Consider the following 144,179-nt stretch of genomic DNA (forward strand, 5'->3'; position numbering starts at 1 on the left):
GGACTTGAAATTAATCGAGTGGGTATGGACAACGGCAACAAAAGTTGCCATTGGACCCCTCATTGCACATTCAAATCTCTGAATCCTGATGTCTCCCTGTTTTGTTGCTTGGGACGTATAGGGGCATGGACGTAATTGATGACATCGGATAATTGCTTCAAATATGTCTCAATTGCATAGCCTATTTTATATATTATTTTATTTAAATTTGATTAGAAATGAGTCTAAAAAATGAAATCCATTTACCATGTTTAATGATTAAGTAAACTTTCATAGATTGAACGTAAGTTACTTATACTCTAATTGTAGTGTATGTAATACCAAAAACTAATTATAAGAGTTAAAGTGGAGAAAAACTTGAGGGTGTTTGTGAAGTTTCATTCAAACCAAAGAGTTGAATTATGGTCTATGGCTATTATTATATATGCAAACGTATTGGAAAAGAGAAATACTTGCAATACTTTGTCATGTCGGTACCCAAACTTAATGAAGTTTCATCTAGACACATCTACTCGTTCAAAAGTAATATTTTAAATCCTTCTGATCATTGACCAAGCCTGTGTGGCATTTGCTTTGCCGAGTTGGATAAAATGCGTGACTACACGCTTTAAGAAGTGAGTAAAAGTTTATGATTCTAATTAAAAATACCAAAAAAAAAATATTCTTACACAAAATAATTCACCCCAGCCGATGTCCTTTCCCTCTCTCAATTTTTACTCTTTTTCACACACCCCTCCCCCGGGCACGCACAACAATCTTCTTTCGCCTCTCCAGTTTTCTTTTCCTTCTACCCTTTTCTCCTATCATCTTTTCCTTTTTTTGAAACCCTCGACTCTCACCGTGCTCAAAGGTGTATGAGGATTGTATCTTTTTCTTTTGCTTGTTATTATGGCTTTGGTAACGGCTTTGCCTGAGATTTTAGAAAGATTTTGTTTTGGGGAGGTATTGTTAGAGCTAGTAATGTTTGTGGGATTCATATGGATTGTTGTTCTTGTTGGGGTGTTGGTGGGATGGGCATGAAAGCTCAAGTGGGCTAATCTTGGCCCTAATTCTTTTGATTCAACAAATGTTTTTGCCTTTTCTTTTTCCTGTTTGCTCCTCCGGAACTTGTCATCTGAATTTGATTCCCTCAATCCTCTCAAATTGCAACTTTCCACCTACATTTCTTGAATCAAGGAAACTCAGTCCCTGCTAAAGGGTGATTTTCAGAGAGAGAAAGGCATGAAGGTGTTTGTGAGAGAAAACTTTAGGATTCAGCTTTTTCTTTTCTAAAAATAGTTTTTGTGAATACAATAATGACGTGGAATATTTTTATCTGACGTGGATAATAAGACGATTGAGGAACACACATTATCAGAAGGGTTTAAAATATTACTTTTGAATGAGTAAAAGTGTCTAGATGAAACTTCATTAAATTTGAGGACCGAAATGATAAAGTAACACGAGTATAAGTGTCATTTAAGCTATTCTAACCTATGATATATGCAAACGTATTGGAAAAGAGAAATACTTGCAAGCAAACAGAGGGAGACTAAATAAAGAAACTTCCTCTCACGTCAAACCAAAGAGTTTTATATACTTTTCTATTTATGAGGGGAGTTTTCTATACTTTTCTAAGATTGACAATAAATTAATAATATTAGTAATTTGTATAAATTGAATATCAAACTTCCTCCAATGTCATTTGGTCTTGCCTCCTTTTTTGACCCTCTGTGACCATCTCCCAAACTCCTATGTCACCATTTCCTTTCCCCAAAACTTTTGGTGGCAATGAGAAGAACTTAGCCTAGTTAATTAGCTTCTTTTTCGTCAATTAAACTTGAGTTAAAAGAGGCCAAATTTGTTTTATCCATATATAGATATTTGCATGTAATACTTAGGGTGTGTTTGGTATGAAAGGAAAATATTTTTCAAAAATTATATTTTAATTTATTTATATTTGGTTGGCTTAAATATTTTGAAAAATACTTTCCTCATGAACTCATTTTCTTCCAATTTTCTCTCTCAAGAGAAGGGAAAATATTTTCCAAAACTCTTTTCCCAATCCACCCTTCCCACACACCCACCCAACCCCTGTGCCCCACCCCCCACCCTCGTCCCTTGACCCCCCCTTCCACCAACCCCAACTCCACCCCACCCTCACCCCCACCCTAAATAGAAATATTATTAATAGTACTTTCTTTTCATGTTATCGATAGTTTATTTTTTTTTTATTTCAACAAATGAGTATTTTTTTCATGATATTAAAAAATATTTTTCTCATTTTAACAAAAAAAGTACTTTTTTCATGAGGTAAGTATTTTCTTTTATTTCAACAAACTGTAATAAAAAATATTTTTTTATTTCAACAAAATGATATAGTAAAAAGTTACTTTCATTTCAACAAATAAAAAATTTGTTGAATTTTTTTTCCGGGGTGTGTGTGTGGGAGGGGGAGGGGGGCACAATAAACATGTGAACTTGGGAGAGGGGATGAGGAGTGTAGCATAAAAAATTATTTTCCTAAAAAAAATTTATAATCTCTAACCAAACACCAGAAAATATTTTTCGGAAAATCTTTTTCACTCACCAACCAAACAAGGAAAAACAAGTGATAAAATAACATACTTTTTAGGAAAACGTTTTTCATGAAAAACATTTTCCTTCGTACCAAACACACCCTTAATTAGCCGTTAATATTCTGAAAATAGTAAGTTGGAGGAGTTTTGGACAAATTATAAACATCGAAGGAGTTGTACGTAGCGTAGTCAACTAGCTTCCTTTTTGCAAATTTAAAATTGAGTTACGTTAAAGAGGTTAATATTCGTTATCGATTGTTAATTAAATATAAAGCTTAATCATCATACTTTAAATAACAACTTACATGAGTTTGGAGAAAATTATAAAATTGAAGCGTCACGAATGAAACTTGAGTTATATTTGATATTGTAGTAAGTAAATTATTATTCTTGCTGTTTTATTTGATGTGATACGTCTTATCGAACACAATTTTTAATATATTAATATGACATAGAATATACTAGTGATAATCTAAGAAGTCTTTAAAAATGTTACTGAAAAGAAAACAAACATCACATCAAAGTTAAATAGCGAATGTATAAATGTCGTATAGCAATAAACTTGTATCAAATATTTAGAGCATCCAAAAATAAAAAAAGAGTAATCGTATATTGAAACGAAAGGAATAATTGACTTTCTCTTTCCGGTTTAGGTTTTTATCTTATCGACAAATAGAAATATGGTCCCGTTACCACTTACCACCAAAATTTCTTTGGAATTTTGTTTTTTCAAATTGGTGTTACATGCCTTTCTTATTTCTAGTTCTCCCATTCCTTATCTACAGAATAATTGATCCCCTTAAAACTGTTAATTACTTCTTCTGTCCCAATTTTGTAGTACTATATTTTTCTTTTTAGTTTGTACTAAAAAATAATAATATATTTATATATTTAACTTTATATTTTTTTATTTTATCCTTAATTAAATAATTTTCAATCACACTTTTTTTCTTAAAGTTTGTGTTCCGTCAAAGTGTATCACATAAACGAAGAAGAGAGATTACTAATTCCGGGTACAATGATGTATACAATAGAACCTAATCTGCTCGTTTATAGAGACTACGTACTTAACAACTTGTGGTCGAATAGTAAGTACTTTTTCATTATTTAATCAGAGGTCTCGAGTTCGAGCTTTGGGTATGAAGTCGCTTTTATTAGAATCCCGAATGTGGGACTTTTCAGCTAAAATTCGGATTTAATCGGGCCCCAATAACGATACCGAACACCGGGCAGGAAACTAAAAATGAGAGATTAGGTACTTGTCAAGTATCAACCCGTTTGAAGTAACTCCTGGGAAATTCTTGGCTGACATACGTACCTTTCATTGAAGATAACTGATAAGTACTGCCAGCTAAAGTTTTTCTTTTTTTTCTTTTTTTTTGGTTGGTATTAAAGTCATTGTGCGCTTTTTGATTTTTAAGAGTCAAACAATTATCTTAACAGGAAAATATTTAGATACTTAAAAACGAAAGAAGTACTATGTAACTTGTGGAACTAGTTTGAAATGAAAGATTTAATCATGTCCACTTTTGAAAATTTTGGTTAAATTATAACAATCGCATTTCAGGCATCAAACAAGTTGAATTTGGTTTATGAATTTTCAATATCAATTTCAATTGGATCTGTTTCGTTTGGTACTCAAAATTTTTTATGTTAATTCTCTAACAATTGTATTGATCAAAATCTGACCGCTGTGGTCGACCCAATTGGGACCACGTCCAAACAATGGGATAAAAAAGACAACACTATTTACGTCAAACCACGTATTCACCGAACGACGAAAGCGGGTGCGAAGTAAGGGGGTCTATGGCCCAAATACATGTCAATGACTCTATGGCTATATATAGGAATGAGACCTTCCTAGAAAGGGGGGCTTTTTTTCTTCTTTTCTCTCCTTCTCCTCTGTAATCTCTCTAAGAACAAAAGAAGGAAAACAATCCTCTGATAGATTTTCTACAACAGTCATCTACACCGATTGGTGAGAGAAGAAGTGAAAGGCTTCGATAATTTGCCGCTTCTACTTCATTTTATATATCATCTTCTTGTTTGTTTATAGATCTAGAATTTACTATGTTTGACTAAGATTTACCTTTTTATCTTCTTTAATTGATTTAACCGAAAAGAATTCAATATCTTTTGGTCAAACAATTTGGCACCGTCTGCGAAAATTTCTTAGTGAAACCTTCCTAGTCTTCTCCAGATCAAAAACCGGAAACATGGCCGCCCACCAAAGAGAACGGTAAGGATACGCTTGCAACTGTTTCAAAGAAAATAGAGGAGATGGAAAACGAGAATTAAGCACCACATGACCAAATGAGGGGAAACAGAGTTGAATTCGGTCACCGAATTCGGAAAACATTACCCCCATCAACCGCTAAAGCGTCAAGCAAAAACGAGAACCACTACAGGTCCACCTTCATTCTCCAACTCATTGAATCGAAATAAGGAGAAGGTCATCCTTACCCACCTTCTATCGATTGCTCGAACAATAACGCGGGCGCCACGCGGGCGAGCGAGCAAGGAAACTACTTAACTGAAGAAGGGGAAATTCCTACAAAAAAACCAAAACATCATCCACTAAACAAACCCAACTCCTAGGAAATGATACCCCTTGAGTGTTACTCCCTCGCCCTCGCCAAGAAGGCATCCCAAAAAGCCCTCCCGGGGACCTAAAAGCTTGGCCAACGAGAGGGAGATCCCCTAAGTCAAAGTGTAATTCATCGCCCCACCCAACAATGACATTTCCAGACCGGAAAATAAAAAGTTAGACAGGGAAACTCTAATATGCGCGTGAAACGAGTGCGAGCAAAGCAGCAACGTTCCCTGCTTCCCGACATCACACTCCCAATGCAAATAAAATCAGGCGAACTGGGACTCCCCCAGAAGATACCCAACTCTCAAAAAAAAAAAAATAGGACTCACGACGGGTTAATATTTTGATAAGTTCGAAATAACACCCTTGAGGATACCTGATTCTCCAAAAACTGGGACTGATAACGGGTCAGTATTTCGACAAGTTCGAAATACACCCTTTAAGGCCAAGGGCCTTCGCCAAAAAAAAAGAGTTCGACCTCGATCGAACGACGACGGGTTAATATTTTGACAAGTTCGAAATAACACCCTTTAAGTCCAAGGGCCTTCGCCAAAAAGAAGAGTTCAACCTCGATCGAACGACGACGGGTTAATATTTCGAGAAGTTTAAAATAATACCCTTGAGGCCAAGGGCCTTCTCCAAAGAAAAGAGTTCGACCTCGATTGAACAATGACAGGTTAATATTTCAACAAGTTCGAAATAACACCCTTGAGGCCAAGGGCCTTCGCCAAAAAAACAAAGAGTTCGACCTCGATCGAACAACGACAGGTTAATATTTCGACAAGTTCGAAATAACACCCTTGAGGCCAAGGGCCTTCGCCAAAGAAAAGAGTTCGACCTCAATCGAACAACGACGAGTTAATATTTCAACAAGTTCGAAATAACACCCTTGAGGCCAATGGCCTTCGCCAAAGATAAGAGTTCGACCTCGATCGAACAACGACGGGTTAATATTTTGACAAGTTTGAAATAATACCCTTGAGGCCAAGGGCCTTCTCCAAAGAAAAGAGTTCGACCTCGATCGAACAATGACGAGTTAATATTTCGACAGGTTCGAAATAACACCCTTGAGGCCAAGGGCCTTCGCCAAAAAAAAAAGAGTTCGACCTCGATCGAACAACGACGGGTTAATATTTCGACAAGTTCGAAATAACACCTTTGAGGCCAAGGGCCTTCGCCAAAGAAAAGAGTTCGACCTTGATCGAACAATGATGGGTTAATATTTCGACAAGTTCGAAATAACACCCTTGAGGCCTAGGGCTTTCACCAAAGAAAAGAGTTCGACCTCGATCGATAAACGACGGGTTAATATTTCGACAAGTTTGAAATAACACCCTTGAGGCCAAGGGCCTTCGCCAAAGAAAAGAGTTCGACCTCGATCGAACAACGACGGGTTAATATTTTGACAAGTTCAAAATAACACCCTTGAGGCCAAGGGCCTTCGCCAAAGAAAAGAGTTCGACCTCGATCGAACAACGACAGGTTAATATTTCAAAAAGTTCGAAATAACACCCTTAAGGCCAAGGGCCTTCACCAAAGAAAAGAGTTCGACCTCGATCGAACAATGACGGGTTAATATTTCAACAAGTTCGAAATAACACCCTTGAGGCCAAGGGCCTTCGCCAAAGAAAAGAGTTCGACCTCGATCGAACAACGACGGGTTAATATTTTGACAAGTTCGAAATAACACCCTTGAGGCCATGGGCCTTCGCCAAAGAAAAGAGTTCGACCTCGATCGAACAACGACGGATTAATATTTCGACAAGTTCGAAATAACACCCTTGAGGCCCTTCGCCAAAGAAAAGAGTTCGACCTTGATCGAACAACGACGGGTTAATATTTCTACAAGTTCGAAATAACACCCTTGAGGCCAAGGGCCTTTGCCAAAGAACAATGACGGGTTAATATTTCGACAAGTTCGAAATAACACCCTTGAGGCCAAGGGCCTTCGCCAAAGAAAAGAGTTTGACCTCGATCGAACAACGACGGGTTAATATTTCGATAAGTTCGAAATAACACCCTTGATGCAAAGGACCTTTGCCAAATAAAAGAGTTCGACCTCGATCGAACAACGACGGGTTAATATTTCGACAAGTTCGAAATAACACCCTTGAGGCCAAGGGCCTTCGCCAAAGAAAAGAGTTCGACCTCGATCGAACAATGATGGGTTAATATTTCGACAAGTTCGAAATAACACCCTTGAGGCCAAGGGCCTTCGCCAAAGTAAAGAGTTCGACCTCGATCGAATAATGACGGGTTAATATTTCGACAAGTTTGAAATAACACCCTTGAGGCCAAGGGCCTTTGCCAAAGAAAAGAGTTCGGCCTCGATAGAAACAATGAAGGGTTAATATTTCGATAAGTTTGAAATAACACCCTTGAGGCCAAGGGCCTTCGCCAAAGAAAAGAGTTCGACCTTGATCGAACAACGACGGGTTAATATTTCGACAAAAGTTAGAAATAATACCCTTAAGGCCAAGGGCCCTTTCCAAAGAAAAGAGTTCGACCTCGACCAAATGACGATGGTGCAATACTTTATCAAAAAAAAGAAAGGGAAAGAAAGACTGGGACTCACGACCAAATAATACTTCAATATAAGCCCGGAAGCAATATCCTTACGGCTAAGGTTGCTGTCAGAAAAATAGTTCCATACCGTTCAGACTATGATAATACAACATCTCAACACAAGTTCGAAAACACCATCTCGCTAGCCAAAGCCGCCATTAAGGTCCTATTCTACCCGCGTGACACTAAATTCCCAAAGAGTAGGGAACTCGTGATGCGGGAATCTACTTCGCACCAAGGTATGAAGAGCAAAAAAATAAAATAAAGAGGGCACATAACACTGAAAAATTCCTCTTTATACAAAGTCACTGCACAAATAGTCACAGATTACATACGGCCCGAACCAATAGTCTAAAGGGGGGGAGAAACAATGACAACCAACAACGAATTTAAAAAAAAATAGAAAATAGACAAAGACAACATTCTTTCACTCGTCGTCATCACCGCCACCATCATCACCAAAATCTCCAGGAAGTCCTCCCTCATCATCCATGCCCTCATCGGCCTCCAGCGTCACTGAGTCATATCAATAGTTGACACGAGCCTCTCCTACCTTTGCCTAAGTACCTTCATTGTGGCCTCGGTAACGTTTCTCGCCTCCCACAAGTTCTTATATATATCCTGCTGGGCTTCAGCATGAACCCAAAGCGCGTGCAAATGACGGGGAACATTGGCGGAGGAAGATTCAATTTGAGCCAACAGTTTCTCATTCTCGGCCTCAAGGGCAGCGACCCAGTCTCCCAAGGACGATGCCTCACGGTCGATTTCGCCAATATGCTCCTCAAGCCTCGCTTTCATTAGCGTGGTTGTCGCCCTCTCTGACTCCTACTCGGACAGGAGAATGCGGATAGTATTCTCTAGAGCCGCCGCCCTCGCCAAACTGCCGACTAGGCGCTATCGATGTTCTCCAACCCAACAACCTTTCTCTCCAACTCGGCCAATTTTCCCATCCACTCCGCGCTCATCGCCTCGACCCTGATAAGATTCTGATCCATCTCAGATTGTATCGACCTCAACTGCCCCTGAAGATATTCGCATTCTATAGTTACCCCTTGTCGCACCTCCTTTTCACCGCGCCCGCGGGGCGCGTGGGGAGTTTTCTCCAATTGAAGGACAGTCGAAACGGGATTTGTTTATTTGTTTTAGAGTCGCCACCTGGGAATTTTAAGGCGTCCCAAGTCACCAACTATAATCCCTGAATCGAGGAGAATATGACTCTGTTTATTATTCTGCGAACCAGAAATCCTGAGTAAGGAATTCTATTAATCCGGAAGAAGGTGTTAGGCATTTCCGAATTCCGTGGTTCTAGCACGGTCGCTTAACTGTTTTTATTATTGGCTTAATTGTCTTGATTAAATACTTTTGTTACGTGATTTATACCGCTTTTATTGTGATTAAGGACCCTTCTTTGAATCGAATTACGCGTACGTATATTCGTGTTATAAATTTTAAAAAAATGCAGAATTGTGTCACGCGTACGTGTACACAATAATTTTTGATAATATATTTATTAAACAATCATTTTTCGAAATTATGTTGAATCAAGAATATTTGTTTTTCTTGAATAGTGAACCGTACATCTCAGGTTTTTTGTGAAATTAATTTAACGCTTTTGGAAAAATCCTTTTATTAAATATTCGCTCGAAGTTGCGCTTACGCATAATCCGAGTTTTTTGCTTTTAAAAATATAATCAGGGTACGCGAACGTATCCCTAATTACGCAAAATATTTGTAATGATATTAGGGATTTTCCACAAATTGTTTATTATATCTATACATTTTTATGTGAAAATCATGATAAATTCCCATTTAAGGTGCCCTTAAATTCTTTGAAAAGAATTTACAATTTATTAAATGTTGACCGTTGATTATATTTTTCGAATATAAGTTATATTCATTCCAACTATTCAATTTCAAAGGACAGAATAAAAATATGATTAATACTATTTTAAAAAAAAACAAATATGACATATATATATATATATATATCAAAGAATAAATTGCATATGAAACTGAAAATGAACGATTCATAAAGGAAGGAAATATTTTCCAAAAATTTTTCATGATTTACTTAATGCAAATTCTATTTCTAATTACCATTGATATCAAGTGTTGCAATTGGTACTTATACATCTCGTTTCATTCTCATATACTCGCTTTTAATCTAATAAGCCTAATTATTTGATCAATTTGTCTATGAAGGTAGATAGGCATCGAGTTTATAATGGCTGAATTATTACAAGTTAATTCAATAAATTTTCCTTACATGCAACTTAACTGTATATCGTAAACATTCATAACGTTTTAACATTGTAATAAGCTACATCACATCACCTTTCGCCAACTTTTATACACACATCTATTATCTTATAAAAATATACCAACAACATCATCTTAACCTTATTTAACAATAAATATCACTGTTGTAGTTTTCTTGGCACTTCTACATCACTTCTTACTTAACCAACAACAAAATTAAATAATGACCAACATTCATGCCATATTCCCTACTTTGACAATTTAATATGATTAAACTAATGAGATAATGAGCTAATATTATTACAAATCTTTATACGAACTTTCAAAGTAAGACAATTAGCTCATAGTTATCAAATTGAATTCACTACTAATTAACTAACATAAAATAAAAAAATGAAATTTAAATTGATGAACTTGGACAAATAGAAAACAGAATTTCAATTCAAACTTCATTGATGAATCATGTTGAATCTCTTTCCAACTTAAAATTTAAAAGACATGTACCTGAAAATGAAGGTGGAAGGAGTAAATTTCAGCAGTAGCAGCAGTAACAAATTCAGCCAAATACCAGTATTCCCACAGATTTAAACAATAATAAGATCCGAAGAAAACAGATGCACAGTATAGTTATTTTTTAAAAGATACTTCAGATGTTAACTGAATCAGTGGAACCAAGTAAGGTTGAACAGATTCAACAAAAGAAACAATATTTCAGATTTCAATTTCTTTTCAGTTTCAAATTCCCATTTTTTCTGATTTTTCTGTTTCTGCTACTGTATATCTGTGTGTGTGTATGAATGTTCTTTTTGTTCCTTTTCTGTTTCTTCTTCCTCTCCTAAATTATCTCAAACTAATCTTCTTCTGAAAACTGATTTCCCTCCCTCTGAAAACTGATTAAAACTCTCCTTCTGTCTGAAACTCCCTTCTGTCTGAAAACTGTATTCAAGTTTTCTAAAAAAAACTCCTTAAAAACTCTCTTAAAAATTCTCTCAGCCCTCCTCTAAGGTCTGTCCAGCTCCTGTATTTATACAGGGCTGGTTGCACCCTATTAATGTTGGATGGACCCTTTCTTTCTTTTTTAAAAACAGAAAATCCCATTCAAAATCTGCTTTACTATTTTAAATCCCATTATGTAAAACCTTTTCCCTGATTTTCAGCACTCCCATTACCCTTTGTTTCCCATTATCCCATTAAATTATAGCCACTAACATTACATTATAATACACTAGCATTATTACATTACCCTACTGTTTCATTCCTCAAATACCCCCTGAAAACCTACTGTAATTACTGTTATTACTGCCTTAAATGCAAAAATCATAATAGAATTTACAAAACAGATTTAAAAATCTGTTCAAACTTAATTATCAAATTGATTTAACACAGCTATAACCAATTCTCTTAGGTTCTGGACTGAATCCTAAGAATGTAAACGTTCTATCACAATTACATCTAATCATCATTTGTAAACTTGAACTCAAACTTGACAATATTACACTGGGTTCAGCACAATAATGCAAACTGAACTTATAATTGAACTAAGATCAAACATACACAGGAGCATTGTCAATATACTGACAATGCCCTGTTCAGAAAACAACATATACAGCAACATTTGAATTCACTGATTCACAAACAATCATGATTTAATTGACGAGCATTAATCAATTGACTATTTACAACATTTGTCAATAATTAGTCTAAAACAATAGAAGCAGACTATTTTAGTTAACATTTTCAGAAATGAAAATTCGTAATATAACTAATCGACGAACTTAATCGAGTCGATTACACACATTGTAAACAATCACAACCAACAGAAACAATTCACATTCGGATTAAGTAGATAGGTAGGAGACAGAAATGACAGAATTGATCAAAACAAATATGAAAAATTAAAAAGCTATTAAGACAGACAACAATACACGTAGAATACACAAAGAAATAGAAAATACCTCTGAATCTTCAATCAGACTCGAACTCAACTCGGCTTTCGGATTTTTTTTGTTTGAAATCAAACAGACCTTAGTCGAAGTATTTTCCATTGAAAATACTTCGACTAAGGTCGATTAAACCTCAATCCTTTAATCAATTTGGACAAAAATCCATAAGTTTGGTATTTCTAGGTTTCCTGAAGGTTCGATTTGGGACCTAATCATTTCTGGTTAGATTCGAAAGGAACCAAACATGATATAAGGGTGAGGGTAGCCTAGGGGTCATTTGGTGTTAGTTTGAAACGGATCTGAGTTCGTCCTTGTTTGGTCCGAATCTTCAAAAGAAGATTCGAGAAGTTCAGAACTGATTCGAGCCAAACAACCAACAGATCCATACTCAGGATGACTAGGGGAAGCTATGGTGTTAACTAGGTGTTGTTTGGTTTAGATCTGAACTTGGCTCGAATCTTCAAATGAAGATTCGAGAACCTTCAGGGAGATTCGAACCAAGCAGATAACATATTTGGATAGAGGAGGCTCAGGGGGTTCTGGGGTGTTACTTTGGTGACCGGCGGCGTTGATGCCGCCGGGTTTCAGGCGAAGGGGAATAGGGGCGGCTAGGGTTAGGGGTCTGTTTGAGAAGACGATGAACAGGAGAGGATGGGGGGGTGTTTAGTTATGGGCCGGGGTAAGGGTTTGGGATTTATATAGGGGTGGGGTGGATTGGTATCGTCCGTTCGATCAAGTAAGATGGAGGGCCAGGATCAATCCACTAAACCAAACGACGTCGTTTGGTTTAACGTTGGGGTTGGACTGAGTCGGGTCAATGGGTCGGGTTATGGGTTGCGGGTAAGGGCAGGGGATCTTGACCGTTGGTTGGATTTAATCCAACGGCCCTTGATGAGAGGTGACCAAACGACGTCGTTTGGTCTTAGCTTGGGACTGGGTCAGACTTGGGCTGTTCGGATTGGGCTGTGGGGGGGGGGGGAATTAATGTTTTGGGCCTGGATTTTAATCCAGGTCCGATTTTGTACAACTTGTATTATTTTTTATTTTTATTATTTTCTAATTTCATTATTAATTAAAAAAAATCTTAATTAAAATTATAAAAACAAAATTACCCTTACAAAGATATTAATTACCTTTTTAACAACTATTAATACATAGACAACATTAATCACACAGTGGAACAAATAAAAATGCATATTTTTATGATTTTATTTAAATTAACTTAATTAAATGCATACTTAAATCCTAGATATACATGAAACATGTATTTTTATTTTTATTTTGTTTAATTATAACAAAGCAAACATTTTACGGACATAAACAAATATTTAACACCACGCAAATTCAGAAATTACACAGTAAAAGAAATTTATTTTGATTTATTTTGGAGTAGTTTTTCGTAAGGCAAAAATCACGTGCTCACAGCTGCCCCTCTTTGTGCGGAAACTCGAAGAGTTTTCGTACAAAGATAAAGTGAGCGGACACGAGCGATTTTTGCCCGTTCGAATACTCCGTGGGAAGCATTTTTAGAAAGATTTGACCGAACCTATGCTTCAAAGGTTTCCTACATATCCTTGGCTATAAATGAATCAGGTCAATGTAGTTCGGGAAGTTTTGGGTAGCTGGGACTACCGTGGGACTGTGATGTTACTGCTGCTTCGTGCTGTTTTTACTGCTTGCTGACCTCCTTATTACACCTTACTTTAAAGGAAATACAAAATTAAACTAGACTATGGTACATGAATTATAAAATCTTATCTAGATCATGCTCTTGCATTTCTTGTTGTCTTGATATCTTGGTGACTCTTGGGCATTGGTCTTATTCCGTATTCCTTTTGGAACTCTTGTTGTTTCTTGTTGGGGATTTTGTTGGACTCCTCTGCTTTATTGATTCTAAGTGTGCTCCTTTTTCATATGAGCGGGCTTTTGATTTCAACACTTCAATTGCATTCCCTCGTTCTTCAGGTGGGTGCCTCGACTGCTTCTTTTCTTTCTTCATCCTCATTTTCCAGGTGGACGCCTGATTTCTTCTTTTTCTCATCCTCATTCTCCAGGTGGACGCCTGACTTCTTTAATTCTTTCATCCTCATTCTCCAGGTGGACGCCTGACTTCTTCAATTCTCATCCTCATTCTCCAGGTGGACGCCTGACTTCTTCAATTCTTATCCTCATTCTCCAGGTGGACGCCTGACTTCTTCTTTTCTCATCCTCATTCTCCAGGTGGACGCCTGACTTCTTCTTTTCTCATCCTCATTCTCCAGGTGGACGCCTGATTTCTTTAATTCTTTCATCCTCATTCTCCAGGTGGACGCCTGACTTCTTTTAATTCTTCATCCTCATTCTCCAGGTGGACACCTGACTTTTTCAATTCTTATCCTCATTCTCCAGGTGGACGCCTGACTTCTTCTTTTCTCATCCTCATTCTCCATGTGGACGCCTGATTTCTTTAATTCTTTCATCCTCATTCTCCAGGTGGACGCCTGACTTCTTTTAATTCTTCATCCTCATTCTCCAGGTGGACGCCTGACTTCTTCAATTCTTATCCTCATTCTCCAGGTGGACGCCTGACTTCTTCTTTTCTCATCCTCATTCTCCAGGTGGACGCCTGACTTCTTCTTTTCTCATCCTCATTCTCCAGGTGGACGCCTGATTTCTTTAATTCTTTATCCTCATTCTCCAGGTGGACGCCTCATTTCTTTAATTCTTTATCCTCATTCTCCAGGTGGACGCCTGATTTCTTTAATTCTTTATCCTCATTCTCCAGGTGGACGCCTGACTTCTTCTTTTTCTCATCCTCATTCTCCAGGTGGACGCCTGACTTCTTCTTTTCTCATCCTCATTCTCCAGGTGGACGCCTGATTTCTTTAATTCTTTATCCTCATTCTCCAGGTGGACGCCTCATTTCTTTAATTCTTTATCCTCATTCTCCAGGTGGACGCCTGATTTCTTTAATTCTTTATCCTCATTCTCCAGGTGGACGCCTGACTTCTTCTTTTTCTCATCCTCATTCTCCAGGTGGACGCCTGACTTCTTCTTTTCTTCATCCTCATTCTCCAGGTGGACGCCTGACTTTTTCAATTCTTATCCTCATTCTCCAGGTGGACGCCTGACTTCTTCTTTTCTCATCCTCATTCTCCAGGTGGACGCCTGACTTCTTCTTTTCTCATCCTCATTCTCCAGGTGGACACCTGACTTCTTTAATTCTTTCATCCTCATTCTCCAGGTGGACGTCTGACTTCTTTTAATTCTTCATCCTCATTCTCCAGGTGGACGCCTGATTTCTTTAATTCTTTCATCCTCATTCTCCAGGTGGACGCCTGACTTTTTCAATTCTTATCCTCATTCTCCAGGTGGACGCCTGACTTCTTCTTTTCTCATCCTCATTCTCCAGGTGGACGCCTGATTTCTTTAATTCTTTATCCTCATTCTCCAGGTGGACGCCTGATTTCTTTAATTCTTTATCCTCATTCTCCAGGTGGACGCCTGACTTCTTCTTTTTCTCATCCTCATTCTCCAGGTGGACGCCTGACTTCTTCAATTCTCATCCTCATTCTCCAGGTGGACGCCTGACTTTTTCAATTCTTATCCTCATTCTCCAGGTGGACGCCTGACTTCTTCTTTTCTCATCCTCATTCTCCAGGTGGACGCCTGATTTCTTTAATTCTTTATCCTCATTCTCCAGGTGGACGCCTGATTTCTTTAATTCTTTATCCTCATTCTCCAGGTGGACGCCTGACTTCTTCTTTTCTCATCCTCATTCTCCAGGTGGACGCCTGACTTCTTCAATTCTCATCCTCATTCTCCAGGTGGACGCCTGACTTCTTTTTAACTCATCCTCATTCTCCAGGTGGACGCCTGACTTCTTTAATTCTTTACTAAGTATTTCCTGACACAAATATTCTTCTTTTCTCATCCTCATTCTCCAGGTGGACGCCTGACTTCTTCTTTTTCTCATCCTCATTCTCCAGGTGGACGCCTGACTTCTTCAATTCTCATCCTCATTCTCCAGGTGGACGCCTGACTTTTTCAATTCTTATCCTCATTCTCCAGGTGGACGCCTGACTTCTTCTTTTCTCATCCTCATTCTCCAGGTGGACGCCTGATTTCTTTAATTCTTTATCCTCATTCTCCAGGTGGACGCCTGATTTCTTTAATTCTTTATCCTCATTCTCCAGGTGGACGCCTGACTTCTTCTTTTTCTCATCCTCATTCTCCAGGTGGACGCCTGACTTCTTCAATTCTCATCCTCATTCTCCAGGTGGACGCCTGACTTTTTCAATTCTTATCCTCATTCTCCAGGTGGACGCCTGACTTCTTCTTTTCTCATCCTCATTCTCCAGGTGGACGCCTGATTTCTTTAATTCTTTATCCTCATTCTCCAGGTGGACGCCTGATTTCTTTAATTCTTTATCCTCATTCTCCAGGTGGACGCCTGACTTCTTCTTTTTCTCATCCTCATTCTCCAGGTGGACGCCTGACTTCTTCAATTCTCATCCTCATTCTCCAGGTGGACGCCTGACTTTTTCAATTCTTATCCTCATTCTCCAGGTGGACGCCTGACTTCTTCTTTTCTCATCCTCATTCTCCAGGTGGACGCCTGATTTCTTTAATTCTTTATCCTCATTCTCCAGGTGGACGCCTGATTTCTTTAATTCTTTATCCTCATTCTCCAGGTGGACGCCTGACTTCTTCTTTTTCTCATCCTCATTCTCCAGGTGGACGCCTGACTTCTTCAATTCTCATCCTCATTCTCCAGGTGGACGCCTGACTTCTTTTTTACTTCATCCTCATTCTCCAGGTGGACGCCTGACTTCTTCAATTCTCATCCTCATTCTCCAGGTGGACGCCTGACTTCTTCAACTCTTAACCTCATTCTCTAGGTGGACGCCTGACTTCTTCTTTTCTCATCTTCATTCTCCAGGTGGACGCCTGACTTCTTCTTTTCTCATCCTCATTCTCCAGGTGGACGCCTAATTTCTTTAATTCTTTCATCCTCATTCTCCAGGTGGACGCCTGACTTTTTCAATTCTTATCCTCATTCTCCAGGTGGACGCCTGACTTCTTCTTTTCTCATCCTCATTCTCCAGGTGGACGCCTGATTTCTTTAATTCTTTATCCTCATTCTCCAGGTGGACGCCTGATTTCTTTAATTCTTTATCCTCATTCTCCAGGTGGACGCCTGACTTCTTCTTTTCTCATCCTCATTCTCCAGGTGGACGCCTGACTTCTTCAATTCTCATCCTCATTCTCCAGGTGGACGCCTGACTTCTTTTTAACTCTCATCCTCATTCTCCAGGTGGACGCCTGACTTCTTCAATTCTCATCCTCATTCTCCAGGTGGACGCCTGACTTCTTCTTTTCTTCATCCTCATTCTCCAGGTGGACGCCTGACCTCTTTAATTCTCATCCTCATTCTCCAGGTGGACGCCTGACTTCTTCAATTCTCATCCTCATTCTCCAGGTGGACGCCTGACTTCTTCAATTCTTATCCTCATTCTCCAGGTGGACACCTGACTTCTTCTTTTTCTTCATCCTCATTCTCCAGGTGGACGCCTGACTTCTTTTAATTCTCATCCTCATTCTCCAGGTGGACGCCTGACTTCTTTAATTCTTTCATCCTCATTCTTCAGGTGGACGCCTGACTTCTTTAATTTTTATCCTCATTCTCCAGGTGGACGCCTGATTTCTTCAATTCTTCATCCTTATTCTCCAGGTGGACGCCTGACTTCTTCTTTTTCTTTACCAGGTATTTCCTGACACAAATATTGTATTTGCCCCTGTTTTAAATCAAAGAAAACTTCGTTAGTTTAAAGCAGGGTGGCTGGCTGTGGTATTTTTGCCGATGGTGATGTTTCTCTTCGTCTCTCTTTATTGCCTTGGAATGATTGAAAAGACTGTTTTGTCTTTGTAATTGATCCTTGACTATAGGATTCCCCTCTGTGTGTTTTCCTTCAAAACCTTTTAACTGTAATCATATGCCCCTTCTGACTTTGCTGATTCATTTTTGATTTCACCTTTCTTACACCCATATTTTCTCTCCTACCTTTCGTGGCTATATCTTGTAACCTTGAATCTTGGTAGTATACCTTGACACTCCTTCTTATTTGTTTGGAATAAAACTTATCTCAAAGTTTGGAGAAAGTAAGATTATTAGTAATGAAATACGCTGATTTCGACAATTATAGAATGAAAAGAAAAATCCAATTTTTGGATGACTGTTAGAAAAGGAATAAAGGACTTATCTGATTGGAATTACTGGCACCAATGATCAGGGTATGCGTTTCGGATTAATCGACCCAGTCTTTTAATCAATCTCCTTTCAATTGTCTCAAGGAGTTTTCATTGATAAATTTTCCTCATTTTTCACTTCTTCACTTCCTTTTTCGCCTTATGGTGCCTGTGTGGGTTTTCACCTATAAGACTCTCTCATTTTACTTTTCTCTCAACTTCCGTCGCCTTATGGTGCCCGTGTGGGTTTTCACCTATAAGACTCTCTCATTTTACTTTCCTCTCAACTTCCGTCGCCTTATGGTGCCCGTGTGGGTTTTCACCTATAAGACTCTCTCATCTTTACTTTCTTTCCTTGTTTGTACCAGAGTGTTATGAACCACTTCATTTGCTTGCCTCAGCATTTTTCTAAGATTGATCGAAAGGTCTTTTTTGGTATAGGGTTAGGAATGGAAAAGGTATTAAAAGCTAAATAGCTTTGGTATTGGTTTAAAATTACAACTCTTTGAATCTTTTCTTATTTCTAATACAATTCCTGCCCCAGTTTCTTGATTGGGTCTCTTAATATTTCTTTTCCGTGCACATTGTGCATGTTGTGCACCCTATGACCGAGCCGTGAGGCGCCTACGTATCCTTCTTTGAGGAATCAGGTCAAACGTAGTTCACTACATATAGTGAAGATTTTGATTTTTTTTTAATTGATTCCAAGAGACTGGTATAGGAAAGAAACAAGTATGGCTCAAAGGGGAAGCAAATGGAATAGTGTTTGGATAGCAGAATAAATTGCCTTTGTCATTTCAATCTTCGAAATAGTGCTAAATACAAACATTCAAAAAGTTATGCATAATATCTCTTTACCGCGTCAGAATTGATCGCCATATCTATGCATTTGCCTTCAATATCTGTTAAACATAGTGCACCATTCGATAATACTCTGGTCACAATGAATGGTCCTTGCCAATTCGGGGCAAATTTGCCTTTTGCTTCAACCTGATGTGGAAGAATACGTTTCAGCACATGCTGACCTACTTCAAACTTCCGGGGACGCACCTTTTTGTTGTACGCTCTTTCTATTCTTCTTTGATATAATTGACCATGACATACTGCGGTCAATCATTTTTCGTCAATCAAGTTTAACTATTCTAGACGGGTTTTGACCCATTCATCATCATCAATCTTTGCTTCGGCGATGATCCGAAGGGAAGGAATCTCAATTTCTGCAGGAATTACTGCTTCAGTGCCGTATACCAACAAATAAGGAGTTGCTCCTACTGAAGTGCGAACAGTAGTGCGGTATCCCAATAATGCAAATGGTAATTTTTCATGCCATTGTTTTGAACCTTCTACCATTTTCCGAAGTATCTTCTTTATGTTTTTGTTGGCTGCTTCTACTGCTCCATTCGCCTTGGGCCGATATGGGGTAGAGTTACGATGTGTAATCTTAAACTGTTGACATACTTCTTTCATTAAGTTGCTGTTAAGATTAGCGCCGTTATCTGTGATGATCACCTTCGGGATTCCGAATCGACATATGATATTTGAGTGGACAAAATCGACCACAGCTTTCTTGGTTACTGATTTGAATGTCTTGGCCTCAACCCATTTGGTAAAATAATCAATAGCTACCAGAATGAATCTGTGTCCATTGGATGCTGCCGGCTCAATTGGTCCAATCACATCCATGCCCCAAGCAACGAAAGGCCATGGTGCCGACATTGTGTGCAACTCGGATGGTGGAGAATGAATCAAATCTCCGTGTATTTGGCATTGATGACACTTGCATACAAAACTGATACAATCTCGCTCCATGGTAAGCCAATAGTAACCAGCTCAGAGGATTTTCTTTGCCAACACATATCCACTCATGTGGGGTCCACAAACTCCTGAATGTACTTCAGACATGACAGTTGTAGCTTGTCTGGTATCTATGCATCTCAATAATCCAAGATCTGGCGTTCTTTTATACAAAACTCCTCCGCTCAAGAAGAATCCATTTGCTAATCGCCTAATGGTCCTCTTTTGATCTCCTGTGGCTTGTGCGGGATATATCCCCATTCTGATATATTCCTTGATGTCGTGGAACCATGGTTCACCATCAAATTCTTCTTCAACCATATTGCAATAAGCGTGTTGATCGTGGACTTGAATATGTATCGGATCTACATAAGCTTTGTCCGGATGGTGCAACATCGATGCCAGGGTAGCCAATGCACCGGCCACCTCATTATGGATTCTTGGAATATGTTGGAATTCCACTGATTGAAACCGCTGACAAAGATCATGTAGACATTGTCGGTATGGTATGAGCTTCAAATCTCGGGTTTCCCATTCTCCTTGAATTTGATGTACCAAAAGATCCGAATCTCCCATGACTAAGATTTCTCGGATACCCATGTCTGCAGCTAGCCTTAACCCCAAAATGCAAGCTTCATATTCAGCCATATTATTGGTGCAATAAAATCGCAATTGAGCCGTAACAGGATAGTGATGCCCTGTTTCAGAAATGATTACAGCTCCTATTCTGACTCCTTTCATGTTGGCGGCTCCATCAAAGAAAAGTTTCCAGCCAGGTTTTTCAATTTGTTCCACCTCATCGATATGCATTGTTTCTTCATCAGGAAAATACGTCTTCAACGGCTCATATTCCTTATCGACCGGGTTTTCGGCTAAATGATCGGCCAGTGCTTGAGCCTTCATTGCAGTTCTAGTCACATAGATGATGTCGAATTCCGTGAGCAATATCTGCCACTTTGCAAGTCTTCCCGTTGGCATAGGTTTTTGAAAAATGTATTTCAAGGGATCCAAACGAGAAATGAGGTAAGTAGTGTAGGATGACAAATAGTGTTTCAATTTTTGAGCTACCCATGTTAGGGCGCAACATGTCTTTTCCAGATGAGTATACTTAACCTCATAAGCCGTGAACTTCTTGCTAAGGTAGTAGATGGCCTGTTCCTTTCTGCCAGTGAGGTCATGTTGCCCCAATACACAACCAAATGAATTTTCCAAAACCGTTAAGTAAAGAATCAAAGGTCTTCCTGGCTCTGGCGGGACTAACACGGGTGGTTTCGACAAGTACCCTTTTATCTTATCGAACGCTTCTTGACACTCATTGGTCCATTTGACTGCAGCATCCTTTTTTAACAATTTGAAAATTGGCTCACAGGTTGTTGTGAGCTGAGCAATAAACCTGCTGATGTAATTTAGCCTCCCTAACAAACTCATTACTTCAGTTTTGTTTCTTGGAGGTGGCAGTTCTTGAATGGCTTTAATCTTTGATGGGTCTAGCTCGATGCCTCGTCGACTGACTATGAATCCCAGCAACTTTCCGGACGGAACTCCGAATGCGCACTTGGCAGGGTTAAGCTTGAGGTTGTACCTGCGAAGTCTTAAGAAGAACTTCCTCAAATCCCCAACGTGGTTGGCCTGATGCTTTGATTTTATGATCACATCATCCACGTATACTTCAATTTCCTTGTGTATCATATCATGAAACACTGTGGTCATTGCTCTCATATAGGTTGCTCCGACGTTCTTTAAACCGAATGGCATTACCCGGTAGCAATAAGTTCCCCATGGTGTGATGAATGCCGTCTTTTCTGCATCTTCTTCATCCATTAGAATTTGATGATATCCAGCATAACAATCCACGAAAGACCCTATATTATGCTTGGCACAATTGTCGATCAAAATATGGATATTGGGTAATGGGAAATTATCCTTTGGACTTGCTTTGTTGAGATTGCGATAGTCGACGCATACTCTAATTTTGCCGTCTTTCTTTGGTACAGGAACGATATTAGCTAACCAAACAGGATATCGAGTGACTCGAATGACCTTTGCTTCCAATTGTTTGGTGATTTCTTCTTTAATTCTCACACTCATATCAGGCTTGAATTTTCTCAGTCTCTGCTTGACAGGAGGCACTGTTGGATCGGTGGGCAATTTGTGGACCACTAAATCAGTGCTCAAGCCCGGCATATCGTCATACGACCATGCAAAAACATCTTTGAATTCTATGAGTGCTTTAATTAACTCCTCTCGGATCTTTGGCTCCAGATGGACACTTATTTTAGTTTCTCGGATATTACTCGTGTCCCCTATATTGATGTCCTCGGTATCACTCAAGTTAGGTTTGATTTTTTCCTCAAAGTGAATTAACTCTTTACTAATCTCTTCAAAAACCTCATCTTCATCATATTCTGACTCATAATCACAATATATTTCCTGAATTATTATTTCGGAACCAGATTGATTTTTAAGACTGGGCTGAGGATTCCTCATGCATGCCATATCACTAGAGCCAGCGTAAAAGGAACTGTATAGGAAAGAAGAAAAAGAAAAGAAAACTATCAGGAATGATAATAAAAAGGAAACTGTTTTTTATTGGATGATGAAAGATAACAAGGTTTGCACACTTCAAACAAACTGTAAGATAAACTTTGGGATTACAACCTTGAAATAACCCAAACAAACTGAAAGAAAATCAAAATAAACTACCAAGACTCCTTTCGAATTGGGAGAGGAGTGACTTTCCAATTATTGAGCTTTGTTTCTGGTCCAATGATTTGATCTTCTGCGTTGCTACACCCTTCTCCGCCTTCCAACATATTCACATCACTAAACAATTTCTCGAACCTTTCAATTAATTCCTTCTCAGGATTGACCCGGGATTTAGGAATTGTTGTTATCGGGCGGTTTTTAGCGCCGGTCTTGACAAAAGACTTTGACATATGTGGTACTGGTTTTGGAAGAACCCATGCTTGGTGTTTCAACTTCCTGGCCCTTATCACGTCATTGGCGACGGGTATGAACCCTAAACCGAATGTTCCCCAGTTCTCGGGGAGAGATACTGGTTGTACAATCCCTTGCAAAGATAAGCCCAGACCTTTGCCGGGTATAAAGCCATTCTTCAGCATTTCATAAGCTACCATGACTGATGCAGAGGATATCTTTGGATTCGAAAGGTATTTTCCTTCTGGAATTTTCTCTACCGACACCGTGTCGAACACTTGGTATACCCATGGTCCTTGGTCAATTTCTGTTCCCTCGACCGGTACAATGGTGCTATTGTGAGCATTTAAACTTTCTTCTCCATGCACGACTATTTCTTGATGATCCCATTCAAACTTGACAGCCTGATGTAGTGTTGACAGGACTGCTTTAGCAGCATGGATCCATGGTCGACCCAACAACAAGTTGTAAGAAACAGTTATGTCCAACACTTGGAATTCCATTGTGAATTCAACTGGCCCTATAGTTAGTTCCAGTACTATGTCGCCAAATGAATCTCTGCTTCCACCGTCAAATCCTCGTACGCAGATACTATTCTTTTGGATCCTCTCCTCTTTAATTTTTAATTTGTTTAAAGTGGAGAGAGTGCATATGTTTGCACTGGACCCATTGTCAACCAATACCCAGGTTACTACGGAGTTTTCACATTTCACGGTGAGGTAAAAAGCTCTGTTGTGCTCGGTACCTTCCACAGGCAATTCATCATCAGCAAATGTAATTCTGTTTGTCTCAAAGATTCTGTTGGCTATTTTGCCCAAATGATTTACAGAGATATTTTCAGGAACATGAGCTTCATTCAGGATTTTTATCAACGCCAGACGGTGTTCCTCTGAATGGATCAGTAATGACAACAATGAAATTTGAGCGGGGGTCTTCTTTAATTGATCCACAACAGAATAATCATGTAGTTTCATTTTTCTTAAAAACTCCTCTGCCTCTTCTTCCGTCACGGCTCTCTTTGTTGGCATTGGATTGTTTTTAGTTTTTCTCAGCTCTTCGGGAGTAAAACATCTTCCCGAACGAGTCAAACCTTGCATCTCGCACACTTCTTCCTTGATTTCTTTTCCCTTGTACATTACAGTCACTCGTTCGTAGTTCCATGGGACGGCTTTGTTGTTGATGACTGGCAGCTGGATTACAGGTGCAATAATAACCCGATCTGTACGTGCTCCTTCCACGCATACAATGGGGTTGTTAGCAACCCCTGGTACTATCACTTTCGGCCTTTCTTGTCTTGCGGCAACTTTGCTTGATGATACCTCATCGACTATCATAGACGGTTCGTCACCATTCTTGTTCTGCTTAGACACCGGCTTCTCCTCCATTAACTGCTTATCTGGCTTGGTTTCATGAGACTTGATCATCATGACAGTTTGCGACGTCTTCTTTGTCTTCCCATCAGCTTGTATGATTTCTATCATGTTAGCCTCTTGATGGGCTGGCATTGGATTTCTATTGATATTTGGAGCTTCGGGGGTTTGAACCTCGATTTTATTAGTATCAATCAGCTCTTGTATTGCATTTTTCAAATGCCAACATTTCTCCGTATCATGGCCTGGTGTACCGGAGCAATATTCACAGCTAATGGTGTAATCCAGATTCTTTGGTGGGGGATTGGGTAGTTTGGATTGTATTGGTCTCAGCATGTCTAGTTGTCTCAATCTGTGGAACAGACTAGTGTAAGACTCTCCCAATGGAGTGTAAGTTTTCTTTTTCTGTTCCCTTTCTCCCCTGAATGCTGGCCTAGGCCTGAAACCTGGTCCGGGATAAGCTCGGGGGTAGGTATTTGGTGTGACAGGAGCACGCCAATTGGTGTGAACAGGTGGCTGATTGTATGCTTGAGCATGGTTAATGGCAAAATGAGGCTCTGAAGGGTGATAGTAGTGTTGGGATGAATCATGGTGGTAAGCTGATTGGCGAGGTCGTTGTTGATTATAGTAAAGTGGTGAACCTCTGGGTCCCGGCCAAATTCCTGAATCAACTACTGCTGCTTCCTCCCTTTTCTTTCTTTCCGATTCCTCCTACCCCGCCTTGAATAGCTTGAGTAGTTGCCTTAATTGCTGAATAGCTCATGATTTTATTTGTTTTGAGGCCTTCTTCCACCATACCTCCCATCTTTACTACCTCGTTGAATGATTTTCCAACCGCTGAAACCAAGTGGGCATAGTAAGTTGGTTCCAGGGCTTGGAGGAAGTAATCTACCATTTCGCTCTCCTTCATAGGAGGATCCACTCTTGCTGCCTGTTCTCTCCACCGAAAACCATACTCTCTGAAACTTTCATTGTGTTTCTTCTCAAATTTGGTCAAAGATAATCGATCTGGGATAATTTCCAGGTTGTATTGGAAATGGTATGCGAATGCCTGTGCTAGGTCATCCCAGGTGTACCATCTTCCATGGTCCTGGCGTGTATACCACTCCAAAGCTGATCCGCTTAAACTTTGACTGAAGTAAGCCATCAATAATTCATCCTTTCCCCCAGCTCCTAGCATCTTGCTACAGAAACCCCTTAAGTGGGCTACTGGGTCGTCGTGCCCGCTGTATAGGTCAAATTTGGGCATCTTGAAGCCAAATGGCAATTGTACATTAGGGAATAAGCATAAATCTTTGTATGCTACACTGACTTGCCCACCTAATCCCCGCATGTCTCGGAACGACTGTTCCAGACTTTTGACCTTCCTGAACATCTCTTCTTGTTCAGCATTTTTGGCTGGCTTGTCAATTTCGGTTGGGAGATCAAACCGAGGAGCAGTTGAATTGATTTCAGAGGCTTTGAAGGTGGGCTCCGGGGGGGAATATTGGTTGTCTTGGGCCTGAAATGTAGGCTCACTAGGAGATTTGTGAAATGTAGCAGGGGGAGGTGCTACGAAAACAGGAGTCATAGGTGGAGGAAGGTACGGGACTGGTTTTGGAGGTGGAGACTGTGGTGTCTGAGAGGTGGTGCCTCGGTAGTGCTGATAAATGGGGAAACTTGGGGATAATTCAGTGGTGATATTATCCTGAGTTTGGGTCATTGATGGAGCAGGGTTATTTGGGTAAGATGGGGGTAACTGTCCTGTAGACCAAGCTTGGTACATTTCAGCCATTTGCTGCTTGAGCTTAAACATCTCTTCTTTCATTTTTCCGACATCCATCTCTTCTATCTCCATACCTGTGTCAACATCTGGGATAGACATACTTTCGGGTATTGGTCCTTTTGATCTTGTGTGATAGTGATAATATGCCAGTATACTCTTTAGAGAAACTAACTGCTTGAATTCTGAAAATGAACAAACTTGTTAGTTTTGAGAGTTTAACACATATATAATCACACATTGAGATGCAATGCTCCTAGACAAATAATCCCTTTCTATTATGCATTCGCTCGGTTGCTTGTGTCGTCCCAGCTTTCTTGAAATTGAAAAATTGTCATTCGCTTTTATTTACTATATATATTTTTATCGTGGTGGTCGAATCTTAGAGATTGCCTACGTATCATGCCAAACATGAATCAGACCTTGCGTAGTTTGGACTAAAGTCAAGCACGTTTATTTATTACACAAAGATGGAATTACATTTGAAAACTTTAAGAAAATAGCTTGAAACACACACACTTAAATCAAAATAAAAGATATAATTCATAACATCTCACAACATGCCCCACTTTCCACTTTTGTTCTCTAATATTGGATTATCTGCTCAATGTGGGGCTTGACCTGGATGGCCTCCCAGCGTACGATACATCCTTTCCAACTCCATTGCTAGATGACGAGCAAAAGTGGGCGCATGCTCTGTAAACCTTTCATAATCCATTCCTTGGCAGTTTACATAACTTTGGGATGTGAAGACTGCCAGGTCGTGGATTTGTGCCCTGAAACCTTGGAGACGTTGGTCTTGTTCTTGCAATTGCTGCTGACGAGTGGTGGCTATATCTCTGACACGGTTTTCACGATCTAAAGCTGATTCTAATAGAGCTCGGAGTCGGGCCTGCTCTAATATTGCTTGCGATCTTTCCCTGTCGAGGTCTGCTTGTTGATATTCTCTATTGCATCTTCTAGCCTCTTCTAGTTGTGCACGAAGCTGGTCTTCTGATCGCATCCAATAGTCTTTTTCCTTCTTGAATTGAGCCTTGTCTTTTTCGGATTGCATGTCTTGGCGTTCCTTGTTAGATCTGGCTTCTTCGTTTAATTGTTGGATCCTTTCTTTTGCTTTGCTCAATGCCCTTTCGTTTTCCGCAAGAATGGAATCATAATCTTGCATTTTTTCGAAGAGATTGGCGATGGTTTTTTGATCCTTCCAGCTCCTCTTTGGCGTTTCAGAGATTCTTTTCATTTTCTGGAATCGAGCATGAAGATTTTCATTCTCATAAGCTAGACTCTTTTTCTCGCCTTCGGCTTCTTGTTCTTGCAAATCTTTCTCTAAACTGAAGCTTCTTAGATTTTCTTTTAGGGCATGGATAGTTGCTTTGTACCCTTTTTCTTTTTCTCCCCAGATCAACCGCTCTTGGATTTTATCATTGACGTTTTGAACATGGGGTCTTTTTGTTGGCCTTTTTAGCTCTGGTTCTGGTACATCATCCACGCGAGACCGTTTTTCGAACCACCTTGCATATCCAGGATTTATCTCACCTTTGGTAGTGTCTAGGACTTGAGTATCACTTTTCAAGTACCGGCACCCATTCCACATCTGCTGAAGTAGAGCTTCGGGAATAGTGGCTTCTAGGTGTAATTCGATTACTTGCATACTCAAATCTTCCTCATCAGGAACTATTTGATATCTCCCTAGTTGCCTTAGGACTCTTAGTGGTGCATACGGTTGAATGCTTCTCAATCCCAATAGTAATAGATAACTATTTGAGGTTGACATATGTATTACTTCTCTCATCGGGAGCCATCCTAGAGTCCATTCAATTTGATTTGCCGTTAAAACCTTTAGACGAGATACCCATGCTTCTATCCCTTCTGGAGCTTGATAATTTTTTGTTCTTTCCTCATAGCTCTCGATGCAATTAGCTTTGTTTGACCCATACTGTATGATCTTGGGCTGTTGTTGGAGATGTTCAATCACCCACATTTGCAACAAAATTTTGCATCCTTCGAAGACTTTCGCTCCTGATTTGCATAAAGTCAGAGCCCGATAAATATATGATAAAATGATGGGAACAAGGGTGTGATTTTCTTTAGTGGTGAGGATTTGCACAATTTTTGCGGTGCGAATATCAATTGTTCGCTCTTTATTTGGGAAGACCATGACTCCTAGAAAAGACACCATGAAAGCAAATCGACGGTGCATCTGCCAAGTGTCTTTGTTTTGCTTATTAGTAAGGCCTTTCTCATGAAATTCGAACCCATCTGACTTTCCAAACCTGGAATACAAAAAATTGAAGGAACAACATCCATTGATGACATTGCTTTTCCTGATTTGACTGCTGATGTTCAGAAGACCGAAGAATCGATGTATTGAAGGAGCCTTTGTGAATATCAAGCTTTGATTTCTTAAACTTCCGTCAAAACCAACATAGCCAACTATCTCCTCTAATGTAGGAGTAAGCTCGAAGTCAGAGAAACGAAAAACATTGTGAACAGGATCCCAGAAAGTTACTAATGCCGTAATCAGATCATCCCGAGGCTCAACTTTCATAATGTCCGTGAGATTTCCCAAATGCTTGACGACCCATTTTTGACCGTCTTCGCCTAAATCATACCACCACATTTGAAGCTGACATAGAAATTCCTCCGTACTTGTGGATGAGGGGCTTTGTGTAGTGCTCATTTTGTATCTGAAATTTAATTTTAATAAAGTCAAAATTTATTTTGGAAAAATTTATACTAAAAATCATTTTCGAATTTTTTTCTTTTATTTATTAAATATCTTTATTTCAAAATTTAAAACTATATTTTTTCGAAAATTTTAAAGCAACCCATTTTACTCCTTTCTTCTTACCAAGATTTTATTTAAGCTGGTCAACAAGCATGTTCGAGGCGAATGAATGCACAAATAACAAGTAGGATGCATCATGATGGTCTTTTAATTTTGGGTTCACCTGTTCTAGACAGACCCAACCCCTGTGTTGAGTCTCCAAGGCCAAATGCATATGATGCAAATATTCGTTCCTACTAGGGATCCGGTACATGGCTGAGTTATTCTAAGTGTAAAACCTTAGGTTGATTGTTCTAAACCTGGCTTACCCAAACGGACAGTTTGAGCCGAAGCGGGGGTAACGTACCGGGAGCACGAAAGTCTGCCCGGCCTAGTTACTTGTCCCAACTCCGTTTTATTTGGTATGACTTTAACAGAAAGGTGGGTCACGCGCACGTGTACACCATAAATTCAGAAGACTCAGAAAGAAGGGGGTTTCGTAGCAGTTGTATATATTCACAATTCAAATAATATTAAAGCGGTAAAAAAAACATTTAGCATATTAGCATATAAACAGTTGAAAATTATATAGTAAGTAAAGCCAATAAAAACAGATATTTTAAGCTCGAATTCTTTAAACCCTGAACCAATGGTTCTGGGTTATAGTAACAACTTAAGTCCCCAGCAGAGTCTCCAGAGCTGTCGCACCTCCTTTTCACCGCGCCCGCGGGGCGCGTGGGGAGTTTTCTCCAATTGAAGGACAGTCGAAACGGGATTTGTTTATTTGTTTTAGAGTCGCCACCTGGGAATTTTAAGGCGTCCCAAGTCACCAACTATAATCCCTGAATCGAGGAGAATATGACTCTGTTTATTATTCTGCGAACCAGAAATCCTGAGTAAGGAATTCTGTTAATCCGGAAGAAGGTGTTAGGCATTTCCGAATTCTGTGGTTCTAGCACGGCCGCTTAACTGTTTTTATTATTGGCTTAATTGTCTTGATTAAATACTTTTGTTACGTGATTTATACCGCTTTTATTGTGATTAAGGACCCTTCTTTGAATCGAATTACGCGTACGTATATTCGTGTTATAAATTTTAAAAAAATGCAGAATTGTGTCACGCGTACGTGTACACAATAATTTTTGATAATATATTTATTAAACAATCATTTTTCGAAATTATGTCGAATCAAGAATATTTGTTTTTCTTGAATAGTGAACCGTACATCTCAGGTTTTTTGTGAAATTAATTTAACGCTTTTGGAAAAATCCTTTTATTAAATATTCGCTCGAAGTTGCGCATACGCATAATCCGAGTTTTTTGCTTTTAAAAATATAATCAGGGTACGCGAACGTATCCCTAATTACGCAAAATATTTGTAATGATATTAGGGATTTTCCACAAATTGTTTATTATATCTATACATTTTTATGTGAAAATCATGATAAATTCCCATTTAAGGTGCCCTTAAATTCTTTGAAAAGAATTTACAATTTATTAAATGTTGACCGTTGATTATATTTTCCGAATATAAGTTATATTCATTCCAACTATTCAATTTCAAAGGACAGAATAAAAATATGATTAATACTATTTTAAAAAAAACAAATATGACATATATATATATATATATATATATATATATATATATATCAAAGAATAAATTGCATATGAAACTGAAAATGAACGATTCATAAAGGAAGGAAATATTTTCCAAAAAATTTTCATGATTTACTTAATGCAAATTCTATTTCTAATTACCATTGATATCAAGTGTTGCAATTGGTACTTATACATCTCGTTTCATTCTCATATACTCGCTTTTAATCTAATAAGCCTAATTATTTGATCAATTTGTCTATGAAGGTAGATAGGCATCGAGTTTATAATGGCTGAATTATTACAAGTTAATTCAATAAATTTTCCTTACATGCAACTTAACTGTATATCGTAAACATTCATAACGTTTTAACATTGTAATAAGCTACATCATATCACCTTTCACCAACTTTTATACACACATCTATTATCTTATAAAAATATACCAACAACATCATCTTAACCTTATTTAACAATAAATATCACTGTTGTAGTTTTCTTGGCACTTCTACATCACTTCTTACTTAACCAACAACAAAATTAAATAATGACCAACATTCATGCCATATTCCCTACTTTGACAATTTAATATGATTAAACTAATGAGATAATGAGCTAATATTATTACAAATCTTTATACGAACTTTCAAAGTAAGACAATTAGCTCATAGTTATCAAATTGAATTCACTACTAATTAACTAACATAAAATAAAAAAATGAAATTTAAATTGATGAACTTGGACAAATAGAAAACAAAATTTCAATTCAAACTTCATTGATGAATCATGTTGAATCTCTTTCCAACTTAAAATTTAAAAGACATGTACCTGAAAATGAAGGTGGAAGGAGTAAATTTCAGCAGTAGCAGCAGTAACAAATTCAGCCAAATACCAGTATTCCCACAGATTTAAACAATAATAAGATCCGAAGAAAACAGATGCACAGTATAGTTATTTTTTAAAAGATACTTCAGATGTTAACTGAATCAGTGGAACCAAGTAAGGTTGAACAGATTCAACAAAAGAAACAATATTTCAGATTTCAATTTCTTTTCAGTTTCAAATTCCCATTTTTTCTGATTTTTCTGTTTCTGATGCTGTATATCTGTGTGTGTGTATGACTGTTCTTTTTGTTCTTTTTCTGTTTCTTCTTCCTCTCCTAAATTCTCTCAAACTAATCTTCTTCTGAAAACTGATTTCCCTCCCTCTGAAAACTGATTAAAACTCTCCTTCTGTCTGAAACTCCCTTCTGTCTGAAAACTGTATTCAAGTTTTCTAAAAAAAACTCCTTAAAAACTCTCTTAAAAATTCTCTCAGCCCTCCTCTAAGGTCTGTCCAGCTCCTGTATTTATACAGGGCTGGTTGCACCCTATTAATGTTGGATGGACCCTTTCTTTCTTTTTTAAAAACAGAAAATCCCATTCAAAATCTGCTTTACTATTTTAAATCCCATTATGTAAAACCTTTTCCCTGATTTTCAGCACTCCCATTACCCTTTGTTTCCCATTATCCCATTAAATTATAGCCACTAACATTACATTATAATACACTAGCATTATTACATTACCCTACTGTTTCATTCCTCAAATACCCCCTGAAAACCTACTGTAATTACTGTTATTACTGCCTTAAATGCAAAAATCATAATAGAATTTACAAAACAGATTTAAAAATCTGTTCAAACTTAATTATCAAATTGATTTAACACAGCTATAACCAATTCTCTTAGGTTCTGGACTGAATCCTAAGAATGTAAACGTTCTATCACAATTACATCTAATCATCATTTGTAAACTTGAACTCAAACTTGACAATATTACACTGGGTTCAGCACAATAATGCAAACTGAACTTATAATTGAACTAAGATCAAACATACACAGGAGCATTGTCAATATACTGACAATGCCCTGTTCAGAAAACAACATATACAGCAACATTTGAATTCACTGATTCACAAACAATCATGATTTAATTGACGAGCATTAATCAATTGACTATTTACAACATTTGTCAATAATTAGTCTAAAACAATAGAAGCAGACTATTTTAGTTAACATTTTCATAAATGAAAATTCGTAATATAACTAATCGACGAACTTAATCGAGTCGATTACACACATTGTAAACAATCACAACCAACAGAAACAATTCACATTCGGATTAAGTAGATAGGTAGGAGACAGAAATGACAGAATTGATCAAAACAAATATGAAAAATTAAAAAGCTATTAAGACAGACAACAATACACGTAGAATACACAAAGAAATAGAAAATACCTCTGAATCTTCAATCAGACTCGAACTCAACTCGGCTTTCAGATTTTTTTGTTTGAAATCAAACAGACCTTAGTCGAAGTATTTTCCACTGAAAATACTTCGACTAAGGTCGATTAAACCTCAATCCTTTAATCAATTTGGACAAAAATCCAGAAGTTTGGTATTTCTAGGTTTCCTGAAGGTTCGATTTGGGACCTAATCATTTCTGGTTAGATTCGAAAGGAACCAAACATGATATAAGGGTGAGGGTAGCCTAGGGGTCATTTGGTGTTAGTTTGAAACGGATCTGAGTTCGTCCTTGTTTGGTCCGAATCTTCAAAAGAAGATTCGAGAAGTTCAGAACTGATTCGAGCCAAACAACCAACAGATCCATACTCAGGATGACTAGGGGAAGCTATGGTGTTAACTAAGTGTTGTTTGGTTTAGATCTGAACTTGGCTCGAATCTTCAAATGAAGATTCGAGAACCTTCAGGGAGATTCGAACCAAGCAGATAACATATTTGGATAGAGGAGGCTCAGGGGGTTCTGGGGTGTTACTTTGGTGACCGGCGGCGTTGATGCCGCCGGGTTTCAGGCGAAGGGGAATAGGGGCGGCTAGGGTTAGGGGTCTGTTTGAGAAGACGATGAACAGGAGAGGATGAGGGGGTGTTTAGTTAGGGGCCGGGGTAAGGGTTTGGGATTTATATAGGGGTGGGGTGGATTGGTATCGTCCGTCCGATCAAGTAAGATGGAGGGCCAGGATCAATCCACTAATCCAAACGACGTCGTTTGGTTTAACGTTGGGGTCGGACTGAGTCGGGTCAATGGGTCGGGTTATGGGTTGCGGGTAAGGGCAGGGGATCTTGACCGTTGGTTGGATTTAATCCAACGGCCCTTGATGAGAGGTGACCAAACGACGTCGTTTGGTCTTAGCTTGGGACTGGGTCAGACTTGGGCTGTTCGGATTGGGCTGTGGGGGGGGGGGATTAATGTTTTGGGCCTGGATTTTAATCCAGGTCCGATTTTGTACAACTTGTATTATTTTTTATTTTTATTATTTTCTAATTTCATTATTAATTAAAAAAAATCTTAATTAAAATTATAAAAACAAAATTACCCTTACAAAGATATTAATTACCTTTTTAACAACTATTAACACATAGACAACATTAATCACACAGTGGAAAAAATAGAACAAAATGCATATTTTTATGATTTTATTTAAATTAACTTAATTAAATGCATACTTAAATCCTAGATATACATGAAACATGTATTTTTATTTTAATTTTGTTTAATTATAACAAAGCAAACATTTTACGGACATAAACAAATATTTAACACCACGCAAATTCAGAAATTACACAGTAAAAGAAATTTATTTTGATTTATTTTGGAGTAGTTTTTCGTAAGGCAAAAATCACGTGCTCACAGCTGCCCCTCTTTGTGCGGAAACTCGAAGAGTTTTCGTACAAAGATAAAGTGAGCGGACACGAGCGATTTTTGCCCGTTCGAATACTCCGTGGGAAGCATTTTTAGAAAGATTTGACCGAACCTCTGCTTCAAAGGTTTCCTACATATCCTTGGCTATAAAGGAATCAGGTCAATGTAGTTCGGGAAGTTTTGGGTAGCTGGGACTACCGTGGGACTGAGAGAAACACGAGAGAAAAATATAACGTACTCTCAAGCTTATAGCGGCCACTTCGTGCATCAAATCAATGTCGGGAACGTCCCGAAGAGCCGCATTCTCAACAGTAGAACACAAGATGTCAAACTACGGCACCAGGTCCTCCGTATCCCCCAGGAGATTGATATTCGACGAGATCTCAAGAATACGGGACGGACCTCCCGCATGAACCACTAAATAGGTAAGACACTCTTCAAAAATCCTAACATCATCGGGATCGAGATTTGACTCGGACTCGTAGTCATCGACCACTACGCCCTTTCCTTTTTCAACAGCCAAAGAAGAAGCACGACCACATAGTGACGATGAAGGCCCATCTAGAATGATAACAACAGCCTCAGAAATCTGACCCCCCGTCGCGGCCGGTTGCTGATCAACGATAGTGGCAGGAATCTCCGTCGATGGGGCAGACATAACGGCTGGATCCATATCCACAGGCGGAACAGTATCAACCCCCACCCCAGATCCCGTCAAGGGAGAGTCCTCGTCCAGATGTATCACAACCGGAGATATTGTCCCATACTCTACTCGCCGCCTCTTGAACCGTCCCTCTCCTTCCTCAGCACGGGAAGATTCACCCGACGGACGAGCGGGATGGGTCGGAGCCTCAATCTGAGGGATGGCTTCTGTAGGTATGACCATAGCCTTAGACTCGACCGAAGCAGCCCTCGACGAATCTCGAGCAGTATATATTGCAGCAGGGCGAGCAGACGATGTAGGTTGACAAAAAGCCAATGGAGGAGCCCTTGCCCTCTGCACTCTCCCTGACATCGACGAATAGCACATAAGAAACTAAGTAAAAAGGAGAAAAGTGAGAAGTAGCGAACGAAACGACATCTCACCTGTAAGGGGCTTACGTCCATATTTTTCATAAAAGGTCGACCAAGTGCGGACCCCTGCCGTATGAGGAAGGATGTCACTTACCCACTCGCGGATGCTTTCGACAGATGGAGGGGGTAGTTTCACAGTTGCAAAAATATAACAGGGTTTTAGTGCAACGAAAAACGGTCAGACATCTCTTCGACTAATAGTACAGAAACTTACGCGCAAAGTTCCGCTTCTTAGGGAACCCCATAGGATCCGCCACAAGGTGCTCAGTCCACACGTAGAAATAATTCTCGTAGAATCGACGGTTGGCCCTGTCATCCATCTTCACCACCAGACTTTTCGACCCTCAATGGCGCATGTAAATCATCATGCCGCGAATGAGCTGAGGGGCGAAGATATTGAGCATATTCCCCAAAGTGATCTCACGACCGGCGAGCTCCGCAAACTTGAGCAACATAATGAACAACTTATATAGGTACGACGAAAGTTGAGCGGGGCATACCTCGTAAAAACGGTAGAAATTCACCACCAGGAGAGAGAAAGGAAGCGTGTATCCAACAAGAAAGGGGTAGGCGTAGAATACGCAGCACCCTGGGCGGTCAAAATGGACTATGTCGTCCCCTACTACCGGCAGTATTTCGATTTAGCGAGGAATGCCCCACCTAGACTTCAATTCTGCGATCTCATCCTCTCTTATAACAGAGTGAACAGGTTCCGGCTCCTTCCTGGCGGGACTACAGAAGTCGGTCCATACTTTCCCGGGGCGAGGCAAGATCTCGGCTACCAACGGGACCTCCTCATCTTCCACCACTTCTGCTCCTCCGGTGGCCAGAACATCACTTTTCGCTGCCGGAATTGCGACAGGGAGGTCAGCGCGAGAAGAATCACCTGCCGTTGCGACAATTTGGTGAAGCAAAAAGACAAAGAAAAAGGAGAATGAAAAGTTTTCGGTTAATTGGGGACAAATAAAAATTCAAAGTATCAGAAAGAAAGTATATCTGCGAAGTTCTTTCAAGTAAAGGACAAGGAAGTGTGTCAATCAAATGATGGGTTCCTTCTATTTATAGGAGACATAAATCCCCCAAGCATGAAACCCAGGATTCGCCAATCAAATCTGATATGGCACGAAAGTTCCTTCTATTTATAGGAGACATAAATCCCCTGAGCATGAAACCCAAGATTCGCCAATCAAATCTGATAGGGCACGAAACGTTTCGATTTCCCGGGAACGTGTGTCGTAATGGCGGTAACCACGAACAACGTTTCAATCCAAACGACGTTTCGGTTTCGAAACAGCCGCAACGGTTCAAAGATATCAAAAAGGTGCCAACACGTTGCTCGATTCCGAAAATCATACCCAAGGGGCAGACAGTCAGATTTCTCCTAGACAAACGGAAATCATCATCCGTCTACGGGGCCCGACAAGGGACGACCCCGACAGACGGAGGGACTAACTGTATTGGTCAAAATCTGACCTCTGTGGTCGATCCAATTGGGACCACATCCAAACAATGGGATAAAGAAAGACGACACTATTATGCCAAACCACGTATTCACGGAGCGACGAAAGCGGGCGCGAAGTAAGGGGGGCTATGGCCCAAATACATGTCAATAACTCCATGACTATATATAGGAACGAGACCTTCCTAGAAAGAGGGGCTTTGTTTCCTTTCTTTTCTCTCCTTCTCCTATGTAATCTCTCTAAGAACAAAAGAAAGAAAACAATCCTGAGATAGATTTTCTACAACAGTCATCTTCATCGACTGGTGAGAGAAGAAATGAAAGGCTTCGATAATTTATCGCTTCTACTTCATTTTAAATATCATCTTCTGGTTTGTTTATAGATTTGGAATTTATTATGTTTGACTAAGATTTACCTTTTTATCTTCTTTAATCGATTTAACCTAAAAGGATTCAATATCTTTTGGGACAAACAACAATGATGTTCATTTCTATACAAAATTCTAAAGAAATTTGAAAGAGTCTCTAGTAAACATTGAATTTAATGTAAATATATCAACATGACTAAGTCTAAATTCCAACTAGTCCATATCTTTTATATTGATACTTATTATCTTGTATGTCTGTATATTCTTAAGTCTATACATTCTTTTGACACAAGCATTTTGTACTCCCTAAATACAAATTTCACGTTGGACCCTTCCTATTTGTTGCTTTTTCCCAAAAACTTACTAAAAAAAGAATGAACGAAAATAGAGGAGGTGGGTAAACAAGGAAAGTGGTGGTAGAAATAGAATTCATTCGCATAGGCACACGCGCCCCCCGCGTGAAATAGCAGACAAGAATAAAGCAACTTCATTTCATTGGATTAATTGAATTTTGTATAGGATTCTCTCTGTAAAATTTCTGCAGCTGAATCTGCCCCATTTTCCTTCTTCTGCTTCCCAGAGGTCACTAATCTCCAAAGAATCTGTTATCCTTTCTTCTGCCTTTGGGTTTTGCACTTTTCAGCCCCCTCCTCATAGCCCTTCTTATCTATATATCGATTGATTTATAATCCAAGATTTTCCTCTATTTCTCTTCTCCATATTCATTATATACAGTATTTATAAAAAAGATCAAAACTTTTCAACACCCAGTTGGAAATTATCCAAGATTTTCATATATTTCTCATCTCCATATTCATAATATAAAGTATTTATAAAAAAGATCAAAACTTTTCAACACCCATTTGGAAATTTTATCATGGGATTTGTTGGTGACAGAGAAAAGATTGATAGGGGTAGTGGTAGTTGGGATAAAGGAGGGTGCTTTTTTGGGGGTATGAAAAGTCTTGTAAGAAGGAAACAGGTTGATTCAGCAAATTCAAAGTCTGGTTCTGCTCATCAATTAGCTAAGGCCTTAACTGTTCCTCATCTTATTGCTATAGGTATAAAAATGACAACTTTCTTTTTTAATCTAGTTCGTTTATCCTCTGGGGTTCATGTTTATGGTTTCTTGATTATCTTTTACCTTTAGTAAATAGACCTTAAAGTTTGCTTTTTAGCCTTTTAAATGAAATTATTCAATCTTTTTTGCTGATATGGTAGTTATTTTCTTCTTTTTTTCCCTTACTTTCTTTAAATCCTAGTAATATTATTTTATAATCCGTTTGTTCTTATGTTGCCCTTCCTTTTACCTATCCTAAGTCGAGGGTCTTCCGGAGACAGCCTCTCTGTGTCCTTGAAGGTAGGGGTAAGGTCTTTGTACACGCTACCATCCCTATACCCCACTTGTGGGATTACATTGGGTTTTTTATTGTTGTTGTTGTTGTTGTTATCCTTTGTTCTTATGTTATGGCATGTCAAATTGGGTTACTCATAGTGGAAACTGATGTCCTGATAATATCAACAAACAATAGTTATTGCAAGACTAGACTAGTTTCCTCTGTTAACATTCAAGGCTGATTCTTTTCTTTGACTTTTTTGATGCTGATTGCTTGGGAGGAATAAGTTAGGCAACTTTTGTTTCTGATGAATTTGCTAGCTAACTGTACCTATGAGATTCCGAAAGCATAGCTGGTTCCAAGTCCGGATAAAGGGAAAGGTTTAACAGTATGCTGACAGCTAGTGTAAAATTAGTCGAATAACTCCTATGCGTACTGAATTTATTGGGTTGTGCTCATTTAGATATGCACTGTCCAATATAGAGGAGGATGGACACAGAACATTCTTATAGCTGACCCATCTAGCTTGAGATTGAAGAGTTGTTGGTTGATTGGTCGATTTATATTGAATTTTGCTAGGTAAAAGGATGTCTATGTATCAGTTCTGGTCAGCTTGATAAAATTTTAAGCCTTGTGATTTGATTTCCCAGGGGTTGGTTCAACAATTGGTGCTGGGGTTTATATTCTAGTTGGCACAGTTGCAAGAGAGCACTCAGGCCCGGCCCTCACCATTTCCTTTCTAATAGCTGGAATAGCAGCTGCTCTTTCTGCCTTTTGCTATGCGGAGCTTGCAAGCCGTTGCCCATCAGCTGGGAGTGCCTATCATTATTCTTACATTTGCGTCGGAGAGGGGTAATGCCACAAAGTTTCGTGCATGAAATTTTTATCTTGTGATTGGATTTTGTGATATTAATGAAAATCTTTTGCTAACTGATTAAAAGAAAAAGAATTTTGATTTTATCATATAATAGCTTTTCCTATCAGACATGACTTACGATTTCAGTTCTTATAATGCTTTATAATTTTGTTTCTAAATTTTTGAGGTCTAGATATGTCCTTTATTGAAATTTATACCCCCATTCCCTCTCAGTGTTGCTTGGCTGATTGGTTGGGCAGTAGTATTGGAGTACACAATTGGAGGTTCTGCAGTTGCTCGAGGCATATCTCCAAATCTGGTGCAGTGTTTTCTCTTTTATGCTCTTCTAAATTATTAGGTTTTTCCTTATAAGTAATACGTCTAGCTGTCTCTTCCCTTAAGATAGCCTTACTGTGAGTGTGCACCCTTCATACAAAGTAGAGTTACTGGGATCCACAAGTGGATGAATCACTGCACCCACCTAGGAGCATCCCATCCTGTGTATCCATGTGGCAATCTGCTTTTTGCTCTTTACTTAGGTCTTCTGATGCATGTGAAGATAAATGATCAGATGCTGTGTATCCATGCGGGAAAATATGCCTAATTCACATCTTGAAATGTCACTTATTCTATTGCTTATCGACTATACTTTTTCATTCTTTTCTATTTGCAGGCCATGCTTTTTGGAGGTCCAGACAGCCTGCCAACTTTCTTAGCTCGTCACACAATCCCAGGACTGAATGTTACAGTGGACCCATGTGCAGCAATTTTAGTTTTTGTTGTCACTGGGCTTTTGTGTGTTGGGATCAAGGAGGTATTTTTCATATACAAAAAATCATCTCTTTGTAGTTTATGTTCTTGAATTATGCTAATTCAGTGACATTTTTGCAGAGTACAATGGTACAAGGATTTGTTACTGCAGTAAATATATGTGCCATGTTTTTTGTGATTGTTGCTGGTGGATACCTGGGCTTCAAAACTGGATGGCCAGGCTATGAGCTCCCCGTTGGGTAATTGGCTGTCCTGCACTAGAATTCTTTTGTGTTTTCCTTCTGTCGATCTGTCTTTCTCAGTTTTTCTTCAATTGATAGGTATTTTCCCTTCGGAGCTGATGGAATGCTTGCTGGTGCTTCAACTGTTTTCTTTGCCTACATTGGGTTTGATTCAGTTGCTAGTACCGCTGAGGAGGTATTTCTTAAGTCTGTATATACTTTTTCATTTATGAGGTATTATCTCTGTTGAAGATTCTTAAACCTTTAAAATTTATCTTTAATTTTACTTCTTATTGTTCATCTCTAAAAGGTGAAGAATCCTCAACGCGACCTGCCGATGGGAATTGGTTTTGCATTATCGATATGCTGCTCTCTCTACATGTTAGTCTCTGCAGTTATTGTTGGTTTAGTACCCTATTATGCTATGGATCCAGATACCCCAATCTCCTCCGCATTTGCAAGCCATGGAATTAATTGGGCTGCGTAAGTTAATCTTTTGGCCTAATGATGTTGCCGTTAGTTTATCTTTAAGGCTGAACTATTTGATGTGAATCCGCCTTTTTTACTTTAATACTCTCTATTCTAATGTACTTTCTCGAGACTCATTACAGATATATCATAACTATTGGAGCTTGTACTTCTCTTTGCTCAACATTGATGGGTTCTATATTGCCTCAGGTAAGCGAGCTGCATCATGTAGATTTCTAAGCCGACCTAGCTTGAAATTACTTAAGACACCAAAATCTGATTAGATTAAAACTATTTAACTTGTTCGTTCAATTAAGATGTATAACTTTCTATGCTAGATACTTTGTAATCCTTCCCTGGCATTATACTGTATAACTGTAGCATGTAACTTGGGAAACTTGACGGTATGTGACTTATAACCACTTTGAAGTCTTAGATATTACATCTTATATCATTAGATGTACTAGTGTCCTCACATTTTGAGAGAGGGACAAGCAGAGTTGGTTTTTCTTCATACTTTTACTTTTGGCGCTAAAGTTGATCTTTGTTTTCAACTGGGATTGTAATTGAATATTTAAGAATTGAGTTTCACCTCAATGAAGCAAGATTCTACCTTATGTTTTGATGCTAAGAAGATCTCTTCTTCAGTACCTAACAACATTTTCATGTTCTTTGTTTGTGATTCTAGCCACGAATACTTATGGCAATGGCTCGGGATGGATTGCTGCCTTCATTTTTCTCAGATGTTAATAAACGCACTCAGGTTCCGGTTAAGGGCACTGTAGCAACTGGTTTACTCTCTGGAACCTTAGCATTTTTCATGGACGTTGAACAGTTGTCAGGAATGGTATGTTCACCTTCTGGACATATTAAATTAGATTTAAAGGCCGACGGAAGTCTCTCTTAAGTCTTCCACAATCATCTCAGCGCTATCATCTTGTTCCTTTTCTTCCTATTTGGCACTATATTTCTGTAAATTCAAATGTTTGAGTGCTTCATTGCATAGAGGATTGTGTCAAAATATGACGCGGAGCATGTTTGAGATGGTGTTGAAACACATAAAAAATATCAGTTATATATTTTTTGTTCCCTTTGTTGTGTGTAGTTCTCTTTGTTTGGAGGGAGGGAACAAAGACAACAAAAGAGTGATATCTAGAATGAATGTTTGTTTTTGGCTCAAAAGAATCTCCCTTTCTGTATCCTTAAGTTGTTTTTTCAATTAGAGAGTTATAACACATTCTTTGTTAGTTGGAAAGAATTATGCGAACAACACCAGAAAGCCCTTGTAAGCTTAATGAATGCTTTTCATTGTTAACTAATAGATAATGACATGAAAATATGTCGTATTTTCCGTACGTGTCAAGTAAACTTTGAGAGTAATTCACAGCTCTCATTAGTCAGGAATAAAATGTTTTATCTTTGCCTATTCTTTCTTTCTGCCCCTTGGTTTTCATCGGGTTTCTGCATGTCGTGATTATGTTTCTGTTTTCACAGGTTAGTGTTGGTACACTTCTCGCATTTACAATGGTGGCTATTTCAGTACTGATTCTCCGATATGTCCCACCAGATGAGGTCCCACTTCCGTCCTCTTTTCAGGAGGCAATAGACTCAGTAAGCCTGCGACATAGCGGCTGTAATAGTGGTTCAGACATTGATGTCGAGACCACCAAAATTCCAGCTGTGACCTCTGGAGATAGCACTCCATTGTTAGTTGAGATTTCAGTTGGGCATCCTCTTGTGGAAAAAGCGGCAGCAAAGCTGAACTGTAAGTTCTGAATTCTTGGTAGTAGGTGGCGGAGTATTTTTGTGCTGAAATGAGCATGCTATGCTATGACTTGGTAAACATTCTGTATAAGCAAAAATGCTTTCATGTATATGAAATTGAGAAATTGCGACCAAGGTAAATCTAATAGCTTGTATCAGGTATGGCTAAAAAAGAATAGGAAAAGCAAGGGGTGAAAGAGCAGATATCTGATTAATCTGAAGAAGGAAAAAGCAATAAGAACTAACTTGGTTTCTTGATTGCAGTCTTGTCTCTTTCTTACCATTATTGTGTAGGAATTGTATTTCCATACCTCATGATCCAATAAAATGGCCTCAAAATAAATAAATTAATAATAATAATAATAATAATAATAATAATGAAAATACTGAGACGCACTAGGTTCATGAGCCCTTCTTCTCCAGTTTCCCTTATTTACATCGCATTCATGAGTCAAGGATGTGATCGTTATATTCTTGTCATTTACAAGGAATAATCTAAATAGGTACTTCCCAGTTTAATTTGCTTCTCTTGATTTTGTTGCAGATATAGTACGTCAAAGGCGGAAAGTTGCTGGCTGGACAATTATGTCCATCTGTATTGGAGTATTCATCCTTACATCCGCCGCTTCAATTGTTAGCTTGCCCAAGTGAGCTCTCTCTCTCTCTCTCTTACCTGTTTATTTTTTAAAGTTTGGAGGGCTACAGAGGAGGTTTAAGAAGTGTGCAAATGTGTTATAAGGTTAAACACCGGGAAAGTTTGTACACCAACTTGGATATAGACATTCATGAATGTATCTACAGGCGCATATTTAACTATCATTAAATCAGAGTAAAACCTTGTTATATTTTTCATAAATGTGTGACAAATACTGATGTAGTTATATTCTGCTAACCTTACTTTTGCTGTACCAAAATCTGATTCCAGTAAATTGATGTTGTGATTAGTCCTGCAAGGTACACACTGTGTGGAATCGGCGGATTTCTCCTGCTATCTGGTCTGATAGTGCTCACTTGCATAGACCAGGATGATGGGCGGCACAGCTTTGGACACACGGGAGGTATGCTTTATCATTATGCCTGATTAAAGGGTTTTCATCCCATTAGCTTCGACCTTAGGTCTAATGATCTTTGGTACCATCTTACTTGTGGTCATGCTCACATCAATTATCTAATTATATTGCTTGTGCTTGACGGCAAGTGATGCCTGTTCTGCATTACAAATTTAAAATGTATTTTCTTTTTCCTATTCAGGTTTCACTTGTCCGTTCGTTCCACTTCTGCCTATTGCCTGCATTCTCATCAATGTCTACTTATTAATTAATCTCGGGTAAGACTTCATGAACGTCTTTGCTATTATTTTATGCACTGCCGGACTATATTTCAGATTTTTGTTTTTTACTGTTAAGAATGAATTAGGACCTAACTCAACCCCGAATGTTAGCTCATGATGATTTTCCAAAATCATATAAGGAGACAACAACTCATTCCCTTAACCAATTTGAGACACTGCTCAGATATCATTTAGAGTGCGGACAACATAATATGAGGGTCCAACATTGGGTAAACAAAGAATATTGATGAGTTTGACTTTGATACCATATTAAGAAAATGAATTTGGACCAAGCTAGTTCATGATGTGAAGATTGCCCAAAACCATATAAGGAGACAACAACCCATTCCCTCAACTAGTGTGGAACACTTGACTTGTACACATACTTTCCTGCACTCTCCTATATTCGCTAAAGATGGGCTAGTCGTCAATAATGCCTAGATTCACTACTCGTGATGTACCACTATTTCTTTATCATTTTAATCTTAAGGATTACTACTCAGCATTCTCAAACGTCTGCTTGCATTTCTTGCAGTGGTGCAACTTGGGCCCGCGTATCAATATGGCTATTATTAGGGGCGTGCATATATGCTTTGTATGGTCGAACACACAGTTCACTGAAGAATGCAGTTTATGTTCCTGCAACTCACGTGGATGAAATTTACCAGACGTCGGCAAACTCCCTTGCATGTTAACCCGTATGTCCGAGGCAAGTGAATACCCTTGGTATCGGTTGCACAACCCACAAGCAGCACAAAGGATCACGAAGAAGCAGCTGCACATTGTGGGTTCCCAAGTATTTCTGTTGATAGACTGCTACTTTTATGTTTCAGATTGCTGAAACACATCTCTTTTTCTTTTACTTTGTTGCCATTGTAATTCCTCTAGTGTAGTTCCACTGCTAAAAGAGGAAAAAGAGAAAGGAACAAGAAAAATAAGAACTAGAAATATATATATATTATTGCAAATCACACTAAGTGTTTGTAATCAGCAGCTGGCAGTTGATTCTTTGAGTTTCTTTGTTTGTAAATATTTGTGATAGCACTTAACAGGATTGTGATCCTGTCGATGGGGTATTTGTTGAAAGCGTAAATATGTGAAATGTAAATTTACAACCTCTTGGAATTTCCTTAAATAGTACTGCTATTTTTTTCTTTCCAGTTTCTTGCAGTTAAGTTTTTAGTTTTTTATTCTTAATTTTATGACAAAGCTGCTGAAGACTGAAACTTTAACATTAGTGATGAGACCAACCTTATTATGACTGGCGAAGTCTTTTGCAATTTATTAGTATAATTTATTTATGCAAAGTTCTTTTAAACTCAGTCCGTCACTCCTCTTTTCTCGACTCATGATATTATATATTATGGTCTTAATCGGTGGAACATTAACAAGGTGTCACTTACGTTTTAATATATTTTTATATTTTATTTGTAGTGGTTCCTTTGTTGTAAATACCAAACTTTAGCATTTACAATTAAAGATTTTTCTCGTCATATTAGTTGGAAATAAGAAAGCGACCTAAGAGTTGCTGCCGTTTGACTATAAAAGTTCACTTATTCACGTCATGAAAACATTCACTCGCAGATATGTAAGGTAATAAGGTTGCGTGCAACAGATTCAATATGGGGTTGATGGATCCTGTGGCAGAGGGGGAGTTAGTGCATCCTGCTTGCACTTTATTAGTTGGGAATTAAACTTAAGAACTGGATTACATATGTGGAAATTGTACTCATTTTTAGTTTGACAATAAAGAATGCCACTACAAAAGGAGAAATAGTATCTCAAAAAATCAAAAACTAAGTTGAATTCCCATTTCTGATATGCATACCCTCACATTCCCTTTTCTTGATTGACCCCCATAACTTGTCTAAATCATTACATAAATCTTTTTCTCTACCTATGACTACAGAAGTATGATCTGCATTTGCAACAATTTTTACCACTGCATCTGGCACTTTCATCTTTATATTGTTGCTGCATTCCAATGGCACTACTTGATCCCTACTACCTTGTGTAACATTGATTTTCACTTTGGCTATACTTAGAGTTTCCAAATATTCATCCATAAATTTAGCTCCCCCACATATCACATTATGCATAGTATGCCAAGTTGAATGATGAGTGTGCCTAGTCAAGTCAATTGCCATAAAATGTAGGTTCCTGAAACAAAAGAGTAAGAATCAAATTGTTAAGAAAGCTGCTTGCTATTTTTGACATAACATGAGGTAATTTTACATATATTCATTCAACTTTCACTTTATTGCACAAAGCTAGGTGTCATAAAATTAAATCTTCAAACAGAAAAATAACTCAAATTTATATGCCAATACATCACATCACAAAAATAGAAAACACTAGAAATGTCAAATATGGTCCCAAAAACACATGTAGGCTACCATGCACATGCACGAGTCAACAACTCGCCTTACATAATATTCACGTTGCATCATTTTCAGATAAAAAGAGTTATGGCCCTCACCTATTCCAAGTTAGTAACTTCAGAATTCCTTCCCACATTCTGTGGTTTTTGCAGAAGATGTAACACACACATCTGCCCAAGTGTTCATACCAAGACATAAATGATGAACCAAATAACAAAGGTGGCCACAATCGTCTCTCTGCAAGTCTGTTAAGTGCTATTAAACTTGCATTCAATCACAAAAGCAAAAAGAAACAACCCATAAACATTAGCTGCTATCAAGGTGATTGATTTGAGTGAGTTAGGATATTTAGCAGCTAATGCTAATGCTACTACACAGCCCATTGAATGTGCAACTAAATGAAATGAATTCAACTCAAATGGATGGATCACTGATTTTTCAATCATTTCTAGCTATATGATCTTTAAGTGTACGCGTATAAGCAATTACTATTTGGTTTTGGACTTGTTCCAAATCCCGATAGATCAACTGCAAACAATCTGTAATTCTGCTTTGCATCTTCTGAGAGATTAGGGAAAACTGCTTCTGTCCAGAACGAGGAAGATGAGAGAAAACCATGTAAAACTACTATGTTTTCTGCCTTCTTGCCTTTGAAATCCTGTTATGTGAGATAGCTGCCAAATAAACATTCCAACTCAATGAAAACCAGGCACCGATCGAAATGCAAAACAAGAATAATAAGACAATTAATTAACACTAGAAACAAGGTTAATATTTCCACTTATTCATGTATTACTTAGCTCCTGGCAGCCCATTGCCATTTCTCCACAATAATTTCTTATAGTACTATAAAGGAATTTTTTTCTTTCGAGAGGATCAATCAACACAGAGGCGGATCCAAAATTTAAACTTTATAATGTCATATTCGCAATTTTGTTACATCTCATCTAATTTAATGAGTTCAAAATTTATTATTTGTAAATTTAATGATTTTTTGGGCAAAAATACAGGATATAAGCGAAAGCTATGAATTCAACTGAACCCTTAACTTCTACACACGCCTCTGAATCAACATGCTTGTAACATAGTAATACTCTACTCAAAATTAAAGAAATTACAAATTCTATGAGGTACATTTAGATTAGTTTTGCTCTACCTCATTCCACCTAGTAGGATCAACAATGTTCAACTCGATAACTCTAATGTATATTATTAAACACGACCGTAAAATATTCAAATTCATCTATTAAAGTTCAACGAATATGATGGTCAGGAGATTAAAAAGTGTGTAATTAAGTGCTTAGAGACAACATCAACGATGCAATTAGAGTTAATTCAATTAAGCTAGCATTGTTATTGTTTAACCAAAAAATGAAATTTTAGTCAAAGCTAGAATTTAGAAGAACATGGGTTACTGATAATCAAAAGAGTGTATAAAAGGAAGTAATTTAGGTAACAAGAGAGTAATCAAGAGTGTTTAACCAAAAAATAGAATTTTAGTCAAAGCTAGAATTTAGAAGAACGCAGGTTATGATAATCAAAAGAATATGTAGAAGAGAATAATTTGGAGTAACCAGAATGTAATCAGGAGAAAAACAAGTGAATCAGAGTATATTTCAATTGTGTCTATCCTTACAAGTGACTAGATACCTCCCTTTTATAGGTGTCTTGAAGGTATGCGTTTCCTTCAAATCATAATGAGGCTATTATGAGTAATTAAAGACATTAAATGCTACGTTACACAATCATTGTAATCAATACAGATTCTCTAACGTATCCGGTATTTAATGCCTATCGAATTTCGTATCTGCGCTCTTTATTATGGTCATATCCATTCCTTTTGATAAATGATCTAAATAGGTACGGGCGCTGAATCCTTCAAATGTCCTCCCGTGTCTCTTCCTTTGCCTTTGCTCGTTTCTATTGTTGCCCGTGACTCTTGACTAATTATAATTCTTTGACTATTTGACCAGTCCACGTGTCTCAACATATATAAATTCAATTTTTTTCCAATACAGATAGTCCCCCCACTTTCCATTTATTCATCAATTGAATATTTGAGAAGTTGATTTCATTAAAACGAGAATTTTTGTCACCATTAATGCTATGACAAAACTGACGCTTCGATTGTCACTTTCATTTAATACTTCATGCACGTGTCGATTTTCCATTGGCTCTGCAGTTTTTGCAGCCTTTTTTCAAGGTTTTTACGGTGCCACTATTAACGAAGTGCCAGTTATCATAATTATGGTATTTTCACCTCTGCACTTTTACCTTTGGCAGTTGCTTATCAGTATAAATATAATTTTTTCCTTTGTCTTTATCACATAAAGCTTATTGAACACTTATTTCTCCAAATCTTTGTTGACTTCTTCCTTAGACCATTCCTTTTCGATATGTCTTCTCCAAGCCCTAACCCTGAGAGAGTTTCCATTACTGACTCCTTCCCTAATGCCCCTGTTAGGCATAAAAGGGGAGATAGACTTCGTAGTTTAGGATCTACTCGAGGAGGCGGTTTATCTATGCCTTCTTCTAGTTCTGGTCCTTCCTCTAGAACCAGAGGTTCCCTTTCTCAAAAATCTTCTTCTAGGGGTAAAGACCATTCTGAACCTTTACGCGAACCGTTAGTAGATGAGATAGTTCCTTCAGAATTGTCTTTTTACCATGACATGGAATCTCTTAGAAACCAAGTTTCCGCATTAGATCGTGTCGATACTTACCCTACTCAAATTACCGAGGATTTGACTCCTGTGGTTCGTAAGGACTGCCATTGGAGTAATGATTTTTCCATTATTATCCCTAATCCGAATCAGAGAATTACTTCATATTTAACGGGGTTCTCTTTTGTTTACACTTACCCTTTTACTTTAGGGTTTAGACCAATAATTGACCCAGTCATTCTCAAATTTTGCCGTTTCTTCAATGTCTGCTTGGGTCAAATTGGCCCAATCATATGGAGGGCAGTTGCCTATTTAAGGCATTTAGCCACTAGAGCTGAAGCTCCTTTTACTTTCCCTCACTTGATTCATCTTTACTCACCTAAGCTTTTTCGTAATGGTGTTTTTACACTAGTGGTCAGGAGTAAGAGGGTTTTGGTGAGCCCTGAAGATGACAAAGATCGTGGCTGGTATGACCGATTTGTTGCTGCCCCCACTGTTGGTTTAGTGGGTGAAGATAGTGTCCCCTTTCCTGAGAAGTGGAATTTTGCACGTAGGTCTTTTATCCCTCTCGTACCTTTTTCTTTCAAATTTATCAACTTTACTAATTTTACCGCCCCCCCTTGTTTTTCTTTTTAGCAACCATGAGAGTTGTGGGGGATCTTCCAAATTTTCGTAGTTGGGTAGATAAATTGCTGAAGATCGCGCCAATGGATGGTAGATCTTGGAAAACACTTTCTAACTGCTTTGGTTGGAAGGTTAAGACTCACGGTAAGAGTTCACATTTTGTTTTTTATGCCTATATTTTCCTTTATTGTTTTAACTTTTATCCTTCTTTTTGTCAAGATTTGCTATTCGAGGGGTTACTGCGGAAGCAGTTGCAGCCTCTCGTGTCTCTTCGGGGACCCGTACTCCTTCGGGAACCCGTATCTCTCTAGAGAGAGCTCGATAAATAGTCTTGGGTTCCTCTTCTGCGAAAAGGAAGGCTGCTGAAGAGGAAAATTCTGAAGAAGAGGAAAATGAGAGCCCGTTGGTAACGAGACCACGAGTTAGGAGACGCATTGTTTCCGATGACGAAGCTGAAGTCTCGGTTTCTTTTACCGAACCTGTTGAAACCCCAATAATAATTCCCGATGATGACGTCACTCCGTACGACACTCGTGAGTCTATCGACCAACTTTTTGCCAGTGGATTTGGTTGTGAAGATGTTGGGCCTGTTTTAGACGAAGTACCTTTATCATCTTTCTCATTACCCGTGCCTGTGATTCCTTCTTTACCGGCCCCAGCTATTTCCGTTCCTTCTTCTACTGCTCTTACCTCTTCTCCTGCTCCTCCTTTGGCTATTCCCCCCTATAGTTCATCATACTGAAATAGGCTCTTCAAGTAAGAGTGCCGCTATGAGGCGGGTAACTATTGAAATTCCTACTGAGAATAGCCTTTTGAGAAAATCAGGTCAGGCGGATATATGGCTAGAGCCTCTTATTGGCCCAATTGAAAAAGCAAAGCTGGAAAGCCATAATTCCCTGACTTTAATGAATGACATCGTGCATGCCACTCTGAAGGTATTTTCCTTCTCTCCGAATTTGCAAAATTTTTCATCTTTGAGATTCTTATTTCTTCTATTTTCCTTTTTAGGCTAATCTCATCGGCACAGAGTTGATGAAAAGAATTGCTCTTTTGGAGAAGACAACACGTGACTCTCAATTGGAAGCAACCAATTGGAAGGGGCAATTTGAGAGTGCTCAGCTTGACATAGAGAGCTTGCAGGAGAACAAGAATACCTTAGAGCAGCGAGTGCGGGCCTTAACCTCAGAATTGGCGATTACAAAAGCTTCTTCACACCAAGCAGAGAAAGACAAAGAGCGTCTCGAGTCCTCCTTTTCAGAGCAGCTATCTAAAGCTAGTGAAGAGATCAGAGAGTTAAAGGCTCTTTTAAATCAAAAGAAAGTTTACTCTGGGGAGCTTGTGCAGAATTTGACTCAAGCACAAGAAGACCTCAGAATATCTGCTGATAAGGTGCGTGCTTTAGAATGCTCCCACGCCTCTCTTCAAGCTTCCCACAGCTCTGCCTTGGCTGAAAATGAAGAGCTAAAAAATGAGATCACTGCTTGGGAAAAGGATTATGAGATCCTTGAAGAAAAATCTGCTGTTGAAGCAAGTTAGGCTTTTTTGAATTCCCGTCGTGATACCCGACTTGAGCTAGCCAAGAAAACTTCAACCTGGAGTTAGAGTTAGCTAAAATCAACGAAACTATTGAAAAGGCTCAACAGACTCAGGACTTCCCTTCTCTTGTGGATGAAGTTCCCGTGGCTGAAGCTTTTATGAATGTTGAAGCTGATACGGGTGTCATGACTATTTCAAACCCGGTCGAGCCTATTGCTGCAAGTCAAGTTGAAGCCGCGCCTGCTGATGCACCTGCCCAAATTGAGCCTGCTGCTATCGATGTTCTTGCCTCAATACCACAAACTTCTCAGTGACCAGTTTTAATCATTCAAATGATTTTATTTTTGTTTTGACTTTGGAAGATAGTAATCAAACCCTTAACTTCATTTGAGGGTTGATTTTAGGAATGTCAGTCCCCAAGTCTTTTAATGGGGTAATCTAAACAATTTCGTAGTTTGATGACTAAGTTGGAACTTAGTCTTAGATGTTTTTTTTACATATTAAGAAGTTTTTTATCTTAAACTTCTTCTTGTTTTATTCTCGCCTTTATTTTTAAGGACTTACAGAATAATTTGCATTTTTGTTTTCTGAAAAATGCTTTTGTTAACCTCATGATTAATTTAAACATGAGTTTTATAAAAGAGGGCCCTTTTATATTCCAATACTTAATGAAGAAGACGTCTCAACTTCATAATGGTATTATCATACGACAAAAGAAACAGGAATACACATGTTTTTCTGAAATAACTTGGACAAGTTTTTATTTTTGAACCTTGTCTAGTTCCGAATAAAACTTTACATGTATTTGAATTACATCCATAACTTTCTCGTAACTGTTTTTCTTGTAACATATTTAAAATAAATAAATAATAGACACAGGGTTTTTCCTTATAACCCGTTTTAGTATGAAGCCTTTATCCCTAGTGAGGTTTTGCTTTGGCCTTAGCTCGTGGCTTTATGACTTTTACTCTACACTTGACTGGCTTTAGCTCGTGGCTTTATGACTTGTACTCTGCACTTGACTTGACTCTTTTAGGCTTGATTTTTCCTTAATCTTCTTTGCCTTCTTTATACACATGTCCGTGTATATTATGTAGTCCCCCAAGTGTTTGAGTGTTGAAGTATGAAGCCTCGAGCACTTGATAGTTTCTAACATTTGGTCCTTTCCCTGAAAAGGAAAAACATACGAGACTCGGAGGGACGATTATAGATGAAGACTGCATAACCCGTTTGTATTTCTATCAGAATAATTGTAACCCTAGGCTAGGAATTTTAGGTTACTCCATGTGCCTTGCAGGTCGTGACTCATCATTTAGTACGGGTTAACGTTTTGCCTATCATCTAAAATCGTTAGTAAAATCTTAATAATTCAAAAATAAGATTTAAAATGGATATACCTGACCATGGATTTTCTTTAGAAATAGTATCTCTTTAAATAAACAGCATTCCAATGCGAAGGTAGTATCTTGCCATCCATTGTCTCCAGTTCATATGCTCATTTTCCTGTAACATCACGCACTTTGTAGGGTCCTTCCCATGTTGGACTTAATTTACCTGTGTTAGCTACCTTTGTAGACTGAAAACCCTTTTTAAGCACGAAGTCCCCAATTTTGAAGAACCTGAGGCGTGCTTTTCTATTGTAGTATCGTTCTATGACTTGCTTCTGTGCTGCCATTCTTATTAAAGCAGCTTCTCTCCGCCCCTCGAGTAAATCTAGATTGACCCGCATCTCCTCGTCATTAGACTCTTGTGTCGCCTTTGTGAACCGTGTACTTGGTTCCCCTATCTCAACTGGAATTAAAGCCTCAGCTCCATAAACCAATGAAAACGGTGTTTCACTTGTACTTGTTTTTGCAGTTGTGCGATAAGCCCATAAAACTCCAGGTAATACTTCAGGCCAGTTTCCTTTTGATTCCTCTAGCCGTTTCTTTAAGTTGTTGATAATGACTTTGTTCGTTGATTCTGCCTGCCCATTACCCACCGTATGGTAGGGTGTTGATGTAATCCTTTTAATTTGCCAGCTTTGAAAAAATTCCGTGATCTGAGCTCCAATAAACTGAGGACCATTATCACATACGATCTCCTTTGGTACGCCGAATCGACATATGATATTCCTCCAAATAAAGTCTCTGACTTCCTTTTCTCGCACCTGTTTGAATTCACCTGCCTCTACCCATTTAGTAAAATAATCAGTGAGAACAAACAAAAATTTTACCTGTCCTTTTGCTTGCGGTAATGGTCCTACGATATCCATTCCCCATTTTATAAATGGCCATGACGAAATGACTGGATGTAATAATTCCGCAGGTTTATGCATATTGTTACCGTACCTCTGGCATTTATCATATTTGGCTACGAAACTTTCTGCCTCCTCTTACATTTTAGGCCAGTAATAACCTGCCCTAATTAAGGTTCTTACTAGTGATCTTCCACACGCGTGATTCTCGCAATGACCCTCGTATATTTCTCTCATTACATACTCTGTTTGCGAAGGTCCAAGGCATCTTGCTAAGGGTCCACCAAACATTTGACGATATAGATTGCCTTGTTTTAAGCAGTAGCGAGTGGCCTGCCTTCGAAGCGCATAGGCCTTTTTCTTATCATCAGGGACGGTTCCATACTGCAAAAAAGCAACAATTTCGTTCCTCCAATCCCAAGTTAAGTTATTAAAATTTACCTCATTCGCATCAGGATCAAGAACTGAATGAAATAAATGTATCACTGAGGCATTTGCATCGTTTTCCATGTCAGCCGCATATGCGAGATTAGCTAGTGCGTCTGCTTCAAGATTTTCGTCCCTGGGTATTTGTCTAATCTTCCAATCTTGAAATTGTTTTACCAATTCCCGTACCTTTTCTAAATACTGCTGCATCCTTGCTTCCCTGGCTGTATAAGTCCCCAACATTTGATTAACTATGAGTTGTGAATCACTCTTGATTATAATCTAATTTATGCCAAGTTCCCGTTCTAGTTCTAAACCTGCAATCATAGCCTCATATTCGGCCTCATTATTAGTTATGGAATGACATTTAATAGCTTGCCGAATGGTTTCACCCGTATGTGGTACCAATACTATCCCCAAACCTGCTCCTCTCACGTTAGATGAGCCATCAGTGAATAAAGTCCAAGTTCCTGGGTTGGATCCATTGAACACCTGTAATTCTCTTTCTGCTTCTAACTGTATTCCCTGACTAAAATCAGCCACGAAATCAGCTAATACTTGCGATTTTATAGCAGTTCTAGGTTGGTATGCAATTTCGTATTCACTTAACTCTATTGCCCACTTAGCTAACCTACCTGATAACTCATGCTTATGTAGTATGTTACGTAAAGGGTAGGTAGTTACCACAACGATAGGATGCCATTGAAAGTAAGGTCTTAACTTCCTAGATGCCATGATTAACGCAAGTGCAAGTTTTTCTAACTGAGGATACCTCGTTTCTGCATCTAACAAAGATTTACTTACGTAATAGATATGTGATTGTTTACCTTTCTCTTCTCGGACCAGAACAACACTTACCGCCATCTCCGAAACAGCAAGGTATAAGAGTAGCTTTTCCCCAGCCTTTGGTTTTGCCAACAGAGGCGGATTTGATAAGTACGTTTTCAAATTCCTAAGTACTTGTTGACATTCCTCATTCCATTCAAAATGATCCTGTTTTTTAAGAGCTGAGAAGAATTTAAAACACTTCTCTGATGATTTAGAGATGAATCTTCCCAAGGCCGCAATTCTCCATGTTAATCTTTGAACTTCTTTCTTGTTTGAAAGTATGTCAGGGATTTCTTCAATGGCTTAATCTGTACAAGATTTACTTCAATTCCACGGTTAGAAATAAGAAAACCCAAAAACTTGCCTGATGCAACGCCAAATGCACATTTTTCGGGATTTACCTTCATATTATATTTACGCAGAATTGAAAATGTGTCAGATAAGTGTGATATGTGATTTTTTGAGTGCTGAGTTTTAACAAGCATATCATCTATATATACCTCCATTGTCTTTCCTAAATATTCCTGAAACATACGTTGCACCTGCATTCTTTAGACCAAAGGACATTACTTTATAACAATAAGTCCCCCTATCTGTTATGAATGAAGTTTTTTCTTCATTTGCCGGATCCATTTTAATCTGATTATATCCTGAATATGCATCTAAAAAACTTAACAATTCATGACCTGCAGTTGCATCAATCAATTGATCTATGTGTGGTAGTGGAAAAGAATCTTTAGGGCAGGCTTTGTTAAGATCTATATAATCTACACAAACCCACCACTTACCATTTTTCTTTGGAACCACAATAGTATTAGCTAACCAGTTAGGATACTTTACCTCTCGAATGGAACCAATTTTAGCAATTTTTGGACTTCTTCTTGAATCACCTGATTCTTGAAAGTTCCCTGCTTTCTTTTCTTTTGCTTCACAGGAGGATATGACGGATCTTCATTTAGTTTATGAGTCATCACCTCCGGTGGTATTCCTGTCATGTCGGAGTGGGACCAAGTGAAGCAGTCCATGTTAGTTTTCAAAAATTCGATTAACTTACCTTTCATTCCTTGGTCAAGATTAGCCCCGACATAGACTTTTTTATCAGGCCACTGAGCAAACAACACGACAGGTTCTAATTCCTCTATCGTTGTTTTGATATCTTCATTCTCTTCTGGTTCTTGAATGGTATCAGACCTTGAGTCTACATCTGTTCGCACTTGTTCAGTTGAGGTCTGTGTTGTAGTGTCCTCAACTGCCTTCTGTGATTGCTATTTGCCTTCACTTCTCGTGCTTGTATCTGCAACGAAATTAATAGCCCTGGATGTATGTTGATCTCCGCGAATTTGACAAATTCCCCATGGCGATGGGAATTTGATAACTTGATGCAAGGTTGAAGGAACAACATCCATTTCATGGATCCATGGTCTCCCCAGAATCATGTTGTAAGCCATCTCCATGTCTACTACCTGGAACTTTGTATCTTTGACGACCCCTTCAGCAAAAGTGGTGAGTGTTACTTCTCCTTTTGTGACGACACTGGAATTATCGAATCCAGATAGAGTATGCGCCTTTGGTATTACTCCATCTTCAGCTTGCATCTCACGTAGAACTCTTAGCAAAATAATGTTCACGGAACTACCTGGATCAATCAAAACTCGTTTCACATTAGTATCATGCACAATTAAAGATATTACCAGTGCATCGTTATGAGGGATTAATATGCCATCTGTATCTGCATCATTGAATGTAATATTGCCTTCTTCTAGAACATGCCGCACCCGTTTCCCTTGGGTAATAGTTATTTTGGAAGTTTTGTTAGCCGCAGTATATGACACACCATTAATGTCTTCACCCCCATTTATAACGTTAACAGTTTTTTTGGGAGAAGGTGGCTTTGGAGGCTCCTGCCTGTTCTTCATGTAAGCTTGCTTGCCTTTCTCGCTGAACAACTCTGTAAGATATCCTTGTTTTAATAAATGATCAACTTCACTTTGTAAAAATCTACAATCTGTTGTTTTATGCCCGTGATCATTATGAAACTCGCACCAATGGTCAGGGTTGCGCCTGTTTGGATTCGATCTAATTTCCTTTGGCCATCAAACCATATCTCCCATGCTTTTCAAAATAGCTACGAGCTCGGAGGTGCTGACGTTGAAGTTGTAACCTCCGAATCTCGCTTTTAAATTTCTATCACCATCCCGTGACTCATAGTTGTTTCGCTCGTTCCTAAATCTTGATGAAGAACCTGATTCTCTGTTTCTTGATCTGTAATCGTGCCTTTGATTATCCTGTTTTGACCGTGAATCTTTCCCCGCAGGTCCCATATAAGGCTCGTACCTATTTTTACCGGATCTTTTCTTGTTCTCTGCACGTCTTGAACGTATACTTTTTGAGATCGGGGAACAGTATCTTCCTCAATCCTCAACTTCGTGCTATACCTGTTATAAACATCGTTCCACGTTGTAGCTGGGAATTCTCGAAGGCTTTCCTTTAGTCTCCTCGTAGCTTCCGAGCTTTTTTCATTCAAATTGCTTGTGAAAGCTATAGCTGCCCAGTTATCAGGTACACGCGGCAATGCTATTCTTTCGCGTTGAAATCTGTCCACGAATTCTCTAAGCAATTCTGAATCTCCTTGCTTAATTTTGAAAATATCCTCCATTCTTTTTTCCACTTTTTGGGCTCCCGAGAGCGCTTTGATGAAAGAATCTGCAAGCTCAACAAAAGAATTTATAGAATTTTCAGGTAAAAGGGAATACCACGTTAGTGCTCTTTTGGTGAGTGTTTCACCAAATTTCTTGACTAATACCAACTCGATCTCCTGCTTGGTCAAATCATTGCCTTTTACGCCCATTGTGAATGCAATCACGTGGTCCCGTGGGTCTGTTGTTCCATCATACTTTGGAATATCAGGCATTTTGAACTTTTTTGGAATTGGGAGTGGGACAACACTCGGCTTCCAGGGTTGTTATGAATATCTCTCCATGTCTACCCCTTTGATTATGGGCTTCACCCCGGGTATCTGCTCTATGCGTTCACTTTGCTCCTTGTGCTATTTCTGCAAGGTTAGTACTAAATTTTGTAAATCAGAATTAATTACATTACCTGGTTCTCTCTCCTGCGATTTACTGGGGGTTCCACCGCTTCCTAAGTTAACAAGCCCGGAACGAGGGTTTTCTATAGTGTTATTATTTGGAGAAGGTGTGGGTGTTGCAACAAGTAACTGGTTAACAAGCGCTTCAACAGCTTTGTTGACCTGAGTAGTAATTAACTTCTGCAGAGCTTCATCAATTCAGCATTTTCAAATTGAGCATACTCGTTTATTTGAGATCCATCGGGAGTACCCTCACGAGATTGCCGTGGAGAGTCCTGCGGAGTAGGAACCTGAATGTTAATGTTCTGTGGGCCTCCCTGACTTTGTTGGTTCTCTTGGTTTCCTGGGGTGTTGTCATTGTTATTCGACATGATTGATGTAACAAGGAAGGTCAAGTGAAAAGAAAATAGATTATCAGTTTCCTGGTAATAGAACAAATTTGTTTAACCAAAAAATAGAATTTTAGTCAAAGCTAGAATTTAGAAGAACGCGGGTTACTGATAATCAAAATAATATGTAGAAGAGAATAATTTGGAGTAACCAGAATGTAATCAGGAGAAAAACAAGTGAATAAAAGTATATTTCAATTGTGTCTGTCCTTACAAGTGACTAGATACCTCCCTTTTATAGGTGTCTTGAAGGTATGCGTTTCCTTCAAATCATAATGAGGCTATTATGAGTAATTAAAAACATTAAATGCTACGTTACACAATCATTATAATCAATACAAATTCTCTAACGTATCCGATATTTAATGCCTATCGAATTCCGTATCTGCGCTCTTTATTATGGTCAGATCCGTTCCTTTTGATAAATGATCTAAATAGGTACGGGCGCTGAATCCTTCAAATGTCCTCTCGTGCCTCTTACTTTGCCTTTGCTCGTTTCTATTACTGCCCGTGACTCTTGACTAATTATAATTCTTTGAGTCTTTGACCAGTCCGCGTGTCTCAACATATATAAATTCAATTTTTCCCAATACAAAGAGAAAAACAAGTAAACCAAAGTTCGTATCAATAGTATTTCGTGTCCTTACAATTGATCAGATGTCTCCCTTTTATAGATATCTTGGAGATATACGTTTTGTCCAAATTATAATGATGCTATTATGAGTAATTAAAGACATTTAATGCTACGTTACATAATCATTATATTTAATACAAATTCTCTAATGTATTCCACATTTAATGCCTATTAAATGCCATATCTGCACTCTTTTCTATTGTCAGATTCATTCCTTTTGATTCTCAGACATAAATGACTTAGATAGGTACGGGTGCTGGGTTATTTGTATTCCTGCACGTGCCTCTTCCTCTGCCATTTGCTCGTATCTGTTGCAACTCGTGCCTCTTGGCTAGTTGTAATTCTTTGACCATTTGACCAGTCTACGTGTTTCGACACGTCACCTTTATATTTAAATACAATTTTTCCCAATACAGATAATCCCCCTACTTTCCATTTATTCATCAGTTTGAATATTTGGGAAGTGGATTTCATTAAAAGGAATTTTTGTCACCATTAATGCTATGATAAAATTGACGCTTCCATTTAATGCTCCGTACACGTGTCTTTTTTTCATTAGTTCTGCAGTTTTGCAGCCCTTTTTCAAGGCTTTTTACGGCTCCACTATTCACGAAGTGCCAGTTATCATTATTATGGTCCTTCCACCACTGCACTTTTACCTTTGGCGGTGGCATATTAATATAAATATAACTTCTCTCCTTGTCTTTTACCACATAAAGCTTATTGAACACTTAATCCCTCACATTCTTCTCCTTCGCCATGTCTTCACCAAATCCTAACCCTAGGAGAGTTCCCATTATTGATACCTTCCCTAATGCCCCCATTAGGCATAGAAGGGGAGGTAGACTTTGTAGCTTAGGGTCTACTCGCGGTGGTGGTTCGTCTATACCTTCTCCTAGTTCTGGTCCTTCTTCCAGAACCAGAGGTTCTCTTTCTCACAGATCTTCTTCCAGAGATAAAGAACCTTCTGAGCCATTACGTGAACCTTTAGTAGAGGAGATAGTCCCTACAGAATTATCTTTTTACCATAATAGGGAATCTCTTAAAAACCAGGTTTTCGCCTTAGAGCGTGCTGACGCTTACCCCACTCAAATTATAGAAGTTTTGACTCCTGTAGTTCGCAAAAACTGCCATTGGAGTAATGATTTTTCCATTATTATCCCTAATCCAAATCAGAGAATTACTTCTTACTTAACTGGGTTCTCTTTTGTTTATACATACCCTTTCACTTTAGGGTTCAAACCAGCTATTGACTCAGTTATTCTTGAATTTTGCCGCTTCTTTAATGTCTATTTGGGTCAAATTGGCCCAATCATATGGAGGGTTGTTTCCTGTTTGAGGCATTTAACCAATTTGGCTGACGTTTCCTTTACTTTCCCTCACCTGATTCATCTTTACTCCCCTAGACTTTTTCGTAATGGCGTTTTTACCCTAGTGGCCAGAAGTAAGTGAGTTTTAGTGAGCCCTGAAGATGACAAAGACCGTGGCTGGTACGCCCGATTGTTTCTGCCCCCACTGTTGGTTTAGTGGGTGAGAATAATGCTCCCTTCCCTGAGAAGTGGAATTTTGCACGTAAGTCTTTTATCCATCTCGTACCTTTTTCCTTCAAGTTTATCAACTTCTCTAGTTTTTGCTCCTCCCCTTTTTTAGCAACCACGGGAGTGGTGGAAAATATTTCCAATTCTCATGGTTGGGTAGATAAATTGCTGAAGGTCGCACCAATAGATGGTAGGTCTTGGAAAACACTTTCTAACCATTATGGTTGGAAAGTAAAGACTCATGGTAAGAGTTTTTATTTTATCTTTCACGCGTGTATATATTTTTCTTTATGGTTCTAACTTCCATCCTTCTTTTTATCAGGATTTGCTATTCGAGGAGTTACTGCTGAAGTAGTTGCAGCCTCTCGTGTCTCTTCGGGAACCCGTACTCCTTCGAGAACCCGTATCTCTATAGAAAGAGCCCGAGAAATAGTCTTGGGTTCTTCTTCTGCAAAAAGGAAAACTGTTGAAGAAGGAGATTCTGAAGAAGAGGAAGATGGGGGTTCCCTGGTGACGAGGCCACGAGCTAGAAGACGCATCGTTTTTGATGACGAAGCTGAAGTTTCCCCTTGTCTTTTTGTTCCTCTTACCAAACCTGTTGAAACCCCAATAATAATTCCTGACGATGACGTCACTCCCCATGACACCCATGAATCTATTGATCAACTTTTCTTCAGTGGTTTTGGCAGTGGAAGTCTAGGGCTTGTTTTAGATGAAATACCCTTATCTTCCTTCTCAACTCCCGTGCCTGCGGTTCCTTCCTTACCAGCCCCAGCTGTTTCTGTTCCTTCTTCTACTGTTTTCACTTCCTCTACCGCTCCTCCTTCAACAACTCCCCCTTCTATCTTTCACCATACGGAAGCGGACTCTTCAAGTAGAAATGCCGCTATGAGGAGGGTAACCATTGAAGTTTCTGCTGATAGTAGCCTTTTGAGGAAGTCAGGTCAGGCAGACGTATGGCTGGAACCTTTAATCGGTCCAATTGAAAAAGCAAAGTTGGAGAGCCATAGTTCCCTGACTCTAATGAATGATATCGTGCACTCCACTTTGAAGGTACCTCCCTTCTTTACCTTAATTTTTTTATCTTTGGGATTCTTATATTCTTATTTCCTTTCCTTTTTAGTCCACTCTTATCGGCACAGAAATGATGAGCAGAATCCCTCTCTTGGAGAAGGGAGCACGTGATTCTCAATTGGAGGCAATCAATTGGAAGGAACAATTTGAGAGTGCACAAATTGATATGGAAGATTTACAAGAAGGCAAGAATACCCTAGAACAACAGGTACAGGCTTTAACTTCAGAGTTAGCGGTTGTAAAGGCTTCCCCAAGCCAAGAAAAAAAAGATAAAAAACGTCTCGAATCTTCCTTCTTAGAGAAACTATCCAAAGTCAACGAAGAGAACAGAGATTTGAAGGCTCTTTTGAGTCAAAAAGAAGTTTACGCTGGGGAGCTCGTGCAAAGCTTAACTCAAGCACAAGAAGACCTTCGAGTCTCGGCTGACAAGGTTCATGCTTTAGAGAGATCCCATGCCTCTCTTCAAGCTTCTTACAAACTCTGCCTTGGCTGAAAACGAAGAGCTAAAGAATGAGATTGTTGATTGGGAAAAGGATTATGAGACCCTTGAAGAAAAATCTGCTGTTGAGGTAAGTTGGACATTTTTGAATTCTCGTCGAGATACCCTAATTGAAGCTGGCCAAGAAAACTTCAACCTGGATTCGGAGTTAGCTAAGATCAATGAAACCATTGAAAAAGCTCAGCAAACTCAGGACTTTCCTTCTCCCATGGTTGAAGCTCCCGTAAATGTTGAAGTTGATACGAGTATTCCAACTCTGTCAAGCCCAATCGGGCCTGTTGCTGCAAGCCAAGTTGAAACCGCATCTGTTGATGCACCTGCCCAAATTGAGCCCACTGCTATTGATGCTCCTGCTTTAGTTCTGCAAACTTCTCAGTGACCAGTTTTAATCATTTGAATGATTTTGTTTTTTGTTTTTATTTTGGAAAATTGTAATCAAACCCTTAGCTTCATTTGAGGGTTGGATTTGGAAACGCAAGTCCCCAAGTCTTTTATGGGGCAATTTGTATAAACAATTTCATAGCTTTATGACTAAGTTCGTAATTAGTCTTCAGTTTTTAGATATTAAGAAATTTTTCATGTTATTATCTTAAACTTCTATCTGCTTTATTCTTGCCTTTATTTTTAAGGACTTATAGAATAATTCGCATTTTTGAGATTAAACTTCTATTAATCTCATGACTAACTAATTAAACATGAGTTTTATAAAAGATGGCCCTTTTATATTTCGACACTTAATGAAGAAGACGTCTCAACTTCATAATGGTGTTATCATACGATAAAAGAAATAGGAACACACATGTTTCTTTGAAATAACTTTGACAAATTTTGAACAATACTTTACATGTATTTGAATTACATCTATAACTTTCTCGTAACTGTTTTTCTTGTAACAAATTTTTTCAAAAGAAGAATAATAGACACGACTTTTTTTCTTATAACCCGTTTTAGTACATAGCCTTTACCCTAACTATAGTGAGGTTTTTCTTTGTCCCTAGCTCATGGCTTCATCTCGTGACCTTGTGACATTTACTCTACACTTGACTCTTTTAGGCTTGATTTTTCTTAATCTTCTTTGCCTTCTTTATACAGATATATGTGTATATTATGTAGTCCCCCAAGTGTTTGAGTGTTGAAGTATGAAGCCTCGAGCACTTGATAGATTCTCTCATTTGGTCCTTTTCCTGAAAAGGAAAAACATACGGGACTCGGAGATGCGATTTTAGATGAAGACTGCTTAACGCGTATGAATTTCTATCAGAATAATTGTAACCCTAGGCCAGGAATTTTAGGTTATTCCGTGTGCCTTACAGGTCGTGACTCATCATTTAGTACGGGTTAGCTTTTTGCCTATCATCTAAAATTGTTAGTAAATTTTAACAATTCAAAAATTAAATTTGAAATAGTGATACTTGATCGTGGGTATTTCTTAGAAATAGTATCTCTTCAAATGAACATCATTCCAATGTGAAGGTAGTATCTTGCCATCCATTGTCTCCAGCTCATATGCTTCCTTGCCTGCAATATCACGAACTCTATAACGTCCTTCCTATGTTGGACTTAATTTACCCGCATTAGCTGCCTTTGTGGATTGAAAAACCTTTTTAAGCACTAAGTCCCCCACTTTGAAGAATCTGAGGTGTGCTTTTCTGTTGTAATATCGTTCTATGACTTGCTTTTGTGCTGCCATTCTTATCAATGCAGCTTCTCTCCTCCCCTCGAGTAAATCTAGATTGACCCGCATCTCCTCGTCATTAGATTCTTGTGTCGCTTGTGTGAACCGCGTACTTGGTTCCCCTATCTCCACTGGAATTAAAGCCTCAGCTCCATAAACTAATGAAAATGGTGTTTCTCCTGTACTTGTTTTTGCAGTTGTGCGATATGCCCATAAAACTCCAGGTAACACTTCGGGTTAGTTACCTTTTAATTCCTCTAATCGTTTCTTTAAATTATTGATAATAACCTTATTTGTTGATTCTGCTTGCCCATTACCCTTCGGATGATAAGGTGTTGACGTAATCCTTTTAATTTGCCAACTTTGAAAGAATTCTGTGATTTGTGCTCCAATAAATTGAGGACCATTATCACACATGATCTCCTTTGGTACACCGAATCGGCATATGATATTCCGCCAAAGAAATCTTAATTCCCTTTTCTCGCACCTGTTTAAATGCTCATGCCTCCACCCATTTAGTAAAATAATCAGTGAGTACGAGCAAAATTTTACCTGTCCTTTTGCTTGTGGTAATGGACCCACGATATCCATTCCCTATTTCATAAATGGCCATGGGGCAATGACCGGATGTAATAATTCCCCAGATCTATGCATATTGTTACCGTACCTTTGACATTTATCATATTTGGCCACGAAACTTTCTGCTTCTTTTTCCATTTTAGACCAGTAATAACCTGCCCTAATTAAGGTTCTTACCAATGACCTTCCTCCTGCGTGATTCCCGCAATGTCCCTCATGTATTTCTTTCATTACATACTCCATTTGTGAAGGTCCGAGGCATCTTGCTAGGGGACCACCAAACATTTTACGATACAAATTGCCTTGTTTTAAGCAGTACCAAGCAGCCTTCTTTCGAAGCGCATGAGCTTTCTTCTTATCATCAGGGACGATACCATACTGCAAAAAAGCGACAATCTCGTTCCTCCAATCCCAAGTTAAATTATTAAAATTTACCTCATTCTTATCAGGATCGAGAACTGAATGAAACAAATGTATAACTGAGGCATTTGCATCGCTTGCCACATCAGCTGCAGATGCGAGATTAGCTAGGGCGTCTGCTTCAACATTTTCATCCCTTGGTATTTGTATAACTTTCCAGGTTTGAAATTGCTTTATCAATTCTCGTACCTTTTCTAAGTATTGTTGCATCCTTGCTTCCCTAGCTGCATAAGTCCCTAGCATTTGATTAACCACGAGTTGCGAATCACTCTTAATTATAATCTGATTTATGCCAAGCTCTCGTGCCAATTATAGACTTGCAATCATAGCTTCATACTCCGCTTCATTGTTAGTTATAGAGTGACATTTAATAGCTTGTCGAATGGTCTCACCCGTAGGTGGTACCAAGATAATCCTTGAACATGCACCTTTTACATTAGATGAGCCATCAGTGAATAAAGTCCAAGTTCCCGGGTTTACCCCATTGAATACTTGTAATTCTTTTTCTGCTTCTAATTGCATCTCTTGGCTAAAATCGGCCACGAAATCAGCTAACACTTATGACTTTATAGCAGTTCTAGGTTGGTATGTGATTTTTTATTCACTCAACTCTATTGCCCACTTAGCTAACCTACCTGATAGCTCATGCTTATGTAATATATTACGTAAAGGGTAAGCAGTTACTACGGCGATAGGATGACACTGAAAGTAAGGTCTTACCTTTCTAGATGCCATGATTAATGCAAGTGCAAGTTTTTCTACTTGAGGATACCGCGTCTCCGCATCTAACAAAGATTTACTAACATAGTAGATAGGGGATTGTTTACCTTGTTCTTCTCGGACCAAAACAACGCTTACCGCAACTTCTGAAACAACAAGGTAAATGAGTAGTCTTTCCCCAGCCTTTGGTTTTGCCAGCAAAGGTGGATTTGATAAGTACGTTTTCAAATTCCTGAGTGCCTGTTGACATTCCTCATTCCATTCGAAATGATCCTGCTTCTTAAGGGATGAGAAGAATTTGAAACACTTCTCTAATGATTCAGAAATGAATCTTCCCAAGGCTGCAATTCTCTATGTTAATCTTTGAACTTCTTTATTGTTTGAAATTATATCAGGGATTTCCTCAATGGCCTTAATCTGTGCAAGATTTACTTCAATACCTCGGTTAGAAACAAAAAACCCCAAAAACTTGCCTGATGCAACGCCAAACGCACTTTTTCGGGATTTAACTTCATATTAAATTTGCGCAAAATTGAAAATGTATCAGATAAGTGTGATATGTGATCTTTTGAATACTGAGTTTTAACAAGCATATCATCTATATATACCTCCATAGTCTTTCCTAAATGCTCTTGAAACATTTTGGTAACTAACCTCTGATACGTTGCACCTGCATTCTTCAAACCAAATGGCATTACCTTATAACAGTAAGTCCCCCTGTCTGTTATGAATGAAGTTTTTTCTTTATATCCCGGATCCATTTTAATCTGATTATATCCTGAATATGCATCTAAAAAACTTAATAGTTCGTGACCTGCGGTTGCATCATCAATTGATCTATGTTTGGTAGTGGAAAAGAATCTTTAGGGTATGCCTTATTAAGATCTATGTAATCTACACAAACCCGCCACTTACCGTTCTTTTTGGAACTACAACAGTGTTAGCTAACCAGTTAGGATATTTTACCTCACGAATAGAACCAATTTTTAGCAATTTTTGGACTTCTTCTTGAATCACCTGATTCTTGAAAGTTCCTTGCTTTATTTTCTTTTGCTTGACAAGAGGGTGCGATGGATCTTCATTTAGTTTATGGGTCATCACCTCCGGGGGTATTCCTGTCATGTCAGAATGAGACTAAGCAAAGAAATCCACGTTAGTTTTCAAAAATTCAATTAACTTACCTCTCATACGTTGGCTAAGATTGACTCCAACATAGACTTTTTTATCAGGCCATTGAGCAAATAACACGACAGGCTCTAATTCCTCTATTGTTGTTTTGATATTTTCATTCTCTTTTGGTTCTTGAATGGTATCAGGCCTTGAATCTACATCTGTTTGCCCTTGTTCAGTTGAGGTTTGTGTTGTGGTAACCTCAACTGTCTTCTGTGATTGCTATTTACATTCATTTCTCGTGCTTGTATCTGCAATAGAGTTGATAGCCCTGGCTGTATGTTGATCTCCCCGAATTTGACAGATTCCCCATGGCGATGGAAATTTAATAACTTGATGCAAGGTTGAAGGAACATCATCCATTTTGTGGATCCATGGACTCCCAAGAATCATGTTGTAAGACATCTCCATATCTACCACCTGGAACTTTGTATCTTTAACGACTCCTTCAGCGAATGTGGTGAGTGTTACCTCTCCTTTCGTGAGGACACTAAAATTATCAAATCCAGATAGAGTATGCGCCTTTGGTATCATTTTATCTTCAGCTTGCATCTCACGTAATACTCTCAGTAAAATAATGTTCACGGAACTACCTGGATCAATCAAAACTCATTTCACATTAGTATCATGTATAATTAAAGATATTACCAATGCGTCGTTATGAGGGGTTAATACGCCATCTGCATCTGCATCATTGAATGTAATGTTGTCTTCCTCTAAAACATGTCGCACCCATTTCCCTTGGATAATTGTTACTTTGGAAATTTTGTTAGCTGCTGTATATGATATACCCTTGATGTCTTTACCCCCACTTATAACGTTGACAGTTCTTTGGGGAGAAGGTGGTTTTGGAGGCTCCTGCCTGTTCTTCATGTAAGCTTGCTTGCCTTTCTCACTGAACAACTCAGTAAGGTACCGTTGTTTTAATAAATGATCAACTTCACTTTGCAAAACCTGTAATCTGCTGTTTTATGTCCGTGGTCATTATGAAACTCGCACCAATGGTCAGGGTTGCGCCTGTTTGGGTTCGATCTCTTTTCCTTTGGCCATCGTACCTTATCTCCCATACTTCTCAAAATAGCTACGAGATCGGAGGTGCTGACGTTGAAGTTGTAACCACCGAATCTTGCCTTCAAATTTCTATCATCATCTCGTGACTCATAGTTATTTCGCTCGTTCCTGAATTTTGATGAAGAACCTGATTCCCTGTTTCTTGATCTGTGATCGTACCTTTGATTATCTTGCTTTGATCATGAGTCTTTTCCCACAGGTCCCATGTAAGGCTCGTACCTGTTCTTACCAGATCTTTTTTCGGTCTCCGCACGTCTTGAACTTACCTTTTCTTCTTTTTGAAGTCATGGAATAGTATCTTCTTCTATCCTCAGCTTCGTGTTATACCTATTGTAAACGTCATTCCACGTTGTACCTGGAAATTCACAAAGGCTTTCTTTGAGTCGCCTCGTAACTTCTGAGCTTTTTTCATTCAAATTGCTTGTAAAAGCTATAGCTGCCCAATTATCTGGTACACGTGGTAATGTCATTCTTTCATGTTGGAATCTATCCATGAACTCTCTAAGCAGTTCTGAGTCCTCTTGCTTGATTTTGAAAATATCCTCCATTCTTTTCTCTACTTTTTGAGCTCCCGAGTGTGCTTTGATGAAAGAATCTGCAAGCTCAGCAAAAGAATTTATAGAATTTTCGGGTAAAAGAGAATACCATGTTAGCGCTCCTTTGGTGAGCGTTTCACCAATTTTTTTGACTAATACTGATTCAATCTCCTGCTTAGTCAAATCGTTGCCTTTTACACCCATCGTGAATGCAGTCACGTGATCTCGTGGGTCTGTCGTTCCATCAAATTTTGGAATATCAGGTATTCTAAACTTTTTTGGAATTGGAAGTGGAGCAGCACTAGGCTTCCAGGGTTGTTGTGAATATCTATCCATATCTACCCCTTTGATTATGGGCGGCACCCCAGGCATCTGCTCTATGCGCTCACTTTGCTCCTTGAGCTGTTTCTGCAAGGTTAGTACCAAGTTTTGTAAATTTGAATTAACAAAATTACCTGGTTCTCCATCCTGTGATTCACTGGGGGTTCCACCGCTGCCTGAATTAACAAGCCCAGAACGAGGTTTCTCCAGAGTGTTGTTATTTGGAGTAGGTGTGGGGGGTGCAACACGTAATTGACTAACCAAGGCCTAAACGGCTTTATTGACCTGTGCGGTAATAAGTTTTTGCAAAGCCTCATCCATAGCTTCAACATTTTCGAATTGAGCCTGTCCAATATGAGATCCCTCAGGAGTGCCTTCACGAGATCACCGAGGAGAGCCTTGTGGAGAAATAATCAGTGTGTTATTATCTTGAGGGTCTCTCTGAAGTTGTTGGTTTATCTGGTTTTCTTGGTTTCCTTGGATGTTGTCATTGTTGTTCGACATAGTTGATGCAACAAAGAAAATTAAGCGAAAAGAAAATAGATTATCAGATTCCCGGTAACAGAACCAATTTGTTTAACCAAAAAATGAAATTTTAGTCAAAGTTAGAATTTAGAAGAACACGGGTTACTGATAATCAAAAGAGTGTATAAAAGGAAGTAATTTAGGTAACAAGAGAGTAATCAAGAGAAAAACAAGTAAACCAAAGTTCGTATCAATAGTATTTCGTGTCCTTACAATTTATCAGATGTCTCTTTTTTATAGATATCTTGGAGATATATGTTTTGCCCAAATCATAATGAGGCTATTATGAGTAATTAAAGATATTTAATGCTACGTTACATAATTATTATATTTAATACAAATTCTCTAACGTATTCCACATTTAATGCCTATTAAATACCGTATCTGCACTCTTTTCTATTGTCATATTCATTCCTTTTGATTCTCAGACATAAATGACTTAGATAGGTACGGGTGCTGGGTTATTTGTATTCCTGCCCGTGCCTCTTCCTCTGCCATTTGCTCGTATCTGTTGCAACTCGTGCCTCTTGGCTAGTTGTAATTCTTTGACCATTTGACCAGTCTACATGTTTCAACACGTATTCGATACGTCACCTTTATATTTAAATACAATTTTTCCCAATATAGTTATTACTTGTAAAATAAGAGACTTCAAACACTTGCATTCAAATAAAATATGCAATAGTATTCCAATATCAGAGCAACCAATGACCACTTATTCACGCAAAACAAGCTATAACATGTTAAATTATAAAAATTCTTTACACGATCAGTATATATAAGTTAGTATTATAAAATGTACCTTTGACAACAACATATAGCTTCATTACTCATCCATAAAACACAATTTTTACAAGCACAATCAGACCATCTATATTTTCATTCACTTTTCTCCATTCTTTCTTCCTCTTACTACAATTTCTAAGAAATCCCATTTCCCTGAAAACATTTCTCCAGAGTCTCCGACAACTCATTCTCTCTATCAATATCAGTGGTAACACCTTTTTTCTTCTTTTTTTTACAGAACAGTTACATTCATGTGACCTTTTACCTTCCAAGAATTCATCTACCAATCTGAAGAACACGCAAAAGACAACGTCAAGGCAGTCAAGGAATAAGAAAACTACTGCGCTCATTGATGAAATGAGAGTTTCTGTGAAAATTTGTAGACATTTTTGTGAGAAAGAAGCAGAGATTTTGAGCATATTTGAAATAATAACATTTAGACAGATAGGGAGACTAAAAAATATTAGTATAAGGTAAGATAGCGTTTGGTTATTGACTATTCTCTCTTTTGTTATTCTGCTTTTCTAATGTATGGACCAAATTAGACCAACCAATGAATATTGTCCCGGCAATTTTAACAACTCTAAGAAGAACACGTTGTTTAAAATTATACCTTCAATTAATATTATCAGTCTGTATTAAGGTTTCGTACATCCCTTGCGAAAGACATTTAATAGTTTAAATCATAAAATTATTTGTTTATATTACTATTTAGATCATTTTTTGTCTTAAACGTAATTGTGTTTACACCAAATCAAGCAATTAGTCGTAGAAGCGTGTTTATGATGCTCTTCACTAGACTGGAAGCCCTAAAGTAAATGGTACTCCTTTTCTATAACTTATTTGCTTTTTGATTTTTTTTAAAATTACTTATTAATTAATAGTTCTCTCAAGATCGAGTTTCACTTCTTATACCACTAATATCCAAGTATTAAAAGCATATTAGTTATCAGTACTCAGTAGCATGAGTTTAATATGCATAAGCGAATTCGATAGTAAAAATCATGTTGTTTTGATTTTTGTTATAATTAAATGTGTATATGTTATAAATCCAATGTGTGTGGATGTTACATTCAATGTACGTAGATATTCTCTTCTTCGTAACTGTCTTTGGCAAATTCAATACCAAATGAATGAGTTCATTAATGCATGTAACTTGAGAAGAGATTTGTAACCTATAAATAGGATGTTATTCTCCTATGGAAGATACATAAGACACATACTTGAAATAAGAAGAATAGTCCTTCCTCTCTACATCTCTTATCTATTCTTGTCTCTTCTCTTTTGGTGTTTTAGTTTATACTTATAACATTTGTTTTATAGCATGTTATCAGCACGAGTCTCTAACTACAGGTGTTGAGCTCATTTTCTTTCCGACTCAGTCTCGCCGTATTTGAAGCTAGAGGATTCGGCATAAGAAATTCAATTTATAATATAATTATAAGCAGACAATGAGGCACGTTGCTGACCTCAAGTTATATTTACTTTGATTTTGCTAGCAGGATACAATGCTATCATTAGATGAATTAGGAAGACATATTACATGGTAAATTAATCTTTAATCATATATTTAGCTCTAAAAGCATGACTATAACGTAACATTAAAGAAGATGGGATAGCAAAGGGATAGAATCATTATACACGGCCATGATTATTCGGTCTTATTCACTTCTAGTTGAATTGCATGATAGTTTGATATATGCACGTAGCAAATTACATTCAACAACGGTTATGTGTTTCCAAGGTAGTGCTTGCATTTTTCTTTTATGAAAAATAATAATAACTGAAATGGGTTAATTTATCTCATAGGTTTTACACATAAGTTACACCTATTTTTATAGAACTGCAGAAAGCAGAGTCCTTCAATAACTTGGCTATTCTCTGATTCTAGAGACAGGTTAACTCCATAAATAAAAGTCACCAGAATGTACATCTTTAATTAAGAGCATTTAAGAATTTAGAAAACTGTTGTTCACATAGATATTTTGACAAATACATTGGTCTATGATAAAAGAATTTACACGTGACTAGAATTTTCATTAGTCTATGCAAATGCTAGCAATTAATTGCATCTTGACGATATTTCATTTATTAAGGGAGTATGATCATCATATTTATTTGGATCTTAATATTAGATATATATCTCCAATAAGTTCCAAAGGCATTGATCTGTGTCACATGTATTCGTTTCATTAGCAAATATTGGTTACATAATTATAATAAATATATGACATTTAGAGTGATAATTAATATTCTCAAAGATTCATTATGACTAAGCATTTATGCTTATAACTGCTAAATTAAGTGATAATACGTTCAAAGTATCCTTAGTTATGATTGGTTGTTATGATCAATAAAAGTGGTAATATTTTCAAATGCTAAATTTATTATTGATGAAGAGGTGTTAGAAAATTATTCTCTATGTTACATGCCTCATATTTGCTTCAGAAGTAGCAATATTTCGAAAAGGTATCCAGACACCGAATTTGAGTCCTGGTGCATCATGATGATAAGACATTGGGCTTGAGTCCCAATGCATTATGGCTTAACATACCTTTATGAGGGTAAGATATTGAGTTTGAGTCCCAATGCACTACATCAATGATATAATGATGATTGAGTCAAAATAATATACTTTTAGTGAAGCTCTTCCTCTAGATATGCTCCATTCCCTTAAGCGAATATGATAGTAATAGATCAACGTTTGAAAGAAGACTAAATAATTATCAGGGCTATATGAATATACGTGGTGTGGCAATAGACAAAATAATAATCGTCATCATGATTTTAATTATGAAATGAAGAACAATAAGGGTTCTCATATTAAAATTATCCTTCAAAAGGTGAAGGTAATATTTACTATGATGTGGTATGAAAGGGCATTTGGATACAGGAATATCGTACACCTGAACATTTTTGTCCAGCTTTAATCAATCCTCTATCTATCAAAATAAAGGAAAATAAATGTATACTTAACCTTACAAAATTTAGGAGGGCCATAAAACTAAATATGATAAATGATAAGGCAGCACAATAAGCTTATGTTGAGAAATCATGAGACATGTTCAGATGATTATGATACATTCCAGAAGTGAATGTGGCCGTATGAAATAAATTCATGAACATGGATACGCTCTTGATTGTCGAAATCTCACAACTCACCTCTAAAGAGATTTGAGAGAAATAAAATGGTAAATATCATTATGTGGCTGCATGATTATGTCATTGGTCGTATACATATCTTACGTCAAAATACTTTGCCAGGCCTTATAAAAAATTATTAGAAGGGCAAAAGTAAATCAAGAAACATGTCTTGCTTATAATGATTTTGACCATAATAATAATAATAATAATAATAATAATAATGACTTTCTCTTTGAAAGACATGTTTTGCCATATGGATAGTAACACATATAATATAAAAGATTATCTATTTTTCATGCGTCTTGTACTACACTAATATTAGTGTAGTCGAATCACATACCATAGTAAACAAATAGTTTGCTAATGATTTTATTATTTGGCATTACCAGTTGGGCCATCCCGGTTATAATATATTTTGCGCAAAATAATTGAAAATTCACATGATCATTCATTGAAGAACTAAAAGATTCTTCAAACTAAAGAATTCTCTTGTGCTGTATTTCTCAATGCAAACTGATTATTAGACCATCAACAATTAAATTTGGGATTGAATCCCCTGCATTTTTGGAACATACATAGGGTGATATATGTGGGTCCATACACCCTCCATGTGGACCATTTAGATATTATATAATTTTGATAGATGCATCAACAAGATGGTCATATGTGTGCTTGTTGTCAACCCGGAACTTAACATTCCCGAGGTTGTTGGCCGCATTAATACGATTAAAATCACGATTTCCAGATTATGTGATTAAGACACTTCGTCTTGCTAGTGAGTTTATATCACATGCCTTTAATAAAAAAGTGATCGCTTCAAACTCCACACTACTAAAAAGCAGAAAGAGAGGGTCACAATAGCTTTTACCCGATATGAGGGTCGGGATCGATTTCCACAGGGAGCTAGGAATGGAGCCGAGCATCTATCTAGACTAGAGTTGTGTAATTGTTCCAAGTGTCACTTCCAAACATCTTTTGAATTTTTCTTTAACAAACTAATATTATCAATTACTAATTAGAACTAAATTATGCTAATAAGAAAATTGCTAGAGTTGAATCTAATGGGTAGAAAGGCACTAGGGTAGTGACTTTCACCTAGGTGGCTAATTGACGTGTAAATGCTTCTAAAGTTCGATTGACATGATTGGGGAAATATGCTATAATCGTTGCACAATTTTACCCACTCTCACACCTCTTGGTAGAGAGAGTGATTTTGCCCAATTGACTCTCTCGAGACCAAATGGGTAGGCAAATTAGCTCAAGCAACTAGGGTTCAAGTTGGGTAATTACTCTCTCAAGGTTTAACCCTTTAATTGGGACTATTAATTCTCTTAAGTCCATCCCAATTCCTTATTGAGTCAATTTGGAGACTTAGACTCTCTTTCTCAAGAAGAGCCAAGTCAACTTAGCACAAACCAGTGTTTGCAACTACCAATTCATAGATTAAACCATAAAAGTTTCCCAAATAACAAACACCCATAGTCAATCTAACAATAGATGGCAACACCTATCAATTACCCACACTAGGGTTGAGCCACAACCCTAGCTAATGGTTTTAGCTACTCATGCTTGAAGGAGAAAATAGAGAAATAGATGAAGAACAAGACATATTAATTTAAAAGCTAATGTAAATACAGAGAATCTATTGTAAAATCTAAGTTAAGATGACAAAAATGGCTACATAATAGCTTCTCACGAGCACAGCTATGTTCTGGAAATAACTGATGACCTAAAAATGACAAAATGTTCTATTTATACTAGGCTGGAAAAATTGGACAAAAATACCCCTGCGGGGTCAGCGTGGGCCGCATAAAATGGACCGCGGCCACGCTAGGCTCTTGAACTTCAATTTTGGGCTCTCTGAACTTGGGCTCCGCGGACCGCGTAGAATGGACCGCGGCCGCAGAGATCTCTAATGCGGTCCGCACAAGTTTGATTGCAGACCGCACAGCTTGAACCATGACAAATTTCACATCCCTGAATCTCTCTTCCGCGGACCGCACATAATGATAGCGCGGTCGAGGAGCCTTCACCACGGACCGCGAAATGTGTACTACGGCTGCGTTACCTGAAGCCCATTTTTGCCAACTCTCTGAACCACCTAGTGTGGACCGCACAAAGTCTAATGCGGCCGCACTAGGCCTTTTTTGCTCTCAGATTGCCTTGTCTTTGATACTTGAGCAGGTTTCACTCCTTTTTAGCCGATCTTTGATATTTCGTCACTTTGTCGATCAAACCTGCAATCAAGCACAACTTATGAGCCTTTTGGGACTATTTTGTAATAATTTATAATAAAAGCATAAGCAAGAAGGAGCATGAAACACGTTAAAATCCCTAATTATCAACTCCCCCAAACTTAAGCCTTTGCTTGTCCTCAAGCAAACAAAATAAGACCCACTCCTTAAGGAAAAATCCAAGTATTTCCAGCTATCCTAAAGTAACCTCAACAAGCATCAATTGGATCTAACAATTTCCCTCAATACGAATGAATCATTAACAACATTTAAACTTTGAAAAACCATGGATCAAGTGTGACACAAGAGCATCAAGAGTTGACTCATTACATTAAAGAACTCTCTCAATTACTTTGTTCATTGTGGAACCCAAACTCATACATCCTTAACTCTCCCTAAGCAAACCTCACCTTTTTAGAGTATTAGCACACAAACTGAGGTTATTGAGAATTCACTCGTCTCTCTCAAGGAAATGTCACAAGTTCGGCTCTAAGTACCATATGCTTGCCCCTCATGTAAGTATCTACTAATGCAAGCGTCATTCAACTCATGATCATATAGGGCTTTTGTGGAGTCAATATAAAGGCTTTTGGTTCAGGGTAGGGAATGTTTTGGTCTAAATGGGTTCCATCTTCCCTTAAGCACTTCTTTTATTCATTTGGCACAATTATCTTGACTCTTTGAGTGTCTCACTTCTTTCTAAGGGGTTAGAGAGACACATTGTCGCTCTTTCTCATGCAATTCAAAACGTTTCTCCTTTTTCAACTTTTTTCACACCTTTCTCTTTTGCTTTTCTTGAATCCTTTTTTATTCTTTTTCACATTGGGCTTTCATTTTGTCGTTTTCTTTTCTTTTCTTTTTTCATTGCCTTCCTTTTCTTCACTTTTGTACCTTTTACCACTTTTTTTCCCTTTCTCGTCTCTCCCCCCAAACTTAGACTTTTGCCATTGCTCAAGAAAAGATCAGGTGCCAAGAGAGGGTATATTTTCGAACGGGTATAGGCTTATAGCATTGGTTCTTGGAAGAAAAAGGTTTAAGGCTCAAAAGGGTTAACTAGGGATTATATCATTGATAGGCTATGGAATTGTTCAACTATCATTTGGATCAAGGAGAGCCTATAATCACTCTCAAGTCAAATTTTACTTAAGATTTTGCCTCAACAGACATTCAGGGCAAGTTCTAGACCATTGGCTCGGAACTTGGACTCACAATTCGATTTCTCACCACACAAGTTCAAGGATTGCTAAATACATAGAGTCAGGGGCCCACAACAACCTTAGACACGATTTGAGCACACAATGGTCCCGAAAGGCCACATGATGATTGTTTGGTCAATACAAGAGTCTCAAGGTCACGACTTTCACCATCCTAAACATAACATTTTTGTCTTTGACCATGGGATCAAAGGCAAATGTGCTAGGCCCAAGTGAAGCTTTGCTTGAGGTACCCTTAACTACAAACTACCAAAAACAAAAACAAAAAACGGACTCAAACCTTTAAGAAGGTTGTTACGCCATCTATCATCGGGAAGAGCCACCCGGTTCACACAATACTCCACCATTGGAAAGAACCGTGGCATTAAGAAAACCAAAGGCTTATTAAAAGCGCCAAAAATGAAATAAAAAGCTACGAGCCTATATAAGAAGCTAAAAACGAATTTTTTTTTACGAAAATAGAAAATAGAATGAATATGTACAATAGAGGATTTGAATATACAATGGGGGATGAATATATACAATAATGTAAACTTTATATACAGACCAAAGGAAAGATAAAAGTGCGATAAAAGTAACTAAATGTAAAGTTATATACAGACCAATAGAAAATCAAAAGGGCATAAACTAAATCAGTATACATATACAATCATCCAAGGATAAAATGTAGGGCGCACCCCCTCAAATAAAAGCTGGCAAATTCTCCAACGCCAACTAAACAAATAAGCACCAAAAAGTATAAGGAAAGGATATGAGGACTCCCTAAGCCGTGTCCGTCTGCATAGGATCATCAGTGGTCCCCGGGTCCTCTGTATGCACGGGAACCTCAGACTGGTTCCTAATATTCTGCTGCTGGGCCTGGGGCCTAGACCTGGACAGGCTGTATATCATGTACATCCTGTGGCTGACTAGAGGAGGCCTCTGGTGGGTCCGTCAACTGGATGATGGCCTCATCTGCACTAGGGAGCTTCGTCTTCTTCTTTGGAGGCCTCTGTGTCTGCTCCTGCTATGGCTCTGTTGCTGGTACTGCTGCTGGAGATGGATCCTCAAATAGCAAGTCTAAAAGCAGCTGGTTTGCCTTCAGTTTGTCCACATCCGCTCTAAGCTCCTTCATAGACTCCTTGGAAGCACGTGTTTTTCGCAACTTCTTGTGCTCCAGGGCAAGCTCCTTCAGCGCCTTGCCGTGTGAATCTACTTCCTTAGCCAAGGCAGCCTAAGAATCAAGGAACTTCTGCTGGTTGGCAAGAATCTGCTTAAGTGAATCCTCGATAGACTGGGGCACCTTCTCTGACTGTGGTGCCGACTGAGCCGCAATGGTGGAGGTCAATGTAGACAACTTGGACGAAGCAGTCGCCATTCAGTTGTTCAAGCTATGAAGTGTCTGGATCAGCTGGTGGGCAGTGATAGGATGGGCCCGGGAATATGGAATCCCCGGGCCAGCTAAAGTAGAGGGACCAACAGTAGTGGAAGGTCCGGGAGGCATGTCAGCAACTGTGGAAGCAGGCTCAGTGGAGATAGGCTTAGTGGAGGGCTCTACCGCAACCGGCTCTTCAGACTGGCCAGTTGGGGCAGAAGCAGGCGGCTTGTAATTCTTATCCTTGGGGTTGTCTGACCCCTTCAAACTATACCACGAAAACAGGCCACAGGTTTGACCTTGATGCCAAAAGGTCTCTTCTCCACCTTCAGGTCCCGGAAATACATAGTGAGTGTGTTGGGAAAAGGGTAGTTCCGGTCATGCTCAACCCCCACTGAAGAAATGACATGGGACATCACATTCCCCACGTTGATAGGGTATCCCACCATAATCGATGCAACTAGAACAGCCCGGGCAAGTGGAAGAGTCTAATCATGTGTAGTGGGATCAAGCCGGCTGCATACAAAAGTCAACCATCCCCTAGCCTCAAAGTTAAGGGTCCTCCGAAGGATTTTGGCCCCTGCTGTCAACCACTCTGGAACAGTACCCGGGATTGTCAGGTATGAAGCTAACCACGGACGAACCTCCTCGCCCATTGCCAACTTTTCATTGTAAAGGGACTCATCTTCTTCATTGAAGCCTAGGTATTCATTCAACGCCTTCCCGGTAAACACCACATTTTTGTTTCGCACCTTGTTCACTTTGGTGACCTTCAAGATGTGGGCCACATTGCTATAAAACTCTTTGACCATATGCTCATTCGCCTTCACACAATCAATTATAAAGTGCTCCCAACCCACTCGAGCTCGAAACTGTCTATGCACATTGGGGTGTAGGGGTAGAAGGTCTCTGTCAATGAAGCTCCTCTCAAGAATCAACTTTCGTGACGGCCACCATTCCCTAAACTTGTGGAATGCCACCTGGATGACGAATCTATCTTCCCAAACAGCGGGATTTCTAGTCCAGTCAACACCGTAACCTGAGGCACACCACCCCAGGTACCTCTTCATCTCCTTCATCCTCTCCGTCTGCACTCTCCCCGGATAATGAAGCTGTGGGGGGGGGGGAGTGGAGTAATCACCGATTCTGGCTGCTGAGCCCTCAGACAACTCAGAATGTATACGCTTTGGACCTTGGGCAGGGGGTGAAGGAGGAGGAGAATCATCAGTCAACCCAAATTTGGAGACGAAGTGAGATGGCACTAAGTCGGAGGAGATGTCTTGAGAAGACATGTACTCACTACCCGATTGGTCACATGCTCTATCAGCAGCCTTGATTGCTTTCCTTGTGTTCTTTATGTTCTGTCTAGTTTGGGGAGTGAGTTTTACCAATTTTCCTTTGCCTCCCCGGGAGGACTCACCTCGGCTGGGTTGTTTTGCGCCTCTACCTCTTTGTTTGACCATTGTTTGCAAGCACAAACATCTAGCTTTGTTAGTATCAGCACAGACAGTGAAACAAATGTGGAAAATGAATTGCAGAACAGAATCCACAAGTTGCAGAAATAGTGCAGCACGGGTCGCACAAAAAGGAGTGTGGCCGCACTGGGGGCACCTCGGACCGCATAAAAGCAACCGCGGTCTGCACTGAGGCAAGGACTATAAAACCACTTCTCTGAATCTAACCACCGCGACCCGTACAAAGTAGCACCACGACTGCGGTAGGCCAGCGCGGACCACACAAAATGCAATGCGGCTGCACTGGGAAAGAGGTCAATTTCCTAAAAAAATCCTCACCGCGGTCCGCACAAAGTGTTACTGCAGACCGCATCACAACACCGCAGACCGCACAAGGATGACCGCGGTCCACGGAGGGTGCTAAGTCAAGGCACTGAGTTAGGGTTCTCAAATCTTGCAATTAGTTCAAGTTTTTTTGCCTAATTAACATCCCTACTAAATTACCAATTTCATTTCACTCACAAAACACATAAAGATTAACTGTTAAACCAAACTAACCTAGAAATTTAAGAATTACGGGAAGAAGAAGAAGCTACAGGCTAATGGACATGAAAATAAAATGAAATTATAAAATTAAACAAAGAAAAATGAGTGAAATGTTACCAGATATGGAGATGGAATGCAAGGAATCAATCTAAGCAAGGATTTATGTGAAAAGAGAGGGTGAATAGTAGATTTAAGGTCTCTGAGAGTCAGTTTTTTGAAAAGGGTAACCGGTGACCCCTGTGGTCTATTTATAGAAAAATATGTGGGACCTAGTCTTACCTACCAGCGTGGCCACACAAAATGGAATGCGGACCGCGCAGGGTTTGTTCAGAAGAAGTTTGAGAAGGCAACCTCCGCGGTCCGCATAAAATAGACCGCGGCCGCGGAGGTCCACCGCGGTCTGCACAAAATGTCATGCGGCCGTGGTGGCAAACTTCAGAGAGTATTTCATTTAGCCTTCACCAGTGCAGACCGCACAAAGTGCAATGTGGCCGCACTGGCAACTTCAGAGATTGTTCAATTTTTCCAAAATATTTTGCACTGTATCAACACAATCCCTACAACATCTCACAACCAATTAGCTCAAAAATCAATCCTACACTACAAAGAAAATCAAAGAAAACAAGAAGAAAAAGACATGGGTTGCCTCCCAAGAAGCGCCTGATTTAACGTCGCGGCACGACACATGTTACCATCACATCACTTTAGATAAAGAAGTTCCACCACTTGGCTGTCATCAAATTTTCCAAGATAATGCTTGACCCGGTGCCAATTAACTCGGAAAACTTCACCATTTTTGTTCCTTAGATCAAGAGCACCAAATGGGGTCACGAATACAACTTTAAATGGCCCACTCCACTTTGACTTGAGCTTACCCGGAAATAGACGTAACCGGGAATTGAACAAGAGAACCATATCTCCAACCTTGAACTCCTTACCCCGAGCATATTTGTCGTGAAGGTACTTCATTTTGTCCATATACAAGGATGAACTTGAGTAGGCATGGAATCTAAACTCATCGAGCTCATTGAGTTGTTCAACACGAAGATTTGCCGCAACATCCCATTCCAAATTCAACTTCCTCAACGCCCACATGGCCTTGTACTCTAACTCAACCGGAAGATGACAAGCTTTTTCAAACACCAACCGATACGGAGACATACCAATCGAAGTGTTGTAAGCCATCCCATAAACCCATAGAGCATCATCCAACTTTTTCGACCAATCGGTCCTATTGGCATTGACAGTCTTTGACAAGATGCTCTTAATTTCCCTGTTAGAGACTTCCACTTAACCACTAGCTTGAGGATGATAAGGGGTAGAAACCTTATGATTGACACCATACTTGGAAAGCAATGTGTCGAAAGCTTTATTGCAAAAGTGAGACCCATCACTAATAATCGCACGAGGAGTGCCAAACCTTGTGAAGATGCTCTTTTTAAGAAATGCGACAACATTTCGGGCTTCATTGTTAGGCAAAGACATGGCTTCAACCCATTTTGAGACATAGTCAACCGCCACGAGAATGTAAGTATTCCCACAAGAACTAACAAATGGACCTATGAAATCGATGCCCCAAATATCAAAGATATCCACTTCAAGAATGGTATTGAGAGGCATCTCATCCCTTTTTGAAATTCCGCCCGCTGTTTGTCACTCATCACACCTCTTTACCAAATCGCCCACATCTTTGAACAAGGTGGGCCAATAGAATCCACAACTAAGAACTTTTGAGGCGGTCCTCACCCCACCATGATGGCCACCATAGGGTGAAGAATGACAAGCCTCTAAGATACTCAATTGTTCTTCCTCCGGGACACATCTATGAATCACACCATCCGTGCAAATCTTGAACAAGTATGGCTCATCCTAATAGAAATCCAAACTATCCCGCTTGAGCTTCTTCCTTTGGTTAGAAGAGAGCTCATACAGGATTATTCCGGTCACAAGGTAATTGGCAACATCGGCAAACCATGGCATATCCTTCATTGACACCGCAAGGAATTGTTCGTCGGGAAATGAATCATTGATCTTAAGGCCATCACAAGGCCTCACCTCCTCCTCCAAACGGGACAAGTGGTCCGCCACTTGATTCTCACTACCTTTCCGGTCCACAATTTCTAGATCAAACTCTTGGAGTAGTAGCACCCATCTCATCAATCTTGCCTTGGAGTCTTTCTTTGTCATCAAGTACCTAAGGGCGACATGATCGGTGTGCACTATAACTTTTGCCCCCATAAGATAAGGCCGAAACTTTTCCATAGAAAACGCAATAGCTAACAACTCTTTTTTGGTGACTGTATAGTTCCTTTGAGCCTCATTCATGGTCTTGCTTGCGTAGTACACCAGATGAAACATCTTGTTGATCTTTTGGCCCAAAACAGCCCCAACCGCAAAGTCACTAGCATCACACATGAGCTCGAAAGGCAAGCTCCAATTTGGTGCGGTAATGATAGGGGTAGTGGTCAACTTGACCTTGAGAGGCTCAAATGCTTGCATACACCCGTCATCGAACACAAACTTTGCATCCTTTTCTAGAAACTTGCAAAAGGGGTTTACCACTTTTGAATTTTTTTTATAAACCTCTGGTAAAAACCCGCATGCCCAAGAAAACTCCTCACCCCTTTTGACAGAAATGGGGGGGGGGGAGCCTTGAAATCACCTCTATCTTGGCTTTGTCAACTTCAATCCCTCGCTTTGAAATTTTGTGACCCAACACTATACCCTCTTCTACCATGAAATGACACTTTTCCCAATTGAGTACAAGGTTGGTGTCTTCACACCGGGCCAACACTCTATCCAAATTTCCCAAACACTCATCAAAGGAATCCCCAACCACACTGAAATCATCCATGAAAACCTCCAAGATATCCTCCACCATGTCGGTAAAAATAGCCATCATGCATCGTTGGAAGGTCGCCGGAGCATTACACAATCCGAACGACATTCGAGAGAAAGCGAATGTGCCATATGGACAGGTAAAAGTTGTCTTCTATTGATCCTCTAGGGCAATTAAAATTTGATTTTACCCCGAGTAACCATCCAAAAAGCAATAAAAAGCACGCCTCGCAAGACGATCTAGCATTTGGTCAAGGAATGGCAATGGAAAATGATCCTTTCGAGTCACCTTGTTTAGCTTCCGGTAATCCATACACACTCTCCACCCGGTGACCGTCCAAGTAGGAATAAGTTCATTGTTGTCATTGGTCACCACAGTCATGCCGCCCTTCTTCGGTACATATTGTACCGGAGAAGTCTATGAGCTATCAGAAATGGGGTACACAACCCCGGCATCCAACCATTTAATAACCTCTTTCTTCACCACTTCTTGCATAGCCTCGTTCAATCTTCTTTGATGCTCCAAGGAAGGCTTTGCATCATCCTCCAAGATAATTTTATGCATACAGAATATAGGGCTTATTCCCCGAATGTCGGCTAGAGTCCATCTAATTGCCCTTTTCCGCTTTTGAAGAACCGCCAAGGTAGCTTCAACCTGCATGTTAGTAAGGCCAGAAGAAAGAATAACTGATAAGTAGAATTTAAGCCTAAGAATTCATACTTGAGATTTAGAGGAAGTGGTTTCAACTCCAATACCGGTGGCTCCTCAATTGATGGCTTTGTTGGTGTAGTTTTCCGATTTTCAAGATCCAAAGATAATTTCTTCGGCTCATAAGAATAAGAGCCCATCCCATGTAGGGTATTCACGCACTCCACTCTACTAGCATCATCATTGACATCCATGTTCAAGAGCACTGCTTCAAGAGGATCTTCCACGTTGATCATAGCACTGGTATCATCCACAATCACAGCTGTGACAAGGTCTACAAATGAGCACACCTTGGTGCTATTGGGTTGCTTCATTGATTTGCAAACGCAGAAAATGACCTTTTCATCTCCCACTCGGAAAGTGAGCTCACCCGCTTCAACATCAACCAATGCCTTCCCCGTTGCAAGGAAAGGTCTGCCCAAGATAATAGAAACCTCATAGTCCACCTCACAATCCAAAATCACAAAGTCAGCCAGCAATATGAATTTGTCCACCCAAACAAGCACAACATCAATAATGCCCAAAGGTCGCTTCATCGATCGATCCCCTATTTGAAGTCTCATTGAAGTTGTCCTAGGTTGCCCAATACCCAAAGTTTTGAAAACCGAGTAGGGCATCAAATTGATACTAGCTCCCAAGTCACAAAGAGCTTTGGCAAAATCCGCACTCCCAATAGTGCAAGGATTAGTGAAAGCACCGGGATCTTCAAGCTTCGGGGCCATTGAATGTACTATAGCACTAACTTGGTGAGTCATCTTTATAGTTTCACAATCCATAGAACACTTCTTTGCAACCAAGTTTTTCATGAATTTTGCATAACCCGACATTTGTTCAAGTGCCTCCACCAGAGGCACATTAATATATAAGCTCTTCATCATGTCAATGAACTTTTTAAACTGATTATCATTCTTCTACTTCGCGAGCCTTTGAGGATAAGGTGGAGGTGGCCTTGGCAAATGAGCCTTGGCTTTTGGCACAACCGGCTCCGGCATGTCAATTATGTGTTCCCTAGACGGGTTCACATCATTTTGGGTTTCCACCTCGACTTCTTGAATATCAATCCTCACTTCATTGTTCACATTTTCATCAACCACATCTTCAACTACCAAAGGGACTTCGTCATCTTACAACTCAACATCATCATCCACGACTTGTTTTTGCTTAGAGGCATTAATAGCACCGCCTCTCCCACTTCTTGTTGTGACCGCTGTAACATGATTGTTCCCACCCTTTGGGTTCACTACCGTATCATTTTCTAGAGAACCATTCGGGTGAGTATTCAATGACTGAGAGATTTGGCCTAATTGCACCTCCAAGTTTCGGATAGAGGTGTTGTGAGAAGCTAATTGTGCATCAGAATCCGCATTCCTCTTCATCATCTACTAGAACATCATTTTAATTCTACCCATATCATTACCAGAAGAATTAGGACCTTGAGAAGGGAAAGTGGGTGGGTTGTTCGATTGTTGGTACAATGGGGGACTTTGAAAGCCTTGCCCCCGGTTGCCTTGGTTTCCATTGTTGTTCCACCCGCCTTGATTGTTGTTGTTGCCCCAGTTGTTGTTATTTCCATTCCAATTGCCTTAGTTGTTGTTTTGATTACCCCAATTGTTGTTTTGGTTGTTGTTGTTCCAATTGCCACCACTTTGTTGCTGATTGCCCCAATTTCCTTGGGGTCGCCATTGTTGGTTTGAAGAGTTGGATCTATTGCCTTGATAGTTGTTGACATATTGTACCTCTTCACTTTGGCCATCATAACCATCATTTTGACACCCATCATATTCATCAACAAATTGCTCAGAATTTCCTTGATTTTGTTGCCTTCTTTGCCTTCTCTTGTTGACAAGCATACTAACACCCTCCATGGCATTCACTTGGCGAGGATTTTGAACTTGTTGCAATTGTGCCTTAGCCAATTGATTTATCGTGGTGGTAAGCTCAGCTATTCCTTGTCCGTGATCATGTAATTCCTTGCGCAAATGGATAACCGTAGGGTCACCTTGAGGCATATTTGCTCTACTCTGCCATGCTGTAGAAGTGTCCGCCATTTCATCAAGTACATCACATGCCTCCTCAAAAGAAAGCTTCATAAAATTGCCCCCGGCCAATTGGTTAACAATGCATTGATTTGTTGTATTTATGTCCCGGTAGAAGGTTTGTTGGATCATGGCCTCGGTCATATCATTATTTGGGCACTCCTTCACCATCGTTCTATACCGCTCCCAAATCTCATGCAAAGGTTCCGTTGGCTCTTGCTTGAAGGCTAATATTTCATCTCGAAGTGCCACCATATGACTAGGAGAGAAGAATTTGGCAATAAACTTATCCGCCAACTCATCCCAAGTTATGATGGAATGGTTGGGGAGTCTCTCGAGCCAATCCAATGCCTTTCCCCGAAGTGAGAATGGGAAAAGTCTCAATCTCAACGCATCCTCGGATACATTCGTCTGTTTGCTCCCCCAACATGTATCTACGAACCCCTTGAGATGTTTATAGGCATTTTGATTTGCAGCGCCCGTGAAGTACCCACACTGCTCAAGTAAGGTCAACATCACATTGGTTATCTGAAAGTTGCCCGCCCGGATTCGGGTTGGGACAATAGCACTTGCGTAGCCCTGGTTCGGTAATACTCTGGGAGCCACTCTTGGAGGAACCGGGGGAGGGTCTGGAATATTGTCATTTGGATTAGCATTGGCATTCCGGCCTCTCCGTTGAGCTTGAAGTGCATGAGGCACCTCATCTTGCTCAAGATCATCTACCTCCTCCCCCACTATCACGTTTCCAAGAGGATCAATAGCGTTGTATAAAGCCATGTTAGTACCTCAGTAATGACGAAAACAAGTAAGTAACAAAGAAGGAAAGAAGAAAAATACACAAAATCGACTAAATAGATAGCCAAAACCATTAGCTCCCCGGCAACGGCGCCAAAAAGTGATCGCTGCCAACTCCACACTACTAAAAAGTAGGAAGAGAGGGTCGCAATAGCTTTTACCCGATATGAGGGTCGGGATCGATTTTCACAGGGATCTAGGAATGGAGTCGAGTATCTATCTAGACTAGAGTTGTGTAATTGTTCCAAATGTCACTTCCAAACATCTTTTGAATTTTCTTTAACAAACTAATATTATCAATTACTAATTAGAACTAAATTATGCTAATAAGAAAATTGCTAGAGTTGAATCTAATGGGTAGAAAGGCACTAGGGTAGTGACTTTCACCTAGGTGGCTAATTAACGGGTAAATTCTTCTATCTAAGGTTCGATTGACATGATTGGGGAAATATGCTATAACCGTTGCACAATTTTACCCACTCTCACACCTCTCGGTAGAGAGAGTGATTTTGCCCAATTGACTCTTTCGAGACCAAATGGGTAGGCAAATTAGCTCAAGCAACTAGGGTTCAAGTTGGGTAATTACTCTCTCGAGGTTTAACCCTTTAATTGAGACTATCAATTCTCTTGAGTCCATCCCAATTCCTTGTTGGGTAAATTTTGGAGACTTAGGCTCTCTTTCTCAAGAAGAGCCAAGTCAACTTAGCACAAACCAGTGTTTGCAACCACCAATTCATAGATTAAACCATAAAATTAACCCAAATAACAAACACCCATAGTCAATCTAACAATAGATGGCAACACCCATCAATTACCCACACTAGGGTTGAGCCACAACCCTAGCTAATGGGTTTAGCTACTCATGCTTGAAGGAGAAAATAGAGAAATAGATGAAGAACAAAACATATTAATTTAAAAGTTAATGTAAATACAAAGAATCTATCGTAAAATCTAAGTTAAGATGCCAAAAATGGCTACACAATAGCTTCTCACGAGCGCAGCTACGTTCTGGAAATAAATGATGACCTAAAAGTGGCAAAATGTTCTATTTATACCAGGCTGAAAAAACTGGACAAAAATACCCATGCGGGGTCAGCGCGGGCCGCATAAAATGAACCGCGGCCATGCTAGGCTCTTGGACTTCATTTTTGAGCTCTCTAAACTTGGGCTCCGCGGACCGCGTAGAATGGACCGCGGCCGCGGAGATCTCTAATGTGGTTCACACAAGTATGACTGCGGACCACGCAGCTTGAACCCTGGCAAATTTCGCCTCTCTAAATCTCTCTTTCGCGGACCGCACATAATGATAGCGCAGCCGCGGAGCCTTCACCGCGGACCGCGAAATGTGTACTACGGCTGCGTTACCTGAAGCCCATTTTTGCAAACTCTCTGAACCACCTAGTGCGGACCGCACAAAGTCTAATGCGGCCGCACTAGGCCTTTTTTGCTCTCAGATTGCCTTGTCTTTGATACTTGAGCAGGTTTCACTCCTTTTTAGCCGATCTTTGATATTTCGTCACTTTGTTGATCAAACCTACAATCAAGCACAACTTATGAGCCTTTTGGGACTATTTTATAATAATTTATAATAAAAGCATAAGCAAAAAGGAGCATGAAACACGTTAAAATCTCTAATTATCAACTCCCCCAAACTTAAGCCTTTGCTTGTACTCAAGCAAACAAAATAAAACCCACTACTTAAGGGAAAATCCAAGTATTTCCAGCTATCCTAAAGTAACCTCAACAAGCATCAATTGGGTCTAACAATTTCCCTCAATACGAATGAATCATTAACAACATTTAAACTTTGAAAAACCATGGATCAAGTGTGACACAAGAGCATCAAGAGTTGACTCATTACATCAAAGAACTCTCTCAATTACTTTGGTCATTGTGAAACCCAAACTCACACATCCTCAACTCTCCCTAAGCAAACCTCACCTTTTTAGAGTATTAGTACACAAATCGAGGTTATTGGGAATTCACTCGTCTCTCTCAAGGAAAGGTTACAAGTCCGGCTCTAAGTACCATATGCTTACCCCTCATGTAAGTATCTACTAATGCAAGCGTCATTCAACTCATGATCATATAGGGCTTTTGTGGAGTCAATATGAAGGCTTTTGGTTCAGGGTAGGGAATGTTTTGGTCTAAATGAGTTCCATCTTCCCTTAAGCACTTCTTTTATTCATTTGGCACAATTCTCTTGACTCTTTGAGTGTCTCACTTCTTTCTAAGGGGTTAGAGAGACACATTGTCTCTCTTTCTCATGCAATTCAAAACGTTTCTCCTTTTTCAACTTTTTCCACACCTTTCTCTTTTTCTTTTCTTGAATCCCTTTTTATTCTTTTTCACATTGGGCTTTCATTTTGTTTTTTTCTTTTCTTTTCTTTTTTCATTGCCTTCCTTTTCTTCACTTTTGCACCTTTTACCACTTTGTTCCCTTTCTCGTCTCTCCCCCCAAACTTAGACTTTTGCCATTGCTCAAGGAAAGATCGGGTGCCAAGAGAGGGTATATTTTCGAACGGGTATAGGCTTATAGCATTGGTTCTTGGAAGAAAAAGGTTCAAGGCTCAAAAGGGTTAAATAGAGATTATATCATTCGTAGGCTATGGAATTGTTCAACTATCATTTGGATCAAGGAGAGCGTATAATCAATCTCAAGTCAAATTTCACTTAAGATTTTGTCTCAACAGACATTCAGGGCAAGTTCTAGACCATTGGCTCGGAACTTGGACTCAAAATTCGATTTCTCACCACACAAGCTCAAGGATTGCTAAAGACATAGAGTTGGGGGCCCACAACAACCTTAGACACGATTTGAGCACACAATGGTCCCGAAAGACCACATGATGATTGTTTGGTCAACACAAGAGTCTCAAGGTCACGACTTTCACCATCCTAAACACAACATTTTTGTCTTTGACCATGGGATCAAAGGCAAATGTGCTAGGCCCAAGTGAAGCTTTGCTTGAGGTACCCTTAACTACAAACTACCAAAAACATAAACAAAAAACGGACCCAAACCCTTAAGAAGGTTGTTACGCCATCCATCATCGGGAAGAGCCACCCGGTTCACACAATACTCCACCTTTGGAAAGACCCGTGGCATTAAGAAAACCAAAGGCTTATTGAAAGCGCCAAAAACGAAACAAAAAGCTACGAGCCTATATAAGAAGCTAAAAACGATTTTTTTTTACGAAAATAGAAAATAGAATGAATATGTACAATAGAGGATTTGAATATACAACGGGGGATGAATATATACAATAATGTAAACTTTATATACAGACCAAAGGAAAGATAAAAGTGCGATAAAAGTAACTAAATGTAAAGTTATATACAGACCAATAGAAAATCAAAAGGGCATAAACTAAATCAGTATATATATACAATCATCCAAGGATAAAATGTAGGGCGCACCCCCTCAAATAAAAGCTGGCATTGTCTCCAATGCCAACTAAACAAATAATCACCAAAAAGTATAAGGAAAGGACATGAGGACTCCCTAAGCCGTGTCCGTCTGCATAGGATCATCAGTGGTCCTCGGGTCCTCTATATGTACGGAAACCTCAGACTGGTTCCCGATATTCTGCTGTTAGGACAGGGGCCTGGACCTGGACAGGCTGTATATCATGTACATCCTGTGACTGACTGGAGGAGGCCTCCGGTGGGTCTGCCAACTGGATGATGGACTCATCTTCACTAGGGAGCTTCCTCTTCTTCTTTGGAGGCCTCTGTGTCTGCTCCTGCTGTGGCTCTGTTGCTGGTACTGCTGCTGGAGATGGATCCTCAAATAGCAAGTCTAAAGGCAGCTGGTCTGCCTTCAGTTTGTCCACATCCGCTCTAAGCTCCTTCACAGACTCCTTGGAAGCTCGTGTTTTGCGCAACTTCTTGTGCTCCCTGGCAAGCTCCTTTAGCGCCTTGCCATGTGAATTTACTGCCTTAGCCAAGGTAGCCTAAGAATCAAGGAACTTTTGCTGGTTGGCAAGAATCTGCTTAAGTGAATCCTCGATAGACTGGGGCACCTGCACTGGCTGTGGTGCAGACTGAGCCGCAATGGTGGAGGTCAATGTAGACAACTTGGACGAAGTAATCGCCATCCAGTTGTTCAAGCTATGAAGTGTATGGCTCAGCTGGTGGGCAGTGATAGGATGGGCCCGGGAAGATGGAATCCCCGGGCCAGCTAAAGTAGAGGGACCAGTAGTAGTGGAAGGTTTGGGAGGCATGTCAGCAACTGTCGGTAACTGTGGAGGTAGGCTTAGTGGAGGGCTCTACCGCAACCGGCTCTTCAGACTGGCCAGTTGGGGCAGAAGCAGGCGGCTTGTAATTCTTGTCCTTGGGGTTGTCTGACCCCTTCAAACTATACCACGAAAACAGAGCCACAAGTTTGACCTTGATGTCAAAAGGTCTCTTCTCCACCTTCAGCACCCGGAAATACATAGTGTGGGTGTTGGGAAAAGGGTAGTTTCGGTCATGCTTAACCCCCACTGAAGAAATGACATGAGACATCACATTCCCCACGTTGATAGGGTATCCCACCATAATCGATGCAACTAGAACAGCCCGGGCAAGTGGAAGAGTCTAATCATGTGTAGTGGGATCAAGCCGGCTGCATACAAAAGTCAACCACCCCTAGCCTCAAAGTTAAGGGTCCTCCGAAGGATTTTGGCCCCTGCTGTCAACCACTCTGGAACAGTACCCGGGATTGTCAGGTATGAAGCTAACCACGTCGAACCTCCTCGCCCATTGCCAACTTTTCATTGTAAAGGGACTCATCTTCTTCATTGAAGCCTAGGTATTCATTCAACGCCTTCCTGGTAAACACCACATTTTTGTTTCGCACCTTGGTCACTTTGGTGCCCTTCAAGATATGGGCCACATTGCTATAAAACTCTTTGACCATATGCTCATTCGCCTTCACATAATCATCTATAAAGTGCTCCCAACCCACTCGAGCTCGAAACTGTCTATGTACATTGGGGTATAGGGGTAGAAGGTCTCTGTCAATGAAGCTCCTCTCAAGAATCAACTCTCGTGACGGCCACCATTCCCTAAACTTGTGGAACGCCACCTGGCTGACGAATCTATCTTCCCAAACAACGGGATTTCTAATCCAGTCAACACCCCAACCTGAGACACACCACCCCCAGGTACCTCTTCATCTCCTTCATCCTCTCCGTCTGCACTCTCCTCGGATAATGAAGCTGTGGGGGAGTGGAGTAATCACCGATGCCGGCTGCTGAGCCCTCAGACAACTTAGAATGTATACGCTTTGGAGCTTGGGCAGGGGGTGAAAGAGGAGGAGAATCATCAGTCAACCCAAATTTGGAGACGAAGTGAGTTGGCACTAAGTCGGAGGAGATGTCTTGCGTAGACATGTACTCACTACCCGATTGGTCACAGGCTCTATCAGCAGCCTTGATTGCTTTCCTTGTGTTCTTTATGTTATGTCTAGCTTGGGGAGTGAGTTTTACCAGTTTTCCTTTGCCTCCCCGGGAGGACTCACCTCGGCTGGGTTGTTTTGCGCCTCTACCTCTTTGTTTGACCATTGTTTACAAGTACAAACATCTAGCTTTGTTAGTATCAGCACAGACAGTGAAACAAATGTGGAAAATGAATTGCAGAATAGAAGCCACAAGTTGCAGAAATAGTGCAGCACAGGCCGCACAAAAAGGAGTGCAGCCGCACTGGGGGAACCTCGGACCACATAAAATTAACCACGGTCTGCACTGAGGCAAGGTCTATAAAACCACTTCTCTGAATCTAACCACCGCGGCCCACACAAAGTAGCACCACGGCTGCGGTAGGCCAGCGCGGATCGCACAAAATGCAATGCGGTTGCGCGGGGCAAGAGGTCAATTTCCTAAAAAAATCCTCACCGCGGTCCGCACAAAGTGTTACTGCGGACCGCATCATATCACCGCGGACCGCACAAGGATGACCGCGGTCCGCGGAGGGTGCTAAGTCAAGGCACTGTGTTAGGGTTCTCAAATCTTGCAATTAGTTCAAGTGTTTTTGCCTAATTAACGTCCCTACTCAATTACCCATTTCATTACACTCACAAAGCACACAAAGATTAACAGTTAAACCAAACTAACCTAGAAATTTAAGAATTACGGGAAGAAGAAGAAGAAGCTACAGGCTAATGGACATGAAAATAAAATGAAATTATAAAATTAAACAAAGAAAAATGAGTGAAATGTTACCAGATGTGGAGATGGAATGCAAGGAATCAATCTAAGTAAGGATTTATGTGAAAAGAGAGGGTGAATAGTAGATTTTAGGTCTCTGAGAGTCATTTTTTTGAAAAGGGTAACCGGTGACCCCTGTGGTTTATTTATAGAAAAATATGTGGGACCCAGTCTTACCTACCAGCGCGGCCACACAAAATGGAATGCGGACCGCGCTGGGTTTGTTCAGAAGAAGTTTGAGAAGGTAACCTCCGCGGTCCGCACAAAACAGACCGCGGCCGCGGAGGTCCACATCGGTCCGCACAAAATGTCATGCGGCCGTGATGGCAAACTTCAGAGAGTATCTCATTTAGCCTTCACCAGTGCGGACTGCACAAAGTTCAATGCGGCTGCACTGGCAACTTCAGAGATTGTTCAATTTTTCCAAAATGTTTTGCACTATATCAACACAATCCATGCAACATCTCACAACCAATTAGCTCAAAAATCAATCCTACACTACAAAGAAAATCAAAGAAAACAAGAAGAAAAAGACATGGGTTGCCTCCCAAGAAGCGCCTGATTTAACATTGCGGCACGACACATGTTACCATCACATCACTTTAGATAAAGAAGTGCCACCACGTGGCTGTCATCAAATTTTCCAAGATAATGCTTGACCCGGTGCCAATTAACTCGGAAAACTTCACCATTTTTGTTCCTTAGATCAAGAGCACCAAATGGGGTCACAAACACAACTTCAAATGGCCCACTCCACTTTGACTTGAGCTTGCCCGGAAATAGACGTAATCGGGAATTGAACAAGAGAACCATATCTCCAACCTTGAACTCCTTACCCCGAGCATATTTGTCGTGAAGGTACTTCATTTTGTCCTTATACAAGGATGAACTTGAGTAGGCATGAAATCTAAACTCATTGAGCTCATTGAGTTGTTCAACACGAAGATTTGCCGCAACATCCCATTCCAAATTCAACTTCCTCAAAGCCCACATGGCCTTGTGCTCTAAATCAACTGGAAGATGACAAGCTTTTCCAAACACCAACCGATACGGAGACATACCAATCGGAGTTTTGTAAGCCGTCCGATAAGCCCATAGAGCGTCATCCAACTTTTTCGACCAATCGGTCCTATTGGCATTGACAGTCTTTGACAAGATGCTCTTAATTTCCCTGTTAGAGACTTCCACTTGACCACTAGCTTGAGGATGATAGGGGTAGAAACCTTATGATTGACACCATACTTGGAAAGCAATGTGTCGAAAGCTTTATTGCAAAAGTGAGACCCATCAATAATAATCGTACAAGGAGTGCCAAACCTTGTGAAGATGCTCTTTTTAAGAAATGCAACAACATTTTGGGCTTCATTGTTAGGCAAAGACATGGCTTCAACCCATTTTGAGACATAGTCAACCGCCACGAGAATGTAAGTATTCCCACAAGAACTAACAAATGGACCCATGAAATCGATGCCCCAAATATCAAAGATATCCACTTCAAGAATGGTATTGAGAGGCATCTCATCCCTTTTTGAAATTCCGCACGCTCTTTGTCACTCATCACACCTCTTTACCAAATCGCCCACATCTTTGAACAAGGTGGGCCAATAGAATCCACAACTAAGAACTTTTGAGGCGGTCCTTACCCCACCATGATGGACACCATAGGGTGAAGAATGACAAGCCTCTAAGATACTCAATTGTTCTTCCTCCGGGACACATCTACGAATCACACCATCCGTGCAAATCTTGAACAAGTATGGCTCATCCTAATAGAAATCCAAACTATCCCGCTTGAGCTTCTTCCTTTGGTTAGAAGAGAGCTCATACAGGATTATTCCGGTCACAAGGTAATTGGCAACATCGGCAAACCATGGCATATCCTTCATTGACACCGCAAGGAATTGTTCGTCGGGAAATGAATCATTGATCTCAAGGCCATCACAAGGCCTCACCTCCTCCTCCAAACGGGACAAGTGGTCCGCCACTTGATTCTCACTACCTTTCCGGTCCACAATTTCTAGATCAAACTCTTGGAGTAGTAGCACCCATCTCATCAATCTTGCCTTGGAGTCTTTCTTTGTCATCAAGTACCTAAGGGCGGCATGATCGGTGTGCACTATAACTTTGGCCCCCATAAGATAAGGTCGAAACTTTTCCATAGCAAACACAATAGCCAACAACTCTTTCTCGGTGACTGTATAGTTCCTTTGAGCCTCATTCATGGTCTTGCTTGCGTAGTACACCAGATGAAACATCTTGTTGATCTTTTGGCCCAAAACAGCCCCAACCGCAACGTCACTAGTATCACACATGAGCTTTAAAGGCAAGCTCCAATTTGGTACGGTAATGATAGGGGTAGTGGTCAACTTGAGCTTGAGAAGCTCAAATTCTTGCATACACCCCTCATCGAACACAAACTTTGCATCCTTTTCTAGCAACTTGCACAAGGGGTTTACCACTTTTGATTTTTTTTTATAAACCTCTGGTAAAAACCCACATGCCCAAGAAAACTCCTCACCCCTTTGACAGAAATGGGGGGGGGGGGGCCTCGAAATCACCTCTATCTTGGCTTTGTCAACTTCAATCCCTCGCTTTGAAATTTTGTGACCCAACACTATACCCTCTTCTACCATGAAATGACACTTTTCCCAATTGAGTACAAGGTTGGTGTCTTCATACCGGGCCAACACTCTATCCAAATTTCCAATAACACTCATCAAAGGAATCCCCAACCACACTGAAATCATCCATGAAAACCTCCAAGATATCCTCCACCATGTCGGTGAAAATAGCCATCATGCATCGTTGGAAGGTCATCGGAGCATTACACAATCTGAACGGCATTCGAGAGAAAGCGAATGTGCCATATGGACAGGTAAAAGTTGTCTTCTCTTGATCCTCTAGGGCAATTAAAATTTGATTTTACCCCGAGTAACCATCCAAAAAGCACGCATCGCAAGACGATCTAGCATTTGGTCAAGGAATGGCAATGGAAAATGATCCTTTCGAGTCACCTTGTTTAGCTTCCGGTAATCCATACACACTCTCCACCCGGTGACCGTCCAAGTAGGAATAAGTTCATTGTTGTCATTGGTCACCACAGTCATGCCACCCTTCTTCGGCACACATTGTACCGGAGAAGTCCATGAGCTATCAGAAATGGGGTACACAACCCCAGCATCCAACCATTTAATAACCTCTTTCTTCACCACTTCTTGCATAGCCTCGTTCAATCTTCTTTGATGCTCCAAGAAAATCTTTGCATCATCCTCCAAGATAATTTTATGCATACAGAATACAGGGCTTATTCCCCGAATGTCGGCTAGAGTCCATCTAATTGGCCTTTTCCACTTTTGAAGAACCGCCAAGGTGGCTTCAACCTGCATGTTAGTAAGGCCAGAAGAAACAATAACTGATAAGTAGAATTTAAGCCTAAGAATTCATACCTGAGATTTGGAGGAAGTGGTTTCAACTCCAATACCGGTGGCTCCTCAATTGATGGCTTTGTTGGTGGAGTTTTCTGATTTTCAAGATCCAAAGATAATTTCCTCGGCTCATAAGAATAAGAGACCATCCCATGTAGGGTATTCACGCACCCCACTCTACTAGCATCATCATTGACATCCATGTTCAAGAGCACTGCTTCAAGAGGATCTTCCACATTGATCATAGCACTGGTATCATCCACAATCACAGCTGTGACAAGGTCTACAAATGAGCACACCTCGGTGCTATTGGGTTGCTTCATAGATTTGCAAACGTGGAAAATGACCTTTTCATCTCCCACTCGGAAAGTGAGCTCACCCGCTTCAACATCAACCAATGCCTTCCCCATTGCAAGGAAAGGTCTACCCAAGATAATAGAAACCTCATAGTCCACCTCACAATCCAAAATCACAAAGTCGGACAGCAATATGAATTTGTCCACCCAAACAAGCACAACATCAATAATGCCCAAAGGTCGCTTCATCGATCGATCCGCTATTTGAAGTCTCATTGAAGTTGTCCTAGGTTGCCCAATACCCAAAGTTTTGAAAACCGAGTAGGGCATCAAATTGATACTAGCGCCCAAGTCACAAAGAGGTTTGGCAAAATCCGCACTCCCAATAGTGCAAGGATTAGTGAAAGCACCGGGATCTTCAAGCTTGGGGGCCATTGAATGTATTATAGCACTAACTTGGTGAGTCATCTTTATAGTTTCACAATCCATAGAACACTTCTTTGTAACTAAGTTTTTCATGAATTTTGCATAACCCGACATTTGTTCAAGTGCCTCCACCAGAGGCACATTAATAGATAAGCTCTTCATCATGTCACATGCCTCCTCATAAGAAAGCTTTATAAAATTGCCCCCTGCCAATTGGTTAACAATGCATTGATTTGTTGTATTTATGTCCCGGTAGAAGGTTTGTTGGATCATGGCCTCAGTCATATCATTATTTGGGCACTCCTTCACCATCGTTCTATACCGCTCCCAAATCTCATGCAAAGGTTCCGTTGGCTCTTGCTTGAAGTCTAATATTTCATCTCGAAGTGCCACCATATGACTAGGAGAGAAGAATTTGGCAATAAACTTATCCTCCAACTCATCCCAAGTTATGATGGAATGGTTGGGGAGTCTCTCGAGCCAATCCAATGCCTTTCCCCAACGTGAGAACGGGAAAAGTCTCAATCTCAACGCATCCTCGGATACATTTGTCTGTTTGCTCCCCCAGCATGTATCTACGAACCCCTTGAGATGTTTGTAGGCATTTTGATTTGCAGCGCCCGTGAAGTACCCACGCTGCTCAAGTAAGGTCAACATCACATTGGTTATCTGAAAGTTGCCCGCCCAGATTTGGGTTGGGACAATAGCACTTGCGTAGCCCTGGTTCGGTAATACTCTGGGAGTCACTCTTGGAGGAACCGGGGGAGGGTCTGGAATATTGTCATTTGGATTAGCATTGGCATTCCGGCCTCTCCGTTGACCTTGAAGTGCATGAGGCACCTCATCTTGCTCAAGATCATCTACCTCCTCCCCCGCTATCACGTTTCCAAGAGGATCATTAGCGTTGTATAAAGCCATGTTAGTACCTCAGTAATGACGAAAACAAGTAAGTAACAAAGAAGGAAAGAAGAAAAATACACAAAATCGACTAAATAGATAGCCAAAACCGTTAGCTCCCCGGCAACGGCGCCAAAATGTGATCGCTGCCAACTCCGCACTACTAAAAAGTAGGAAGAGAGGGTCGCAATAGTTTTTACCCGATGAGGGTCGGGATCGATTTCCACAGGGATCTAGGAATGGAGTCGAGTATCTATCTAGACTAAGAGTTGTGTAATTGTTCCAAATGTCACTTCCAAACATCTTTTGAATTTTCTTTAACAAACTAATATTATCAATTACTAATTAGAACTAAATTATGCTAATAAGAAAATTGCTAGAGTTGAATCTAATGGGTAGAAAGGCACTAGGGTAGTGACTTTCACCTAAGTGGCTAATTGACGGGTAAATGCTTCTATCTAAGGTTCGATTGACATGATTGGGGAAATATGCTATAACCGTTGCACAATTTTACCCACTCTCACACCTCTCGGTAGAGAGAGTGATTTTGCCCAATTGACTCTTTCGAGACCAAATGGGTAGGCAAATTAGCTCAAGCAACTAAGGTTCAAGTTGGGTAATTACTCTCTCGAGGTTTAACCCTTTAATTGGGACTATCAATTCTCTTGAGTCCATCCCAATTCCTTGTTGGGTCAATTTTGGAGACTTAGGCTCTCTTTCTCAAGAAGAGCCAAGTCAACATAGCACAAACCAGTGTTTGCAACCACCAATTCATAGATTAAACCATAAAATTGATCCAAATAACAAACACCCATAGTCAATCTAACAATAGATGACAACACTCATCAATTACCCACACTAGGGTTGAGCCACAACCCTAGCTAATGGGTTTAGCTACTCATGCTTGAAGGAGAAAATAGAGAAATAGATGAAGAACAAGACATATTAATTTAAAAATTAATGTAAATACAGAGAATCTATCGTAAAATCTAAGTTAAGATGCCAAAAATGGCTACACAATAGCTTCTCACGAGCGCAGCTATGTTCTGGAAATAACTGATGACCTAAAAATGGCAAAATGTTCTATTTATACTAGGCTGAAAAAACTGGACAAAAATACCCCTACGGGGTCTGCACGGGCCGCATAAAATGGACCGCGGCTGTGCTAAGCTCTTGGACTTCATTTCTGAGCTCTCTAAACTTGTGCTCCGCGGACCGCGTAGAATAGATCGCGGCCGCGGAGATCTCTAATGTGGTTCGCACAAGTATGACTGCGGACCGCGCAGCTTGAACCATGGAAAATTTCACCTCTCTAAATCTCTCTTCTGCGAACCGCACATAATGATAGCGCGGCCGTAGAGCCTTCACCGCGGACCGTGAAATGTGTACTACGGCCGCGTTACCTGAAGCCCATTTTTGCCAACTCTCTGACTCACCTAGTGCGGACCGCACAAAGTCGAATGCGGCCGCACTAGGCCTTGTTTGCTCTCAGATTGCCTTGTCTTTGATACTTGAGCATGTTTCACTCCTTTTTAGCCGATCTTTGACATTTCGTCACTTTGTCGATCAAACCTGCAATCAAGCACAACTTATGAGCCTTTTGGGACTATTTTGTAACAATTTATAATAAAAGCATAAGCAAAAAGGAGCATGAAACACGTTAAAATCCCTACTTATCATATATTAACCGGTATAACAATTGAGCATCTAATTGCTCATGCTCTTTGTCACGACCCAAATACCTAACCCGTAATGATGGCGCCTGTCGTGGTACTAGGCAAACCAACATTTTCAAATACTTCGCCATTTCATAAAAAGATAAATCAAAGCCTTTTCACAACAGAGTTTTCATAAAAGCATAAATTAAACTCAAAATATAAGTGCGGAATAGATAGCCTGACATCGGGGTGTCACTAAGTCATGATCATCTACTACCGATCTAGAATCAGAGTTTACAATAGTCTGCCAAAAGCCAAAACAGAAAAGAAAAGATAATAAGAAAGGAGAGACGAGGACTGCGAACACCGACAGCTACCTCGTAAGTCTCCGATAGTCGACCGCTCATGAACTCAACAACCTCCGCGACCGGTCTCACCTGAATCTGCACACAAGGTGCATGGAGTAATGTGAGTACTTCCAACTTAGTAAGTAACAGAAACAAATAAAGAACTGAGAAGCAGTTACAAGCTATGCAAATAAAGCTTATTTCAGTAATTTTCAACAAAGAATAGACAAGATTTCAAATCTAGTAGTTTAAGTCAAGTCCGTTCGTGCTCAAGTAAACCAATTATCAAGTCTTCCAGAAATTTGCACAACAAGGACAGATAACAACTAAGTGCAACAATAATTGAAAGCAAGTACACCTTCTCAAAACAACAGTCACTCAACTCATCTCAACAGCTCAATCATTCGGCTCTCAGCCCTCAGTACTCACACTCAATAGGTACCTATATCGTTGCGGCGTGCAGCCCTATCCAATATATAATCAGCCATAAGACTCATTGCGGCACTTAACCCGATGTAATATAGATAATTAGCTCGAAGGCCCATTGCAGCGTGCAACTCAATCCAATAGCAGTTAATTCAATATGTACACAACCTCAACGGGTCCCAACAGTGATATTATAAGGCCTAAACATGATTTCTAACATGAATTGCAGTCAATTTCCATAAAAACAGAGGGAACATGTAGTTAACAGTAAACTATTCGATTCTACAGTCTCACGGGACGGACTAAGTCACAATCCCTGTGGTGCATGCTCACATGCCCTTCACCTAGCATGTGTGTCACCTCCAAAATAGTCACACGATATAAAATTCCGGGTTTCATACCATCAGGACCATATTATAATAGTTACTTACCTCAATCTACGCGAAACTCTACCAAAATGCCTTTGCCTCGCGAGTCGGCCTCTGAATGTCCCGAATCTAGCCACAAGCAGTATAATACAATTAATATAGGCTAAAGGAATCAATTCCACAAGAAAACTACTAATTTAGACCCAAAAATCCGAAATTGGCTCAACCCGACCCCTAAGCCCACGTCTCAAAACCAAGTAAGAAATACATACCCCAATTAATTCCGCAAAAATCTCTTCAAGAATCGCCCAAATCCGTGATCTTTAGTTCAAAATATGAAAAATGGGATCAAACCCTCGATTTTGAATTTAACACTGTCTGCCCAGATTTTCTTCTTCGCGAATGCGACCGTCCTCTCGCATTCGCGTAGACCAACTTAACTGCCTCTCCGCTTTACTTTTCGCGAGCGCGATGCTTTTCAAACTCAGACCTTCGCGAACGCGTCCCTTACCTCACGAACGCGTAGAACAAGGCTAGGGTCCCCAGCTACCCCTCTCCTCTTCGCAAACGCGACCCTACTCTCGCGTTCGCGATGCGCACGCAGACCAGACCTTCGCATTCGCGTCCTCTTCATTGCGAATGCGAAGAACAAATCCTCCTCAAATCACAAACACTCTTCGCGAACACGAGGCTTCTCTCGTGAATGCATAAGAGGAAACCAGAAAGATTGCAGTAGCAGTTATCAACTAACTCACCAAGGCCAAAAATGATCCGTTAACCACCCGAAACTCACTCGAGGCCCTCGGGACCTCAACCAAACATACCAACATGTTCCATAACATCATACGAACTTAGTAGAATCCTCAAATCGCCTCAAACAACATCAAAAATACGAATTGCACCCGGATTCAAGCTTAATGAACTTTGAAATTTCTAAATCCTACAAATGATGCCGAAACCTATCAAATCACGCCCGATTAACCTCCAATTTTGCACACAAGTCATAAATGACACCACGAGCCTAATCCAACTTTCGGAAATCAAATCCAACCCCGATATCAAAATTTCCATTGCCGGTCAAAATCGCCAAAATTCCAACTTTCGCCAATTCAAGCCTAATTCTACTACGGACCTCCAAATCTCATTCCGTACGCGCTCCTAAGTCCAAAATCGTCTAACGGAGCTAACGGAACCATAAAAATTCAAATTCTAAGTCGTTTATACATAAGTCAATATTCAGTCAACTTTTCCAACTTGAACTTCCAACTAAGAGACGAAGTGTCTCAATTCACTCCGAAATCACTCCGGACCCGAACCAAATAACCCGGTAGAACACAAAAGAAGTAGAAAATGGGGGAACGAGGCTATAACTCTCGAAGCGACCGGCTTGGTCATTACATTCTTACTCAAAATGGTCTAGCAGAATCATTGATCAAATAACGCCTCCAATTAATTGCTAGACCATTACTTATGATAAAAAAATTCATCTCGATATGGGGTCATGCTATTTGCATGCAACAGCTCTTGTATGGATCAGGCCACAAGTTATCATAAGGTCTCCCCATTACAATTGGCTTATGATGAGCCAAATATTTCTTATCTTAGAATATTTAAATATGTGATATATATTCTAATTACTCCATTACAATGCACAAAGATGAGTCCTCAAAGAAGATTGGAATATATATTTGTATACCCAACATTAGGAGGGAGAAAATAAACAGCTAGAATAAGAGACAGATTGAAATGCATCATCTCCGAGATATCAAATAAAGTTTTCATCAGGGAAAGTATAATACGCGCTGCACTCTTTTTCCCTTAACCAAGGTTTTATCCCAATTGGGTTTTCCTGGTAAGGTTTTTAATGAGACAACACTCAATGCGTATTACAAGATGTGTATACTCTTTTTCCTTCACTAGGCTTTTTCCTATCAGGAATTTTTTAGGAAGGTTTTAACGAGGTACATTATCTATGGACATACAAGAGGGAGTGTTATAAATCCAATGTGTGTGGATGTCACTTTCAATGTATGTAAATGTTCTCTTCGTAACTGTCTTTGGCAAATTCAATACCAAATGAATGAGTTCATTAATACATGTAACTTGTGAAGAGATTTGTAACCTATAAATAGGATGTTATTCTCCTATAGAAGATACATAAGAAGCATACTTGAAATAAGAAGAATAGTTCCCTCCTCTCTACATCTCTTATCTATTCTTATCTCTTCTCTTTTGGTGCTTTAGTTTATAATTATAATATTCGTTTTATAACAGTATAAATTTTAATCACACGATTAGACTAGCAAAGTTCTCTTTAATCTGTTATAGAAAAGTTCTAAATAAATCTATAAATATGAATAACTTATTAAACATATACTAACAGATTTTACTTAAACGTTTTTTGTTGAGTTCTTAAATTCTATGTTTTATCAATTTTTTTGTAACAATGTAAATATTACCATTAATAATAAAAAAATCAATACACCTACAGAGTACCTAAAATTACATAGCCACCTTTCTTCAAGGGTACTATAATATATAGGCCTTCAATAGAGCTAAGCTATACGAGATTTTTCTGCAGTAGTCCATGACAATAACGTGCTTTCTTTGCCATCCTGACAGGTTCTATTCTATTTATAAACTCTTTCTTTATCTGTACTACTACCATGTCTATATTTACATTGAATCACCTAAACAGTTTCCAATTTCTAGCTTTCCAAATGTGGTATAATCCTGCACTCCACTACAATCTCTTTTTTGAATTGATTCCAATGCCTGTTCTTGATCCTACTAAGTGTCTGCTGCACATCACCTTTTGAAATATGAATTCTTGCCCATTGTAGTATTTCTGCTCTAAGTTTCCTTGCCCAACTGCAATCAGCAAATAGATGTCGAGATGATTCCTCAGTCAGTTGATCACACAAACAACAACGCTCGTTATCAACATGAATCTGCAATCTCCTCAGCCTTTCCTCTTTGAGTGATCTATCTTGTACAACCATCCATGTTATAAACCTATGCCCCGGTTGTGAGATGGAGCTCCAGATCAGTTCAGCACATCTCATTCTTCCTCGAGGCCCTATTCAGATTGGTACAGCTACTCGAAAGAGAATATTTCCCTTGGGGCCCTAAGATATAATTTCCTTGTTGATACCAGTGTTGCATTAACTCTTTTAATGAGTTAATCTTCTTCCAATACTAACTGTAGTCAGTGGGAATTTGGTGACTCCATATATTATTATTATTCCTCATATAAATCACATGTACCCATTTCACCCATAGTGAATCTTCTTTGTTTGCTAACTGCCACAACATTTCTCAATAGATGCAATGTTCCATATTCTACTTCCTTTGATATTTAAACCACCAGACTTCTTTGGACAACAAACTTTTTCTCAGGCTACAGGTGATATCTTCCTCCTGCCTTCAGTGCTTCCCCATAGGTACTCTCAATATTTCTTATCAACCTCCTTCAACACACTTTGTGGAAGTATAAATGATGATCCACAGAAGCTGTGTAACGAGAACAGGACTGCAGTAACTACCTGTAGCCTCCCAGCATATGACAATTGTTTGGAGTAGACAGTGTTGATTCTGGTAATGATCTTATCAATTAGTTGATAACACTCCATCTTATTACACTTTTTAGATGATATGGGAAATCCCAGATATCTTATAGGGAATGTTCCTAGTATGAAACCAGTCTGTTGCACCAGTGTGTCCTTCATGTGATCATCCACTCCAGCCACAAAAATACTTGACTTATCCATGTTGGCCACCAGCCCTGTTACTTTGCTAAAATGTGATAAGGCCTCCATTGTTATTGGGTTGGGTGTTCCTTTACAGAAGATTATCAGGTCACAAGCAAATATCAAATGAGTCAATTTTAACTGCTTGCAAATGGGATGGAATTTGAAATTTGAAAACTCGCTTATATACTTCAATGTTCTGGAAAGATATTCCATGACTAATACAAAGAGCAGGGGAGGCATTGGATCTCCGTGTCTCAATCCCCTCTTCCCATCAAAGAATCCATAGCCTTCACCATTGACTTTGATTATATGCTTAGGAGATGTAACACATAATATAATCAATTTTATGAACTTATGAGGAAACCCATATCCTTTGAGTGCTTCTTCTACAAACTCCCAACTTACCATGTCGTATGCTTTCCTTAGATCAATTTTCACCATGCATCTGGGAGAGGTCTGTCTATTATAAAGTCTTAACAAATCATGACATATAAGTACATTATGCACCATAGGCCTCACCTGCACAAAAGCTGATTGGTTCTCTGCCACAATTGACTGCAATCTTCAATCTACTAGATAACAATTTAGAAATGCACTTGTACAGAATATTACAATAGGCAATGGGTCTGTATTGGCTTGTACTTTCAGGTACCTTCACCTTTGGGATCAAAGCAATGTTGGTTGTGTTGAGTTGCCTCAGTAACTTTCCATTGTTGAGGAAAGTCAGAACTGCCTCTATAATGTCCTTCCCTATTATATCTCATGTTGATTTAAAGAATCCACTTCCATACCTATCCGGCCCTGGACTCTTGTTACTATCAATTTTGAACATAGCTTGTTTGACTTCCATCTCATAATAAGACTTAAGCAGGTCTATCTGTTGTACCACTGTTAATGTTGGACCATTACTTAGGATTCTTGTGAAAGCTTTTAGTCTATCATTATGTTTTCTTCCTAGTAGATCTGTATAGCAATCTACAAAGATATTGCAATCACATCTTGATTAGTTCGCCAGCTCTCATGATTATCCTGTATTTGAGTGATTGCCTGCTGTAGTCTCCTATGTTTTATCACTGAGTAGAAGTACTTTGTGTTGTCATCTTCAATTTTTATCCAATTTGCTTTACACTTTTGTTGCAGGAACATCTCTGCTAAGAAAGAAGAGTGCTTATGTTTTTCGAACTTAGTCTTTTCATCTTCCTAGAGTTGTACATTCAAAGGATCTGACTGCATTAGTTCCTAAGCTAGTTTCAGCAACTCCTTGTCCTCTTCTGCTTCCTTGACTATATTTCTAAATTGCTGAGAATTCAGCTCTTTCAATTTCCCTTGTAGTTGTTTAAGCTTCTTAACCACCTAAAACATTCTGCAGCCATCAATATGTTCATCCCACACTTCCTGGACCTTCTCTAAAAAAAGGATGTTGTGCCCACACGTTACTATAATATAAAGTCTTCCTCGTTTTGATGTTTATCTCATTTAAAACTATTTTAGCTGGGCAGTGATAACTAATGCCTTCAGGAAGGAATGTTGCCTTACATGTGGGCATAACGTTTAACCAGATTCCATTAATGAACATCTAATCAATTTTAGAAAACACTTTGTGATAACCATTTCTATCATTCCAAGTATGCTTGTGGCCTTGTTGAGGTAACTCTATCAAAGCACAAGTGTCCATACAATTCTGAAAGTCTAGAACTTTTGCCCAAGCTATTGGATTACCCCCATTCTATCATCCATCTTCAATATAGAATTGAAATATTCTATTATTAGCCAAGGTTTTTGACAGGTGGAGCTTAGTTGTACTAAAGTCTCCCATAGTTGCTCCCTCCTCTCTAGTGTTATGTGCATACACAACTGAAAGCATGAACTATAGTTGCAAAGGAATGTATGTTACCTCATAAGTGATCCCTTGAGCTGTGCTCATCTTTAGTTGGATTGTATAATAGTCTGGTCTCCAACTTATCCATATTCTGCCATTGTAGTGCTTTCTTCGGTTGTTTATGTTGTTCCAACCGCTAAACATTTTATTAGCTATGCTGTCAAACTTGTTGCTTTTTATTTTTGTCTCCAATAATCCTACTAGATTTACTTTTTCTTCATTGCAAAGGAGATTGACCTCCTTTTGCTTATGGGAGCATTAAGCTTCCTTACATTCCAACAAAGCATATTAACCATTCCCTGAGAGAGGAATGGTTTGGCCTCCCACATTTTCCCCTTCAATAGCAGAGACATCGCAATCCATTTTAGTCATGTGAAGAACCTGAAAAGCATTGCTGCTTGTCACCTGGTGCATCTATTTAGTTTGAGTCCTACTTGTTTGTCCTCTTAATGGTGTGATCCATCCACTCTTCTGTTGCTCTTGTTGCCTCTCTATTATGGATTCTTTTTGCCTTGTTCCAACACTTCATTAAACCTGTCGAACTTGTTGTGTATCACTTGGTTGCATTATAGGAGACTTAGTATTCTGTTTGCTAGCTTCTTTCTCTTCTTGTACTGGATTTTCCTCCTGCAGTGTGGTGTTTTGCCATTTCTTCTTTCTATATTCTGTCTCTGAGTGGCCATACTTTTTGCAATATTTGCATAAAGTTGGTTTCCAGTCATACAACACTTTTTGTTCCACCACTAATCCTCTTCTCATTCCTGAATAATACATATTCTGGTAACTCTGTATCCATTCCTACCTCTACCAGAAGTCCAGTAAAATTGAGTCCTATTTTATTCTCTATGTTTTGGTCCACCATCAATAGTTTTCCAATCAAACTTTCTATCTTACTTAGGCCTTTTGGACTCCAGTACTTGAAGTCCAATCCAGGTAACATTATCCACATTGGTACAGTGTGTAATTCTTCTCGGGTAAACTCCATTTTCGGACTCCATACTTTGACAATAAAGGACTTATTATCAAAGTGATAAATGCCTCCTTGAATTGCTTCGGTTTTCCCCAGTTCTGTATCAAATCTTACAAAAATAATCTCATTCTTAAGCATTGGGATTTTATTTATCCCATGCTTCGCACATATCCTCCGTATGTAACCATTAAGCACAAGGAATGGGGGGTGAACACCCAAAACATAACATACTAGTGCATTTCTCCAATCTTTAATTTGCGACACTATATCCTTTAATTCAATGTCTACAATAGGTGACTCACCTTGCAATTTGGGAGATACGTACTCAAGTTTGAAGCCAACATTAGACAATTTTGTGATGCCAAAATATTTCCAAATCGAACTCTGTTTCACCAGCATTTCGAGCTCCTCCTCCACTTGATCGGCCCATGACTTGTTACCACTGCTAGATGGACTATGCTGCTTATCGCCTGACTTTACTATCTCTGTCCATTGCTGAATAACTTTCAATTTGGTTGTCTTCTCTGATTCTCCTACCAAATTTACTGTTTCATTGCCATCCTTTTCCTCTAGGGTTCTTGGAGATTGGGTGTTTTGGGCCAATTGACTAGTCTGAGCTTTTTGCCCGTATTGTTGATATTGTTTTCCAAGTGTTTCCACGCCATTAGAGCCTTCTGAGATGGAACACGCGCCCTCTTCCCAATGGTCAGCGCATGTTAGTTAAAGTACACCGAGAGAACACGAGCCATCGTCAGATTAAACAACATTGTAATCTTCCAATGATTTCAATATTATTAACAAATAACAATATATTTATTTATTTATTTTTAAATTCTTTTAACGAAAGGAGAAATGAAAGAGGAGGTTACAAGGAGAATCAATCCATGACCGACAGAGTGAAAGTTCAAATAACCAATCAATTAAACTATCACAGTTTCTACTTTTATTTAGTATGTTTTAAAAAAAATATTTTTTTATATTTAAAAATTATTTAACTTGAAACTTTTTATTTTATGTTTAATAACAATCCTTATAGCCTTAACAATCTCACGATAGAGTAAAACTACAAGTTCTATTTTCTTTATTGAAAAAAAAAATTGTGCCTAGTCATACTTAAATTGGAGGAGTAAAAATGTCAAATATATACACGGAATAAAATCAATGGGAAAAACTGGTCTAATGCCAAAACAAGGGGCGACGGTTGAAGGTTGGGGACAGTGCCAGTGGTAGGTGAGAACAACCAATACCTAAGATCTCACATCTTGTCTTCACCTACTTCTTACTACTAGGATCTACTCTTGTTGTCTGTTCTTTTATTTCTAATTTTATTTTTATTTTATATTTCAACTACAGCTCCATCTCGCTGTAATTCAAGATTCCTCTTTTCTGGTAAGAATTCCCCATTTTGCTAATTGATTCAAACCCCTTTACTTTTTTCTTTTTCAGCATGTTTTAAAATGGGGTTCCTTTCGTGGAATTTGAATTGCCAGTTGAGGAGTGACTGATGTAATATTTAGTACCAATTGATTTTTTTTTTCCTCTTTGTCCAAAATCAGGTCTTTTTTCTCTTGAAATGGAGTTTCTGGAAAGACCTGAAGCTCAATTGATTGTTGGGGTTGCTGTTGCTGTTGTTGCTGCTGGTGCTACTGCCTATTTTTATTTCTCTTCTAAGAAGTCCAAAGGTCTGATTTTTTAACTCAGTTACCTGCTATTATAGCATAACATAATGTGTCCAAAAAAATGTCAATTCAACCACTTCCAACATAAGAAAAGCTGTTAATTACACTTATGCATGCTTATTATTTAGGAAAAAGAAGTTTATGGTTGTAAATTAGTAGTCGTGTAGCTACTATTTCGTGGTGACAGAGATGAATTTGATTGGATAAACACGGTTGGCAAGGATTCATATAGCCAATTCCAAACTTGTTTGGGACTGAGGCGTAATTGTTGTCGTTGCCCTGTCTTTCTTTAGACTATGCTTTTGATCTTGGTTATACTGACTGATAGTATTTTGTTGTCTTAACAGTATGCTTAAATCCTGAAGAATTCAAAGAATTTAAGCTTGTTAAGCGCACACAACTTAGCCATAATGTGGCAAAATTCAGATTTGAACTTCCAACACCCACTTCCGTGTTGGGCCTACCCATTGGGCAACACATTAGTTGCAGGTTCGGTTGATTGAACTAGTCTCACATACCAGTCCCGACCAATTTCTGCTATTGACATTTAGAAAACATTTGGTTTCTCACTTGATCTTCAATCAATCAGGGGCAAAGATAGTCAAGGTGAAGAGGTTGTTAAACCATACACGCCAACTACTTTGGACTCGGACATTGGACATTTTGAATTAGTTATAAAGGTAAAACTTCAGAAGTATGTTTATCTTGTTCTTGCAATATTATATCTGTATCGCATTTTTCTATCTCATATTGTTGATTTTGATGGTCTGTATTTTATGAATGCACAGATGTATCCCCAAGGAAGGATGTCTCATCATTTCCGGGAAATGCGTGTGGGTGATTATTTGGTAGTGAAGGGGCCCAAGGTAGTTTTTGTAGTGCTTATGAGATATTTATCTGCATTTACTTATTGGTAATCTGTTCGTGGTCTCAGAGGGGTAGCTATGTCTCTTTTTTTTGTTTCTCTTCTTCAGTGATTCCAAGTTTGTTAAACTTTTGAATTAATATCTAGATGACTTAGAAAATGAAATAGAAGAATAAAAGAGAAAAATGTCGCAATCTCGCGATGTATCCAAGAAATTATTCTTTTGTTGTATGGCTTGGTTAGATAACTTCAACTAATTAAAAAATATATATATCTTACCAAATTTTCAAAAACACTAGGTGATTTCTTTCCATGTATCCAAGCCTTGGTGGATAGAGTTACCGGGTACCAATTGCTGGTGGGAGGTAGCAGATACCCCGTGGAATAAGTTGAGGGTGTGCATAAGCTGGCTCGGACACGGCGGTTATCAGAAAAAAAGAAAAAGAAAAGGATATCTTGCCAAATTTCACCATTCTATGTGTTATGGTTTTTCTTCGTCCATATCTAAGGTTTAGATGCAGGAGAAATCCAACATTGCTTAATTTCAGTTGGCATTGGATTCTTGATGCTAAAAATGAAAAGCTTTATCTTTTGAGTACTCACACATCAATATCCTTTCATAAATAGGGCCGTTTCAAGTACCAACCTGGCCAAGTAAGAGCATTTGGAATGCTTGCCGGAGGCTCTGGCATTACCCCAATGTTCCAGGTTTGTTCCGTTGGTTAATGTGTAATTTCATTCTTTTTTCTGGACTTACTGCTTTACTCAAATAGTTTGTCTTTCACTTTTTGTGAAAAAGAATGTAGTGGACGGAAATATTTCAAGTTTGATGTAGGGTACTACTTTTCTGTTTCTGGCCAGGTTGCTAGGGCTATTCTTGAAAATCCTACGGACAAGACGAAGGTGCACCTAATATATGCTAATGTTACTTATGAAGATATTCTTCTAAAGGTACATATTTTTTTTATCTTTATGTCATTCAATTGAAGTTCTTACATGTTAATTGAATATTTCAACGAATTTTAACTATGCCCTTGACTGATCTCCTGCTATAGTTGCTGCAATTAAACTGTATTGAGTAATAGGCTTATTGTTCATCTCATTTTGACTTTTTCCTTTTTATTTTGGGTGGAATTTCCTATTTTCCTATTTGATTCAAAAGGTGCAGGGTGCTTGATCTGTAAAACATGTGCCTATTTTAGCCCTTTGCTGAACTCTGCTTTAGAGATGAGGAGGAAATAATGTCTGATTTTATTTTCGAAACTTGAGTGGGAACTGTGTTTTGTTAGGTAGTTCAAGTTATAAAATGACTTAGAGCATCTTTGACTTAAGAGACACATGAAATCAAGTTACAGTGAGTTGTACTGAAGCCGTAAAGCATTTGATTTTTATTCTTAACTTGTTTTTCTAAAGATAAATATCTTCTCTAAAGTATCCAACCTTTGTTCTCCACCTATTTTTCTTGTATTAGTAAAAGTTATTCCTGTACTACTTTCTGGGGTTGCTACGTTCAGATTGACTTCACCTTTACTTATAAAAGTATAAGAAATACACTCCCACATATATGGATCATGTCTAAGTAATTTGTAGTTTTGTTATAAATGTTACTTTCTCAAAAAAATCTGTAGTATTTGTTATACAGCCTTTGACTGCATAGAAGTGTTAAACTCTTTCGCACTTTCTCACTTCTCCCAATTTGTTATTGAACTTTACCTGCATAGTGATCCTTTTATGTGATGATCCTTTTCTAAATGCATTATCAACTTTTCTGTTTATATGGGGGACGCCAAAGTTCTATTTTTAAGGAAACTATTTCAGGGGTCAGGGAGTAGATATGTGTCTGAAGCTCATTCTTAATATGCCTATTCCTGTGTAATGGTTAGACAACAACAACTACTACTACTACTATGCCTCAGTCCCAAACAAAGTTGCTGTTGGCGATATGAATCCTAACTTCTTTCTTTAAGCTCAACTCATCATTTTCATGCCAAAATAAAATAAGAATATTAGTGAAAATAAGTTTATATGTATAAATAAGTAATAACATTAGAAGTTTTCTAACAAACTTAAAGCCTATTCCTAACTAGTATCACCTACATGGATCTTTTTCTTCCACTGTGCCCTATCTTTAGCTAAGTCTGCATCGATTCGAAGTACTTGTATGTCGTTCGAGACAACTTCCTTCCATATAATTTTAGGTCTACCCCGTCCCCTTTTAACACCTTCCCCCACCATAGCTTCACACCTTTTAGCAGTTTGGGAGGACATTGTTGAACAATTTTTATGCTGAAGTTGATGACTCCTTGAGGTGTTGATAATTTTGCTAATCAGTATTTATTTCTGGGGGTTACCTTTCTTGACCTTTTTGCTAAGATCAAGCGTAGTATTTTTTTCTATGGAAAGGCATATAGCTTGAAACTACTGAGTGTCCGCACCTGAATTTCTCTTACTTGGCCTGCAGGAAGAGTTGGAGGGGCTTGCTGCTAACTATCCTGACCGTTTCAAAGTTTATTACGTTTTGAATCAGGTTAGTTCTATAGCTTTATTTCTGATTTGGAATATGAGGTGCCTATAGGCTTTTTTCTCCTTCTGGCTATAATATTTGTGATTTTGTTTAATTGACTGTTCTGTATATCTTGCAAAATTCTCTTCTCTGACATGTCGTCTATATTGCGATAGCTAATTCAATTACTGTAGTTTGTAGTGATATTTTTAGAATCTCCAAAACTGTCAAATGATTTCCGAGCATCTCTTTACTGATTTTGTAGAAACAAAAATGAAAATTTGATCTAACATGACTTGTTCGAAAAGTTGTACTTAAATTCTCGACCGGGGGAGGCACTTAACTTTCTTTTTATGTCTCATTGGAGAAGTGTAGCATATTAAACTTGTTATATTTAATAACCTTTACAATTGAGGGATGCTAACAACATTTTTCAATCGACCTACTTAAATTATTCTTAAGAACTTTCAACCAGCAGTTATTTTCTTTTTCTCTTACCTTTATGGTTTTCGTGTTCCAAACAAGATAGGGCTCAATGTCGATATGGTACTATGCTAAAAGAATCAGGTAAAAGGTGACGAACAGGTGTAGGATAGTTGGGGAAATGTCATACTTCCACCTGTAAGATATAGGGTACAAGCTCTCAAAAACAAATTGAACTTTTAGTGAAGTGATTTCTTTCTTCTTTATTTTCTTTCAAAATTGCTCCTTGTTAAAGGTACATTTCTCTTGCAAGTAGACATGCTTTTACATCCTACGTAATGAATTAAATGATCTAATCTAATCGTTCTCTTAATATATCAATAGCCTCCAGAAGTATGGAGTGGTGGTGTTGGATTTGTCTCCAAGGAAATGATCCAGACTCATTGCCCTGCACCTGCAGCTGACATTAAGGTATTACATTGTATCTCTCAAGTTGCTAAAAGCAACCGATTCTAGTATGATAAGTTTTAATAGGAGAGATAGGTAGATTAGCTTTCGAGCTCTGATTTCATATTAAACGTGCAGATACTGAGGTGTGGTCCACCACCGATGAACAAGGCTATGGCTGCTAATCTTGAAGCCCTTGGATATACCCCGGAGATGCAATTCCAATTCTAACTGCTTCTTCTTTTGTTTTAATTTTTATCCCCGCATTACTCGAAAGGGGTTACATTAGTCTTGAAAGAAGACATTTCCATTTGCTTATTATAGGTCTGTTGTTATAGGTCTGTTTAATGGAGTTTCAGCAAAGCGACTCTACTTTCGAATTTGAATAACATCTCATCCTTGAGTAGATATGCCCTCTCTGCTATTCTGGTAATGCTTCTTTTTCAACAATAAAGTCACACCGAGTTGATTGCAGTCTTGTTTATTATCCTTCAAGTTGTTAAATGCAGAGAGAAGTGAACATGCAATTTGTAGTATTTGCCTTGTTATATAAAGAGCGAGTGAAATGTGATATTTTTAGTGCACATTGTTCGTGCATTGGATAATTCACCGGGTTACTCTTTCCACCAATACTTGGACGGATGAAAAATGACATTGTATAGACGCTCTCAAAACAATAACGGAAAAATGTATTTTTTTTTTGTGTGTGTGTATATATATATATATATTATACACTTTTTCGGTTACCGTAAATAGTTTCTGGAGCGGGCCATATGTGAAAAATATCTTCTAGGTTTTTTTTGCCTCTTCGGGATTTTGAGTGGTTACCTATTTTTTATTCCAACTTCATTGTTGGTTGGGATACAATCTTTTTTGTTTTTAATTGACTAATCAATAGTACGCATGTTGCGTGTGTACCTTGTTTAAATGAGTAAATAGTTTTAAAAAATTAAATAAATATTTTATTTAAAATTATGTTTAAATTATAAAATTAAAGTGCAAGTCTTGAAAATGAAGAATATTGAACTCAATAAGGACAAATAGTTTCACAAAGAAGTTCTCAATCGGGTAAATATTATGAAAAAGAAAAAATCATTTGTCCATGTACAAAGATTAAACTATACTTATTTATCACGATTAAGTGACAAAAAAGGTAAAATTTTATATTAATTAACTATGATTCAATAATAATATTAAATATAAAGATAGATATCATAAATATAATATGTGTTGTAATATTATAAAGCATATTATTTCTATGCTTAGCTATGAGATTTATAGTATCTACGCAAAAGGAAGTTCGTGTATAGATAGATTAACGTGAATATATGAATAATACTGTTGTAAAACAAAGGGGCTATTTTCCTTATTTGAGGTAAATTAAAAGTGAATTTTAACTTCTAAATTATAGGATCTAAGGGAATATATAATAATTAAAATTTAGTTGATTTCAAAGTTCAAAATATTAGGAAAATGAGTTAAATGTCTATTTTGTCTAATATAAAATCTAATTTTAAAGGGTAAAAAAGGCGAACGACATTTCGCTAAGAGCCTTCGTGCTTTTAATATAGTACTAGTTACTATCAACGTGCGTTGCACGTTAATAATGACACATAATAATTTAGTAAATTATTTATATGAAAAATAGTAAATTTAATTAATCTATATATACGCACACACAAAAAAAAATTATTTAAATAAAAAAAATATTATTATATTCACGTAATACATGAACTCAAAATGATTGGACATCGTCTGAACCTACAAAATGATCAATCTAGTTCAATACTACTATGTAGTTATTGGTTTAGAAATATACAATGTGATGATAACTTACCTAAGACTTAATTTGTAAACAATTTTTTTTTGTGTACGACCCATTCAGATGCTTTGGTTGCTCAATTATGAGACCAAAACTAATATTATCATTGAGCTTGATAACCAATTATTTTGGAAGAACAACCAATAACAGTTCTGTTATATGTTCAAGACAAACAACATCTACTCTAAGTATAAAATTAATTTTATTATCTAATACGATAAATTCGCTTAATTAAAAGAAAAAATCTAATGACTTTTAATCAATTTTTCTTCCTTATGAATTTTTTATTTCGCCACTTTCTTCCATTATCATAATTTGACAGACCCTACGCCACTCTCATCACCCCAATTTCACACACCACAAATATTGTACATCACAAAGTCACAAACACCATTTTTTTCTTAAGCCTATCGTTATATTTTACTATGATCATACCTCAATGTTGAATATTTTCTCTAAATAAATTCTGTTTTGTAATGATTTAAGTACCAACACCACCACCAAACAACAAATCGTTTCTCTCATTCTATTTTCTCAACATTCACTATCAATGAAACAAAGTTTAAGGAGCTATAAATATTTTAGGTATTTTTAATATTTATTCTAAACCCTAAATATTGGACTCTTCAAATTTATAAAAAATTTACTTAAGAAATATCGGAGAAGTAACTTCACAGTATTTTTTTGTATTAGGTAAAGTTCTGAATATTAAAGTATATCCAATATAAAAAAAATGTATATCAAATAGAAAGGATAATTTTATGTTAAAAAGGAAAAAATATATTTTAATTTGCAATGAAAAGGATAATGAACCGAAATTGGAAAAAAATTCAACCTCCAATAAAGACGATCCGTTAGAGAAACTCATATATGCACTAAATATTTATCATTTAGCTAAAGTTCTTAACTACAATTTACTAATTTATGCAGCTTGGCCAAACGGGCTATTTTATAGCTTGGCCAAAGAGGCTAATAGAGAACATATTGCTTTCCTATTAAAATTAAGAATGGTCTAGCCAACCATCTACTTTTATTTTTCCTCGATTAAACTCTGTTACAACTATTTTGATGGTTGCTTTACTTTATAGAAGTGTTTGGCTTATCAATAAGTTCTCAAACTAAATTGGAGATGCAGTTCAATTTAATAGGATTCCTAATCAAGGTATTCAAATTTATATGAGTACATATGATCCAAAAAGAAGTATGTCTGCATACGATCGAAGAAGATGTCCAAAGAATAATATGATTACTTTGTCCTAATCGAAAAGGAAATTCTACCCTTGGATAATTTACAATTACATCCTTAAATTATATAAATATTTAAGGGCATAAAAGTCTATCAACATTTCAAGAATATTTTAGTCATTCAACATTTAACATAAAATATTCGTACTTTTATAATAACTAGTCTCTATGTTCGTGTGATGCACGAAATATCTTACCAAAAGTATTAAACAATCAATTGCGTAAATATTCTAAAATTATTTGTTACTAAATATGTATGAACTTCAATAATCAATTCCTAAAAAAAAAAATATATTTCAAGCCAACTCAATAATAAATTTTTGATAATAATCTAATAACAATGGAACTAAACATTTTGAAATTTATGCTAAAAGTTGTAAAATCACTTAAACAATGCAACAATACTTCATAACAGAACAAGTATTCAAAACGTATAGTCTTGCCATGTAATTATAATATTTAACGATGAGGATATATCAAAGTCATATGTCTTTAGATTAAGATACATTAATAACGAAAAATATAGAGATAGCCGTTCTTACCTTCTATGACATTACTTTTTTTGTTGTATTTTATCCTATAGCAAGTATTACGAAGCTTATATGTCATGATTCTTAAGCAAGGTAGTTAATGAAATTTTAACATTAAGCTAGTATCAGATATCACGTATAAGGATTGAGCTATACCTGTGCATGATTCAAATTTTATAGTCGAAGTTGTAACTTATCACCTTTATTTTAGTTGGATCGAATGATTAACTCAAACCTTTAATCACTTCTCTTCAAGTGTATCAAGTAAAACTTTTTATGTTAAAAGAAATGTAAACTTTCATGTGACAAAATCTAATAATTTCAATGTGTTATCTAAAAGATTATAGAGACATGAACTCAAGCAAACTTAAACTACTAAAGAAAAATTTGAATTACTGAAGGAATTCATGATTCCGGCATAAACCTAATATTTGGGAAGGCAAATAATCATAAAATATCCTTTTAGCCTTGTTATATACGACAATAGTCTTTGAGCAATGGAAAGTTTAAATACATCTAATTAATTTATTGGATGGATATTTTATTTGAAAAACAAAATGTGTGAATAAAATAATATAGCTATTTTTACACTTTTATACCCGAAGTTAACCCCAAGCATGCAAAATCTTATAACCAAAGTGAGATGCACCTACACAAAGACAACATAATGATCATTTAGAAAAGAACTAAACAAAAGATTAAATAGACAAAATCAAAAAAAACCACCGTCGGTTGGCATCTAATACATAAGAAACTAAAGATAATCAACATATAATTAAAAGCAAGAAAGAAGCCAAAAATTACAAATAAATTCAATTTTTCTACGTTGATCTCCAAAGATTTTAGAATACCCTTCCGTATATTTTTCCCTATTAAAGATAAAAATTTACAACAACATAAAAAATAGTTCTTTAATATACCTTATTTTCTCCAAAAGGAACAAAAGTATTTTTTTAATTTTGTATTCCAACATCCCAAGAATGTGTGCTGCTTGACGTGACTGCAAGAACGTTCATGAGTCTATCTGCATTATTAAAAAGCCAACACTTAAAAACCAAATAATGGAAGATCAAAGTTAGTCGAATCAAAGAAAAAAATATATAAGTAGGAACAACATGCATGATCACCAATGAGGATGTGATCGTCTTTGTATCTATGTAAATCTACAAACACATAATGAAGGTTGAAATAACTGAAAACTTTTGTCCTATATAATTTTATGGAACAAAAGGTGTTGATTTCTTTAGACTTCTTAGGATCCATGTTCTCTTTAATTTAATGAGAAGTTGCATATATGTAGAGCCTATTCTAATTAAATTAAAACTTAGTATTTCTTTACCATTCTCAAACAACAAAACTTCTATTGCCAAGTGAACGAATAAGAAAGATTCCTCGATCTTGTACAACCCTGTAAAATAAGGTTAATTTGATGTGTCGGTGATGAGCAATCCAAAACCATTAAGACGACAAAGAATTATACCTAATATCAAATTTATAGGATCGTCATAGGTATAGTTTAAATCAGTAAAGAATTGCACCCTTGAGTGATTTACAATTATACCTTAAATTATACATATATTTAAGGGTATTAAAGTCGATCAATGTTACAAGGATATTTTAATCATCCAACATTTAACATAAAATATTTGTACTTTTATAATAATATATATTAGAAGATATAGATAGATATAATTGAATAGATATATTAAATTTAATTATATGTAAAAATCTATGTAAGCATATAACCTATGAAAGTGGTAACTAATACCTCTCTCTAACTTAAATCCTCTCATCTTTTTGACTCGCATAAAATCTTCCTAATCCATTTGGGACTCTGAAAAGGGGAAAGCAAATCAAAAAAGTACCAAAGAAAACACAGAGACAATTTAGGTTAAATATTTGATGCCTCCTTTACTTTACTTGTAGATAGACTCGAAAGCGAAAACAAGAAATCAAGAGGATGAGAAACCGCTATATGGAACTGCATGGAGATTTAGTTGTGGAGATCATCTCCCACTTGCCTTTGAAGCGATGTAAAGTTCTAAGCAAGAACTTTAATACTAGGATTTCTGATCCTAAATTTTCTCAAACGTGGTTGTTCCAACATCAAAAGGTCATCTCTATACTCAAATATTCATGGGACAGAGTATCTAAGAATTTCATAAAGTCAATCATTATGAGACGACTTTACCTGTTCAGGTTGAGGTTTTAGCCTCATGCAATGCAAGGGTCTACTTAATTCTCCTTAACTTTCATCAAGCTCGGAGTTTCTGTGTTTTCAATCCTATATATAACTGGGGCTCACCAATTAATTCGACACCCAAATACCAAAAAATATTATCATACAATTGGTGATACAGGCTTGGCTGTTGACTATCCTACTTCAGATCAATATAAGTTGGTAAGAGTAAAGAAAACGGGTATAAATTTCAGGTATTTTCATCGGAGGGATCAGGCGGCGTGTGGAATGAATTCCGATCTAGAATGAAGTTTGGCAATACTTTCAGCTATTTGATTGCCGGTAGTAGACCTGTTTACGTGCATGATTCCTTGCATTGGTTCACATGTGACCGTCGTATTCTTGCCTTTGATACAAAGAGAAAAGAGGCTATAATTCTTAACTTCCCCGACTTCATCAACCATACTCATGATTTCATTTACGATAAATGGTTAGGGATAAATTTCATTTACCCTTATTTGCACCTTGGAGGAATCTATAGTCATTATATTGCTGCTTATGATTACCTAAGCAACAATTGGAGAGTTTCCCACAACTTCATTACGATATAATTATTGTTTCCCAGTCTGTTTCGACAATAAACAAGCGCTTTTTCTTGTAAATCGTTTCTTGGAACAATGTAATGAACTGTACGAGTATAATCCTAAGATGAATGGGTATAAAATAGCTGCAGTTTTGGACAAAAGCTATGTTCCTATATATTATCTCCACTATACCTTCGAACCAACATTAACCAGTGTTCATAAGACGCTCTAAGATACAGTCACTGATACATCTGTCAGCTATTACTGTAACGTTAGATGAGCTCAGAAGATTTATTAATGACAGATAAGTACTAGTTTCAATTTTGTAGTATTTTATTAGTTCTTACTATACGTCCTAAAGGAAATTGAAGGTCAGGGATTAACCATTGTTACTATTCCTTTCAAGTTGAATGTCTTTTATTTCTAAAACATTTTTTGTTCCTTATCATCTGAATTGATACAATCAGCATGTTCATGGGATTTAATTGTTCAAAAAGATGAAAAATTTTATACTACCTAAAAGCTTTCATTATGTTATGGGGATTCATCAGTTTATATACTAAACATTAAATCTTTTTAGCCTACTTGCACAGTATAATTTTCCTGTGAAAAGCATTCAATTGAACCCCCTTCCTTAACACACTCGCATCCTGACAGAGCAGACTTGTTTGAACCTTCTTTCGTCTTTTTATATTTTGTTTATGGTTTTGGCATCACATTTAGAAATCAATAAGGGTATATCACTAAATTACCTTAACTTTGAGAAATAATGACTATATATATATATGCCTTGTTGGAGTAATTAGGGTGCAATTGAAAAAAAGTCCGTACCTCCTTGGTTTACTAATGTGATTATCGGTTAAAGTAACATATACAAAGAACAAGGAGTAAGATTTATCATCTTGTTAAACTTTCAAGTATAATAAAGTTTTTCTTTAAGAAAATATTCACTTCCTGATACATGTTTTTTGGATTATGCTCACCTTTCTCTATATAACTTAAAACCAAATATTATTTTACCCTTCTATTAATTGATTGTTCTTACGAATTTTCCTAATCAATTTGGGACTCTGAGAAGCGGCGGCAAATCAGAAAATACAGAGACGTTTTAGGTTAAATATTTTATGCCTCCTTAATTGTAGACTCAAAAACGAAAAGAAGAAACTAAGGGCTTGAGAAACGACTATTTGGAACTGCATGATGATTTAGTTGTGGAGATCATCTCACACTTACCTTTGAAGCTTGCGGTTCAATGTAAAGTTCTAAGCAAGAATTTTAATACTAGGATTTCTGATCCTAAATTTTCTCAAACTTGATTGTTCCGATATCAAAAGATCTCTACAGTACTACTCCTAGTAGGCTAGTATCCAAGTATTTCCATAAAATCTCCACAAATCCTATTTCAACCGGTCATTGTGAGACGACTTTACCTATTAAGGTTGAGATTTTAGCCTCGTCTAAGGGTCTACTTCTCCTTGGCTTCCACCAAGATAGAGGTTTATGTGTTTTCAATCCCATATATTTGGGGCACACCAATTAATTCGACACCCTGAGCCCGCAAATTATTCTTATAAAAATTAATTGGTGATATAGGATTAGTTGTTGATTACCTATTAAAGTAGGGTATGTTATCTAGTCAGGGGTATTTTAGTCTTTTTAGCCTTTTTTTGCACACATGCTGTATATAATATAACAACCACTCTGTATCAACAGAGTCGGTTGCGCACACATAATGAAATCATGCATCTTCTTCCTCATTCATCTTTTTCTTCTCTCTCTACATTGGTTTTCTTCTTAATTACATGCAATTGTGCATTCCTATAGATCTGTACTCAGATTCTATCACTACCCTACTGAAAATCAATATAATTTGGTAAGAGTTGGGAAGCTGGCTGAAGAAGAAGGGTATAAATTTTAAGTATTTTCATCGGAGGGATCAAGCAGCGTGTGGCATGAATTCCAATTGAGAAAAAAGTTACGCAAGACTTTCAGCTATTTGGTTGTTGGTAGTAAGCCTGTTTATGTGCATGATTTCTTTCATTGGCTCAGATATAACAGTCGTGTTCTTGCCTTTGATACAAAAAAAAGAAGAGGCTATAATTCTTAACTTCCCTGACTTCATCAATCATATTGATGGCCACAACTGCCCTAAATGATTAGGGGTGGTGCAAGGTTTACTTACCCTTATTTGCACCTTCCAGAAATCCATGGTCACTGCTGCTTATGATTACGTAAGCAACAATTGGAGAGTTTTGCACACTTGGCCAACTTTATTACTGGTTTGTACGGCTATAGTTATGGTTTTCCAGTCTGGATCGACAGCAAACAAGTGCTTTTTCTTGTAGAACATATATACCTTGGAACAACATGATGAACTGTTCGAGTATGATCCGACCTAAGATGAATGGGTATAAAATTGCTTAAGCTTTGGACAAAGGCAATGTAATTAGGTATATGCCTTCGAACCAACATTATATTAGCCAGTGTTCATAAGTCACTGTTAGATACAGTCGGCGCTGAACATCTGTCAGCTATATTACTGCAATGTTAAATGAGCTCAGAAGATTTATTACTGACACTACCGTAGTATTTTATTAGGCTTTAGCGGATTAAGTATTGTTTATACTCCTTTCAAATTGAAAAAACTATTTTTTCCCCTTTCTCATACCAGCTCCCAGATGAGAGGTGACAAAATTTTGAGAGGGGTAGGCAAGGCATATAAGTAAGCACATCGAGGCAGATTTAGGATTTCTAGTACATGGGTGCACTACAAAAAAAAGAGGAAAAAATATATTAAATGAGAATTAATCCATATTCCTCTTGATAAATAATTCAACCTTCAATTAAGTGCACCATTCAACCTTCTTGGATGCCAACAATTAATATTATACTAATTTTAAAAAATATGTACATAAAATATCTAATTTTACGGAAAGACCGTGGGTTCACGTGGCCTATAGTCTCTCCAATAAATCCGCCCCTTAAAGCACACTATACGCAGAAGTCTCTCTCGGTAGACTATTTCATTACATGACAACTGACTCATGAACTGATGATGCAAGAGTATATCCATATATGTTTTATGGTTTTCATTATCTTTTTAAGAATATCTCCATGTATATATAGGTTGAATGGCTGGCTAAGGAGACATAACTGATCAGGACTCTAAATTGAACTACAAAATTGCCACAAGACGAATTGAATAATGAACAAAGCAAGACAGATATATACAATCTTTATGTTATGTGAGAATATATAAAACTATTCCAAAATAATTAGAATTAACATTGTTTCGCACCACATTAGGATTACAACCATTAACATTTCTGGTAAATACAATTCCTACGATGTCTGCCCACATTACCTTGTTTACAAACACTGGAGAAACTGCCAAAATTTCAGTCCTATCAAAAGCTCCTTTTATAGCTCCTTCCTTTGCAATGAGATTCGCTACCTAGTTCTGCTCCCTGAAGCTATGCCCTAGTACTGGATTTCCCAATTTCTCCGTTAATGAACTGCAATAAAAAATAATAGAATTATAATGAAGATTTCCATCTTTTATCATATAGTAACTTGTTCAGAATCAGTATTAATCTCAAGGGGAATAAGGTTATGATCAAGAGCTATTTTTAGTCCCTGTCAAAGGGCTTGAAGTTCTGCCCTAACACTGGTAGTATTTGGAAGACCCTTCATGAAACCTAACATCCAATCTCCTCTATTGTTCTTGAATACTCACCAACTCCCCTTTTCCTATTTTCGGACATGCAGCCCCGTCGGTGTTGAGTTTGTAGGAGCCAATGGGTGGGGTTTGCCATTTGGTGTAGATTGTGATTATGCTTTTTTTAACTGTGTTGCACTGCTACATGATAGTATTCTATAGCTCTAGCAATAGTTTGGCCAATAGAAGTGTAAATTCTCTTTTTTACAAAGACATTATTGTTCCTAGTGCGCCAGATGCTCCAAAAACAGAAAGGTACTAGGGATTTCTAGTCAATTATGTCAGTAAAATGCATATTTTTAACCTTGTTCCAGGTTTGTTCTCAGCTATGCATGGAGAAGGAGAGGAGGGGGCAGCATGCATGGTTAGTGCATTCCTGAGACAATTTCAACCTGAAAAGTTTCATATTAATGCATTCAAAAAAGATGTGGTTGATATCTTTCATCCTTGAGCTGCAGAAATAACATGCGAGGATTACATTTAAGCCAATGTTGTGTAGGTGTTTTCCTATTGATAATTTGTTGTGTTGTATGAGCCAGGTGAATATTTTAATTTTATTTGGGACCTTAAGTCTCCAAAGCCAGTTAAAGTGGTCAATTTGGCCACTATTGTGCTCCAACTCAGAGTCAATGAAGGAGTAGATAGTTTTTGTACCGAAGATCCCATTACCAGTGAGGTTCCAGATGAAATTGTCATCAGCATTGGTAGTAGAAGGGATGAAAGTGGAATGAATAACATTGGTAATGTCCTGGGAAAAAAGGCAATGTATGACATTGAGGTTCCAACCCCCATTGGTATATATGGAGTTGATTTTCAAGGTTAAATCATTATGTTGCCAGGGGCCATGGAGGATGGAGCTTAGTAGTTGCATTTTGGGATCCAATTATCAATAAAGAAATTGCTTTGTCTTCTTCATGGACTATCCACCTAGAAGCTTTAGTGCATACCCTCCAGCTGTAAAGATCCGACTGGTCAATTTGAGTATTATAGTCTCGTTCCCCCATTTATTGCTTATTCTATGTTCAGTTGTTGTTATGTGACTTGTCGGGGTGGTTAGTTTAGTTCCGGGGATGTTTCAGAATAAATTGGGACACTTAGTCCCAAGGTTGGAAGCCTAAGTAGAAAGAGTTGATTAGATGTTGACTTATGTGTAAACCACTCCAGAATAGAGTTTTGATGGTTCCGATAGATCTATATGATGATTTTGGCTTGAATTAGCGAAAGTTGAAAAAGTTGAAGTTTGGAGAGTTGAGAAGTTTGACCGAGAGTTGACTTTGTTGTTATCGGGTTCAGATTTTTGTTCCCGAAGTTAGATAGGCCCGTCATGTCATTTATGACTTGTGTGCAAAATTTGAGGTCAATCAGAGTTGGTTTGATAGGTTTCAGCATCGATTATAGAAGTTGGAAATCCATTAGTTTCATTAGGCTTCAACTGGGGTGCTATTCATGTTTTTGATGTGATTTGAGTCCTCGACTAAGTTCATATCATATTTTAGGACTTGTTGGTATGCTTGGATGGGGTCCTGGGGACCTGGGTGTGATTCAAATTGAAAACGGATTGAATTTTAGACTTGTGTTAGAGGTGGGTGATCAGGTCTGGTGCAACCGCACCTGCGAGAAACAGGTTGCAGGTGCGGAGCCGCAAAAGCAGCCAAGGGGTCACAGATGTGATTCTGGGTGAGTTGGAGTGGTTGCACAGGTGCGAGGGAGATTCCGCACCTTCGAGGTTGAAGATGCACAAGAGTGGTCGCAGAAGCGGAAGAGAGGCTTGAAGGGCAGTTCCACAGAAGCGCACACACAGGTGCGGGCAAGGGACCGCAAAAGTGGTTGGTCGGGCCATAAGTGACTTCCGTAGAAATGGAGTTTTGACTGCAGAAGCGGTGAAAGGGCTCGTAGGTGCGAAATGCCTGGCAGATTATATAACGATGAGGGTTAGAGTATTTTCTTCATTTTTGGCTTTGGGAGCTCAGATTAAGGCGATTTTAAAGGAGTTTTCACTAGATTTCAAGATGTAAGCAACTTCTGATATTAATATTGAGTACACATTGAATTTTTCCCATAGATTTGGTGTTTTTGAGGTGAAATTTAGGAATTTTGACCCATATTTTGGAGAGTAATATTTGGGGATTTGTGTTTTGGTATGGTTGGACTAGTTGTTGAATGGGTGTTCGGATTTTATAAATTTTATCGGGTTCTGAGACGTGGGCTTCGGGTTGACTTTTTTGACTTTGGTTAAAGAACTTAGCTTTATCATATGAAATCGATTTCTATAGCTTGTATTGATTGTATTAAGTTGCTTGTGGTTAGATTCGAGTCGTTAGGAGGCCGATTCGCGAGGCAAAGGCTTGTTGGAGAAGGGATTGCGCGGTTTGAGGTAAGTAACACTTCTAAACTTGGTACTGAGGGTATGATCCCTGAACTACGTGTTATGTAGTTGGTGTTGAGGTGAAACACATGCTAGATGATGGGCGTGTGGGCGTGCACCGTGATAATTATGACTTGGTTATTTCTGTGGTACTGTGTAGTTATCAAATCTTGCTATTATTCATGTAATCCCTATGTGTTAGAGAAATTGAACTCCGATCCATGTAAAGAATCATGTTTAGGCTCTATGCTTGTACTGTTGGGACCCACCGAGGTCATTTCTGTTGTTGAGATATTTGCCTAAATTGCAATTATGTACTCAATCATATTCATCATTTTTATATCATATCTAAATCTTTGTTATCATTTATTGTTACATCATGTATTATTGTTTGGGCTGATTGGCATGAAATTTGTGAGCCCGAGAGACTGGAGAGATTGGTGACTGAGTTGAGGCCGAAGGCCTCATTGTGAGTGATATTGATAGGATCGGGCTGCATGTCGCAACGAGTTTTACTGATTCATGATGGGATCGGGCTACATGCCACATCAGGTTTTATTGATTCATGATGGGAACAGACTATATACCGCAGTAGGTTTTATTAGCGATTGGGCAGGATCCGCCCCTCCAAAGTCTGACATACCAGCAGTGAGTGCAGGTAATGTACAATGCTAAGTGATTGAGTGTGATGAGTGAGAGTTAAGACTATCAAATTGAGTACTCTAAGAGCGTGAGTACATGAGAGTATCATTGTGATGCATTGCATTTGACATGCATATTTGTTTATGTAGATGTAGAGATGTAACATTCCTCATGATAGCTATACTTGACATATTTTACTGGTATTAAGCTTAATTGTTGAATTTAAAAGCATGTCTATATTTTCGTATTGTGTATAAGCTGATTATGAGATATCTTTGAGTATTACTGTCATTTCCCTATTATACATGTACTATTATTATCTGGATTTGGACTGTACCTTTCTGAGCTCGTCACTGCTTTCAGACCAAAAATTAGTCTAGTTACTTATTGTATATTGAGTCGATTGTACTCATACTATACTCTGCACTTCGTGTGCAGATCCAGATACATCTGAACCTGGTGGTTGCTAGACTTAGAGAATTATCTTCTTGGAAACTTTTGAGATAGCTGCTTTGGCGTTGTCACGACCCGGATTTCCCACCCTTGGGAGTCGTGATGATGCCTACTCATGAAAGCTAGGCAAGCCGCGTATTATAAATTCACTAACTCTTTTATTTAGCCTTTTTTAACAATTTAAATCAATATGAGATCAACAGTGAAATATTAACAATAATTAAAGACATGCGGAAGACGTAATTATGATAACTTAGCCAAAAACAAGTACGACAATACCAAGTACATCTCTACCTGGAACCGGTGTCACAATATCATGGTCCATCTACGAATACTACATACAAATGTGTGGAAAGAAATGTACAATCTGTCTCTGAAGTAAATGAAAACAGAATATAAAGATAGAAGAGAGCACCGAGCTTGCGGACGCCTGCAGGACTACCTCGGGATCTCTGACTAGACTGAAGGCAGCCACCCAAAGCTATGGTCCAAAAGCTGCCGCTCCGGGATCTGCACACAGTGTAGAGTGTAGTATCAGCACAACCGACCCCATGTGCTGGTAAGTGCCTGGCCTAACCCCGGCGAAGTAGTGACGAGGCTAGGACCAGACTACCAAATAAACCTGTACAGTTATATAATATACAACGGAAAATAAAACGGAAATAAACAAGTAAATATAGGAGGGGGAACATGCTGCGGGGGAATATCATTACCAACAGTAATTTAAGAGAAAGGCATAAGGACAATTTAGAATTTACACCAAAACAATAAAGAACGCGTAACCAATCTATAAACACTTTGTATTATCTATTGTTGTGGCATGCAACCCGATCCAGAACATAATAACACTGTTGCAGCGTGCAACCCGATCCAATTATATTGTTGTTATGGTGTGCAACCCGATCCAATTATATCATTATTGCGGTATGCAACCCGATCCAAACATAATATTGTTGCGGCGTGCAACCCGATCCAAATATAATATTGTTGCAGCGCGCAACCCAATCCACATATACAGTTCAACACCAATCACAGCGAGAGTCTCGGCAAGGAATCAATAAAGAAACAACACTATCCCGGCAAGGGAATCGATAGTATAAGTAAATACGTCCCGGCAAGGGAAAATCAGCTATAACCAAACTTGTTCCAATATCTAACTACCTCAACTAGCACCAATACTCAATCATAAGTAGTTTCCACGAGAATAATCATAATCCTTGCTCAACACAGAGAATCAACAACTTAGGCATTCATAGTATTTATTAAGAACACAACAATTTCAATTTAAGACTTACGACCATGCTTGATACCAACGTATAGATACACGTCACCATGCCTATACGTCGTACTCAACAAGTAACATGTAGCAAATAAGACACAACTCCTAATCCCTCAAACTAAGGTTAGACCAAACACTTACCTCGAACTTCTCACAGCCAATTCAAGCCTCAACACCGCTTTTCCTTTTGAATTTGGCTCCAAATCATTTGTATCTAGACATAATCGACTTAAACATCAATAAACGCTAAACAATTTAATCCCAACACTTAATTATAGATTTCCTATCATTCTTCCCAAAAAGTCAAAAATCGACCCCGGGTCCGCTTGGTCAAAATACGAGGTTCAGACCAAAATCCGATCACCCATTCACCCACGAGCCCGAATATGTAATTAGTTTTGAAATCTGACCCCAAAACAAGGTCTAAATTCCATTTATACAAAAAGCCCTAACTCTACCCAAATCCCTAATTTTCTGCCCTTGAGAGCATGATTTAGGCTTAGAAATCTAATGGGTGTTAGTGGAATTGAAGGAAATGGTCTAAGATTACATACCTATAAATTGGTGGTGAAGTTCTCTCTCAAAAATCGCCCAATTTGGAGTTTGGAAGAAGAAGTTATGAATTTTGGGTTTAATCCCGTATGTGTTCTGTTATTGTTTAAATGACTGGGCAAAATTGGTCTCTGCGATCGCGGACAAGTGTATGCGATCACATAGGGTAAGGGAGGATTGGGCACTGCGATCGCGGACTGGGATGTGTGATCGCATAGAAGAAAATGATTCTCTTTCCAGGCTTGGTTTAACCCATTGCGATATCGGAAGAAACAATGAAATCACATAGAACAATTTTGGTGACTTCCCATAATTTACTCTATGCGATCGCATAGCACAATATAGGACCCCCTGAAATTTACAATATGCGATCGCGAACATTCCTATGGGATCGCATAGCACAAGGACCTGGACAGCAACAGACAGCAGTTTCTGCAATTTTCCTAAGTTCAAAAACCTTCCGAGAACTTTCCGAAACTCACCCGAGCCCTCGGGGCTCCAAACCAAACATGTACACTACCTCAAAAATACCCTACGGACTTACTCGTGCGATCAAATCGCCAAAATAACATCAACAACTATGAATTTAGCATCAAAATCATGAAATCACTTAAGAACTTCAAATTTTTCCAATTTTCTTAAATACGGTCCGATTCCCGTCATTTCAAGTCCGTTTCTTACTAAATTTCACAGACTCAATTTAAATCACATAAAAGACCTATACCGGGCTCCAGAACCAGAATACGGGCCCGATACCATAAAATTTTAAACACATTTTATTTCCAAAACTCATAAATAATTCCAGAAAATAATTTTCTTTAAAAATTCATTTCTCGTGCTTGGGACCTTGGAATTCGATTCCGGGTATATGCCCAAGTCCTATATTTTCCTACGGACCCTCCGGGACCGTTAAATCACGGGTTCGGGTTTGTTTACCCAAAATGTTGACTAAAGTGAACTTAAATTCATTTTAAAGTCAAAATTCATTGATTTCACAGATTGTCACATAATGGCTTTCCGGCTACGCGCCCGGACTGAGCATGTAAAACGAGGTAATGCTAAAGAGGTTTTTAAGGTCTTGAAACGCAGAATTTATTTCTAAAACAAGTGATGACCTTTTGGGTCATCACATTCTCCACCTCTAAAACAATCGTTCATCCTCGAACGGACATAAAAAGGAAGTACTTGAGTCGGGGAAGAGGTGGGGATAACGGCTCCGCTTGTCAGACTCGGACTCCCAGGTCGATACCTCAGCAGGCTGACCTCTCCACTGAACACGAATAGAAAGAAAACTCTTCGATCTCAACTGGCGAACCTGCGGTCTAGAATAGCTACTGGCTCCTCCTTATAAGACAAGTCTTTGTCCAACTGGACAGTACTGAAATCTAACACGCGGGATAGATCGCCGTGATACTTCCGAAGCATGGACACATGAAACACTGGATGCATTGCTAATAAACTCGGCGGCAACGCAAGTCTGTAAGACACCTCCTCCACTCGATCAAGAATCTCAAACGGGCCAATGAACCTAGGGCTAAGCTTGCCCTTCTTCCAAAATCTCAGCACGCCCTTCATAGGTGACACTCAAAGCAATACCCGCTTACTGACCATGAAAGCCAAATCACGGACCTTACAGTCGGTGTAACTCTTTTGCCTGGACTGAGCTATACGAAACCTATCCTGAATAATCCTGACCTTGTCCAAGGCATCCTGAACCAGTTCCGTACCTAACAACTGAGCCTCCCCCGGCTCGAACCATCCAACCGGCGACCAACACCGCCTACCATACAAAGCCTCATAAGGAGCCATCTAGATACTCGACTGGTAGCTGTTGTTGTAGGCAAACTCCGCTAAAGGCAAAAAATGATCCCATGAGCCTCCAAAGTCAATGACACAAGCTCGGGGCATATCCTCCAAAATCTGAATGGTTCGCTCGGACTGCCCGTCCATCTGAGGATGAAATGTTGTGCTCAACTCAACCTGTGTGCCCAACTCTCACTGAACTGCTCTTAAGAAACGTGAGGTAAATTGCGTACCTCGGTCCGAAATGATAGACAAGGGCACACCATGAAGACGAACAATCTCCCGAATATAGATCTAAGCTAACCTCTCGGAAGAATAGGAGACTGCCACATGAATGAAATGTGCTGACTTGGTCAGTCTATCAACAATAACCCACACTACGTCGAACTTCCTCCGAGTCTATGGGAGTCCAACAACGAAATCCATAGTGATCTGCTCCCACTTCCACTCGGGAAGCTCAATCTTCTGAAACAAACCACCAGGCCTCTGATGCTCGTACTTAACTTGCTGATAGTTCAAACACCGAGCCAAATATGCAACAATTCCTTCTTCATTCTCCTCCACTAATAATGTTGCCACAAATCTTGATACATCTTAGCGGCGCCCGGATGAATAGAGTACCGGGAACTATGGGCCTCCTCTAAAATCAACTCTCGGAGTCCATCCACATTAGGAATACAAACGCGACCCTACAATCTCAGAACTCCATCATCTCCCAAGGTAACCTGCTTGGCCCCTCCGTGCTGCACCGTGTCTCTAAGGACACATAAATGGGGATCATCATACTATCGATCTCGGATACGCTCCCATAAAGAAGAGCGAGCAACTGTGCAAGCTAACACGCGGATGGGCTCAGAAACATCCAACCTCATGAACTGATTGGCCAAAGCCTGAACATCCAAAGCAAGCGGTCTCTTGCCAACCGGAATATAAGCAAGACTTCCCATACTGGCTGACTTCTTACTCAAAGCATCAGCCACCACGTTGGCCTTTCCCGGATGATATAAGATAGTGATATCATAGTCCTTTAATAACTCCAACCACCTTCTCTGCCTCAAATTCAACTCCTTCTGCTTGAACAAATATTGCAGACTCTTGTGATCCGTGAACACCTCGCATGACACGCCATATAGATAATGCCTCCAAATTTTCAACACGTGAACAATGGCTGCTAACTTCAAATCATGAACCAGATAGTTCTTCTCATGAATCTTCAACTGACGCGAATAATAAGCAATGACCTTGCCATCCTATATCAACACCGCACCAAGCCCAATACGAGATGCATCACAATAAACTGTATAAGGCCCTGAACCTGTGGGCAAAACCAACACTGGTGCCGTAGTTAAAGTTGTCTTGAGCTTCTGAAAGCTCGCCTCACACTCATCCGACCATCTGAACTGGGCATCCTTCTGGGTCAACCTAGTCATCGGGGCTGCAATAGATGAAAATCCCTCCACAAACCAACGATAGTAGCCTGCCAAACCCAAGAAACTCCGGATCTCTGTAGTTGACGCGGGTCTAGCCCAGTTCTTAACTGCCTCTATCTTTTTTGAATCAACCTGAATGCCCTCTGCTGATACAACATGACCCAGGAATGCAACCAAACTCAACCAGAACTCGCACTTCGAAAACTTACAACTGACTGTCCCTCAAAGTTTGAAGAACCATCCTAAGATGCTGCTCGTGCTCCTCCCGACTACGGGAATAGATCAAAATGTCATCAATGAAGACTATCACGAACGAATCCAAGTAAGGCCTGAACATTTAGTTCATCAAATCCATAAAAGTTGTTGGGGCATTTGTCAACCCGAATGACATCACCAAGAACTCATAATGCCTGTACCGAGTGTGGAAAGCTATCTTAGGGACATCGGATGCCCTAATCCACAACTGATGGTAGCCAGATCTCAAGTAAATCTTCAAAAATACCACTCTGAAGCTGATCAAACAAATCATCAATCTTTGGCAATGAATACTTATTCTTGATTGTAACCTTGTTCAACTGCCGGTAATCTATACACATTCGCATCGATCCATCCTTATTCTTAACAAATAACATCGGCGCACCCCAAGGCAATACATTGGGTCTAATGAAACCTTTTTCAAGCAAGTCTTGCAACTGCTCCTTCAACTTAGGTAGGGCCATACAATATGGTGGAATAGAAATGGGCTGAGTGCCCGGAGCCAAATCAATGCAGAAGTTAATATCCCTATCGGGTGGCATACTTGGCAGGTTTGAAGGAAATACCTCAGGGAACTCACGAACAATAGGAATAGAATCAATAGAAGGAACCTCGACACTATAATCATGAACATATGCCAAATAGGCCAAACACCCCTTCTCGACCATGCACGCTCACATAAGAGATAACACTACGGGTAGAATGACCAGGAGTCCCTCTCCACCCTAAACGAGGTAAACCTAGCAAGGTTAAGGTCATAGTCTTGGCATGACAGTCCAAGATAGCGTGGTAAGGTGATAACCAGTCCATCCCCAATATGACATCAAAATCAACCATGTCCAGAAGTAATAAGTCTACACGAGTCTCAAGACCCCCAATCACAACTATACACGAACGATGGACTCGATCTACCACAACAGAATCACCCACCGGTGTAGACACATATACAGGAGCACTCAAAGAATCACTAGGTATGACCAGATATGATGCAAAATAAGATGACACATAGGAGTATGTAGACCCTTGATCAAATAAAACTGAAGCATCTTTGCTACAAACCAGAACAATACCTGTGATAACTACATCAAAAGCCTCGGCTTAGGCCTGGCTGGTAGGGCATAACATAGGGGATGGGCCCCACCACCCTGAACCACATCCCTGGGACGGTCTACTGCTAGCTGGTCTCCACTTCTAGCGGCCTGACCTCTACCTCTAGTACCTCTACCTCCACCTCTAGCACCTCTACCTCCACCTCTAGCTGGCTGAGTGGGCTGTGGAACACTCTGTACCTAAGTCATAGCACGGGAACCTTGCTACTGCGACTGAATACCCACTAATCTTGGACAAGCCCTCCAGATATGACCATATTCGCCCCACTAAAAACATCCACCTGAGTGTCGCGGCTGAGGAAACTGAGTCTGACCCTGGCGACCTGAATGACCACCCTAAAAACTCTGGAGCGGCGGTGCACTGATAGGAGCTGGTGGTGCACTATAGAGCTGCTGATCAGAATACTGCATATGAGAACCACGGCCACCTGAAGCACCATGAGAAACCTGAAGTGCTGACTGAAAGGGCCTAGGAGGATGACCTCTACCATACGAATCCCTGCCTCCAGACGAGGCACCACTGAATCTGCCTGAATGACAAGACCTTTTGTCAGACCCCTGACCACCCCCTGCGACAGAACCATCTCAACTCTCCTGGCGACATTGGCTGCCTCCTTAAAAGAAATCTCACTCCTTGTCTCCTTAGCCATCTGAAGTCGAATCAGCTGAATAAGTCCCTCAATGAACCTCCTCACCCTCTCTCTCTCTCGGTGGGAAGTATGATAAGAGCATGACGGTCCAAGTCGATGAATCTGGTCTCATACCGAGTAACAGTCATAAAGCCCTACTGGAGATGCTCAAACTGCCTCCGATAGGCCTCTCTCTGAGTAATGGGGAGAAACTTCTCCAGAAATAGCTGAGTAAACTGCTCCTAAGTGTCACACCTCCTTTTTACACCCAAGGGTATATGGGAGTTTTTTCAATTAAAGTGACATTAATCGAAATGAGATTATTTAATTTATCAGAGTCGCCACTTGGAATAGTTTATTTGGTGTCCCAAGTCACCAGTTTATTTTAAAATCCCAGATCGAGGAAATTTCGACTTTATTCTAAAAGTCTGCGAACCAGAAATTCTAAGTAAGGAATTCTGTTAACCCGGGAGAAAGTATTAGGCATTCCCCGGTTCCATGGTTCTAGCACGGTCGCTTAAACTATTAATAATTGGCCTATTATCTGATTTGCTACACATTTTAAACCTATTGTGCATTTTTAAACTTTATACCTGCTTTTAATTAATTTATTTTTACATATCGAGAATCGTATCACGGGAACCGTACCCACGATCTACGACATCTTTAATTTTTTAAAGATTAAATTATGGTCGGGTCACATAAATGTACCCCCGGATTTTAGTAAGTTGGCATCATAACTACGTCACGGGAACCGTATTCGTAACTATGATAATTATTTAGTTAACGCGCCTAAAGCAGACTACGAAAGTTCAAGGCATTTCTAAGCTAATTTTGTATTTATATGAGGGCCACAAATTATAGGATTTTATTTGTGTATGGCACACCTCAAATTATTCTCTAAAAAAAAGGATTAACTCTTGATCTAATTTTGTGAGGGCCATGTATTATAAGTTTTAAGCATGGCACGCCTCAAATTATTTTTAAGAAAAAGGTTATATATTTTTAAAGGCAAACTAAAAGTGCTCCTATTTTCAATTTAATTTAAAACTAGTTATCACAATCACGTCACGAGAACCATACCCGTAGTTGTAATAGTTTAATGTCGTGCCTAAAGCATACTACAGAATATTTAAAGTATTTTCTATACTAGTTGGTATTAGTATGAGGGCCATGAATTATGGGGTTTGATTGCAAATGGCACACCTCAAAAAAAAATGTTTTAGCAAATCCCACTATAAACGAAAATCTCTGAAATGGGTCCAAGACAAAATATCTAGGATTTTCGGAAGTCATTGTGACTTCAAATCTATCCGCCTTCCTCTGTTGGGCCCAGCCATAAGTCCAATAATTTTAATAATAAAAAGAGCCTTGACAGTTTGTATATTTCAATTCATCATAAACAAATTAGCAAAACTAAAACCTAAAGAAATAAATACAATCAAGTTAGAACTCAAAACGGGTGAATTGAGTCAGGATATAAAATTATGAATTCTAAATATAGGAACGTGGGCCAGATATATGATATCATCTTTTAAACCCTCGAATGATCTACTGAAACTCCTCATTGGGCTGAGACTGATGTCAGCCAAGCCCAACGTAATAGATTGTTACATAGAGAAGCCCTTTATATAAATGGCCATATGAATGGAAATGAATCAACATGCCAAAAATACGGATAAGACAAAAGGTGACTATTAAAAGCTGACATTTGCAATTTTTCCTTTTCGATCAAAAATCTTAATACTCACACCTTATAATGTATACAAAAATTACCCTCAAATATTCTGCTAGAAACCTTTACTGGGCTGACGACTAACTTCAGCCAAGCTCAATACAATAAATTGGTTCAAAATTCTTTGTACAAATAGTCAGACTTGTGATAATTAAATAACACAACCAATGTACAAAAGGAAATCAATGACTTTCTAATGTATATGAAATCAAATAACAAATTAAAACTTATACATGGTCTAAGTAAATCTTCAGCTTCCAAACCCTTTTCTAGCAATTTTAAATCCTTTCTTCGGCTTTATAGCTTACCCATCTAACCAATTAGTGGTCAGATCTGCAAACTTCAGCCAAGTTATCAATAGTAAACAACTTTCAAATCTTCAAATTAAAACAAATCTACATCTCTTATATAAAGACTGCCATAATAAAGCTCCTGCTACTTACAAGTTCAATTTGTATTTAACAGGGACATGAAATTGATGAACTTCTTAAACTAATAACCTAAGCTTATAATAATCATTCAGAGATGAAAGAAGAACCAATTTTATCAATTTTAGCATCATTCCTGATATAAAACCAGCCTATAACAAAATGAAACTCTAACCATGAATCAAGTATATGAAGGACATCAAACATGACCTTCAACTCAAACATCATACACATGATATAGATTTTAGAGAAAAGAGTCCAAGTAGTTTACATAAATTAGAATATCAACAGGATTTCATTCAAGGAAAACTCAGCAAAAAGCATACAAAAGATCAACGAAAGTACTTATCAAAAAGAAAACAACAGCCAAAAGAATGCAAGGAAATCTGCAGCTCCTAGCTCAAGCTCAGCAATAACAACACTGAATAAACCCCAATATTTTGTTTCAGCTTCTGAAAACCCCAGCAAAATTACTCCAGAATAGAAAAGAAAATCAAAATTTCTTAAGAACACTTTTTGAAGGTTTTGTTTTCAATCCTTTTCTTTTTTCACCCCTTTTTCTGTGCCCTAATGATTGGAAAAGGATCTTTTTATAGAGGATATTTAGGGCAGCAATCCTGTTTTCTTTTCACTCAAATGCACCCTTTAACTTTTAATTTAAAACACCTGCACCCCTGCCCCCAAAGAATTTTCCCCCTCTTTTATCTCTAATATGATCCTTGTCAGCTTTCTAGAAGCTTCCCATAAACTTCCCTTAAACCTTATCTAATTTCAAACCCCAGCACCCACGTATTTACCCCTCTTTTCTTTTTTGTTTTTTTCACTGTTCTATCGGTTTAAACCCAGTGGTACTGGACTTGGGCCATTTTAAAACTTTAAGCCCGGTAATTCTTGGGCTTTCGTACCAAGTCTGAGTTTCAAAACCCAAAATCTAATAAACTTATGCAGAAAAATAGAACAACAATTTTAAACAAAGGCTACTGATGCATCTTTTTTTTAAGAAAAACATTAAGAAAATAATTAGAACTAATTAACAAGCTATTAAACATTGATTAGTCTATTGTGCCCCAAAATTATTCTAATTACTCTTAGACAAAAAAGAAAAAAAAATAAAAAGGTTCCAGTAAATGAATGTGAAGAAAAGGGAAAGAGAATTATACCAATTAGATTGCTAAGAGCTTCGACAACTTCAGAAAAGGTAGTAATGACTCCGTTTGAGACTCCGATGAGCACAAAACTCGGCTGATGGTGGGAATTACTACATGAATATTAGACGGACTTTCGTCCATGGCCAATGCTTCATGCAACAATTTCCACCACATGCCTCAGACAAAACGAAATATATGGTTGAAGAAATTGAATCGTTTAAAACCATTTGCCAAAAATCTAGCCAAAACTATGAGATGAGGTGTTCTTGACATCAAACGGAATTATTTTGTTGAAGAAACTGGGGGAATTCATGGGGCTTTTCTATGAATTGAGGGCTAAGTCAAAAAAATCGAACAAAAAGTCAAAAGTTCGAATTTTTATTTCTTAGATTTCAAATTCGGAGAAAACGAATGATTATTTGGAGAAACTAATGGTGGGATATGGACGAGGAGATGATGGAGGTTGCATAGTTAAAATTTGGAGGCGTTTGGAGGTGCTCAGCCTCCGTGAGACGATTTTCGGGCGGCGGAGATACGGTGGAGGCGGGCGGCAATTTGAGAGAGAAAAGGTGATTAGTTTTTAGGTTTAGGGAGTGAATTAATGAAGACTAAAGGATTTTGGTCATTTAATGGGGGAATAAGTGAAACAACGTAGTTTTGTTACACAACTACGTCGTTTTGGGGATGAAGGGTCTGAACGGGATTAAATGGATTAGGCTTGGGTCAGTGGCGGTTTTGGACGGGTTTTGGGCTAGGGAATTGGGGAACAAATTGAATTTCAGCCAAAAACAATGTATTAGAACCTTCAATTCATTTTTCTCTCCTTCTTTTATTATTATTTTTAATCTCTTTTTTTTAATTAAAAGAAAAATCCCAAATTAATATAAATTAATCTAAAAAGTGGAATTAAACTAGTTGCCTAATTACAAAAATTATAAAAATCAACTAATCCTAAATTAAAAGTGAAAAAATCAATAATTCTCAAAATAAAGGAAAAAATGTCAAAATGGGCCATTTTTGTGATTTTCATTTTTACTAAAGCAAATAATTAATTAATTAATCCTAAAAATGTAAAAACAAACCTAAATGCAATGCATGATATTTTTTTGGCATTTTCATGATTTCTAATAAAATTAAACATGCACATAAATACAAACAATTAATAAAAATCTACAAAAATTCCTAAAAAAGGAAAATAATTAAGAAAAAATCTATTTTCTTGGATTTTATAGGAGTAGTTCGTATAGGGCAAAAATCACATGCTCACAACTGCCCCTCTTTGCTCGAAAACACGAAGGGTTTTCGGGCAAAGATAAAATGAGCAATTACGAGCGATTTTTGCATGTTTGAAATTCCATGAGAAGCATCTCTTGAAAAAGTCTGATCGAACCTTGCTTCAGAGGTTGCCTCCATATCCTGGTGCTATAAAGGAATCAGGTTAGTGTAGTTCTGGAAGTTTTGGTAGCTGGGACTACCGGAAAACTGTGATTTCACTGTTGTTGTTGTTGTTGTTTCTGATTTCTGAGCTCCTTATTACACCAAAATAAAAGATAATAAGCTAAACTATCTAAACCTATTAACTACGAGTTACAAGATTCCTATCCATAAATCTTCTGAAGCTTGATCTTGAGTTTTGGCTGGTTTTTCCTGCAAACTCCGATCTAAACCTTGATGCTCGTTAGCTGCGAACGCTCTTTCATTTTTCTTTAGCTCTTTGGATCAAGGCGGGACATGCAAAGCTTGTGACTTCAATCATATCTTGGGTAGTCCGCATCTTTTCTCACAGAATTCAACTTCTTTTCTTGTTTCTTCTTTTCTTTTATTTGGGTTGAAACTTCTTCTTTTGGTCACCTCAAACCTTGTGCCTCACGATAAAAACCTACTCAGGCACCAAAGCAAACAAACAAACAAAATTTTTCTGCCCCAATTTTCACTAGGAAAATTTCGTGAGTTATTGCAACAAATCTAAGCTACTTCTTTATTGAAAGCAATAAAATCAGGATTGTGTATCCTTGAAAAAAAGAGATTCAGGGAGTGGAGCCCTATATCTATAATGAAATCAACTAGTGATTGGGGCCCTAAATTGGAAAGATTGCTCGGTTATGTTGGAAAGATGACTAGGTTATACCGAAAAGGGTAAAAAGGTCCTCGGGTTATGCCGGAAAAGAAAAAGGCCTATGCCAGGGAGGTCCACGGGTTATGCCAGGAAAGGTCATCAAGTTATGCCGAAAAAGAGAAAAGGTCCTCGGGTTATGCCGGGGAGGTCCATGGGTTATGCTGGGAAAGGTCATCGGGTTATGCCGAAAAAGAGAAAAGGTCCTCGGGTTATGCCGGGAAAGGTAATCGGGTTATGCCAAAAAAGAGAAAAAGTCCTCGGGTTATGCTGGAGAGGTCCACGGGTTATGTTGGGGGAGTCATCGGGTTATGCCGGAATAGGAAAAGGTCCTCGGGTTATGCCGGGGAGGTCCACGGGTTATGTCGAAAAAGAAAAAGGACCTCGAGTTATGCCGGGGAGGTCCACGAGTTATGCCAGGAAAGGTAAAAAGGTCCTCGGGTTATGCAAAAAAAGAAAAAGGCCCTCAGGTTATGCTGGGGAGGTCCACGAGTTATGCCGAAAAAGAGAAAAGGTCTTTGGGTTATGGCGGGGAGGTCCACGGGTTATGCCAGGGAAGTCATCGGGTTATGCCAGAAAAGAAAAAGGTCCTGGGGTTATGCCGGGGAGGTCCACCGGTTATGCCGAGAAAGGTAAAAAGGTCCTCGGGTTATGCCGGGAAGGTCCACGGGTTATGCCGGGAAAGTCATCGGGCTATGCCAGAAAAAGGGAAAGGTCCTCGGGTTATGCCGGGGAGGTCCACGGGTTATGCCGGGGAGGTCCACGGGTTATGCCGGGAAAGTCATCGGATTATGCTGGAAAAGAAAAAGGTCCTCGGGTTATGCCGGGGATTAATTAGGGAGTGGAACTCTATAACGGAAAAGACTACTAGGTTATGCTGGGAGTGACTAGGGAATGGGATCCTATGTTGGGAGAGCGTAGCTAGAGACTGGGGACCCTAGGCTACCATGATTTTGGAATTTTTCTTCTTCTTGTTTTCATTTCACTTTTAATACTTTATTCAAGAGAATGCATGAAAAGTTTGAAAGGGACTTCCCTTTTTGGGTTAACTTCTGCCGCAAGACCATTCTGTTCTCTGCGCACCCTGCTTTTATTGCACCTACTTCTTGCGAGGTTATCTTAGATTGCACATGTTTTCAAATCAAAGAACAATTTTTCAGTTTGAAACGGTGGTTGGTTCTGTGGCCTTGATTGTTTTGATCACTTGATCTCGGCCCAACTCTTTTGCTGAAATCCTTTACTGCTTGTTGGCTTTCTGGGGACCGATTTCTCTTATGAAAACTAGGTATCTTGACTTTTCCCAAAATTTCACATGACTGTTAACCCGTGGGGCTTGGTTTTTTATTTCATTTTGCCTTTATGGGCACTTGACTTTGAATTCTTTCCTTTTCAAGAACTTTCGACTCTGGAGCATCGGCCATCACGGCCAGTCGAGGCCGACTTGATGCACCTGCTGAGGCTGAGTGCCTTTTCCTGAACTTTGCTTTTGCTAAGCAGAAAACTGTAAAACGAATCTTGCCATCTTTTCTTTGTATTAGATTCGGAGGAGGATTAAACTGAAAGAGATTCAAAGAAAAGTAAAGAAAGGGAAGGAAAATGAATTTAAAGAGAAGTGTCCCTTTTGGGGGAGGAAAGAAGGACTTATCTAGAGTGCATACAGATTTCAATAGACATGACATGCTTCTTGGACTGGATACCCGATCTGTGCAACTATCCAACTTCTCATAAACTCATTATGACCCGTGTTTCAAAATCGGGAAACCTTGCCAGGACTCTTTCAGTGCCAATGGTTGTAAGGGATTCCTTCTTCTCTATCAACGACGCCCTTTTCGAGTTTTCGCCAATCGACCTCTCTCATTTCACTTCTCACCGTCGCCTTATAGTGCTCTTTTACGGGTTTTCACTAACAAGACTCTCTCATTTTCAATTTCTTTACTTACCATCGTCTTACGGTGGTCATGTGGGTTTTCACCGATAAGACTCTCTCATTTTATTTCTCTCATATGGTTGTATTGGTTCCAAGTAGCCGCATTATCCGATTCTTGAATATTCTCACCGCTGGATCAGAAAGGCTTGAACAGGATTTAGGGTAAAAAGAGTTTGGATTGAATTACAACTTTGGAGCTTTTCCGGCAAACCGTCGCCGAATCATTACAACATCTGCCCCAGTTTCACTTTTTTGGGAAAATTGGATTTTTGTTTTGGTGTGACTGAACCTCAGAGAGAGGCTGCCTATGTATCCTTTCGGAATCAAGTCGAACGTAGTTCAGGGAAACTTTTGCTTTTGGTTTTCTTTTTGTTTTTATTTGATTTTTTTTACAAACGTTTTCAGGTTCCAAAGAGGGTAATCAAAGAAGGGTAACCAGCTCAAAAGGTTAGCAAAAGGGTTGAAGTGTTTGGGGTAGCAAGAATGAAAGCCTCCGTCATCCCACTCGGATAGTATCGATGCTGCAGAAAATTAAACATAATACCTTTTGACTGCATCTGCATTTATAGCTGCCTCGAGATCATTTCCTTCAATGTCGCCCAAGTACAATACCCCTTTTGGAAACAACTTTCTTATAATGTATGGGCCCTTCCAGTTGGGGGCGAACTTTTCTTTTGCTTCCTTGTGATGAGGGAGAATACGTCTCAAAACGAGTTGACCCACCTCAAAGTTCCTAGGCCGCACTTTCTTATTGTAAGCACGGGCCATTCTTTGTTGATACAACTGCCCGTGGCAAACTGCGACCATCCGCTTTTCATCAATCAAGGTTAACTATTTCAGACGGGTTTTGACCCACTCACTGTCCTCAATCTCAGCTTCAACAATAATTCGAAGAGAAGGGATTTCAACTTTTGCGGGTATTATGGCTTCAGTGCCATAAACCAATAGATAAGGGGTTGCTCCGACTGATGTGCGCACAATTGTGCGATATCCCAACAATGCAAACGACAACTTTTCATGCCATTGCCTAGAACTTTGGATCATCTTCCTAAGAATATTCTTGATATTATTGTTTGCTGCTTCAACAGCACCATTAGTTTTGGGCCGATAAGGGGTAGAATTTCGATGTGTGATCTTAAACTGCTCACATATCTCCCTCATAAAGTGACTATTCAAGTTCGCAGCATTGTCCGTAATGAGAGTTGTAGGGATGCCAAAACGGCAAATGATGTGGGAGTGCACGAAGTCTACCACTGCTTTCTTAGTGACAACTTTGAGAGTAATTGCTTTAACCCACTTTGTGAAGTAGTCGATGGCAACCACTATGAATCTATGCCCATTGAAGCTTTTGGCTCGATTGGCCAAATGACATCCATACCCCAGGCAACAAATGACCACAGTGCTGACATAGGATGCAGTTCTATAGGTGGCGCATGAATCAGGTCACCGTGTACCTGACACTGATGACATTTTCGGAAAAAACTAAAGCAATCTTTTTCCATAGTCATCCAGTAATAGCCTGCTCGAAGGATTTTCTTTGCCAGGACGTATCCATTCATGTGGGGTCCACACACTCCTGCGTGCACTTCATGCATAATTCTTCCGGCCTCTTAGACATCCACACATCTTAACAAATTGAGATCTAGAGTCCTTTTGTACAAGACCTCCCCGCTCAAGAAGAAACCGCTGGCAAGCCTTCTAGAGGTTCTCTTTTGGTCTCTATTGACTTGCTTGGGATATTCTTTCGTTTTCAGAAATCTCTTGATATCATAGTACCATTGATGAACATTTGGTTCCACCTCAACCGTATGGCAGTAACCATGCCTTTCTCGGATTTGGATTTCTAGAGGGTCAATGTGAACATTGCTTGGATATGGCAACATCGAGGCCAAAGTAGCGAGTGCATCGGCTAACTCATTGTGAAAAAGGATGTACTTGAACTCAACTGACTTGAACCCCTTGCTAAGATCTTCCACATGTTTCCTGTAAGGAATAAGCTTGACATCTCGAGTTTTCCATTCTCCCTGAGATTGCCAGATGATCAGATCTGAATCTTCCATGATTATCAATTCTTCCACATCTTGGTCGATTGCCATATTCATGCCCATAATGTAGACTTCATACTCGATAGTGTTGTTTGTGCAAAAAAACCGAAGCCGGGATGTGGCTGGATAGTGTTGACCAGTGGGTAAGATCAAAATTGCCCCAATCCCGACACCTTTTGCGTTCACAACTCCATCGAAGAACATTTTCCAAGCATTGGTGTCTTCTGATGTTACCTCAACTGAATTCACCTCTCGTCCGGGAAGTAAGTACTCAAAGGCTCATATTCATCATTAACAGGGTTTTCAGCTAGGTGATCTGCTAAAGCCTGGGCTTTCATTGCTGTGCGGGTGACATAGACTATGTCAAATTCAGTGAGCAGGATCTGCCATTTTGCTAACCTCCCTGTGGGCATCGGCTTTTGGAATATGTACTTTAAAGGATCCAGCCTGGTGATGAGGTAAGTGGTATAGGCCACCAGGTAATGCCTAAGCTTCTGAGCGACCCAAGTTAGGGCGCAGCAAGTCCTTTTCAACAGGGTATATTTGGCTTCATAACTTGTGAACTTTTTGCTCAAATAGTAGATTGCCTGCTCTTTCTTCCAGGTCACATCGTGTTGCCCGAGGACACAGCTGAAGGAATTTTCCAAGACTGTCAGGTACAAAAACAAAGGCCTCCCCGGTTCAGGTGGAACCAAGACTGGTGGGTTCGACATATATTCTTTAATTTTGTCAAAGGCTTCTTAACACTCGTCTGTCCATTTAATCGCTGCATCTTTCTTCAATAGCTTGAATATGGGCTCACATGTGGAAGTCAACTGAGCAATGAATCGGCTAATGTAGTTCAACCTTCCCAACAAACTCATAACCTCTTTCTTGGTTCTCGGAGGAGGCAAATCCCGAATAGACTTTATCTTCGTTGGATCTAGCTCGATGCCCCTCCGACTGACTATAAATCCCAAGAGTTTCCCATACAGAACTCCAAATGCACATTTAGCCGGGTTTAGCTTCAAATCATACTTGCAAAGACGCTCAAAGAACTTTCTTAGGTCTCGAACATGGTCATTCTGTGTTCTAGATTTAATGATCACATCGTCCACATACACCTCGATTTCTTGGTGCATCATATCATGAAAGATGGCAGTCATAGCCCTCATATAAGTTGCTCCGGCATTCTTCAAGCCAAAAGGCATGACCCTGTAGCAATAGGTGCCCCAGGGCGTTGTGAATTTTGTCTTTTCTGCATCTTCTTCATCCATCAATACCTGATGATAACCATCATAGAAATCCACGAAAGACTATACCTTATGTTTGGCACAGTTGTCAACGAGGATGTGGATGTTTGGCAAAGGGAAGTTGTCTTTGGGACTTGCTTTGTTTAGATCTCGATAGTCAACACACACCTGAGTTTTCCCATCTTTGTTTGGCATTGGGACCATATTGGCCAGCCATGTGGTGTATCGGACCACTAGGATCACCCCCGCCTTCAACTGTTTTGTGACCTCTTATTTGATCTTGTTACTGATATCAGTTTTGAACTTTCTTTGTTTTTGCTGGACAGGGGGATAATCGGGGTAAGTCGGTAGCTTGTGTACCACTAGATCAACACTTAATCCTGGCATGTCATCATAGGACCAAACAAACACATCTTTGAATTCAAACAAAAGTTGGATCAGGGCATCCCTAGTTCTTTCATCTGTGTGAATGCTTATCATGGTTTCTTGGACCTCTTCTGAATTACCCAAATTTACTGGCTGTTTCATTTAGATTTGGCTTAGTCTTATTCTCAAATTATTCCAATTCTCGATTTATTTCCCTAAAAGCCTATTCTTCATTGTATTCCGGTTCTTGATTCATTATTTCACAATTAGACAATG

At 38.9% G+C, this 144,179-nt stretch overlaps 2 protein-coding genes, 1 long non-coding RNA gene and 1 pseudogene across 6 annotated transcripts; 2 read left to right on the plus strand and 2 right to left on the minus strand.

Annotated features, from left to right (window-relative positions):
• The first annotated feature begins 37,370 nt into the window (after window positions 1-37,370).
• LOC107811889 (cationic amino acid transporter 2, vacuolar) lies at window positions 37,371-44,882 on the plus strand. Its single transcript, XM_016636882.2, has 14 exons — window positions 37,371-38,036; window positions 38,963-39,164; window positions 39,403-39,487; window positions 39,842-39,982; window positions 40,060-40,178; window positions 40,260-40,356; window positions 40,471-40,643; window positions 40,772-40,838; window positions 41,317-41,475; window positions 42,123-42,393; window positions 42,937-43,039; window positions 43,338-43,450; window positions 43,644-43,719; window positions 44,258-44,882. Exons 1-14 carry the CDS (start codon window positions 37,853-37,855, stop codon window positions 44,415-44,417), a joined length of 1,950 nt encoding a protein of 649 aa, XP_016492368.2. The 5' UTR covers window positions 37,371-37,852; the 3' UTR covers window positions 44,418-44,882.
• A 636-nt stretch (window positions 44,883-45,518) lies between these two features.
• On the minus strand, window positions 45,519-69,893 carry LOC142180911 (putative lysophospholipase BODYGUARD 4; annotated as a pseudogene).
• Window positions 69,894-97,922: 28,029 nt separating this feature from the next.
• LOC142181210 (uncharacterized) lies at window positions 97,923-107,026 on the minus strand. Its single transcript, XR_012709707.1, has 3 exons — window positions 105,443-107,026; window positions 99,033-99,098; window positions 97,923-98,569 (listed from the first exon to the last, which is right to left on the minus strand). It is a non-coding gene; the product is annotated as an uncharacterized LOC142181210 (long non-coding RNA).
• A 267-nt stretch (window positions 107,027-107,293) lies between these two features.
• On the plus strand, window positions 107,294-112,788 carry LOC107765620 (NADH--cytochrome b5 reductase 1). Of its 4 annotated transcripts, none has more exons than XM_075253960.1 (12): window positions 107,294-107,623; window positions 107,751-107,786; window positions 107,954-108,079; window positions 108,424-108,565; window positions 108,666-108,756; window positions 108,865-108,942; window positions 109,241-109,450; window positions 109,569-109,649; window positions 109,803-109,892; window positions 111,403-111,468; window positions 112,252-112,338; window positions 112,453-112,788. In XM_075253960.1, the coding sequence occupies exons 3-12, from the start codon at window positions 107,971-107,973 to the stop codon at window positions 112,543-112,545; spliced, it is 1,047 nt and encodes a 348-aa protein (XP_075110061.1). In that variant the 5' UTR covers window positions 107,294-107,623; window positions 107,751-107,786; window positions 107,954-107,970; the 3' UTR covers window positions 112,546-112,788. The 4 variants fall into 4 exon arrangements, with proteins under 4 accessions (XP_075110061.1, XP_075110060.1, XP_016439770.1 ...); XM_075253959.1 differs by having other exon boundaries at window positions 107,296-107,627; XM_016584284.2 differs by lacking the exon at window positions 109,241-109,450 and having other exon boundaries at window positions 107,296-107,627.
• Window positions 112,789-144,179: the final 31,391 nt, after the last annotated feature.

Source organism: Nicotiana tabacum, chromosome 5 (genome assembly GCF_000715075.1).
Source record: "Nicotiana tabacum cultivar K326 chromosome 5, ASM71507v2, whole genome shotgun sequence".
NCBI lineage: Eukaryota > Viridiplantae > Streptophyta > Magnoliopsida > Solanales > Solanaceae > Nicotiana > Nicotiana tabacum.

Coding starts and splice junctions, on each gene's coding strand:
- LOC107811889 (XM_016636882.2), top strand. CDS start 37,853: ATGGGATTTGTTGGTGACAGAGAAAAGATTGATAGGGGTAGTGGTAGT. Junction 39,165..39,402: donor TACATTTGCGTCGGAGAGGG/GTAATGCCACAA, acceptor ATTCCCTCTCAG/TGTTGCTTGGCTGATTGGTT. Junction 40,179..40,259: donor GGCTATGAGCTCCCCGTTGG/GTAATTGGCTGT, acceptor TTCAATTGATAG/GTATTTTCCCTTCGGAGCTG.
- LOC107765620 (XM_075253960.1), top strand. CDS start 107,971: ATGGAGTTTCTGGAAAGACCTGAAGCTCAATTGATTGTTGGGGTTGCT. Junction 108,943..109,240: donor TGGTAGTGAAGGGGCCCAAG/GTAGTTTTTGTA, acceptor CAAAAACACTAG/GTGATTTCTTTCCATGTATC. Junction 109,451..109,568: donor TTTCTTCGTCCATATCTAAG/GTTTAGATGCAG, acceptor TTTCATAAATAG/GGCCGTTTCAAGTACCAACC.